This window comes from Euprymna scolopes, chromosome 18 (assembly GCF_053919585.1).
Source record: "Euprymna scolopes isolate OS-2025 chromosome 18, ASM5391958v1, whole genome shotgun sequence".
Lineage (NCBI taxonomy): Eukaryota > Metazoa > Mollusca > Cephalopoda > Sepiida > Sepiolidae > Euprymna > Euprymna scolopes.
Window position 1 is genome coordinate 98,121,968 of NC_136499.1, and position 144,179 is coordinate 98,266,146.

The 144,179-nt window shown below is 33.8% G+C and overlaps 2 protein-coding genes across 6 annotated transcripts in view; one reads left to right on the top strand and one right to left on the bottom strand.

Moving 5' to 3' along the window:
• The first annotated feature begins 14,652 nt into the window (after nucleotides 1–14,652).
• Nucleotides 14,653–63,298, top strand: LOC145297704 (suppressor of SWI4 1 homolog). Its single transcript, XM_080143904.1, has 10 exons — nucleotides 14,653–14,805; nucleotides 24,715–24,882; nucleotides 36,292–36,615; nucleotides 39,869–39,945; nucleotides 43,893–44,003; nucleotides 49,791–49,904; nucleotides 55,704–55,847; nucleotides 58,140–58,282; nucleotides 61,173–61,265; nucleotides 62,977–63,298. The coding sequence occupies exons 1-10, from the start codon at nucleotides 14,785–14,787 to the stop codon at nucleotides 63,225–63,227; spliced, it is 1,446 nt and encodes a 481-aa protein (XP_080000030.1). The 5' UTR covers nucleotides 14,653–14,784; the 3' UTR covers nucleotides 63,228–63,298.
• A 17,243-nt stretch (nucleotides 63,299–80,541) lies between these two features.
• The window catches only part of LOC145297709 (rho GTPase-activating protein 44-like), a 473,021-nt gene continuing 409,383 nt past the window's right edge, over nucleotides 80,542–144,179 (bottom strand). For 3 of the 5 annotated variants that reach the window (XM_080143912.1, XM_080143909.1, XM_080143907.1), the window contains 4 exons: nucleotides 129,218–129,533; nucleotides 126,306–126,766; nucleotides 103,871–103,999; nucleotides 80,542–80,992 (listed from right to left, as the gene is read on the bottom strand). In XM_080143912.1, coding sequence (XP_080000038.1) covers nucleotides 80,961–80,992; nucleotides 103,871–103,999; nucleotides 126,306–126,766; nucleotides 129,218–129,533 — 938 coding nt within the window. In that variant the 3' untranslated portion in view covers nucleotides 80,542–80,960. The remainder of the gene's footprint in view (nucleotides 80,993–103,870; nucleotides 104,000–126,305; nucleotides 126,767–129,217; nucleotides 129,534–144,179) is intronic. The other 2 variants (XM_080143911.1, XM_080143908.1) reach the window with 1 other exon arrangement.

Here is a 144,179-nt window from a genome sequence, read left to right on the forward strand (position 1 = left end):
ATATAAAAGGGGATGCCCGGATAATTCTCTCTCTCTCTCGCTCCTTCTGGGAATCAGCCTCGCAACGAAACGGCGAGACAACGCGCCCGCCGGTCAACATCAACCCGGTAAGAGTTTTAGCAAATGAACACTTTTCCAGCCTTTTCCTTCAAGAGACATTAGCTCTACTGTCAGACACGCATACGTACGCGGGCTGAATTCCACTCCTCACACGCACACACGTACACAATAACATTTTTATTCTCACAGGCGCACGCGAGAAATAAAACATCTCTTTAAACTTTACTCTATTTGTTAGTTTTAGTTATTCTGTCTCACTGCATGCGACAAGTTTGTCGTTTACGAACACGTATTTAATTGGGAGCACAACACCCAACTGCAACCCCCCCTCCACAATATATATATATATATATATATATATATATATATATATATATATATATATGTACCTCACCACCATTAATTAAGCTCAATAAAAATGAATTTACACTTTCAGAGCATATATATTGGTAGCAAATATACTAAGGCAAAAAATGCATTTACATCACACTCACTTCATTTTATTAGTAGTAGAATTTCTCTTACACATGTTTCGTTGAATGGTGGAAATTCACCAAACAACTCGTCAAAACAAAAACAGATTTATATTCCTTGGAAAAAAAGACGCAGTTGGAAATTATCTTTTTTATCAAGGGAAAAAAAATATACAAATGTATCTTTTTGTTACCAAATGCAAGAAAACTGACTTTTCTACTTAACTGTATAATTTTTATGTGTGTTTAGTGATCATAAAATTTATTTATGCATCTGTTGTCATCATTTTTGCTTAGCCAAACCAGCATACTTTTTGTCATAGCTGCTAATATGTGGGGGAACTTTCAGGTTTAAAAAATAGTAAAATATATTTTTTTTTCATTTTTGAAAGAAGGTCAGTGGAATTGTAAGCCTAAATCTATGGGTGGTTGTCAATCGGATTAGAGAAGGCGTTTTTATTACTATATTATAAATATAAATTTAAGCCTGAAATTTGTGATCAAATCCTCCTAAAATTGGTCGTCATGCCGAAAACCACTCTTGTTTGGCTAAGTAAAAGTGACGAGAACAAATGCATAGATACTAAATCTTACACGCGATAATTATATAGATAAGTAGAAAAGTACATTTTCATGGATTTAATAACAGTTATTTGTTGTAGATTTTGCGCCCCTTTTTCTTGTTAACTATACTGCACAATCACTGAAAACTTATTTTTAATGTGTTAATATTTAATGCCTTTTTTTTTCAACCTATTGCATGAAAGCTGTTATTCTGTTTGGTTTGTATAATAAGTAACCTCTCTCTCCTTTCTTTATTCTTGGTTATAAAACAAAACCAAGTTTGGACATTTTATTTCCTTCCCCCCTTAGGCAGTGCTGGGAGGGGTAAGGAGGTCAAGATTTGCTCCTGTCCGGTATCTTGCATTACTTATGCCAGATGATGTGTGGGTTTATATTGCAACTAACTACTGGTCCTAATGTACTTAGGGACCTCCTTCTCCCAAATGAGTCATCATTACCTACACATCTGTTGGCCCTTGACAGACATTAATTTCAGTACATTGAGGCAACCTAAAGGAGTCCAACCAGATATTTTCATGCTCCGTTGACAGTCAACACTAAAAGCCTATGTTTGAAAAGAGAAATAGTCGCTAAAGTAGATAGCTGTTGACCCGTCCACATATTTCCTCCATATTCCTTTTGTTAGAAAAATGGTGAAAGTGCTCTAAAAGGAGAAAGAAAAGAAAATAGAATATTAATTTCTGGAGAAATAATCCAGAAGGGATGTTTTTCGTAAAGGAAACTTTAAAAAACATATCCAGCCCAAAAAGAAGAAAGAAACAAAGAATCCTCTCAAATTATTTTTTTTTTTCTTTTTCAGATGACAGCCTACTAAACAAGGCGAATACAATTTAAAGTAATCAAAAAAAAAAAAAAGAAAATTGTTTTTCGTATGTATTGCATATGCAAACTTTTACACATTTGAAGCCTTTTTTTAATACTAGATTGAAACAGACTTTGAACGAAGTCAAAAAAAAGATAATTTTGTAACTTGATGGTTCTATTACTTTCAACCCTTTTTTCAAGTAAGCATGTCTATTTTCTATTATAGTTACACGAACGTGAAAGATATACGCTTCGGTCCTTTGTATATTTCTTGTATAATTACGTAATCCCTTTTTTATACGACTATTACTTACAGAACTTTTAAAGATTCCGAGCTTTGGAAACAAAAGCAACTACTTTCATTTCTTCTTCTTCTATTATATAAATCTAAAACGTCTGTTTAGATGTATGCATGTATGTATGTATGTATGTATGTTGTGTCAGGTCATGTCATATGCTACTGATACCATGTAACCCAGTACTACCTGCCTCATGGTCAGGTCACCGGCGACTAAACTGGTTCCCCCACCAGACTTGTTTGGTGAGGAGGGCGGCTAGTCTCCCTGGAGGATTAAAAACAAGACCTTCCAAAGGGCGAATGAACTCTTTTTCTGGGTCAACGGCCAACTAGCACCGCGTATATTTGTGTGTGTGTATATGTGTATTGGGGTGGAGAGGGCTCCCGTAAGCCGTGGTGAAGGCAACCTTTCTAGGAGAAGCAAATCTCTGATTTAAAAAACCATAAAGCGGGAGACCAGTACCCGCATTAAGCTGGTCTGCAGTTTAATTTGTTGCTGGCTATCTTGCTCTTGCTTGTTGCTGGATCTCAACATTTTGAACCGAGAGAGAGACTTAGCTGTCGTACAAAGCTAAGACTCTGTAACATCATCTTTGTATAGATACTCCCTCAGGCATTTGGGCTCATGGATTTTAAATGTCTGAGGGAGTGGCACTCGTCTGACAAGACGTTGCAATCATCATGTATGTTAGCATGTATGTATGTATGCCTGCCTGCCTAAAACTTTCGACAGAGGCAATGGATTTTCACGAGATTAGTGTTGTTTTGAAGCTCGACCCTTCGGACGACAAATATTGAAAAATGGGCTAAAAATATTAATTCCTTCACCCTCAACTTGGCATTTTTTACAGGGAGGGATCGCTTTTTTCGCCAATATTTTCAAAAGTCATCTGCTCTTTTCGATTCATTAGCCTTAATTTAAACATTCGTCACTTCCGGTTTAGCAATCGGCACACAGCAAAGACGTCACGTTTTTTTTTTTAGTTCTTTTCCTCCTTCGTGGTACGTGTTCAAGCCTGCCTGCATACTACGAATTTTTTTTTCTCAACACACACCTCCAAACACCCAGGCAATGGGGAAAAATAGATCTGAAACGTCTGTTTATGTGTATGTACGTTTGTATGTCTTGCTAAAACATTTGACACACGTGACCAACACTGTCAAAACTGATATCGTTTGAAAGCTTAGTCTCTCGGCCGAATAATATCCAAAAATTGGCCAAAAACATTCATTCTTTTACTGTCAACTGTGCCGTTTTTTACAAGGAGGGGTAAGTTTTTTTGTCGACATTTTTGCAAGTCATTCAAGCCTTGCGTGAATGACATCGCATAAAACAGATTATTTTGAATCCAAGTGATGTCACAACCACGGTGAGCGTATCAATAAGACCATTTGCTTTTTTCACCTCCTTTTCCTCTTGTGCCTTACGGGTTCAACCATGTCTACTACTATCAATTAATTCTTTTTTTTTTGCACTCACACAGGTACTTGCTGCTATTTTGCGTTATTTTAATTCATTGTTGTTTTTTAGGGCTTTGGTTGCTCAACCAACCCCCTTACACACACCTCAACACACCCGGGCAACGCCGGGCACCCAGGCTAGTTTTAAATAAACTGAACTTAAATACATTTCTGGGTTTTTTTATTTATTTTCTCCATTTACCTATTGTTTTACAACATTTTGCCTTTTTTTTTTTCTCTTATTTTTTGATATTTGCTACACAAATGAATTTTGGTAACGACTCCCCAATCCTGTTACAAATTCTGTTTTTTTTTCTTCCTGCATAATCTTTTTTAATATCATACAATATTAATCTATTTGAATTATTTGGGCGACTGTTCTCATCTTGAGTGTTATTCTCACAACTGCTTTTTGGTTGTTTCCATTCATCCTTTATAGTATGCTTTTGGCAACCACTATTCAGCTTTTATGACGTCATTCAACTTTAAGTAAGAGATATCAAACTCTCTAAAAAGGTGCTTTCTGGATGGGATGATAATAACAAGTACCCAAATGAACAAGCAAGCAAGAAAGATCTACAAAGTTTTAATAGTTTATTTATCTGAAACATTACAATTAATGTAATTAATTAATGTAATGTTGTAGAAGTGTAAGCCATTTTGACTTTTAGAACAGTTTCAGATGGTTCGCTGTTATACACAAGTCCTGGGAGGTTACTTGTTTGTAGTAGACAGTTCCACAGAGGTTTAATATTTATGAAGCAATTCTTGTTTCTGATTGGTTGGTAGCAGAACGTGAATTAATTTGATTCGTCAGTTCTTAGCAGCATCATTTATAAATAGAATCGTCCGACTATGTGGGATCATACCCCATTAATACAACCAAAATATTGCAACAAATGTAATTAATGTAATGTAATTAATAAAACAGGTAAAATTACAAAAAATAAACATATGCATTTTTTTTTTTTTTGACAAAAGGAGGGTGGATCTGTAAATTCACCCTTGTCCGTTCGTCCGTTCGTCTGTCTGCATTTTTCTCAATAACTACACCTTGGAATTTTTTGAAATTTTGTACAAACATTAAACATGGCATGAGTAAAACATTTCCAGGAAAACTCCAGTTGTTCCCCTAGGGGTGTCTTCAAGTTAAAATGGCTAAAATTGATACTTTTGTGCTTATTAAAAAAATTGATGCCTTGGATCTTTATAAAACTTTCTGAAAAGTCATAACTAACTGATTTCTATATAATTTTGTTTGTCTATACTTTGCGATAACTCTTCGGTGTGCCTCAGGGGCTCTTTCAGGGCTAATAAAAACACTCCAGTTTTGGGATTATTTTACCATATTTGTCCAAATTTTTTTGTGTATGTCTATTTAGCAGTTTTGCATGGTACTGAACTCAAATTTAAATATGTTAAGACCCTGGGGACTTTTGGAGCTAAATAGGGTGGGGGAGCGCAAATGATGGACTTAGTCATTTCTTTTTTTGCATGGTGCAGGACTGAAATTTACATATGTTAAGGCCTAAAACTGCACCGTTTGTTCATTTTCACCAAGATTTGACGTTCCCTGAGGACTTTTGGGAATAAATGGTGATGGTGGGGGGGGGGGGGGCAATACTGAACTTAGTCATTTTTTTTCTTTATGCCTCGTTCACTGTGCACTCTCGGGGGATCATGCATGCTTCATTGGTTACCTGAAAAATTACAATTAATGTTTATCCAAAACAGATAAAATTGCAAACAATAAACTTAGGCATGAAGCCCATAAAGAAATTTTGAGGAGAGGGGATGAGTACAGGGTCTTCCTAAAAGGTCTACAAATATTTGGCGATTACTCTTGATTGGCATCATTTACCATGGTCTGTTGAATCAGTATTTGATAATGTCTTAACTTTGATTAATAAATCAGTAGTAGTTCAGCAATTCCTTCAGATGAACATACATGTCTACAGTGTAGTATCTGTTCTGATGCTACACTTCACCTTTTCTGTCCTCGGTCAGTAGACAAGAAATCCTTCATGGAGGAGAAATCCTTCACGACTGAGACAATTTTCCTTTTTTTTTTTTTCCTTTCCACAGTGCCCTTTTTTGGGGAGCTGGATTTTCCTCACATTAAAAACCAACCTTGAGTCTTACTCTGCCCTCGTGGGGAGGAAAGTAAATAGGAGCATACACGTCTACAAATTTGGCAACTACCATTCATCCTTTATGATGTAAGTCTTCTATTGGCATATGTCATTCTTTTTCAATTAAATCTTATTTTTATATACAAAAGTGCTTTTTATACAAAGTGCTTTCAATAAGTTTCCAGACATTTTTCATACGGGCACTTTTATTGATAGTACATATATGAAACTCTAGTCCCCTTTGAAGTAATCTCCCCCGGCCGTAATGCACTTATTATACCATTCCAACAACTTCTAGAAGGCCCCATAGAAGTTCTCTTGTGTAAGTGTGTCAATGACCTTCATCACAGCCTCTTTCATCTCCTCAATTGTCTCATAACGACAGCCTCTAAGGTTTTCCCTGAGCTTAGGGAATAACCAAAAGTCACAGGGAGCAAGGTTTGGATTATAGGGAGGGTGAGGAACTGTCTTGACCCCTATCTTGGTTAAATAGCCTGTAACAAGGATGGAGTTGTGGACTGGTGCACTGTCCTGATGAAAATACCACTGACCCAATTTGAAGAGTGCTAACCTCTTCCGAAGGAATCTCTCCCTGAACCCCTTAAAACGTCAATATAGTATTCCTTGTTGATTCTCTGTCCAGTGGGAACTCAGTGCATGTAGATCATGCCTGCGCTGTCAAAATAGGGATCATCAGAAGTTTCTATGTGGATTTGCTCTGTCTGTGCTTCTTGGGTCTGGAAGAGCCAGCATGTTTCCACTGGGAATGCTGTCTCTTGATTTCTGGGTCATAGCAATAGACCTAGCTTTCACTGCAGGTCACCAGACATCAAGAACTGCGAGATCTGAATTGATCAGCTTCACCATCTCCCTGCTGTCATGACAACGTCTTTCTTTATGATCTTCTCTGAGCATCCTTGGGACAAACTTTGCGCACATCTTCAGTTCCTCACAAATACTTGTGTATACAGTTCCCACTAACATCAAACTGCACACTTATTTTCTCTATAGATACATGAAGGTCCTTATCCATGAAATTGCTTACTTGGCCAATTAACTCCGGTGTTCTAACTTCCTTTCTTCGTCCACACCTCTCATCATCCCTCACAGACTCTCTGCCTGCCTTGAATTTCTTATGCCACTCAAAAGCTGATGCTCAATCCATGCAAGATGGCCCAAAAGCAGTCTGAAGCATTCCATACATTTCTGTGGCATTTTTTCCAAGTTTAAAACAGAATATTATTGCATGTCGTTCTTCTAAAATGTCCTCACGTCCAGATTGCATTTTGGAAATTCACCAGCTGTGACAATTGGTCAGTCATCTCATAAGATGTATAGCAATAACACACTGAATTTTCAAGAGTCTACGACAATTTTAAATGCCTGTACAAAAAAACGTCTGGAAACTTATCTAAAACACCTCATAAAAGTCAATGTTGTTTGTCTTACAGAAATTGATATTTTACCAGCTGAAATATTAAAATAAGTTTTTTTTTTTTTTGTTTTTGTTTTTTTTTTTTACACAGGAATCACTACTTATCAAAGCCCGGAGGCCACTCTAAGATAAGGTTTAATGGGTATACATTAGTCATTGTGATTATAGCATAGTAAAGATAAGTAATAGAAATTTTGTAGATTGAATTACTTAGGGGGAATGTTCATCAAGAACTTGCTTATGTTGGGTTTGAAGACAATCAGATTGTAGTCAGCTGGAAAGCAGGCAAACTGAAGAGAGTTCCACAGGTGTGTAGTTCTAACAAAGAAGCTTTGTTCATGGAATCTACGTTTAGGTACAGATAAAGAGTGGGGGAAATTATTGATAGTGGTTTTGGTTAGACGAGTGTTTTTTGTGAAAGTTTGGCGAGGGGGGGGCATAAAGTGAAGCTCAGTCGAGCACTTGTCATGAAAATAACGATAAAGCAGAGATAGGCTCTCATCTTCTCTTCTGTGGGGAAGAGGTTGCAGGGAAGAGAAAAGGGCATCACCCACTAAGCTACGAAGTCTATTTTGAACTCTACTAAGGCAGGATAAGCTGCTTCTAGCAGCCCCTGCCCAGATGTGGCAACAGTACGTCATCGTTGTTGGCCATACCTGGCTTTTATTTAAATTTTCACAAAATCTAAAGAGACCATTAAAATTTTCCTTCAATCCTATCCAGGGTCACTAAGAGAAATTATCATCTAGGTACATAAAATAACTGAAATATATTAGAATATAAAGAAACAAAATTTATTTTTTTAATTAGACTTTCTAGATTTCATAAAACAAAAATAACATTAAACAAAAAATGTATTGAAGAATTTTTTAAACATTTAAATATTTTTTTTAGTATTTTGTAAGTATTTAAAATAATAAAAAAACCCCCAGCTATTTGCCAGTTTATGGGAAGGTGAAGAAATGCAATGTCAACAAGTAGTTTTTAAAGGACACCACTGTGCTGACAGTTTTTTTTTTTTTTTCATTACTTCCCCTCATGTTCAAAATGTTATTTTTACATTTTTTTTCAAAGCAAAATAAATAAACATGACTACGGAAAATTATTGGTTAAGTTCATAAAATAACTGAAATCATAGCAATAGTACCAGCAACAGCAATACTGGTAGCAATAAGCTATCATTAGCAGTGTTTTAAATTTATACTTGATTTCTAAGTTAGGTTCTTCTTTTTTTTTACAAAGACATAATCACTTATCAAGGCCAGAGACCACTCGAGGATAAGGGTTAAGAGTGTACAGTAGTCAATTGGACGATATAGTAATCGTTAGTAACGAAAATTCGGTAAATTTGTTAACTTAAGTGGAACGGCTCATCAAGAACTTGTTTACGTTGGACTTGAAGACAACCATAGTGCAAATGTTTAACTCCAGTTCTGGTTTAACTAATTGAAAAAAAATCTCTCATACTCGTAGATAGTATTTCTGGAATTGATAAAAGGGAAACACCCAATACTTTGTTCCTCTTAACCAGGAGATGTCGCTACTGTTTGCCCACCTACATCGCTCCTTTTAATCCTCAAACTTCTCTCTTGGAATGCAAATTAGAAACCTGCTGGAACAAGGGTTCTGACTTTGACAAGACTTTATTAACCAACATGGCGACCATAGAACACACATGGATATTGTAATACACATTATACTTACAAGCACACAAACTCTGCCTAACTTTTAAACAACAAACATACCGACAAACATTCACATTATGAGAATTCTTCTCTCTTCCCTACTAGCGGGACATTCAACACATGAACTCTCTTACGTTTTCCTTTGTCCAAGCTCCTGGACATGCTGGTGAATCTGTTCCATTTGAGGGTTTTTGATAAGATGCAGAAACGCATCTGTAATTTAATTTGCCCCACCCTATCTTCTTCTTTGCAACCTTTCTTTTCCACAAATACTATTATGGCATGTGTTCTTCAGAATTATCTGATCTTTTTCCTGCTTCCTTTGTACCAGCTCGTTTGTCTCATTGGTAAAGTGGTCATCAATTCATCATTTTCATATCTCGTTGTAATACAGCTTCCTATTCCAGTAGCTTCTTTCTGAAAACCACAGACTTTTTTTTTTTTTTTTTGCATAGGCATCATCACTTATCAAGGCCAAGAGGCTTGGTTTAGAGGCAGGGTTATAGAAATTGGACAATATAGTAATTGTTAGTAATGGAAATTCGGTAAATTTGTTAACTTATATGGAACGGCTCACCAAAAACTTGTTTACGTTAGACTTGAAGAAAACCATATTGTAGTCAGCCGGAAAGCAGGAAAACGGAAAACAATTCCACAGGCGTGCAGTTCTAAGAAAGAAGCTTTGTTCATGGAACCTGCGTTTTGGTTTAGGCACAGATAAAGAGTGGAGGAAATTGTTGATAGTGTTTTCTGCTAGACAGGTGTTTCTTGTGAAAGCTTGGCGAGGGGGGGGCCATAGATTGGAGCTCAGTCAAGCACTTGCCATGTAAATAACGATAAAGCAGAGACAAACTTGCAACATCTCTTCTGTAAGAAAGAGGTTGCAGAGAAGAAAAAAGGACATCCCCTACGAGGCTACAAAATCTATTTTGAACTCTATCAAGGCAGGATAAGTCCTTTCTAGTAGCTCCTGCGCAGATGTGCGGAACTCTTTTTTTTTAACATAGGAGTCACCACTTATCAAAGCCTGGAGGCCACTCAAGGATAAAAGGTTAACAAGTGTATGGTAGTCAATGGGACAATACTGTAGTAATGATTAATTGTGGAAATTTGGTAAATTGGATCACTTAAGAGGACGGCTCATCAAGGACTTGTTTATGTTGGACTTGAAGATGACCATATTGTATTTAGCTGGAAAGCAGACAAATGAAACAGAGTTCCACAGGCAAGCAGTTCTAAAAAAGAAGCTTTGTTCGTGAAATCCATGTTTTAGTTTAGGCACAGATAAAGAGTGAGGGAAATTATTGATAGTAGTTTCAACTAGATGAATGTTTTTCATGAAAGTTCAGCAACCAACCCTTCTTATTTCTTTCTGAGAATTAGTGAATCTCTCAAGGGGTCTTCATTTCTTCACAAGATCGCCAGCTATGGAATAGTTTGAAATGTCCTCTCAATTATTAAATCCTTTCTCTCTGATAGGCTTATAAGAGTAGTCATTGATGGGCAGAAATCAGAAACTCATTGTATTAACACTAGCGTCCCCCAAGGTTTCATCCTGGGCCCAACTCTCTTCCTGATCTTCATCAATGATCTCCTAAATCACATTCTTAGATCATTCGTAGACATTTATGCAGATGACACCACAATCTATGGCAACACTCCAAGGGCCGGAAATGACCAAAATCGCTCTGATTCTCTCTCTTCTGATCTTGAGCACTTTATGCAATGGAGAAAAAGGTGGCTGGTTAATTTGAATGCATCAAAAACCAAACTTCTCTCTTTTCGTCATAATCGCTTTGACCCCCATCATGCCCCAACTGAAATGAATGGCTCTCATCTTGGGGAAGCTCCATGTCTTAACAAGATTCTGGGACTGGCCTTCATTCCTGATCTGAAATAGAACACATACATCAAATCGGTTGCCAAGATTGCTGGAAAAATGGTTGTATCACTCTACCACTCCAGTAGGCATCTCACAACCGATGCAATCCTCTATCTGTATCAGAGCTAGGTATGTCCTAAAATGGCGTGTTGTTGCCACATTTGGGAAGGAGCTGTTTTGCACACCCTATCCTGCCTTGCCAGATTTCAAAACCTAGTAGGTGATGCCCTTTTCTCTTCCCTGCAACCTCTTTCCCACAGAAGAAACGTTACTAACCTGTTTCTGCTATATCGTTATTTTTATGGCAAGTGCTTGACTGAACTCCAATGGACCCCCCCCCCTTGCCAAACTTTCACAAAAAACACTCAATTATCTCCAACTACTATAAACGATTTCCCCCACTCTCTATCTGTGCCTAAATCTAAACACAGATTCCATGAACAAAGATTCTTTCCTAGATCTAGGGCTGAAAATAAAGTTTTCCTTTGAACTACCGAATAGCATTAAATGTTCGTGCAAAAAAAAAATGTTTTTTGTCAGCTTGCAACGTTTTTGGCACATACAAAAATGACAATCCTTTTTCTTTTCCTGTTTCGACATTCATAGAAAATCCGTCTTTCTTTTTTCCCACGGACATGCAAATTAACTGTACGTTCTAACAAAACTGAGTCAACAAAAAAATGTTCTCGCCAAATGAAAGAAATGCTGCATTTTTTATGCTCAAATTTGACTGTGTCTTAATTTGCAGATGTCACTTTTTCGTTTCCTATCGGTCAAGTTTCGAGTTTGAGTGTCGGTGACTTTTTACAATACGCACACACCAACCTTGGACACTTGTTTCTACGACAGTTGTTGCACTCTCCCTGATCTCATTATCATACAGGCAGCGCCCTGGTGGTCGTTCTTTTTAGTGGAAGTGAAGTTTCTTCAAGAGTATTTGCTTCCACTTCTGCCTTGTGTAAATCATATAGCTCTGTTTCATTGGCATGGTGTACGAACTTCTGACCACAACTGGCCAACACTACACCGCCAGATGCAACTAGCCAACGCTACACCACCAGATGCAACTGGCCAACACTACACCGCCAGATACAACTGGCCAATGCTACACCGCCAGATACAACTGGCCTGCGCTACAACGTTAATTCTTTAAAAAAAAAAAAAAGGAAAAGTACGGCTAGAATTGCAACTTAAACCATTTCTATAACTTAACCACGCACGCTTCAAAAGTCAAACTCAATTCATAATTCAATCTTGTCATGATGACAATAAATTTTAAAGTCCGGCACTTAATTTTTCTAATGAATGACAAATTTTCTAAGTTCATATTTTCATGTGCATATAAAAAATTCTACATAACCTGACAAATTATCACAAAGTCCAATCTTCAAATGCATATCTTAACTAGACGGTCAATGCATCTTCCTCTGGGTACAATGGTAGTATTCAAACAACATTGTAAATTCCAACCTGTTCAGTTCGCTTCTCAGAACTCGACTCTCTGTTAGGACAGAGTTGTAGATCATCTTCAATAATCCTGCAGATATCATTTTTTCTTGAGACCTTAAAAAGACATACTCAATAACTCGATACATCTTTCTTGTTCTCTCAACGATACCCTTTCTGCAACTGAAGATATTAATTCAAAGGTCCAGCGTGAATTCCAATTTGGCACAAAAAACGTCTCTTCCAATCAACAGGCATAAGGCAGTCACATGACGTAAAAAGGAGGGAAAAGGCATGAAAGCTAAGGAAGGGGCAGAAGGAAGGAATGAAAGAAAGAGCAAAAGAAAGAAACAAACAAACAAAGATGGTGGAAATAATTTCCACACCTTCCAAAAAACACTACTAGACTTTACTAGCTTCCCAGAAACAAAAAAGTCTGTCAAATCATAATTCTCCATTATACTACGACAATTAGAAGAAAAAAAGTCTGACTCGAATCATATTTTAATCTTGTCTTTAAATTTTCTACATTTGATTCGAATCGTATATATATTATTTTAATTGGAATTCATTATTGAGATGAGTATTATTTATTAATTTATTTATTGCGGACTATTATTCTCATCTTTATTAGTTATTTTTTCACGACGTTTCGGCCAACTATTCCACCTGACGAAGGCCAGAGGAATAGTTGGCCGAAACGTTTTGAAACAACAACCAAGAAAGATGAGAATAATAGTCCGCAATAAATAAATTAATATTGACTCAAATCCTTTAACACTTCTGTCTCTTAACGCTTTCAATTTTCAAATGTTCCACACAAATCGTTTAATATTTCCATCTCTCGATGCTTTCAATTTTTACAATTCGATGCGAATCGTTTAATATTTCCAGTACTTATGCACTTTTGTTATCATGCTGAAATAATAACGTTATTTTGAAGGCCATTCTTAATATGAGGAGGGGGTTGTAACTATTAAAATAAAAAAAGATATTGTGAAACTTTAATTTAACCTGAAAAAACTATTTAAAAATAGCGCAGTAACAAATATTTCCCTTTCTTGGCGCTTCCAATTTTCAAAATTTCACTTTCCTTTCGGCTGCATCGACTTTATATTTATAACCGAAACAGCTTCTAAAGTTGAAATTAAAGTTTTTCTTTGAACTGCTGAATACTGTTAAATGTTCGTGCAGAAAAAAAACTTTTTTGTCAGCTTGCAATGTTCTCGGCACACGAAAAAAAGAAAATCCTTTTTCTTTTTCCGTCTTCAAAATTCATAGAAAATCCGTCTTTCTTTCTTTCTACCACTGACATATATGACATGCGACTTAACGATACGTTCTCGCTAAATAAAAGAAATACCGGCTGTTTATATGCTCAAATTTGCCCGCATCTTAATTTGCATGTGTCACCTTTTCGTTTCCTATAGTATCAGTATCAGTCGAGTTTTGAGTTTGAGTGTTGGTCACTTTGAGTTTGAGTGTTGGTCACTTTGAGTTTGAGTGTTGGTGACTTTTTTACAATACGCACACGTCATCCTTGGACGCTTATTTCTATGCCAGTTGTTACCGCCTGCCTTTGGAACATTGTTTCGTTGGCATTCTTCCCAGTTGAATACAACATTGATAAATAAGCAGGTCAATACATTCTTTTTCTGCTTGAGAGTAGCTATATGTCAGCTCTTAGTGACGGAATGTTATCGTGGAAAAAAAGAATAACTTTTATATTTCTATGTTCATACAAAGAATCTTAAATATTGGAAGCTTATAAAGTCGTGTCAACTTCAGCATTGTCGAGCCTACTTGCGGTTCAGACCTCCATCATAAATAAGCAGGTCAATGCTATTTTTGGACAACAACTTTATTAATCCAAAATGATGGAGGTCTGAAATATACAATGACATTATCGTGAGATGAGTATGACATAATAATTCAACTATCTGTTAGATTAATTTAAGATGTGCTAATGGTTAGATTATGATGATGTAATGCAGTAATGCACTATCCTCTAATTGAATCCGTCAAATCCAATGCAAACAAGTTCTTGTTGAACCGTCCCCATAAATAAATAAATTCTACCCAATTTACACCATTAACGATTACTACACTACCACCTTATATTCATTAACCCTTATCCTCGAGTGGCCTACGAGCCTTGATAAGTGGAGACGCCCAGTGAAAAAAAAAAAGAAGGCATTAACAATGTGTGTGAAATGTGTGAGGATTTTCAAAAATCCCTATTCTGTAATTGAACTTTTTCAATTATTTAACTACTTCTTGAAAAAAAAAAAGTCATACAATAAAATAAGGAACGGGAGCACGAGCACGGCTTCCGAAAGAAATATATCTCGGTGGGCGTGACATAAGCCAATACACGATAAAAGGATCCTTCTAAATAGTGTTTAAAAAGTACATATCACCGGCGGTGAAATAGAAAAGAGTTCTAACAAGGGGGATAACTGTATACAAAACTTGTCCATTTTTCTTGTTTGTATTTCTTATTTTAAACAATTTAAAATCACTATGGCACGCAAGCGAAAAAGGGTAAGCTATAATATTATTATTCATACATAAAAAAAAAAACAACATTATTTTGATCATATAAACTTCTTTATTGCAAACAGTTCTTATGAAGTATTCATAAAATAAATAACTTTGTTTAACTTACTGTTTCCACGCATGGAAATGCGAGTTTTAAAAATGAACCACGTGTTTTCGCTTGTGCGTATTTTTATCGTATAAAGCAAAGCAAACAGAAATATTTATACGCAAATTAATCTTAGCTTTAATATTTAAATAGATATACTTAGGTGGTTTTATCTTTTAAATTTTTAGTCAAATAACGTAAGACGGATATATTTAAAGGTTAATTCCTCTTTCAATCGCGTTCACTTTTTTTTTTTTCTTAGAGTGAAATGGATTTCGGCATTTTACTTCCAAAACAACTTAGGTACTCCTGCAGAGAGTGGTCGGTGCTGAAATAATAACGTTATTATTTTAAAAGCCATTCTTAACATGGGGAGGGTTTTTTGTACATATTCTGTACTTTAATCTTACAATTGAATAAAAAAAAAACATAGAACTTTAATTAAACTTAGAAATACGATTTAAAAAATAGCGCGGATCGATCACCACTCTCTTCATTAGCACAAAAAAAAAAGAAAAGCGAAACAAACAAACAAAAAAGCTGTTACAGAAGTTTGATCGAACTGTTTGTTTTGAACCTTACTTAAATTTTAGGTTTAGTTTGACAAAATTTTTGTATATTTTAAGTATTGACCATTATTGTTGTACGCGCAAGTTTACGCATATTTTTGCCGGAAAACTACTTATTTGCGGAAAATTTAAATGTGATATTCGTTTTCAGCACACCCGAAAACCCACAGAAAATGGCGTTTTCCTAGATGTGAACACCATGAAGATTGCGAATACAGAGGGCATGCTTATTGCTTCTCTCGGTAAAATTTTACTTTAAGACCCGTCTCACGTTTGTATAGAAATTTTTTTTTTTTTTTTTTGTAGATTTCGGTGTGCTAAAAACGAATCTGGGGTTTGTATTAATGTACACATAGATTCGAAAAAGTTGTCAAAAAACAAATATATAACAAATAAATGTTATCAAAGGCAAGATAAGTTACTCTTCTGCCAAACTGGATATATTTTTCGTGTTTTTATTCAATGTAACATGTTTATTCAGCTCGAAAAACATACAGTGTTTCGAGGTATTGGAAAATTCAAGATGGCGCCTCACTCTCTCTTTAACACGGTAAGTTTGGGAAAAGGTGTTATAAATAAAAAAACTAGACAAAATACTATTAAAAACCCGCCGAATATACGTCAACCTATGTCACGGTAACATATATTGAGCGTAGTTTTAACAGTATTTTATCCAGTTTTTTTATTTATAACACCTTTTCCCGAACTTACCGTGTTAAAGAGAGTCAGACGCCATCTTGAATTTTCCAATACATCGGTAAAAACTGTATGGTTTTCGAGCTGAATAAACATGTTACATTTAATAAAAACATGAAAAATATATCCAGTTTGGTAGATGAAATAATAGATAACATCTTCCAAGACATATTAGATTTTTCCTGTAAACAGGACAGATCCGTTATTGCCCTGGCTAACTACATATCCAAAGTAGCCTCCCTTTTGGCTGAGTTGGAGGGCTCCTTCGACTCTTCGTTTTCAAACGACCTTTCTTCTGGGGCTCGGCTTATGGCCAAGATTCTCTTTGCAAAATTCCCCAAGGAGGTTAAGTGGGAGTTGATATTAATTTCAGGTAGAAGAATCCCCACCTTGTCCTCAATTCTGAGAGATACTAAGGAAGCGGTTAAACGTCTCCTTATTAAGGGGTATAAGATCCCTGGCTCGGCTTGTAACACTATGCGGGGGACCTTAGGGAATGTACCTTCAGGACCTAGATCCGGTACTTCACGGAGAGATTCCTCTATTCAGTCCAACTCAGCCTATAGCATTCATGGTGGAAAATTCTCGAGCCTTCCTCCTGTTTTGTGTGTTACCTTTGGTAGGGGTGACAAAAGTGTTTCCGTCAACTGTTTATTGGACACAGGCAGTGGACGGACTTATTTGTCCAGTAAGGTCTTGGACCCCCTTGGTCACTTGGAGTCCATTGGACATGATTGTGAAATTAGGCTGACTACCATCCTTGGAGATTGCGACAAGCGTTTTAAAGAGGTAGCATTGGAGGCTAGCATTGGATCCTGTTATCCATTTTCCCTGACGGTGTTGGTACACAAAAATATTGATATTTCGGTATGCATCGAGAATCTGGATTTTATTTTGGATGAATTTGAACGCCTCAAATGTCCCTTAGCCGCCAGATTTGACAGAGGCACAAATTTTATTCCAATTCATGGAATAATTGGGCTGGATGTCATTCAACATTTAGGGAGCCTTCAATTGGTTCCTTGTTTGCTTGGACAGGCATTTTTGACACCAATAGGACTAGTCCCCTTCGGTGAGGTGAAGCAGTTTTTACATACTGACCATTCTGTGGACAAGAACTCAGAATGCCTTACCTTCGATGCTGTACTTGCGTCGACTGCTGAGGTCAACCCATCTCACCTATGTTTTGTGCTGGAGTCTCAGGGCACCTATGAAGACCCTCTAAGTGATTTCTTCCCTGAAAGTGATGTACAAAGGGGTTTGGAGAAGATGTTCAGTGTGGAGTCACTGGGTATTGAAGAACAGGAACTGTCTAATTATGATGAACAGAAGATTGCTCTCTTTCGACAGTCTATTTCATTTAAGGATAACAAATATTACGTTCAGTTGCCATGGGAGGACGATAAGATCTCTTGTGTTCCTTCCAACCATGCAGTGGCTCTGCGAATATTGGAACGTGTCGTGCAGAGATTGGAGAAGAGGCAACTTTATCATGAATATTTGAAGGTTTTCCATCAGCAGGAACGGGATGGAATTATAGAGGAGATCTTCGTGCCTCCTCAACGGTTCGGAGAGTTTGTCTGGATTCCGCACAGGCCTGTCCTGAAATCGGACCCCACCTCCACCACTAAGCTTCGGCCAGTGTTCAACTGCAGCCTCAAAGCTTGAATCGGACAGGAATAAGTTCTGTTTTTTCCTAAAAGAAGGAGGTCGCCTACGCTGCTTCAGATACAACACAATTATTTTTGGGTATGCCGCTAGTCCATTTATATTAAATTATGTCCTTAAATACCATACAGCGCAGTTTCCCATGGATAATTGTAGATCCATGATGGAGAATCGGTTTTACGTGGATAATTTGGTTATGTCGCACGATGATCCCGATGAACTGTGCCAGTTATATACACTCACCCGGGAACGATTGCGTCAGGGAGGATTCGAACTGCAGTTCTGTAATTCTAACCATGTGGCGATTCAAAACAAAATGCAGGAGCATGGTTCCCTGAGTGACCATGGCAACAAATGTGAGAAGGTGCTCGGATATAGATACTGTCCTCTCTCAGACACTTTTTGTGTAGCAGCTGTTAAGTGCGACTCTAGTGCCTTTACAAAGAGACGGATCCTCAACGAGACAGCTAGAGTCTATGACCCGTTATCATTGTGCCTTCCGGTTTCGTTTTGTGGCCGTATTTTGTTGAGTGAACTTTGGAAGAAGGGACTGGGATGGGATGTAACGGTCCCACCGGAATACTTATCCTTATAGAGGAAGCTTTCCCTTGATCTCTCTGAGCTGGAAACCGTCTCCTTCCCCAGAAGAGCACTCAGCGAGAATGAGGCTGGCAAACTTTTTCTTTTCTGTGATGCATCTCCAGAGGCATATGGCTTCGCAGCATATATAGTGCAAAATTGCCAATCTGGTCCGGTGTTTGCAAAAGCTAGGGTGGCTCCCTTGAAAAACAAAACTCTACCCACCTTAGAACTTATGGCTGTGTTTTTGGCTCTCCGGTGCCTGCCTACCTTGTTGAGGGATTTTGGAGGGTTCTCTCCCTCTGAGATTCATGTAATCACAGATTCGTAGGTGGTCCTCTCTTGGCTGATTTCCAGAACAATTGTAAGCAGAAACCTCTTTGCCCGGAATAGACTGAAGGACATCCAACAGATGAGTGCTGAGTTGGAAGCCACACTAGGTTTCTCGCCCTCATTTCGTTATGTCTCAACGACTGAGAATCCTGCCGATTTGATCACTAGGGGGTTAATTTTGAAAAGGTTCAAGGCTTGCCTTCAATTCTGGTGTTCTGGTCCGGATTGGTTAAGTAGCGGGATCAGTCCATGGGCTGCACAGCAGTTGCCTTGCCTCAGCCAGCACAGCCAAGTGGTGGCCCGTTCTTCTTGGAATGCTGGCTTCCTACAGGGAGAGGAACCACCTACAGTTCTTCCTCTCGAAAGATTTTCTTCCTTCACCAAGCTATTGAGAGTGACTTCCTTGGTCCTCAGATTCATCCATCCGCTGCGTCGGTTAGAAGTTGACACGGAAAGGCTTGCAGCCATTCTGCTGATGAAAACGATGCAGCGCCAGACATATGCTGAGGAACTAGCATTCCTGCGGGATTCCTCAGGTAGGACAGTTCCGGGTTTGGTGAGTGATCTTGACCTGTTCATTGATGGTGAGGGTCTTATCAGGTCAGGTGGCAGAATTGCAAGGTCTCTCCATTTCGACCCGGAAGTTAAACACCCTGTTCTGTTAGCAAAATATCACCCAGTAACTCGGCTTATAATAATGGATGCGCATACAAGGTGTCAACACTTGGGGGTTGCATCCACTCTGGCAGAGTTAAGACGGTGTGGTTACTGGGTGCCTAAGGGAAGACAAGCAGTGAAAACAGTCCTGGCTTCATGTGCAGTGTGCCGCAAGTACAATGCCAGACAAGTATTGCCCCCCAATGTGGCCAGCTTGCCTGCTTCACGTGTTGAACTGGAGGTTCCCTTCAAACACACGGGAGTAGATTTTACGGGCCACCTTTGGGTTAAGGAAGGGGCTAAGGTGGTGAAGAGGTATCTACTCATCTTCACCTGTCTCAGTATCAGGGCTGCACATGTTGAGGTGGTACCAGACATGAGCGTGTTGTCCTTTTTGCAGGCTTTGGTACGTTTTACAAACCTCCGTGGTGTTCCAACAGCCATTTACTGTGACAATGCTAAGACCTTCATAGGTGGGCGGTTATTTAAGAGGTTGATGTTGAGCCACGATTATCAACAGAAGTTTGGCTCTTGTCTGATTAAATTCTGTCGTATCCCTCTATTTTCGCCTTGGGTAGGAGGGGTCTGGGAGAGGAGTATTCAGACAATTAAAAATTGTCTGTATAAGGTGGTTGGTAGAGGTGAGATAGATTATTTCATGTTACTAACCATAATATCGGATATACAAAGGGCAATTAACAACCGCCCTCTAACTTATCGAGAATCCGCGGAGACTGAGCTGGAGTCAGTAACTCCAAACATGTTTCTGAGGCCCAATAAGAGTCCTGGACTACTTTTGAGTTTAAATGAGGAAGATTTTTCTTCCCACCTCCCTCCAAGTCGAGAGAAGCTTCTCAGGACCATGCAGGTACGAAACCAGTGTCTGGAGAAGTTCAGAGCACTATGGTATGATGAATACCTCTTAAGTCTCAGAGAGAAGCCCCTGGGCCGTTCAAGGGTACCTTTCCGAAACAGGCTTAAGGTCGGAGATGTCGTTTTAGTTAAAAGTCCTCTTAAACCAAGACCCTTTTGGGTTCTCGGAGTGTTATATTGGAAATGTTTTATGGTGAGGATGGTGTAGTAAGGTCTGCAAAGGTAAGGCAGGGGGGCAATGCAGCACACATTCACTCGTTGAAGAACCTCTTTCCACTTGAGCTCTCTTTAAACAGCGAGAGTCAGGATCAATCCATCCCTGCATCGGTCGATGGTGCAGTTTCCCTTCAATCGACTCCTTCCTAGGAAGAAGAGGTGATTAGGATATGATCTGTTGTAACGGCTGTGATGACTGGTGTCACTTCAGGTGTGTGGGAATTGTTTCTCCACCTCCGGAAAGGCAGAAGTGGTATTGTACGGATTGTGCACCTAGGAGACGACGACGAGGTAGGCCTAGCCTCCTCCCAGAATAGTTAGGGACTCCAAAAAAAAAAAAAAAAAATACTAATACGTTAACTATATAAAGTAATTGCATGGCTTTATATCCTTTGTTTTTTCATGCATTTTCTTTTTTTCTCTTTCTTGGGGATCGTGTGAAAAAAAGGATTAATGATTGCTCGAGAAGAGAAGGATCGGCATGCACTTACCTTGAATACTAACCAAGAAGAATTGTTGTTGTTATTCACCCTTTTAAAGTTTTATTTTGTGCTCCGAATCACGTAATAGTTAATCATCTGATCCTTCCATTATATAAGAGGGGAGATTCCCTTGTCTTATCTCTTTTTTTTTTCACCACAATTGATTCAGTTGCCGGCGATTGAAAGTAAATCTTTTCCACTTTCGTCTGGCGAAGATACTACAAGACGGTTACGTTGTGGAAGGGGGTAATTCTTTCGCAACCTAAGGTAAGTGCATTGCTCCCTTCTCGATCTGAGCGGTCATTGATTCTTTGCTGGAAATTAATTTTTTCACAGTTTATAATACGCTGGGGCGCGTCGTAAAAATTTACCTCTGGATATTAAGCAATGTAATTCCTTATGTTATCAGTGGTGACCATTTCTATACACGCAACCGCATGCATATTTTGCCACAAACAAGTAGTTTTCCAGATATTAAGCCATGTAATTCTATATGTCATCAGTGGTGGCCATTTCTGTACGCGCAAGCGCACGCATAATTTTGACAAAATTTTAAAGCACACCGAAATTTACAAATAAAATATATTTTTCTATACAAACGTGAGACGGGCCTTAAAGTAAAATAATAGCTTTCTCTCCTTTTTCGCCATTTAATGGCTGACATTTCCACGTTTTGTTTTAGAGACTATAAGGAGAGACTTTCTTATTTTTTTATTTATTTATTTTTTTTTTTAGTAAAAACTAGTGATGGGGCGATTCCAATACAATTACCGATTCTGTACTAAATTTCTGATTCTGATACAATAACCGATTCCGATTCTTTATAAATGTCTAAATATTTAACTATAAAAGTGTGATTTTGTCCCGATTATCGTTAAATGTGCTTATATTTTCTCAAACGTAAAATCACACTTGATTATATGGAATGATTTTTTTTTAGTCTTACTGGAAGTTTAAATCAATAAATATTTATTATTTTATTATTACTAAAATTTCTTAAACCAAAATCAAATAAAAAAAAGTTAATTTAAGGAATCTGTTTTGGCATCAGAAAATAGGCTCCAATTTTTCCGATTCTGATACCCTGAAAAACTCTGGCTTTACCGATTCCGATTAATCGCCCCAACACTACTAAAAATACAATAGCAGTTGTTCTACTTGATTTGTTCGTAATTTTTGGATATATTACTATTTTCAACATGACAAGTAAGTACGTAATATTGTTTTTACTTAAAACGACATATTTAAAATGTCAACTCTCTCTTAATAAGCACCAAATTTTTACTGGCCTATAAACTTTATGGAAAGATTGTAAAATTTTTTTTCTGAATATGTTATGGTCACTTTTACTTAGCTAAACACGAGTAAATAAAAAATGACGGTTGATATTTTTTAGGCGGTTGCTAATTTCAGAATTAAAAAAAAATTAGAACAATAAAAAGCTTGCTTTAAAGAGACTTGAAACCACTCTCAGACTTAGGGTTAGTTGTATCATAAGCCCATAGTATTTCTTACTGTTTTTTAAGCTTGAAAGTAGCGACCACCTAAAAGAAAAAAAAACAAACTCAACCCCTATTTTTGATGGGATGAATTCGGCTTAGTGAAAGTAATAAAATGAATTTTAAAATAACAAAACTTACAGTTTCAGAACTTTAAAACTATACAGGTTGCTAGAAAATAAAATTTTAGTGCTTTTAGTAGCAGTTGTTTGTTGTCTAATTTGTTCTCCCATCCCTGTGCCTATAAATGTGATGAACGTGATGGAACAACCTTGCAAAAGAATGTTTGTTTTGCGCTATTCATTTGTGGAAAGTAGGAAATCTATATCTATCTATCATATATACATGTGTGTGTGTATATATATATATAAGTGAACGTGTCTGTGTACATTTCCCTACGTAATAACTCTGTCAATTTTAAGTCTACAGACTCGAAATTTGATATGCAGGGTACTGAGATTTTGGAACATCTTTGATCGGTTTTCAGATAGAAATTTGGCTGTTAAGGAGTCAAAGTTCAACTATTTGACCTTTGCGAACTCTACCAAACTCCTCCAACAATTTTGGGTCTAAACACTTGAAATTTTAGATATAGGTTCCTTGGACATGGATCTAACTTAATAACTTGATTTGAGCCCAAAACAAATGGTAAGGGGTCATAATAGAGGTCAAAGTTTTTAAAAAATTGACCGCTTTTTTTACTCAACATACACCTCCAAACACCGGGGCAACGCCGGGCTGAAATGCTAGTATATATATATAGTGAGAATATGTGTGAGAGGACAACTCTGAAGTTATATATTCAACAAAATTTTGATCTACAGACTTGAAATTTAGTGTATAGGGTATTCAGACATGTGGAAAATGTTTGAATCTGTTTACATCCTGAAGAAATTCTTTACCTTTGTGCTGTATTTATGATCGAAATTGCAATTCTCCCAGCCTGTTTACTGTACCTATGTATGAAAACACAAAAATTAGTCCTTGTAGAATTTGCATGACTTTGGGGCAAAGCATACAGTGAACATTCCGCCATCTGTTCGCACAGGCGAATCAGTGTTCTTTCAATTTAGCATTTATTTTAAAACTTAAAATAATTTAAATTTTTCCCCCCTTGAACTTGCATAGCGAATGTGTTTGTGAAATAACAATTTGTTACACTCTCAATTGTTAACTATTCTGCACCTTCACCATTTACCGTGTTGTCCCTATTTAGTTGCTTTCCCACGAGGGTAATGTTAGACACAATGTCGATTTTAAATGTGAGGAAAACCCATCTCCAAAAAGGACATTCCAAATTGGGACAAAAATAAAAACTGCTGCAGTTTAGAAGGATATCTTCTTCTGACTGAGTAGAGAAAAGATCAAATATCATATCAGGACAGATACTACACTTTGATGTTAATTCTATTTGAAAATTAACAAAACCAAAGTAAATAAAAATAAATAATTGTAACATCGGCCAGTATTCAGAGAGAATGTAAAAATAAGCATCGATTATTTTATTTATTTTTTTTTTTTAAATATTGAATGCATATGATTCTCTTTATTTTTAAATAGTCTTGAGTGATTGGTTGATTTGAGTCACATGAGACGAATCCTTGATTCTGATTGGTGGTCGGAGACTGACATAAAAAGTGCCATTCTGGTTAAATGATATTTATAATTACTACAATGCACAGATTAAAAAAAGAACAGAAGTTATTGTCTAGAATTTCCAGTATATTAAAACGGATAAATCTGCATGATGCATATGCCAAGATGAAACAAAAAATATCATATTCCAAATATTATGTAAATTGAAGTTATGATTTTTTTAAAAAAAGAAAATAAAATTTTATTTTCTATCCGAGGATTGACTGCCTTGCCCAGCCTTTTGAAAAAATCCCAAGAAACAAAGGAAGATAACTTAACAATAATTCATACTAAATTTATGTTGTAATGCCTACCAATTTTCATTAATCGCTTAAAAAAAACTTGATCAATTTATGTGATTTTTGGAATATATTTTCATATCCATGGATATGTACATCATACAGATTTATTTTTTGTTTTTAATTTCTGGGAATAAAAAAAAAAAAAAACCAGAAAGAGTATCTCCTCAAATTTAAATGCCATTTTAATTAATTTAAATAAAGCTGGGTACTCAATTAATTTTTTTTTTTTTTTTAAGATGTGTGCATATAATTGTAAATGTTGCTAATTGTAATTTTTACTTTGTTTTCTGCTGCCAGCCGAAGTCTGTCCGGAAATTACAGGCTTTTCAGAAGGAGGAGCCAGAAGAGTTGAAAAATGCCCCCCACTCATTTGTCATTCACCAGGGAAAAGTTGGCAAATTCGTCCGCCAGCTTATACGAGATGTTCGTCAGGTAATGGAACCATACACTGCCTCGAGGGTCAAGGTAAGAAACGATTTTAAAAGGGTGTCATTTTTATTATTTATACAATTTTTTTTTTTAAGCTATTTTTATTTGATATATTTTAGTGATGGGATAATTTCAATATTTTCTCGATTCCAATGCAATTACTGATTCTGTTCTATATTACCAAATCTTATGCAATTATCAATTCCAATTTTTTTTAAAATCTATCAATACTTGTCATATTAGCATTGTTACTTTATGTAAAATCTTGGCAATTTTTCATTTTTCTATTTCAACATGCGTACCTGTGATTCTAAATAGATGAAGCCTTATTAACTGGTTATCATTCGTATTCCGTGTTTCGAATCATTGTTCATTCTAGAAGTCTTTTGGCAACCTCTAAGCAGGAGCCTGGTGAAACGATTGATGATTTTTTGCAGAAGCTAGATTTGGTTACTGCAGATTGTTGGTTTGAGGCATTAACGGCCAATGAACATTGTGACTAAACAGTTCGTGATGCATTCGCTCTCTTACAATTCAACAATGACTCTTAGAAAGGACACTCAATTTGAAAGACACTTCCGACTTAGCTTATTCTCTAGAAACAGCCCAGAAACAGAATCTTATATCAACCTCACACCATATGGTGCCACTGCCGAATCGTCAGTGACTTTTGAGGTTTCTTGTACTTCCAAAAATGTTTCGGCTGGGGCGAAGGAAAAAAAATGTTTCTTCTGCGGTAATTGACGAGATCCACAAATTAAATGTCTCGCCCGTGATGCGGTCTGTAGAGGCTGTGGCAAGAGGAGACATTTTCAACTAGTCTGCCAATCAAATTGCTCCCTTAAGACGGTGACTTCTGCTTGTGAATCATCAATCACATCCACTGTAACTGCTGCATCACCTGCTTGTGTGTCAAAAGCGATAATTAAACTTTCAGTAATTGGAATAATCCTGGAGGCTCTGGCAGATACTCGCAGCTCAGATAGCTGTCTGTCACCAAACATTATCTGTAAGTACAACCGAGCAACATAAACTTCTCACAGGAAATATCAATGGCGTCCACAACCGTATCAAGCAGTACATTAGGTCACTGCTGTGCAATATTGGCATATAAAGGGTTTACCTATCCGCGTTCTAAACTTTCAGTCCTTTCTTCTCTTTGCTCAGATGTTTTACTTGGCCACGACTTTCTCCGGTAGAAATACCCTTCGGGGTCACAAAGATCCCTTCTCTGAATGCACTGTAATGACGTCCGGTCTTGTTTCTCCACCACTATTCGAACATTTATCGCCTGATTGCAAGCCTATTGCTACAAAATCCAGAAGAAACTCGCTGATCCATCAGCAGTTTATACAATCCAAAATTCATGATCTTCTAAAAGACGGTGTTATCAAACCCTTCCGCTTTCCCTGGAGAACACCGGTTTTAGTAACCACTAACGATCAACACGAGAAGCATCTTGTCATTGACAATCATCAGACCATCAATTGGTTCACGTACCTTGATGATTATCCTTTACCAAGAATTGATGAACTAGTCCAAAAAAAAATCGCTCTCTATTCCGTTTTTACTACCTTGGACTTGCATGATGCATATCATCAAATACCAATACAAGAAGAGGAGGAGAAATTCTGTGGAAATCTATATCAGTTCTGCCGTATCAAACGGTGTATCATGTTTTCAACGATCGATTGCTAACACTTTTGCATATGTTGATAATGTCACTATATGCGACCATAATATGATGGAACATGATGAAAACCTTAATCATTTCTTAGATGTTGCCAGGAAGTACGGCATAAGTTTCAATGACAACAAGAGCATTATGTGAACTGAGAGAGTCACCCTCTTAGGGTATGAAGTGTCATTTGAAGTTGCAAAACCAGATCCTGAACGCTTCCATTCTTTGAGATATCTACTTCCACCACAAGATGCTAAATCACAACAGTGAGTTGTCGGAATGTTTTCATATTATGCTTAATGGATTCCTCGTTTCTCAGATAAAATTCGATGATTAGCATAGAACCAAGTCTTCCCTCTACCTGAATCCTGCTCAGCAGATTTCACTAATCTTAAAGGACTCAAACATACTTCACTTACGATAATTGATTCCAACATACTCCTTACCATAGAAACCGGCGCTTTGGGCGTTGCCACTCTTAATTAGAACAGCTGCCCCTATTGCTTTATTTTCTTGATCTTTCAGTTAGCGAGTAACATCACTCTTCGGTCGAAAAAGAAGCCCATACCATCATTGAAGCAGTGCTAAATGACATCACTACCTTATCGGGTTCGCCTTTAAACTCATTACAGACCAATGCTCCATAACTTTCATGTATGACCTGAAACCGTCAAGCAAAATAAATAATGAGATGGTAGAACACTGGAGAATCAAATTATCGGTCTTTATGTTTGATGTAATATACCATTCAGAGAAAGATAATGCAACCGCAGACACTTTCTCGAACAGTTTGCTACTCGACTAATTCAACCAGTCTACAAGACCTACATGTTTTATTGTGTCATCCAGGCATCACACGAATGTCTCATTTTGTATGTCTGCGTAACTTCCCTTACAAGGATGTTCGACGAACTATTGGGAACTGTTCCGTCTATGCAGAATTAAAACTGATTTTTTTTTTTGTTTTCTTTTTTTTTTTTCATCCCACTAATTTTAAGCTTGTCAAAGTGACACAATCATTTGAACGCTTAAGTGCCATCTAATAGTCGAAACAAATATCTATTAACAATTATCAAAACGCTTCCTCTTTGCCTTTCCTTTTCAAGATATGTCCTCACAAACAGTCATAAGTTGTTTCTGTTAACTATTTTTTGCTGTTTGGCATTTACTCTGACAAAGGTCCATCATTCCTTCCAACAGAACTAACAGATCTTTTGAATAGAAAGGGAATAGCAACAAGCCGCACAACCCCCTATAACCCGTAGAGAAATGACCAGGTAGAACAACTAAATGCCACGTTATGAAAAGCAATATCACTAGCATTGAAGTCACGAAGACTGCCGATTTCTCATTGGGAATCAGTTTTGCGCGATGACATGCATTCCATTTGTTTGTTATTGTGTACTGCCACTAACATTACGTCTCCTGAATGAATATTTCAGTATAATCTCGAGGGTTACTATTTTTTTTTTTTTTTTTTTTTTTATAACTTTTTATATACTCCCTAGATTATAATATCTACGATTTGCGAACGGACGTCGTATCTACATTTATTTTGATCGACTTTTGTAAAATTCCTTCTATTCCATCCTTTCGCATGTTCGTTTGTCTTTTTCGTATAAAAGCGAAACTAATCAAAGTGAAGTACACCGCCTGGCTTCCCTGCCAGGAACATCTTGAAATTAGCTTTGATCAATGTGGGGAAAACCCTTCATATCAGACAATTGCTATTCATTTAAGAGTTTCCTCTTTTTCGGGGGAGCTTGGTTTCCCCAACATCGTTGAGAAACAAATAAATGAAACAGCGGAAATCTGAACTGGCTTTCAGCCAACGTTCATTTCTACGCCTGCGTGAACTTATTCACTTAGCAAGTCAACGTTTTGATTAACATCGGTAAATTTGAACGCTTTTCACTTCCTCTTGCATCTTAGCGTAGCGGTAAGATCTCAGCTTTTTCTTTCACTTTTTTCTTTTCTGCCTTCGCGTCACGGGTTCGAGCCTACCTACTAACACCTTTTTTTTTTCTTTTACACCTCCAAAAACCCGGGCGACACCAGGCACCCCCGCTAGTCTATTATATAAATCTCACCTGTCTGCTTAAATGTCTGTTTGTATGTCTGCTTAAAACTTTCGACAGAGGCGACGGATTTTTACGAAATCGGTATCCTTTTGAAGCTCCACCCTTCGGACGGCAAATATCAAAAAATTGTTTAAACGCATTAATTTCTTCAAACTCAACTGGGCAGTTTTCTACAAGGAGTCGTTTCTTTTTTTTTTTTTTTTTTTTGCGTAGCGATTTTTGCAAGTCATTGTATCAGTTGGAATAACTTTACTAATTTCAACATTCCGAACTTCCAGTCACGTCATGGAGTAGGGGTAAGACGTCAGGTTTTCTTTCACTTTCTTTTCCGCCTTCGTGTCATGCCTACTACCATCTTTTTTTTTTCTCTCGCTCAATACACACCACCAAACACCCGAGCAATGCCAGGCACCCAGGCTAGTATGGAATAAGTCAGAGAGTGGCAACCTTGGTTGAAGTGAGTGTCTCTAATGATGGAGGCCTGAACAGAGCTGAAAGAGAGAAACAGACCAAATATCAAGGTCTCATGTATGATATGAAAAGAAACTGGAATCTGGAGAGATATCAATCATACTCGTTATTATAGCTGCTACAGGGCTTATGAAGAAGAACCTGAAGGCCTACCTAAATAATATTCCTGGTGAACCAAGTGCAAGAGAAATCCAGACAATTGCACTTAAGGGAACAGTGAGGATACTAAAAAGAGCTCTGTGTTGATTGGCTGCCCCAGTGCGCTCTTCCTTGCCTTGACAAAGTATAAAATCGGTTTTGAAATCAAGTAAAAAATGGGTTCCTCTGTTCTCTACTACCTTTTTCTTGTAGAAGAAACATTGCCAATCTTTCTCTAGTCTATCATTATTCTATAGTCTATCGAGCTTCAATCCTCTTTGTAAAACATTCACAGCAAGAACCCTTCTTACCACAACTGCAAAGAACTTTCTTTCTTGTTCCATATGACTAGCATCAAATGAAATTTCTATCTGTGGTTAAAAGTAAAGAACCTTACCTCATGCATCATGCGGCTTGTGTTAGGAAATAAAAAAAAAAAGAAAATAAAAATGGCCGCCCCCTGGTATTTATGGACTGAAAATCACGTGATGTGACGAGAGGGGGTATGCAAATGAGATGTGGTTGGGTCTCTCTATAAAAGAGCCGTCTTCTTTATTTTGGACGTCAGTGTGGAAAGTGCAGAGAGAAGAGAACAGTTGGATTTGAGTTTGAGACTTTTGATCTGAGGTTGAGTTCAAATTTAACGTCAGTTTTTTTCCCCAGGAACTTCCCATCTGTGGAATACATTACTGCAGGACTGCTTCCTTGCAGACTATGACATCTTAAAATCTGCTATCAATAAATACTAATCATGAACCATCCTGATAAGTAAACAAATTTTGTTGATTCCATTTATCAGTTTCAATCCTTTCGTAATATTATTCATCATCTGACATCTATCTCATTTACTCTTAAATAGATTTTGGCCTTGATAAGCAATGGCTTATTTGTAAATGTAAAAAAAAATGTTATATCATGTGCATGTTAATAAAATTTAATCCAATCTAGCACCATTTTTATGGAGATTAAAATCTAGGTATATATTATACTGAACCTTATGTCTACAATCCTTTTTTCAATTTTGATAAAAATTTATTAAATTATTTTGATTCTAAAAAGATATCAAATCTTCAGCATAAATTATTGCTAAACTCTTTTTTTTTAATTTGACTAATTTCATTTAACGGGCATAATGGAATTGCGAGGTATGTGCTATTGACTTTGTAATTCGGACCTCAAATTTGTGGAGCAGTACAGCATCCCGTCCCTCATTATTAGCATCTTCTTTTTTCTTTTTCTTTTTTCTTTTTCTTTTTTCTTTCTTTTTTCTTTTTTTTATTTTTCTTTTTTTTATTTTTCTTTTTTATTTATTTATTTTTTTTTTTTTCTTATTTTTTTTATTTTTTTTTCTTTTTATTTTTTTCTTTTTTCTTTCTTTTCTTTTTCTTTTTTCTTTTTTTTCTTTTTCTTTTTCTTTCTTTTTCTTTTTTTTCCTCTTCAGATAAAAATTCACTAACAATAAGTTTTCTAACAAACAGCTTTTTTTTTTTTTTTTTTTTTTTTTTTAAGCCTGTTTACATTCTTCTGACCATATCCACTTTGACCTTGTTTACCAAATTATTTAACTAAGCTTTCATATCATATACTTTTGGGATCTATATGCTATAGTAACTTGCTAATCCTAAGATAGCCTGGAGTTTAGCAATGTCATTAGGTGCAAGCATGTTCTTTATAGTTTCAGCTCTTTTGGGATCTGGTTTTCTTCCCTTTACTGTTGATAATCTGCCGTAAATATTTTCTCTTTCAGTACTTGCTATTCAATTCTCTAATATCAATTTTTGCTATTAATCAGAATAGCATCAAAATATGTAACATTGTGTCGATTATTTGTTGAAATAGGCTTGGAGCAAAAGGAAGATGATTCAGTTTAAAAATTCCTTTATGCATGTTTATTGTCGAGTACTTCGAACATTCTTCACTGACTAAGCTTCGAATAAATCCAAATTTGAAAATGCTCTACCTCTGTTTAATTTAGTGAATATATTTTCTGGAGATGGTAGAGGGTGTGCATGGTCTTTCAAACAATCATTTAAACCTGTCAAAAATTTAGCACATAGTCTGATTTTTTTGGTTTTTATTTTATTTAAGAGGGGGAGGGGCAAATACGCAAAATCGATTTTTGAAATTACACCAATTGTTTTTCCAAATTTTTTAATTCTTCACTTACTGTTTTTTTAAAAATCGATCTAACATTTTCCTATAATTCAAAATAAATATCTGTTTCTGTGCACAGATCGAGTCCTTCTGAAAAATCGTGAGGGAATTTGCTTTCAAATCCATAATGTTTCTCTTTGCTTTGTCTTATTTTTCTCTATGATGATAATTTTGTTGCATAAAGATAAAGAATTACTTGGAAAATTTCATAAGTTAAGCAGTACAATCCAGACTAAACAAAAAGATTTTCTGAACATTCACTTTCGATTTGACTTTTTTTTCCATGAACAAAATGTTAAAGTCTAATTTTCCTTTGAATTCCAATTTGTTTACCTGATATTCCTGTGAAATTTTTTCTGCGTTTGTTAACCGTAGAAAAACTTCTTTTTTTTTTCTAGTTTGTTCGTTTATTACAGAGATGCCACTTTTAGAATCGAGTAATAATTTTACAATCTACTCATTTGTACCAAAGATCAAAGTGTAGTATCTGTTCCGGCAGATGTGCTGCACTAAAAGACCATTGCCCTTGAGGCAATCGGTTTCTGGTCCATGTAGGGGCAACCCTATATACCAAGAGACATCACTACCAGCTTCCCTTCCCCTCCTCTCGGGAGAGCTGGTCCCTCTTTCCCCTCCCCCTTCCCCCTCCACATTAAAAAACGGGGCCTAATTTGCTCAGTGGGGAAGCAAATAAATACCCAGTCTGCCCTTTTTTTTTGTTTTTATTTTAAGGTATTTTGTTCTTTGGCCTACCTTTATTCCATTTTTGGACAAAACTACATTAAACTTTGATTGCAAGTTTGTTTTTACTTGCTCTGTTTTGCTAGATAATGTGAATTTTTATGGCCCACAATTAAAGCATATTTTCTCATTATCCTTTTTTTATATGCTTTCTGCTACACATACTGCATATAACTTTTTGTTTTGATCTGACTGTTATCTTGGTGTGTATTCATGATATGCTTTTCTTATCAAACCGATTAGTTTTTTTTTTGTTTTTTTTTTAATATTTATTAGACACTGGCATTCCTATATTATTTTTTGCTGTGTAACATTGGGGTCTTATTTCATAACATTACATATTGGCCACAGTCTTCAAATTGAGTAGAATTCATAAAAAAATGGCCAAATTTAGATTATGTTTACCATCCTGTATTGCATTTATTTGAATTCGCTTTTGGAAAATAAATATCGCGGTAAAGATTAAATTTTCCTCTTTTGTATACTTTTTTACCCTGTCAAAAAAAAATCATATGTCTTATTTAAAACTCTCACACCTTTCTGGCGTTCAACCACTAAAAGAAAACTAAAAATATCACTTAACCAGGACCAGCTCCCATATTTACAAATCTGTTTAAGAATTTCCTTCCAACACCCTGGAAAACCTCATCGGTATGTCCCGTATTTAAAAATTCAGGTGATCAGTCATCTCCCTCTCAATGCGGACCAATCAACTTCCTTTGCATTATGACAACAGCATATTCTTTTTATTTTTACTCTCAAGTATATATCCGACACAGTTAGACACAATTAATCAACCGAGAACCACATCACTCTACATAAAAACATAAGATATCAACGAATACATACTTGAGTCAAAACCATGAAAAGAATATGCTGTTGTCCTAATGCTAATCATGAGTAAGTTGCTGGAATCTGTAAGAGACGTAGTTAACTACCTCAGTAAAAGTAACCTCCTCAGTGACATGCAATATGGTTTCCGTTCTGCTAGATCTACAGCAGATGTGTCAACAGTTATATTTCATAAGATTAGCGAATCCCTCGAAGGGGACTTCCTTTCTAGGGCAATTGCTCTTGACATATTAAAGGCCTTCAATAGGGTATGGAATAAAAGTCTACTCCACAAAATCTCCAGCTATGGTATAGCTGGAAATGTCTTCTCAATTATTAAATTTCTTTCTGATAGGTTGATAAGAGTAGTGGTTAATGGACAGAAATCAGAAGCTCACAGCATTAATGTTGGATTCCCTCGGGTGTCCATCCTGGGCCCAACTTCTACATCAATGATCTTCCAAAATCACATCCTAAGATCATTTGTAAACATTTATGCTGACAACATTACCATCTATGGCAATACTTCAAAGGCTGTAAATGACCAAGTTTTATCTGATTCTCTCTGATTAATGGGGAAAGAGGTGGCTGGTTAATTTTAATGCATCTAAAACCAAGCTTTTATCTTTACATCATCAACGCTCTGATCCCCGTCTGGCATCAATTGAAATGAATGGTTCTTATCTTAGGGAGGTTCCATGTTTTGACAAGTTTTTGAATTTGACCTTTACTCCTGATCTGATCTGATTGCTGTACATCAAATCCATTACCAAGACTGCTGGGAAAATGGTGGACTCATTCTACCGCTCCAGTAGACCTCTCACTGCTGATGCAATTCTCTATTTGTATAAGAGCCAAGTACGTCCAAGGATGGAGTACTGTTGCCACATCTGGGCAGGAGCTGCTAGAAGCACCTTATCCTGCCTTGACAGTTCAGAATAGACTTTGTAGCCTAGTGGGGGATGCCCTTTTCTTTTTCTTGCAATCTCATTCCCACAGAAGAGACGTTGCAAGCTTTTCTCTACTTTATTATTTTCATGGCAAGTGCTCATCTGAGCTCAAATCTATGGTCTTCCCCTCGCCAGACTTTCACGAAAAACACCCCTCTAGCTGAAACCACTATCAATAATTTCCCCCACTCTTTATCTGTGCCTAAACCTAAATGTAGATTCCACAAACAAATCTTCTTTCTTAGAACTACACGCCTGTGGAACTTTGTTCCATTTTCCTGCTTTCTAATTGACTACAAAATGGTCGTCTTCAAGTCTAACGTAAACAAGTTCTTGATGTCATCCCCTTAAGTAATTCAATTTACCAAATTTCCACTACTAATGATTACTACAATATTTTCCCATTGGCACTCATTAACCCTTATCCTCGAGTGGCCTCCAGGCCTTGATAAATGGTGACTCCTTTGTAAAAAAAAAAAAAAAAAAAAAAAAAAAAAAAAAATTAAGCTAGAATGATGTTTCGTGTTTTCGTATAAAAATTTCAACAAATATACAAAAAATAAGTGTGTATAATTTGTTTTCAAAATTTATCATTTAATTTGCTATTGCTGAATTGTTCATAATATCGATGGCAAATTTGATATCAAATTAAAATTCATTCAATTTCCTATCAAATGGTGCTAAGAAATTGTATAATTGTATCTAGCTTTATTTGCATGTTTAGACCAAGTAAAGATTAGATACCCCGTAGGAGAAGACGAAGATTGGCGAATATTTCTAGTAACACCGGTTGTTCGACCTTGACATTGCCGGTGGTTGTTTGTAAACACGTCAAATAGCAGACATGGTCGAATGTTCGCAAGCAAGATTTTTTAAAAATATATTTACAAAACTTTTTTAAGATTTTAGAAGAAAAAAATATATATTTACAAAACATTTTCTTTAATATTAAATATTTACAAAACTTTTAAGGATTTTAAAAAAAAAAAAACTTTTTTCTATTTACGCAGAACTTCTTAATGTAAGTTATAAAACAAGCATATTTAAACAAAATATATTTAAATAAATGGGTGTCTTTCTGAATGCGTTTTTTTTTGTTTTTTTGTTTTTTAATATATTCACAGAACTTTAATAAAATTAATAACAATAATTATAATAAAAATAAATAAAAAGAACGAGCTTTATGAATTACAAAACATTAACTGAGAATTCTGGACGCTAAAACTTATTTGTATTTAATTTGCCCTTGTGGAGAAGTAAGCAAATAGCAAGTTTTTTTTTTTTTTTTTTTTTTTTTTTTTTTTGATACAAATAAAAATTTGTGATACTACATTTCATCTTTATAAAAAGATGTGAATAAAATATTTTTAAATCTCGATTGTGTATACTTGTTGCTTATACTTGTGATTTTATTATGCATAAAAATTGCCTCGGTCTAGAAGGAGTTCTTTTTATTTTCTTTTTATTTTTAGTAAAAAAAAAAAAAAAAAGTTCTCCTTCACTAACCACCGACATACATCGCACTTTCAATAAATATTGAATTGTATTAAAAACACACACAGAAACACACACACACACTGTACATAAAAATCAATCTTGGTTGCACAAGCCCGCAAAACATTCACAAAAATCTGAACATGTTATTTTATATTTGTTTCTGCCATTAAAAAGTTTGTTTCAAATAATTTTATTAAAGTTTTTAAAAAAATGTAATAGAGAGAAGAGACCAGCGTCCAAAATTCTCAGCTATAATATCGGTTTTTATTGTTTTGTGATTAATATAGCTCATTCTTTTTATTTATTTAGTTATTTCTTTATTTTTATTATAATTATTAGTTTTCTTAAAAAGTTCTGTAAATATATTAAAAAAAAAAAAAATAAGCATTCAGAAAGAGACCCATTTATTTAAATATAGTTTGTTTAAATGCGTTCGTTTTGTTACATTAAAAAGGTTTGTGTAAATAGAAAAAGGTTTTTTTTAATCCTTAAAAGTTTTGTAAATATTTAATATTAAAGAAAATGTTTTGTAGATATATATTTTTTCTTTTAAATCTTAAAAAATTTTGTAAATATATTTTTAAAAAGGTCGAACAACCGGTGTCACTTGAAATGTTCGCGAATGTTTATCTTCTGCTACAGGGTATCTAATTTTTACTTGGTCTGCATATTTTTTCCATATTCTTACTGTGATGTACTTTTTTGATGTCTGTCCAAGTGACATTACTGATTGGTATTTATGACTTTAATCAGCCAATCATATTCTTGTAAGGAAGAACCCGGATGTGCTTGTATTCATTACATCATCCACCCCCCCCCCTTTTTGTTTTTCTAGAAATGCTAATTATTTCATTTTCTTTATCTAAAAATTTTTTTTTTTTTTTTTTTTTTTTTTTTTCAGGTAAAAAAATGGAACAAATTAAAAGATTTCACCTCAATTTCTGGTCTCCTGAACGTATCGCAGATTTTGTGTTTTTCTAAGACTGACAGTTTTGTGAATTTGCGCATCGTATGTAACCCGAGGGGCCCTACATTGCACTTTAAGGTGCGCCAGTATACACTTGGTCGAGATGTCAAATCCGCTTCCAAAAAGGTCACCCAAAGTCCGAAACAATTTGAACACCATCCTTTATTAGTGATGAAGAATCTCGGGGAGAAGTCGATGCATATTAAACTGATTGCCACCATTTTCCAGAATATGTTTCCAACCATCAATGTCAATAATGTAAGATTTACAATTTCTTCATATTTTACCTTTTATTTTTATTTTATATTTTTCTTTTTTCTCTCTTTCCTTTTTAGTCTCGTCTTGGGCCAAGTTCACTTATGACTCAAGCTTGATTGCTATGTTAAAAATACCTAATCACATTTCATCTTTTTCTCTCAACTTTCTATTCCTAATGTTTTTTTTCCATTCTTGCCTATTATTTCTCCTAACATTAGTCTCTGATCAAAATTCCTTGGAATGAAGAAAATCTGTGCGTTCAAATTCAAACTTCAATATCAGTACATAGATGCCATTTAAAATATAAGCCACATTGATTTAACTATTTAAATCTACTCCCCATCTCAATTTTTGGAAGTCTTTTTTTTTTTTTTTTTTTTTTTTTTACTTTCATTACTCCTCCTTTTCTTTCTTAACTCTTCTGTTTTTTGTTTTTTATTTTTGTTTGCCTTGTTTTTACCCAATTATTGATTTCTTTTGAATGTTGACAGTTAAATCTAGTTATCATACTATAGTGTGATCATTTCATTATTTATTCAAATTGTTATAAAATCATGATTTATTCTTCTTTGAATCTTATTTTATAAATTCATTGAATATAAAAAGCTTTCAAAGCCTTAAATCTTTTCATACACAAGGATTTCCTAGTAATTTTACAGCCAGAAATTACTTTTTGACATTTTAAATGCTTCCATTCAAAGGATCACTAAATGATTTATTTAAAAGAAAATGTTTTTTACAACTATTAAAAAAGATTAAAATGGCTGACATGTTTATGAAGAAAACAAAATGCTTTGTGGTCTATTTAATTTCATCATTAAATTATTTTAAATAGCATTTAAAAATTTTTTACATCTGATTACCTCATATAAAGATTAAATCTGAACAGTGTAGGGAGACGTGTGCAGAACAGGAGACTTTGTTGGTTTGGTCACATTCAAAGAATGGACGAGAGTTCTTTGGTTAGTAGATATAAGACAGTTTATGTAGCAGATTTCGTTGACAGGTCAAAAAACTTTGGAGGAAGTGATAAAATGAACTTGAAAGAAAAAGGGATAAATAAAAACCTGGCCAGAGATAGGTTAGTTTAAAAAGTCAATTTTTGGAAGCCTGTAAACCCAATTTTAAACTGATGCTGCCACTTGCATTACTCAAAACTTAGTCCCATAATGGATAAAGTTAATATTTGGATTATTCAAACTACTGTTATTTTGAATGTTATTCTTACATTTTGGACGATATAACCTACAACCTTCTACAGGTGTATCTTGTTGGACTCAGAGAATCTTTTGGTCTAACTCTGGAATCTGCACGAATTTTGAACAATACCCTTTGTTTAATCCAGAGGTAGCATGTTCTTGTTCCATCAGTCATGATTTGGTATAAGTTTCAAGTAATTCACAATGGTATTCTTAGAAATGTCCGCACAGGATTGAACCTTTAATCCCTAGGAGAATGTGACTTTGAACTGAATTTTCTCTAGTTCTTTTTGCATTATACCAAGAGTTCCGTTCCAAATTCCATACAGGTGTCTGAATTCGGCAAAAAAAATTTCAGAGTTTGACAAGTGTAATCATGTAATTGGATTACATAATATTTTATCTATTTTTTAAAAATCAATTTGTTACATCATCGTTTTGCTTTTCGACCATTCCCAGCAGAATAAATTTTGAGTCGTAACACAAGATACACTTGAAGATGGTCAGGTGTTAAATCAAGCAAAACGTGAGAATAATACTCAAGAGGAGAAAGGTAATCTGAATAATAAAAGCTGATGGTACCTGCGGAAATTCCACAACGGACTCTTTCATATGTTGATGTTGGCATTCTGTGAATGTTCAGCGTAAATGGAGACTCCCTTATATTATTGTAGCTCTTTTGTTAAAACTGTAAAAGTATTTATCTAAGCTAGCAGGGATGCCCGGCATAGCCCAGTTGTAAAATATGCTTAAATATGATATTTTAAGCTATGCAGATTTTGTATATATTATTATACTCAATTTTCTATCGATTCTTATATATTATGAAGTTGTGATAAAATAAAAAAATATATCCATATGACTTGGGTGTATCAGCTTAAACCAAAACTTATGAAAAAAAAAAAAAAAGTATGTGTGTATATATAAACTAGAGTTCCTTCAGCTATAATCGAAATTAAAATTTATGAAGAATTCTTGGTAAAATTATTTATAAAAAAAATAGGTCATAATAATTAAACGACAGTCACTCAGAAGAAAAAAATGTAAGCCTGACACACAAAGTAACACGCGCTATCACATTAATATATAGATTCTCAATCCTCATCTAAAAAAAATTCAGAAACCTGTAAAGCTGTTCTGTGAAGATAAAACATTTTTTCTTTTTTCTCATGATTTTAAATGTGGAAACTTAGCATCGTAGAGTATTGTTGCCACATCTGAGTGCTGGTGCACCAAGCTCGTAGACAAGAAAACCTTTAACCTAATAGGTCCTACAAGGTCTACCCAGCTCCAGTCCTTGTCCTATCACTTCAACGAAATGTGCTCCTCTGATGAACTTGCTACACTTGTGCCCCTCAATGTGACTCCTCTCCCCCCCGATCAACTTGTGAAGAGATCCTCAGAAGGTTAAAAGATTTTTACTCTAATGGCTTCTTTCCTTATATTGCTAGCCTTTGGAGCTCTTTTCTATGTTCCGTTTCCCTGACTATACCAACATTCAGAAAATTAAATGTAAGGTAAATAAGCATCTCATTGTATAACTTCCCTAGGATACTGCTTTAAATTTAGCCCCTATTTCATATTAGCCCCTCATATGTGCCTTGTTTGGAGTGAAGAAAAATAATCTAATATGATAAAGTCGTAAAAATATTACATAAAGTTGATTTGATTTACATTTAATTATTATTATTATTATAACCAACATCAGCTGCATTTTAAAACAGAAGTAAGCTTTCATTTAAGATAGGAGTTATTTTCCTTTAAGCTATGTGATTTATTTTCCCTGTTTGAATTTCATAGATGAAACTATATTTATGCCTCCAAAAATCCAAAATATGCTCAACTTTCAGGAAAATCCTAACAACTTAGGATATTTGTTGTATGTGACTAACCCTTTTACTCGGCAATATGGTTTTTACCTGGCAATATGGTTTTTACCTGGCAATATGGTTTTTACCTGGCAACACCGGGTATGTACAGCTAGTAAAAAATTAACTTAACAAAAAAAAAAACAATAGGCGAGTAATATTATTCCTTTTTTCCTTTTCTTCCAGGTGAAACTCAAACATATACAACGATGTTTACTTCTTTCTTATAATCCCGACACAAAGTTAATAGAGTTTCGGCATTAGTAAGTATGCATGTATATTATTTACGATTGATCACTAAATAGAAAAAGAAAATATTCTTACGGTGTTCAATTTTCATAACCGACTGAAAATACTCTTCTGAACGTGGGTGTCGTTCACAGATTGGAATTTGCCAAGCTTCTTTAGCTGTTAATTGCATATTATGTTTTCTTTGAAAGAGCACTTTCTTAGAATGGGTTGAACTGGCGCCATCTATCCTTGCCACACAGCATCCATAACAAAAGCTGACAAAGCCTAACAATTTGAAATATCTCTCTATATCTTGATTCGGAGGTTCTGTTTGAGTTCCAGATTCACTTTAACCATCACTAACCAGATTTTTCTTTGTCCACTACTGGTGCTATCAGATCAGGCTGTTTGAAGATATTGGCTTCCTGACTTAAACGGCCCTGTCGGTGGGGCATTAGAATACACCGACTGCCTCCCCTCCCCTGCAGAGGGTAAAAGTCCCTCAATGGGGGTCCTGGATATGACCTTAAACTATATCCAGTGGTGAGGCCCCAGCTTGCGGGCTTTGGGGAGTGTGGAGCTACCCTTTAATTGCCATTGCTCCCAGGTCCACTCTGACCCGGAGTGGTAGTACCTGTTAGGGTCCTAACTATGGGTTAAATAGAAACTGACTTGAAAACAACAAATATATTCTATTAAAAAGATTTTCTTCAAAATCTTTGGATTCGGCATTAAATAACCTGAAAAGAGTTGATATGCCGTAAAACAAAAACCACCAACCAACCAATCCTGACTTAAAATGCATCCGACATTGATGTTATTATTATTTCATTCTCTTTGCTAAACTCAGTCATGTTCTGTAAAGCCAAAAACAATTTTCTATTAATGTACTTAACTTCTGGTGTGTTTGCTACCGGAAGCGGTGACAAGGTATTGCCACTCTGAGCCAAAGTGGACCTGGGAACAATGGTAACTATCGAGCAACTTCACATTCCTCACAGCCCTCAAATGGAGCCTCACCATCGGATGTCTTTTAAAGTCATACTCAGGATCAGGAGGTTGGACGTTACATTAGCCATAAGAATGTGAAACTGGTTATAGTAAGCTAACATATTTCCTAACTTTCTGTGTGGCTGCTACCGGAAGCAGTGACATGGAAAATCAGTTTCATCACTTTTATTGTTCTTCAGAATTTCTATTGTGAAGCGATTTATTGAAATATAATATAAGAAAAGGATATTATTGAAAAATATACATTAATGATCTTCCAAATCACATCCTTAAATCATTCATAGACATTTATGCTGATGACACTACCATCTATGGTAGCACATCTAAGACCGTAAATGACCAAGTTCTCTCCGATTCTCTCTCCTCTGATCTTGAGCACGTGGTACAATGGGGAAAGGAGTGGCTGGTTACTTTTAATGCATCTAAAACCAAGCTTCTCTCTTTACATCATCGACACTCTGATCCACATCTGGCATCAATTGAAATAAATGGCCCTTGTCTTGGGGAGGCCTCATGTTCTGGCAAGTTTCTGGCTTGACCTTTACTCTTGATCTGAACATGGAGCACGTACATCAAATCTGTTGCCAAGGCCGCTGGAAAAATAGTGGGATTCTTCTATTGATCCAGTAGATATCTCACTGCTGATGCAATTCTCTATCTATATAAGAGCCAGGTACGTCCAAGGATGGAATACTGTTGGCACATCTCGACAGGAGCTGCTAGAAAGGACTTGTCCTGCCTTGATAGAGTTCAAAATAGACTTTGTAGCTTCGTAGAAGATGTCCTTTTCTCTTCCCTGCAATCTCTATCTCCCAGAAGAGATGTTGCGAATTTTGTCTTTTTTTTTTAACAGTTTATAATAAACTAGCGAGGGGTGCCCGGCGTTGCCCGGGTGTTTGTAGGTGTGTGTGAAAAAAAAACAGGTGTCCGTGAAAAAAAAACAAAGCCTTGACGACGCGCAGTTGGAAAATAGTAAAGTGTGAAAAAAAAAACAGGTGCGCGTTTTTGATTGACGTGACGGCAATAGGTATTCAGCAGTCAGCATTTTGTGCGGGACAGGTTTTAATGAGGTCAATAAATCGGTTTGTTTGTTTTTAAAAACTCGCTCCCCCGTCTGATATGACGAAGTCGACAAACGTTCACTGGCTCTGGGTAGAGTCGAGTTTCGCTTTTTGTTTATACCGAAAACCGAATGTAACGCGTGCCGATGCGGGGAAAGGTGGAATAATTAACGTTTGAAAGTCAATAAAATTAAATAGACAGGCGAGCTCCGTGGTTAACTGCGAGATATTACAATTTATAGATGATATAAAAAGTTTTAAGAAGTTGTGAAGCGAGCGAGCGCTTCTCTGAAAGAAGCCTTTTGTGGACATCAAGGAAAAGCATACATACATACATACATTTTCGCTTTTATATATATAGATTAATGGTTGATGTTATTCATAATTTTATTTCCTATACATATACAATACTTTTGTCAATATTATTAGCAATTAAAATAATTTAATAAAGAAGGATAAATGCCATTAATTTTCTAGAGAGCTGATTTAAATCAAACCAGTATATCTTAGCTTGCTAGAAAGAAAGATATACTGATGAAGCATATGAGTAGTAAGAAGAGTTCATAGGAAGTGAGAGGATTGCCCCACCCCTCCCTCTCTCTCTACTTTTTTCTTTCTCTGCAAGAGGAATGTTTTAACGGATATTTCAGTTTATCAATTTTCAAATTAGTCAAATTAGTAGTGATTGTTGTAATCCAAGGGTTCACAGGTAGATCTCGTAAGTAAATTAAATAGTACAATTAAAATCTATATTCTTTATCCATGGAATTCTGATACGTGTTTCTAAATTGTTGTTGCAATATTTTTTGGCATACTATTAGAGTATGATCAGAGATTTGGATGATTATATATGAACCAATCAAATCAGAGTTGCTGCCTAAAATATACTGAATTTATTTGAATTCTGCAGGCATAGCTTTTCATCTTGATAATATCACAAGCAGAAACTGTGTTTTTTGTGTTTTTTGTCCTTTCTTGGTTTGATGTTTGGATTTTCAATAAATGAGGACTTCATTCATTCTTCGATCTCTTCCAAGTTCCTTGGCTAGATCTATGAAAGATAAACCTTCTGCAAGGCCTGCAACATGTTCCTTTTTACTAGCTGTCCATCGACCCTTTCTGGGCATTTTGGAAGACCTGCAATAAAGTGATACACACTTAAAATTACCAGAAAATAGAAAAATTAGCATAATTTTCAAAATATTTGTTAAAATTCCACAAAAATCAGGAAAATAAGACACCTTGTTAACTCTTCCAATGTACCAAGTTTCACTTCTGTGCATTTCATATCAATTTCAATATTAAAAAAATATTGAACTGCAATAAAGTGATACGCAGGGTTTATACCAAAATTTCTGTATAAAATATACTATCTTTGAATTCTTCAGTCATAGTTTTTCATCTTGATACGAGCAGAAAACTAAGTTCTGCTAATCCTCACTGGATTAAGACTAACAATTTTTTTACCTGGAATTTATGAATTGAAGCTTGAATTGATACAGCTTAATTTTGCTTGGCACAACGGTAATGTTACACACGTTTACATATGTAGACCCAACACATTGTAGACAGAGTACGTCGCAAGGAACATAAGACAAGTAATAACTTTTCTTTTGTAATGATAACATTTGTTTGTGAGTACTTTTCCAAATAAAACATCATCTAAACGTCATTTTTGTCTCTAACGTGATCACTCTTTTTATAGTTTTTTTTTTTTTTTCCCCTACTGTTGACATCATTTCAGATGCATCTGCATATACATACAACTACATTTAATATTCGCAATTGGATAATTCTTCTCTATGATAGTGACTTTTGTCATTTCCTTTTTGGATCATTGTTTTACAAGAATGATTCTATAATTTTGATAATTTAAGGACATTTTTTTATTTTTTTTTATTTTCTAGCAACATCAGTTTAGTTCCTGTTGGACTCGGAAAAGCTGTGAGAAAATTGATCAAGGGAAAGAAATTACCAAATCTTGGAAAATATCAAGACATCAGCAGTTATGTGGAAATGTAAGTGGAGTGCACGTTATTTCGTATCGTTAGTCAAATAAAAAAATTTTTTGCATTTCTTTTTGAGATTTTGTCTTAGTAACAATGAAAGACATAAAAAAAAAAGTTCATTTTATTAAGATACTTTGAAATAAGTTTTATTTACATAAAAATAACTAATGTTTCTGTAAATAATTTAAAAAACAAAAAATACCAAAAATAAATACCAATAGAAAAAAAATTTGTTGCATAAAATACCAAAAATAAACACATACTTATGGTGTATGTAATCATGACCAAAAGAAAATATCACACACCAAAACTACATGAATTAATTGTGTAGTTTTATATAAAAAAAAAGAAAATATCACACACCAAAACTATATGAATAAATTGAGTAGTTTTATATAAAAAAAAGAAAATATCACACACCAAAACTACATGAATAAATTGAGTAGTTTTATATAAAAAAAAGAAAATATCACATACCAAAATTACATGAATAAATTGAGTAGTTTTATATATAAAAAAAAGAAAATATCACACACCAAAACTACATGAATAAATTGAGTAGTTTTATATAAAAAAAAGAAAATATCACACACCAAAACTACATGAATAAATTGAGTAGTTTTATATAAAAAAAAGAATATATCACACACCAAAACTACATGAATAAATTGAGTAGTTTTATATATAAAAAAAAGAAAATATCACACACCAAAACTACATGAATAAATTGAGTAGTTTTATATAAAAAAAAGAAAATATCACATACCAAAATTACATGAATAAATTGAGTAGTTTTATATATAAAAAAAAGAAAATATCACACACCAAAACTACATGAATAAATTGAGTAGTTTTATATAAAAAAAAGAAAATATCACACACCAAAACTACATGAATAAATTGAGTAGTTTTATATAAAAAAAAGAAAATATCACACACCAAAACTACATGAATAGATTGAGTAGTTTTATATAAAAAAAGAAAATATCACACACCAAAACTACATGAATAAATTGAGTAGTTTTATATAAAAAAAAGAAAATATCACACACCAAAACTACATGAATAAATTGAGTAGTTTTATATATAAAAAAAAAGAAAATATCACACACTAAAACTACATGAATAAATTGAGTAGTTTTATATATAAAAAAAAGAAAATATCACACACCAAAACTACATGAATAAATTGAGTAGTTTTATATATAAAAAAAGAAAATATCATACACCAAAACTACATGAATAAATTGAGTAGTTTTATATATAAAAAAAAAGAAAATATCACACACCAAAACTTCATGAATAAATTGAGTAGTTTTATATATAAAAAAAGAAAATATCACATACCAAAACTACATGAATAAATTGAGTAGTTTTATATATAAAAAAAAAAATATCACACACCAAAACTACATGAATAAATTGAGTAGTTTTATATATAAAAAAAAAAAAATATCACACACCAAAACTACATGAATAAATTGAGTAGTTTTATATATAAAAAAAAGAAAATATCACATACCAAAACTACATGAATAAATTGAGTAGTTTTATATATAAAAAAAAAAAAATATCACACACCAAAACTACATGAATAAATTGAGTAGTTTTATATATAAAAAAAGAAAATATCACACACCAAAACTACATGAATAAATTGAGTAGTTTTATATATAAAAAAAAGAAAATATCACATACCAAAACTTCATGAATAAATTGAGTAGTTTTATATATAAAAAAAAGAAAATATCACATACCAAAACTACATGAATAAATTGAGTAGTTTTATATATAAAAAAAAGAAAATATCACACACCAAAACTACATGAATAAATTGAGTAGTTTTATATATAAAAAAAAGAAAATATCACACACCAAAACTACATGAATAAATTGAGTAGTTTTATATATAAAAAAAAGAAAATATCACATACCAAAACTACATGAATAAATTGAGTAGTTTTATATAAAAAAAAAGAAAATATCACACCAAAACTACATGAATTAATTGAGTAGTTTTATATAAAAAAAGAAAATATCACACACCAAAAACTACATGAATTGAGTAGTTTTATATATAAAAAAAGAAAATATCACACACCAAAACTACATGAATAAATTGAGTAGTTTTATATATAAAAAAAAGAAAATATCACACACCAAAACTACATGAATAAATTGAGTAGTTTTATATATAAAAAAAAGAAAATATCACATACCAAAACTACATGAATAAATTGAGTAGTTTTATATAAAAAAAAGAAAATATCACACCAAAACTACATGAATTAATTGAGTAGTTTTATATAAAAAAGAAAATATCACACACCAAAAACTACATGAATTGAGTAGTTTTATATATAAAAAAAAGAAAATATCACACACCAAAACTACATGAATAAATTGAGTAGTTTTATATAAAAAAAAGAAAATATCACACACCAAAAACTACATGAATAGATTGAGTAGTTTTATATAAAAAAAAGAAAATATCACACACCAAAAACTACATGAATTAATTGAGTAGTTTTATATATAAAAAAAGAAAATATCACACACCAAAACTACATGAATAAATTGAGTAGTTTTATATATAAAAAAAAGAAAATATCACACACCAAAACTACATGAATTGAGTAGTTTTATATATAAAAAAAAGAAAATATCACATACCAAAAACTACATGAATAAATTGAGTAGTTTTATATATAAAAAAAAGAAAATATCACACACCAAAACTACATGAATAAATTGAGTAGTTTTATATAAAAAAAAGAAAATATCACATACCAAAACTTCATGAATAAATTGAGTAGTTTTATATATAAAAAAAAAAAATATCACACACCAAAACTACATGAATAAATTGAGTAGTTTTATATAAAAAAAAGAAAATATCACACACCAAAAACTACATGAATAAATTGAGTAGTTTTATATAAAAAAAAGAAAATATCACACACCAAAAACTACATGAATAAATTGAGTAGTTTTATATAAAAAAAAGAAAATATCACACACCAAAAACTACATGAATAAATTGAGTAGTTTTATATATAAAAAAAGAAAATATCACACACCAAAACTACATGAATAAATTGAGTAGTTTTATATATAAAAAAAAGAAAATATCACACACCAAAACTACATGAATTGAGTAGTTTTATATATAAAAAAAAGAAAATATCACATACCAAAAACTACATGAATAAATTGAGTAGTTTTATATATAAAAAAAAGAAAATATCACACACCAAAAACTACATGAATAAATTGAGTAGTTTTATATAAAAAAAAGAAAATATCACACACCAAAACTACATGAATTTATTGAGTAGCTTTATATAAAAAAAAAAAGAAAATCAGTTCCTGTTCAGAGTTCTACTCATATTAAAAAAAAAAAAAAGAAAAATCCGTATAATGTATGTATCTATAACTAAACAAAAATATCATATTCCAAAAATCATATATCTTAACAAGTGGTTTTATTTTTATAAAGAAAATCATTTTTAAGTGATTGATAGGTACAAATGGAAAACAAATGTCACAAGTTGAATTATTGTTGCGTTATTTCCCTTTGTTTCTTGAGAGTTTTAGAATAACTGACAAACGTTTAGTGCCCCAGCTGCGTTCCGTACTGTTTGAACTATCACGAGATAGATAAGAAAGATTTGAAATTAAACCACTTAAAACTATGAATGAATTTGCACAAAAGTATGTCAGCAAGTTCAACAAACAGTGTGTATTTCAAGTTGCCGACATATTTCTGTACGTGTTATTCATCCATCCAAACAAAGATTTTACTGATTATAAACGATCCTTGGTGTGTGATTACTGTTTCCTGTTAATGTCGGTGTCATGTGACCAGTAGTTTAAGAGTTTATCGGTAAAATACTTACACACGTACATTTATACAGAAGATTGATGCATTATTCACCATTTGTAAAAGTAATTAAGATATGAGGGGCGTGCAATAAGTAATGCCCCTGACCCACTTCCAGTTGTCTGATCTAGCTGAAATTTTGCATGTGCAATGATTTATATCTCTACGGTTTATGTGGCAAATTACAGTTCTAAACTAATTGTTTACTAATTTACAGGTGTTTGAACTGAGTCAGGTGTGAAATGGAGCCTGTTGAATGTCAAGCAGTGATCCGGTTTTTGTATTTGAAAGGATGCATACCACAGGAGACTTTTGATGAAATGAAAGAAACTTATAGTGATAATGCCCCTCATATGACCTTGTAAAACGCTGGCATCATGAATTCAAACATGGCCGGAAGTCTGTGGAAATCCCAGATGATGCAGCCTTGATTTCTGAAGTCACGTCGTGGTTGGAGGACCAACCTGGGGTGTTCTACAAAAACAGTCTCCAGAGCTGCATCAAACGATGGTAGAAATGCATAACTCTGGGTGGTTCCTATGTAGAGAAAGACTAATAACTGTGCCAAGTTTCTTTGCTCTACTTCTATAGGAAGTGAGTCAGGGGCATTACTTATTGCACACCCCTCGTATTTCAAAACGAGACAAATTTTGCAATATATTATGTTTTAAAAAGTTGTAATGAATGCAAAAAATCTATTTATTTAATACTAGCACGAATACCCAGCGTTGCCCGGGTCCACTTAAAGATACAGTAATCCTACTTAAAAAATGTAAAAATATGTGACAACCTTCCCACCAGAAATTTCAGCAGAAAGGATACAAAGAGAAGAAGCTATTCTCCGGATATTGAGCACTTTTTGTTGCCTGTGTGTTGGAACCCCCCAAAATAAATCAAAACAACTTTTCTTTCAGTCAAAATAGCAGGGAGTGGCTGTGCAATTGTTTCAAAAAAAAAAGTCGTAGTGGTCGGGCTCGAATATGAAAGAAGGAAAAAAGGCAAAAACTTATGGACAAACGCTTTTGCCACACGAGTGCTTATGATGTCATGACGTTGCAAAATAAGTGTTTTAAATATAGTTATAGTTTAATACGTGTGCGTGACTTGCGAAAAGGCAAGATAAAAAATGGACCCCACGTCCTTCCAAAAAGTGGTCCAGTTGACTGCAACAGAATGAATTTTTTTTTTCTAATTTTCACATATGCATCCGGGGCATTGCCCTTTCAGATGGTACCAGTTTTGACCTGGTCGGATGCAGATGACAAAAGTTTTTAGCAGACATACACAGACAAGTTCTATTTATATAATAGACAGTTTGGAATACCCGGCATCACCCTGGTCGAGAGAGATCGTATATTAAGGCTATTAAGCAACCACCCTCCAGCCCTAAAAAAAACAAAAACAATTAAAATAATAGCGAGTGCCTGTGTGAACGCAAAAAAAAAAAATTAGCTGCAGTAGCCAGGCTCGAAATTTGTAACACGAAAGAGGAAAAGGAGATGAAAAAAAAAAAGCAAACGCATTAGCTGTCTCACCCACGTGACTTGTGACGTCATGGGCCTTCGAAATAACATGTTTTATACATACGTCGAGATCGTGAGGCGTGAATGACTTTGCAAAAATGTTGACACAAAAACTGACCCCTCCTTGCCGAAAAACGGCCCAGTTGACGGTCAAAGAATGAATCTTTTTGGTCAGTTTTTCAATATTTGTTGTCAGAGAGATCGATCTTTCTAAGGATACCAATTTTGTCAATGCTTGTTGCGTGTGTCGAAAGTTTTTGGGACACGGATAAACACACAAGCACATACTAACACACATTTCGCCTTTTTATATAATATAAAAGATGAAACAAAAAATCTTAATGAATTTCATTTCTTTACCTTCAAATCTATTTTTGTTTTTTTTTCCAGGGGTGGAAACTTGTCAGAGAGTGAAGCTGAAATGGATGGTCCACACAATGAAGTTGTTCTTCCACAAAAAATGATGGGAAAAGGAAATACTGTATCCATGAAAAGTGCCATTAGGTAAGAGAATGCAGTCAATTACACACTTTTTCTCCTTTTTTCTTTTTTTTTTTTTTTTAAATCAAGAAAACAATTTCTGCATCATTAAGGTGTTATGGATTTGGGAATTTTGGTTTTGACTAAAGGATTTTCTCTCATCATAAATACATTTATAATTGTACTGATTTATTGAAATTTTTCTCTTTACACCAAGTGGCTTCATAATTTTCTGGAGTAATTAAAAAAAATTTCTAATAAAAAAATTATAAGTTATCTTCTCCTGCACTGCCTACTATTTAAATATCAACAACTAATCATAATGGGGTAATTCAATTTTGCCATTTTTAAAAATTATTACTCTTTTTGCTGCATTGCTTTGATCTGATTTCGTTATTTTACAGCATATCAATCCTTTTTTCAGTTATTTAATGCCAACTATTTTGGAAATAGCTTTTATGCTTCAAGTTCCTTATATCTTCAAATATTTATTTTTAGAGTCTGGTTTGATTATTTTACAGTATATTTAGGTTATTTGATGCCAAATCCAGTTATTTTGTAGGTTTTTATTCTTCAAGCTCTTTAAATCGCTAGTTTGTAGCGTTTGATTTGGTTTGGTTGTTTTATAGTAGATTTTATCGTTTTTGTTCCCTGCCCTGCAGAACAATGAGAAGGAGAAGAGTACAGTAATTAATGTTTGGTACATTTTAAGTTAGGAAACCAATCAGGAAGTGGAGGAGATAGAAAGAGAAATGAGAAGAAGAAAAAGGTGGGTTGTTTTTGTTTTTGCAGAACATAATTAAGTTTTGTAAAAGGAAGTAGAAAAGGCCAATATCTTCGGACCGCCTGATCTGGTAGCACCAGAGCTGCTTTGCTAATGAAGAGAATTTTGAATATTTAACTATAATTTGTACAACAACCGTTTTGTTAAACTCTTGTTCATTTATTTTCCGTTGATGGTCATATAATAAAGTTTTATAGAAAAACTAACGAACCAACTTTCAGAATTCAGAAGTTTTAATTATGTTGAGTTATCTCCTCTCTTTTTTTTTATCTATAAATATAAAAGTGAAAATGTATGTATGTTTGCTTTTTGAGTATGTCTGCAAAAGGCTTTTTTCCGTCGGGTTCTCGAGGCTGTCACTCATTTTTAAAACTTTATATGCTGCTTAAATGATAATGTCTACGAGTTAACAACGGGGGTCGCCTGTGTATTTAATTTGCCCGACTTTGAAACGTTAAATATTCAACATTTTCGGATTGCTGCGTGTTGCTTTCGTTTTTCGGTATAAAAAAAAGCGAAACTCGATTCTAATCTCTGGCCCACAGCCAGTGATTTCCAGAAAGCGATGTAACGTTTGGTCAATGTCGGCTTATCGTCATATCAGATGGTTGCTGTCATTTCGAGACAAGACACTTCTCTAATAAACGGGGGAGCTGGTTTTCCCCAAAGTTGCGTAAAAACGAACGAACTGGGTTATTGAACTCATTAAAAACTGTCTTGCAGAAAATGTTAACTGCTGAATAGCTATTGATTACGTTATCGTAACACTCACACAAAATATTAACTCTACGACTTAGACTTGATGTCATTAAATGCGGGCACCTGTCAATTCTCTTCTTACTTAAATTAATTCAAACTTCTTTCAGTAACTCATTTTTGCTGTCCGAGCGGTTAATGTGTCATGTTTTTTTTTTGTTTTTGTTTTTTTCACATTTTATTTTCCAACTTCACCTCAGGGCTTCGGGTTCGATCCTATCTACTTACCAAAATTTTTTTTTTCATTTTATGAACATTAAATTAAGAGGTTTTTCATTCCTCTTCTCTCATGGCTGAGATGGCTAGGTCCCAGGTTTTTTTTCCATTTCGTTTCCATTTCCACGTCAAAGGTTCAGGGTTCAAGCCTACATTTCTACTAAAACTTTTTTTTTCCTTTTACACCTCCAAACACCTGGCCAACACACACACCTACAAACACCCGGGCAATGCCGGGTATCCCCACTAGTCTATATATATTAAAGCCAAAATGTGTGTATGTATGTTCGCTTTTTGTGTATGTCCAAGAAAGGCTTTTTTCAGAGAAGCGCTCGGTCAGCTCGCAACTTAAAACTTTTGATATCACATATAAATCATATTATCTCTGAGTTAACAACGGAGCTCGCCTGTCTATTTAACTTGCTTTACTTCGGGAAGATAAATATTCAACAGTTTTCGCTCGCTGCGTGTGGATTAGGCTTTTTCCTATAATAAAAGCAACACTAATTCTGGCGGTATTTTTCTGGCCGCCATCGCCGGAAATGTCTGAAAGCAATCAGCTTTATTGGACAAGGGAAGCTGGTTCCCAAACATCTTGGGAAAATAAAAATAAAAACCCTGCAGTCAAAGTTGACGTGCACCTGCAAATTCTAAGTAATTAAATAAATTCAAACGTGTTTCCGTTACTATGTCGTGGTGGCCCAATGGTTAACGTTGCACTTTTTTTTTTCACACTTTAATTTCCAACTTTGCCTCAAGGGTTCTGGTTTGATCCTCATACTCGCCTACCAAAACTTTTTTTCTTATTTTGGATAATCCTCTTTCTATGCCCCCCCTCCCTCCCTCACACAACATCTTGGGGGAAACAGAAAAACTTCAGAAACTGCCCCGCAGTGAAAGTTGAGTCGTTAAGTACGGACACCTGCCAATTCTTAATACTTAAATTAATTCAAACATGTTTCCATTACTATTTCTTGGTGGCCGATCGGTTAACGTCGCACATTTTTTTTTTTTTTTTTTTTTTCACACTTTATTTTCCAACTACGCCTCAAGACTTAGGGTTCGATCCTTCCTACTTACCTACCAAAACTTTTTTTAATCCCCCCCTCCCCCCTGCACAAACACCTGGGCAACGTCTTTTGTTTTGATTTACCCAAAAGCACACCTCTAAGCACCCGGGCAACACCGGGTACCCCCACTAGTCTATATATAGAAAAGGCAAAACGCACGCGAGAGTTTTTGTATGTCCAAGAAAGGCTTGGGGGGGGGGGGTACTATCGCTTAGAACTTCTTATATACCATGTAGATCATAATATGTATGAATTGCGAATGCGCATCATGGCTAGATTTATTTACATCATGGCTAGATTTATTTACATCATGGCTAGATTTATTTACATCATGGCTAGATTTATTTACATCATGGCTAGATTTATTTACATCATGGCTAGATTTATTTACATCATGGCTAGATTTATTTACATCGAGGTTTACACAATTCTTGCTATTTTGGCCACTCTTGTGTTGATTTGGCTTTTTTCGTATAAAAGCGAAACTGGTGAAACTAAGCTGTGGTTCTCGGCCTATAGGCTGGTATCGTCCAGAAAGCAATATACGTTTGGTCAATGTCGGTTTTCACCGCATATCAGACAATTGCTTGCTTTCATTTGGACACTTCCCAAAACCAGACAAAGTTGGGTAAAAAATAACAAATTCAGAAGGACTATCCCGCAGTAAAATAAAGTGCGGATTTGACCTCATTAAACACACACTTAAAAACTGTCTTGCAGAAATTGTTAACTGCGGAAGAGTGTGATGTTTGATCTCAATTTGAACTCCTTCACTTTTTAATGCTCAAATTAAATGTCTTACATTGCTTCCGTTGCTGTAGCGCAGGTGCATGTCGTCAGCCTATTGACGTCAAGGCTCCGGGTTCGAGTCTACCTACCACCAACTCTCTTTTTTTCTTTTAAAACAACAAAAACCATCCTCGCATGACGAGATTGATTCTACGCATGCGTCAGATGACGTCATGACCTGATTTAATTTAAATAGTTGAAGAACTGACTAAATTTCATGTACGTCGTGTTAGCTCAGTTGGTTAGAGTGTTGAGTCTGAACGTTTTGGGTTCGAATCGTGGTGTGAGATGTCTTTCTTTTTTTTTCTTTTTTTTTTTCGATTTTTTAAATTTAGATATTGAACGAGTGTTACTTAAGCCATTTTTCACGTAACGTTCGTTTTTCTGGGTTTTTTTTTTTGTTTTTTTTTTTTTGTTTTGTTTTTTTTTTTACTTCACTTATTCTTAGGTTTTCATTAACACCCCCGACCGACCACACACACCCAAAAACACCCGGGTACCCACTGATTTTTTAAATTTTAATATCGAAACCGGCTTATTTAAGCCATTTTTCACGTGGGTTTTTTTTTTTTTTAACGTTCGTTTTTCTGCTTTCTTTTTTGGTTTTGTTTTTTCGATTTTTACATTTAACATCGTTCGTTTGCCTTACGTTAGTTTTTTTTTTTTTTTTTTTTTTTTTTTTTCGAAGTTTTGATATCCCCCCCCCCCTTAAGTTTTAACATCCGTTTTTATGTTTTCTTTTTTTTACTTCGCTTATTCTTAGGTTTTCATTAACAACCACACAAACCTACAAACACTCGCTAGTCTTCAATATATATAAAGGGCAAAACAACAGCGAGCGTTTTTGTATGTCCAAGAGAGGCTTATTTCACATGGATTCTCGACAAGGTTACTATTATGGAGAACTTTTCTTATACTTCCTAGATGGTAATATCTCAGATTTACGATCGGACATCGTCTCTATATTTATTTTGATCGACTTTTAAAAAATTCCCTCCATCCCATCCTTTCCAATATTTGTTTGCCTTTTTGTATAAATGAAGCGAAACTGATCGAAGCGGAATTTGGGCATTATGATATGTGTGTGTTCATGGGCTCATCATCGGAAGATGATATTTTTGTTTCATCAGGGATGCATACATCATTCAAATTTTTACTTTAGTTTTGTTTTTTAATATAAAGAGAATATTGGACCAGAACTTGCTTTTATTGTTCAGTCTGCAATGGGACCATATTTGGTCAAGACGATGTTCGTTGGGTGCTTGCAACTTCAAAGAATTATAATATTGATTATTGATGCAGCTTCTTTTATGTAAGTTGAGCGATTCTCTGATAGGTTTCGATAAATGATGTGGAAAACGTTATAATTAAGCTACAGTTTTACATTTTAATCGTATTCTTGTTTTGAAAACTTCTACCATTTATACATGCTTATAAAAGTAGGTTTTCAACAGATTGGTGAAAAGGCAGAACTTCACCTTATATAAATTATGTTCTGCAGTTTTTCTAGAATTCTCTCTATATTAAAAAACAAAAATAAAAAACTTTATAAGTACTTGTGATAAAACGAAAATACCATATTCCAAAAATTATGTAAATTGATCAAGTAGTTTCATTTGATAAGCAAATCAAATTTTATGGATAGAAGAGCAGCTGTCTTGTCTGACATTTTTAAATCAATTTGGGGGGGGGTTAAATAACTCAATAATTCAAACTTGCAAAATTGTGATGCCTAGAAATTGCTTAAAAATGACTTTCATTATAAAAATAAAATTACTTGATCAATTTATATGATTTTTAGAATATGATATTTTTGTTTCGTCATAGGCATATACATTATATAGTGTTTTTTTTTTTTCTTTTCTTTGTTTTTTTTTATATAGGAGGAATTCTGAGTAAGAACCCATTCTGCTTTGTCAATATTTCTTATATATACTATGTTTTTTTTTTTTTTTTTTTTTTTTTCAATAAATATTAATAATTTTATTATACCTATGCAATCATCAGTGCAGGAAGTCAACAAAGTCAACCTAGCATTCTTCCACTCAATCATCAAGAATTAACATTTAAATAGAAGCCAATTATTCAGACAGCAATGAAAGTATTCTAACAAACAGGAAGTTTGTGAATGATGCACGCAACAAACTTGTGGCCTTATTCTCGATTCATTTTTTTTTTTTTTTTTTTTTTTTTTTTTTTTACCTGTAGGCTGACAGAACTTGGTCCCCGGATGACACTTGAACTTATTAAAGTAGAGGAAGGCGTATGCAGCGGAGATGTTCTTTATCACAGCTACAAAACTTTGTCAACTGAAGAACTCCAGGCAGCTTTAAAACGCAAAGAAGATAAACAGTATGTTCTTGGTTAAAAAGAAAAAATTTTTCAAATTCTTTTCTTGTCTTTGTTAGCACATCTTAAAAAAACATGGTTGAACAGACCATTGGGTATTCGCCAAACGAATGTATTGTCATAAGAAAATGCTAATTTTGCTGCAAAAGCTAAGACTTGAAGCAATTCATGATGGGGTTAGAAGAGTTTGATGGTTTTTGTTTTATTAAAGAATGACTTTCTGTTCCTTTCTCCTCCAATAAATACACTCATTGTCTTTATCTTAATTTTGACTTAGTTGGAACTGATTGAAGTTAGAAAAAAGTTTTGTCTTTTTTCTGTTGCCCTTAAACATAACATGTGGCCGTGTTTGTAATGTAATTCAAATCTTGTCCGTAGCTGAATACTTGATGCTTCACCAGGGCTATAAAGGGTTTTTTTTTTTTTTTTTATCATGACGCCATCACTAGATGTGTTGCTTACTACGGCCTAAGAGAGGCTCATTCACCCTTGAGAGAAGGATAGACTGTATCATAACCTGGTACTTTACCTTGCAGTACATACAGCGCCTCACCTTCCCAAATGGTCACCCATCTGGTATTGTCAGGCTCAACGTTATCTTCGGTGATCTGACGAGAACTGGTGTGTGTCAATGTGATTGTGCCTTTTCTCCCACCCACCCCAACACACATACATAGGTGGCCATGGCCCTAAGCTTGGAGTTTTATTTTTTTTTTACATTAGCTATTCTCATGAAAACATGATCTTTCATGAAAATCAAATTTTGTCTTTGATAATCTGATCTACAACTCTTGTGAATATTAGTGTCACATAACCTAATTGTTTACTTATTGAATTCAGTTTCATCAATTGTTCAATCAGATATTAAAATTATATCTTTTCCTAGTTGTGTCACCTTCATGTGCATCTATTGTCTCTTCGTCCAAGGACAACTTCATATGTGCAATCAAAATCCATTAATTCAACACATTTTAAAAAGGAATAATTTCACCAAAAATTTTAAGTAATGCTTATTTGATATATATATCATTCGTTGTTCAAATTGTAACGACTTGTATTTTGTTTTGGTGAAAATTTGTCGATACTAGACTACTGATAGTTTGTGTAACTATCATCTTCCAATCTTTACTAATTTCTAATAACTTTTCTCACTTGTTGAAAAATATATTTTCTATTTATTTTATTTGGAGGCAGTTTTTACTGAAACCTGCAGTTCTTTTTATTCATATGTATATAATTATAAAACTCTGTAGACCTTGCTTGCTTTCTTGCATCTTGTCTTCGATTGGGCAATTCCATCTTTTAAAAAATAGATGGCAGGTGAATATATATATATATATATATATATATACACACACACACACATAAAATAAAATAATTTCCACAGCCAAACAATGTCGCAGCTACAAGATCCATCTTGTTGACTGTGACATTGTTCCTATTTACAATGCCTCCCCACGGGACAGAGTTAGACACCAGGGTCGTTTTTTAACGTGGAGAAAAGGAACAAAAATAAAAATTGCCTCAGCCGTGAAGGATTTCTCCTCCACTGACAGAGAACAAAAAATTGAAGTGCAGCATCTGAAGAACAGATACTACACTTTGATTGTTTGACTGTGGAAATAATTGTATATAATCTCTCACATTCTGAAAGTGTGTGTGTGTATGTATATGCATATGGGTATAGATCACGAACTAAGGAATGAAGATGGTGAAGTGTATGTTTTGGTTTTGATTCTAGCTGATGGCACTCAAATCATATATTTTCGTTCTGATCTCACTACTGTATTAGGTTTAATATAATAATCAATAGAGAATAATCAATAGAGAATTGTCTCTATAATAATAAATGTGTAAGCTGCAGAAATTAAAATAACCTATTTAAGCATATTTTATGACTGGACAACGCCAGGTGGTCTACTAGTTTTTAATATTTTTCATGTTCGCACATACACAACAGATAAAGTTGACCATTTTCTTTTTAAACTAAGAAAAGATAACTGCAGAAGTTCAAATTTTCATTTTTAAGAACATTTAACTGACTAATCTTTTTTTTTCTCGGAATGGGAGGATTAATCTTTTGATCTTTTTATGATTACGTTTGAACATTTATTGCAATTATGGAGATGATGTCTCGTTCAATCCTTAATAAGCAATAGACATAAATGTTACATGCATGTTGAATCATTAAAAGTTTATAGTTGTATTTCATTTGATGTAGTACACATTTTATTTTTATTCGCCAATAGAAAAGGTACTCAAATACAAAAAATTATTTTCTTTATTCAACTCTAGGAAACTGAAAGAAAAACGTAAGAAAATACAACGTGATAACGTGTTAAGAAAAGCTCGTGAGAAGGCCCAGCACAAAGCACGGTCTTTAGAAGGAATTAAGAAAGCGCAGGAATTGAAGGAAGAAAGCCAAAAAGAGGCTGGAGGTAAGACGGCTTTTTTTTTTTTTTTCAACACGCACACACACACACATATAGAACACAACACTTAGTGGCTAGGAATCTCAATTTGGGGATATTTAAAAGAGTAAGCATTAAATGTTTTTCCCTATGGCTGTTTTTATATCTACTCTAATAGTATAGAATACATGCTAAAATATAATTTAGTTCTTGGATTGAGTTATGTTTTTTTTTGTTTTGTTTTTTTATGGTTTACTTGTTCTTCTTGAGTATAATTTATAATTAAATGAACAATAAAAGTCCACTCTGTAGATTCAACTAATCTTTAATATTTTTTAACGTGTGTGAGTGACTTTTTTAGTTTCATCATCTAATATATGTGTCTTTTATACATCATAAACAGGTAAATTAAATGGAAAAGTTAGCATTATTAAGACAGTCTCAAATAGAAATTGACGATTTAGTAAAGGTACTTACAAATTATTACAATTAGTAGCTGTACCTACTCAGAATTGCCTAGGAGTGTTTTTATTTTTTTTTTTTTCATTTTTAAAACTAGTTTGTTTTGCGTGCTCACTATCATGTAGTAATTTAATACCTATTCACCACTTGAAATCATTAAAACGAAACCAATCGATAAGAAAAAGACAAAACTATTATTTTCACCCCTCTTCTTCTTACTTTTTGCAAACAAATGAATCAGATTAAAAAAATAATTATTTATTGGATAATATTGAGTATCTTCTGCTTATCTTATTTAGTTCTTTAGTTCATAAATTCCAGGAGTGATGTTTGTGACAAAAGGAAAAAAAATTGCTGTTTTCTTGGTCAAAATCTGTTAATTTCACTCTTATTGTTGGCTTATTTGTTTATCTTGAAGTATTGACTTTATTTAGCTCAATTACATCAAATTGCTTTATGCCTTGCTTCAGCAACATCTGAAGACATCCTAAGCATTACCACCTATTGCATGGTATGTAAAACGAAAAAAAAAAATCTTGACGTATGTTCTTTTCTAAATCGGAACTTTGGTTCTTAATAAATAATTGTATTTATTTATTTAAAAAGAAAATGTTTTTGGTCTTTTAGATTGTTAAATTTTGTATTGTTATTCCAATATTAACAGTGTTTTATATTATTTGATATGCATGCACGACCTGTGTTTACATTGCACCAGGCATTAAACCTTAAAACCTTGCTTCAACAATATCTGAACACATCCCAAGCATTATCACCTACAACATGGCACGTAAAAAGAAAAAAAAAAGTCTTGGATTACCCTGATGAAGGTTATTTTACGAATCAAAAATTTGGGTTTTAATAAATAAAAGTATTTATTAAAAAATATAATTGCACTTGTTTTTGTTTTTTTAAATACTTAAATTTTTGAATTTGTGTGCGTAATCTCCACAATGAAAAAATTGCTTTCTCTTTAAAGAATAAAGTCATTCCAAACCATAAAACCCATATGATGGATTTCATACAAGCAATCCACACACTCTTAAAAATTATTAGGTGGAAATTCTTAAGCACACTAAAAAGGAAACTGGACCATCTAGAATAAACCCTAAAAAAATGAGGATTGAAACCTTTTGAATACTCGCATCCGGATTATTCTATGAAGAACATTTCCTATTCTATAAGATTAAACCGGTAAGAACCAACCTTCTATCTCGGTGCTAGAGAACTTTGAACTGGAACTTAATATGATAAAAAAACATTAAGATAAAAAAGAAAGATAAATACATGGACACTACTTTGAACAATATTAACAAAACTTTTTTAAAAAATAAAGAATCCTAATAGTTCTGTCAGATAAGACTCTGAACACTTATAATTTGTCTTAGGAAACATACAATAAATTAATGCTAAAAAAAATACATAAAACTTTAGAATCTACAATATAAATCCGTCAGATGAGGTTTGCTGGTGAAGGATCACTTGAGGAGGCCGGGGAGGGCTACACCTTTCTCTGGAAAAGTCTCCCAGAGTATGCCCATCGCATTCACGGTGTTGGCTTTGCCATTTGGTCATCTCTGCTTCACTATCTATCCAAGATACCGACTGCTATTGATGAATGTCTCATGACCTTATGGCTTCCATTAACCAAGAGTTATGCCATCCTGATCAGTGCCTATGCTCTTACGCTTGACTTGGAGGAGGACGTGAAAGACCATTTCATGACAACCATCAGGCTACCATCAGGAACACCCCAAGCAGTGACAAAATCATTCTGCTAAGCAATTTTAATGCTAGAGTTGGCAAAAATCATGAGATATGGCAAGGAGTCATTGGATGGCATGGTGTTAGAAACATGAACAGAAATGGTCTCCAATTTCTGTCCCTCTGTGCGGAGCTAGGTCTTATTACCAACACCACTTTTCAGCTTCGTGATATGTATAAGATATCCTGGATGCATCCAAGGTCCAAACACTGGCACCTTATCGATTTCGTCATCGTCAGACACTGTGATCTTCATGGCGTGCTCTTGACCATACATGGTGCTGAATGCTCCACTTATCACCGCCTGATACGCTCAAGTCTCCAGCTAAATGTAAGCATTGTTAGATGCCAGAGAGCTCTAATTGTTTTTACTGACTAACCAATATATTACCAGATAATTAATGTCCTTCTAAAAAAAAAGTTATATTTCATTACATGTTTATCTCCCTTTACAATATTCCCATTTATCAAAAAAGCACATCTACCTCACAGCCATTACTTTCATTTTTGATTGACTTTTTTCACTTAATTAATTTCTTGCAAGAAAATATTTAAATTTTTGGACAGGTAATTCAATGAAGTACTCTCATTAAAAACCTAAGTTCTAAAATAAAGCAATCGGATACCTTAAACATGCTTTTTGCTGTTTGTTTAATCCTAAAGGTTTTGTTTTTCATATCTTTTCTGTTTTTAGTGGATGACACTGGAGTGCCTGAAGCAGTTGATGATGATCTTGACGATGACATAAAATATTATCGAGAGGAAGTCCAGGCTGAACCAGAACCAGGTTTGTTGAAAATTGCTTTTTATTATCAGAATTTGCAGAATCCTTTATTTAATCTATGGGGTGATACTAAGAATACAATTGCAAATGTCATATGACTTTTATTAGTTATAGCTGACAAAAGGAAAGCAAGCTATCCTATAAAGTTTATAATTCTATACAGATTCATAACAGATAAAGAATATAATTTGCGTGAATTATTTTGTTTCAATTTTTTGAATGTGGACAAAACCTGGTTTACATCATATTTAAGCATAATTAAACCATTTAAATCAGTAACTTTAAAGGTTCTTAAACTGCTGATAAATAGTGAGCCCGTGTAGAATTATAAAAATATTACCTTTCTCTGAAATAAGCAAAATTATCACAACAATGACAATAAGGTAAGAAGGAGACAAAGAAGAAAGGGCAGCAAAAAAAAAAAAAAAAAAGCAAGCTGTAATATGTATATTAAACCTGGTTGTATGTTTGTTGCTGACTTTACAAAACATGTTTGCATTTTTTTTTTTTTTTTTTTTTTTTGTCAAGGGATCGTACAAAGGATAATGGTTGATATTATTTTTGATGCGCGTTCAAAGTTTTTGTTGACTGACTGATTGTTTTTTTTTTTTTTTTTTTTTTTTTTTGTGATTGGAATATTTGAAGATGCCATATTGTTTGGTTCTTGACAGGTGTTTTTAACCATTAGAAATTCTCTTAATCCAAGTATTCCTCTTTTTTTTTTTTTTTTTTTTTTTTTTTTTATTCAGCTTTTGAAATCACTATAATATATTGGATACAATATAATAGTTTTGGCTCTATAAAAATGAATCAAAATATATTTAAGCATTTTTCACGACTGGCCGACATCAAGCAGCCTTTTAAGAATGTAAAACAAAGAAGGGGATAAGTAGTATAGCAGATTTGTAAATAAAAAAAAATTCTTCCTTTTAAATGACATGAATAGGTTGACCTAAAAATTTGTTTTATATAGTTTTCAAGACGTATATATAAGCAATTAATTAAAAGATTTCCTTTTTAAAAAATGTCAAGTGGAAACTATGATGCGCTATATATATATTAATTTATTTTATTGCAGACTATTATCCTTGTCTTTTTAGTTGTTTCATGACGTTTCTGCCAACTTTGAGGCCCGTGGTGCATTGGAAAGAGATGTTGAATCACTACAGTTTCAGGTGAACATTGTCTGAAGATGGTGGTTTCAATTCTACCCAAAGCCGGCCAGAGGTTTACTTGGCCAAAATGTGGTGAGATGACAACAATTATGGAAGGCAATAATTTGCTGGGAATGCAGTTAGGAGATCCTGTCACAGTTATCACCTGACGAAGGCCAGAGGAATAGTTGGCTGAAACGCTGTGAAACAAATATTATGATGAGGATAATAGTCCGCAATAAAATCAATAAATAATACTCATCTCAATAATGAATTCCAATTAAATAATATACTATATATGTATATTTATACATTTTTTTTATTCATTTAAAAATGCCTGATCACATCATAAATTTTTATAACTCCTTTGCCTTTTTGCTAAAATCAAAGTGTAGCATCTGTTCATCAGCACCATTTGATGCCAAAAGTTTTCATGTAATTATCTCCCTTGAAAAAAATTTAAAATACAAAGTTTTGCTTATATTAATAAGTAGATATTACAAACATTTTTTTTTACTCTTGTAAACAAAATATATTTAATTAAATTTATTTTGCTTCAGAACTATTTTCCAGGAAAAGAAAACAAACTCCGGATTCAGGAAACGCCACGAAGAAGATGAAAAAAGACGTTGAGAAAATGCCACCAAAGGCAAAATTTTTCCGGACTAAAAATGTGTCCAAAGCTGAAAAATTTGGAAATTCTAAAAATATTGCATCAAAATCCAAACCCAAATTGAAATCGTCTATGAAAAAGGGGAAATTATCTTCAAAGAAAAAAATGAATTTTAAACCAGGAAGTAAAAGAAGATAACTTAAAAAAATTTTTTAATTTAAAAAAAAAAGTAAAAAAAAAAAATAAAAAATAAATGAAAAAGAATTTAATTGTTAAAAATTTTATTTCAATTTTTGTTGAATATTTCTATATTTATGTTTAATCTTTCCGTTTTTTCCCCCCTTTTTCTTTTTTTTTGTTTCTATTTTGTTTTGTTTTTTGTTTCTTTTTTCTTCTTTCGTTCCTTCTTTTGTTCCTTGTCTTTTTTTTCTCATTTTTGCTCTTTGTTCCTACTTTTCTTTACCTTTTTTTGCTTTTCTCTTTTACCAATTCATTTTGTCTTCAAAAGATATATATATATATATATATGTGTGTGTGTGTGTGTGTTCCTTCAACGCACGTTGCAAAATCTTTTAATGTCCTCTTTCTTGGCAACAAACACTGGAAATTGGTAAATTGGATTACTTAAGGGGCTGCTTATCAAGAACTTGTTCAACTTGAAGACAACTATATTATAGTCAGTTGGAAAGCAGGAAAATGGAACAGTTCCACAGGCGTGCAAGCAAGCTTTGTTCATGGAATCTGCGTTTAGGTTTAGGCACAGATAAAGAGTGGGGAAAATTATCGATAGTGTTTTCAGCTGGATGAGTGTTTTTCGCGAAAGTTTTGCGAGGGAGGACCATAGAGTGGAGCTCAGACAAGCACTTGCCATGAAAATAATGATAAAGCAGAGACAGGCTCACAACGTCTCTTCTGTAGGAAATAGGTTGCAGGGAAGAGAAAAGAGAACCTCTCACTAGGCTCCAAAGTCTATTTTGAAGTCTTATCAAGGCAGAATAAGGTGCTTCTAGAAGCTCCTACCCATCCTTGGATATACTTACCTCTTATACAGGCAGAGAATTGCATCAGCAGTGAGATATCTATTGGAGCGGTAGAACGATCCCACCATTTTTCTAGCGGCCTTGACAACAGATTTGATGTATGTGTTCTATCTCGGATCAGGAGTAAAGGTCAAACCCAGAAGCTTGTCAAAACATGGAGCCTCCCCAAGACAAGCGCCATTCATTTCATTTGGAGCCAGACAGGATTAGAACATTGATGTACAGATAGAAACTTGGTTTTAGATGCATTAAAATTAACCAGCCACCTCTTTCCCCATTGCACCACATGATCAAATTATCTGATGACTTTTCAACTCTACGAGTTATTGTTTCATAATACAAAATTGTATTACTTTCCAAGTTTCAAATGGGTTTATCAGGTCTGTGCAAAACTTTTTTGCCAATCTTAAATTTCATCTTTATAAAAAAACTGTTTTTAAAAGTCGTTATTCATGAGTATAAAAACTTTGCCATCTATAACTTGATTCCCTTCATCATCAAACTTATAAATACCTTGCTTCTAAAAATTTTTTAGGCTTTGATGTAAAATATTAATTTAACTAGTGTTTAATCTCCTTGTGATCTTAACCTAAGTTAATCTAAGTTAGGCCTGTCAAAGTCTCCTTAGAGCCATCGGAATCGATTTATATTGTCATGATAGCCGCAGAAGTTGAACACAACCAACTCAGACTTAATATTATTTGACTAGCGATTTTTAAAGCTTATTACTATCTGTAAAAATGCATTTTGAGCCTTTTTTTTTTTTTTTTTTTTAAATAAAACCAGCAAAAATGAAAGTTTTAATTTAAAAAAAATAAGAGAAAAATATACTTTAATTTTTTTGAACAAAAAGCTGTTAAAAATATTGAAAAAAAAAAAATTAACAAATTTATCACTAAATTCAAGTCATGGTCAAATTTTAAAAACCTAAATAAATTTTTTAAAATTATGTGACAAAAATTAATGACCAATAATGCTTCTAAAAAAAATTGTAATTAAATTCATCTTTCAACAAAAACCGTCCCCTCGTGACGACGACCGGTTCTACGCATGCGTCAAATGACGTCATGATCTGATTTACTTTAAAGAGTTGAAGAACTGACTAAACTTCATGTACGTCATGTTAGCTCAGTTGGTTAGCACGTTGGTTCATTATCTAAACGTTTTGGGTTCGAATCGTGGTGTGAGATGTCTTCTTTTTTTTTTTTTTTTTTTTTTTAATTTAAATATTGAACCAGTGTTATTTAAGCCATTTTTCACGTAACGTTCATTTTTCTAATTTTTTTTTTACTTCGTACCCACCAATTTTTTAAAATTTTAATATCGAAACAGGCCATTTTTCACGTTTTGTTTTTTTGGGGTTTTAACATTCGTTTTTCTGTTTTCTATTTTGTTTTTTAACATTGTTCGTTTGCCTTACGTTAGTTTTTTTGTGGGTTTTTTTTCCACTGTTTGATTCCCCCCCCCTCTCCCCCGCTTAAGTTTTAACGTTCGTTTTTATGATTTCTTTTTTTACTTCGCTTATAACAAACAAACCTGGTCATTCACCTCATTTGCTGAATAGCTATTCCTTAGGTCGTTGTCATCACGCTCTACAATTTCCATGCGGACATGTCAATTTGGTTCTTACTTAAATAAATTCAAACATCTTTCAGTAACTCATTCTGGCTGACTGAACGGTTCATGTTTGTTTCACATTTTATTTTCAAACTTCGCTTCAGGGCTTCAGGTTCGATCCTAATCCCCCCACCCCTGTTTCTTTTTTATTTAAAAGCACACATACCTCCAAACACCCAGGCAACGCCGGGTATCCCCGCTAGTCTATAAATATAAAGGCAAAAATGTGTGTGTGTATGTATGTTTGCAAAAGGCTTTTTTCGCTGGGCTTCTCGGGGGTGTCGCTCATTCTTAAAACTTTTTATATCACGTCTAATAATATATACAACTTAATGGGAGTCGCCTTTCTATTTAATTTGCCCGACTTTTACCGGCTCACCGCGTCTTCGAAAAGTGGGAGAAACAGTAACTGGCTTGCAGCACAAAACTAGGTCAAACATCTCACCACTTTCTCGCATCTGTATATTTTATTTTATAAACCTTATTTTAACATGCTTATCAATTCCTCTTCCCTCGTGGCCGAGGTGGTTAGGTGTCTGGCTTTTTTTCCCTTTCGTTTCCACCTTCGCGTCAAGGTTTAAGGGTTCAATCCTACCTTCATACTAAAACTTTTTTTTTTTCTTTTACACCTCCAAACACCTGGCCAACATTTTTTTTTTTTTTTTTTAACACACGCACACACACCTCTAAACACCCGCGCAACGGCAGGTACCGCCCTCCCCCGCTAGTCTATAAATATAAAAGCTAAAATGTGTGTGTGTATGTATGTATGTGTGTGTGTATGTATGTATGTTCGCTTTTTGTGTATGTCCGCAAAAGGCTTTTTTCGCCGGGTTTCTTGGTCGGCTCACTCCTTAAAACTTTTTATATGCTGTCTAAATGATAGTATCTACGAGTTACAAACGGAGGTCATGTGTGTATTTAATTTGCCCGACTTTCATGTGCTATTTTTTTTTTTTTTTTTTTTTTTTTTTTTTTTTCCCAGATTTTTAGATCGCCGCGTGTTTCTTTCGCTTTTCAGTATAAAAAAGTGAAACTGGATTCGAATCGGCAGTTCCCTGGCCAACGACCAGGTGGTCTCCAGAAGTGTAAACATTTGGTCAATGTCTCCTTTTCACCGTCATATCAGACAATTGCTTTCACCTGGATACTCCCTAATAAACGGGGGAGCTGGTTTTCCCCAAAGTTGGGTAAAAACAAACAAACCAGATTTTGACCTCATTAAAAACTGTTCTAGAGAAAATATTAACTGTGACATCATTAAGTCATTAAGGCACCTGTCAATTCTCTTCCTACTTAAATAAATTCAAACGTCTTTCAGTAACTCTTTCTTGCTGGTCGAGTGGTTAATGTATTATGTTTTTTTTTTCACATTTTATTTTCCAACTTCGCCTCAGGGCTTCAGGTTCGATCCTACCTACCTACCAAAACTTTCTTTTTGATTTAAAAGCATACACACCTCGAAACACCTAGGCAACACCGAGTACCCCCACTACTCTATAATATAAATCTCACCTGTCTGTTTAAATGTATGTATGTTTGCCTAAAACTTTCGACAGAGGCAACGGATTTTCACGAGATAGGTATTGTTTTGAAGCTCCACCCTTCGGACGACAAATATCGAAAAATTGGCTAAAAACATTAATTCCTTCACCCTCATCTAGGCACTTTTTTACAGGGAGGGATCGCTTTTTTTTTGCGGATATTTTCAAAAGTAATCCCCTCTTTTCAACTGACTGGCCTTAATTTAAACCTTCGCCACTTCCGGTTTGGCGATGGACACAACAGTGTCACGTTTTTCTTTGTTTGTTTTTTTTTTTTTTCCACATTCTTTTACTCATTTGCGGTACAGGTTCCAGCTTGCTTGCTTGCCTACTAGAATTTTTTTTTTTTTTTTTTTTTTTTTTTGCTCAACACACGCCTCCAAACACCTGGGCAACGCCGGCCACCCAAATCTTACCTCTCTGTTTGGATTAATGTATGTATGTTTGTATGTCTGCCTAAAACTTTTCTCAGCAGCATCGGACTGGGTTGAAACCAGTACCATCTGAAAGGGCAATGTCTCTGTCGAATAATATGTGAAAATTACAAAAAAAAAAAAAAAAACAGGCCGCGTCCATTTTTTTTTTTTTTTTTTTTTTTTTTTTTTTTCTTTTCTGGTTGTATTGACTCCTTACTACACCACCTCTCCACACCCGGTCAACACCGAGTACCCCCGCTAGTTTTAAATAAAGGATGGTAAACACTCGTACAATAAAAATATTATTTTAAAAGCATAAAAACTACACATTTGAATTAGGAAACTGGAGTTAACTCTTAGTAGTTAGTTGTATCCATACAAAAATCATTTAGTCTGAATCATTATTTAGCTTAGATGTTTTGTTATTTTTATAAGACTTGACTTGACTGAAAATTATCTCCTTTCACTTCTACTCCAACGAAATGTACCAAACTCCTGGCAATGAGAAAAGATTGTGTAGAATTTAAGATGGAAACGTTCTAACACACAGAAATATGTATATATACAGTGAAGTGAGACAAAACAAAAATGTTTATTTTTCAGCAATTTGATATCAAACCAAATAATAAAATAAAACTTTCACATTAAATACATAGAAATGAGAGAAACTAATTTTTTTTTTTTTTTTTAAGAAAAAAAAAATGTTATTAAACATTTCCTAAAATAGATAGTGAAATAAAAATATGGACAGATGCAAAAAGAATGTTTAATATTTAATTAGATCTCCTTTAGCACTAATTACTGCTGTCAAACAATTGCTGTAGTTTTTCACAAGGTCCTGGCAAATGCCTATGGGAATTTTTTCCCCATTCTTCTTTGGCTATAGACGTTAATTGGTGAGGGGCATCTTGTTCTACTCTGTCTCTTCAAAATTAGCCACAAATTTTCAATGGGATTCAAGTCTAGTGATTGGCTGGGCCATTGCAAAACATGAATTCCTTTATCCTTGAACCATTTCTGAGTTGTTCTCGCTGTGTTTTGGATCGTTGTCTTGTTGGAACCACTAATCACCAGACAATCCCATTTTCTATACAGACCTTTGTAAATTATTCTCCAAAATATCCCTGTATTTGGCTCCATTCATCCTTCCTTTGATTATTTCTAGTGTTCCAATTTCGCGTGAAGAAAAGCGGCTCCAAATCATAATGTTTCCTCCTCCCTGCTTCACGGTTGGGATAGTGTTCTTCATATCGTATGCAGAACCGTTTACACATCAGACATGGATTGCATCATTATTGCCAAATAGATCATATCTGACCATATCACATTCTCAAAAAATGTGGTATCCGCATTGATATACTTTTTGGCATACTCTAGTCTTGATTTAAGGTGAACCTTTTACAGTAAACGAGTCTTGCGAGGTTTGACAATTTCTCTGTGCAGTTTGTTACTAATGGTCGTCTGGCAAATGCTTTTGCCCATGCTGCTGAGGTTTTTTTTGTAGCTCTTCATGGATCACAAAAGGATCATTTTGAACAACTTGCAAGATTTTTTGCCAGCACCTTTCCGAAATTTTCTGAGGAGCTCCCGACCGTGGCATGTTTTTTGTAGTACCTGACTCTTTCCACTTCTTTCCAATGTATACTACAGTACTAACAGGAACATTCAAAGCTTGCGCTATACATATTATCTTTATGTGCTGAAATAATATACATATTATCTTTATGTGCTGAAATAATATACATATTATCTTTATATGCTGAAATAATATGGCCCTTTATGGACTGTTCGAATTCCTTTCACTTGGCCATATTGCAATGTTTTCCGAGAGAGGTCTGGGTAGAGATTGACTAGAAGTTCACTGAATATCGAACTAGTACCTTCTGGAATGTAAAAAAATGAAAACGATGTTTAATAATGAAAAAAAGAAGGCTGTTTAAATACTTGTTTCACTATTTTAGAAAATGTTTAATAACTTTTTTTTTTTTTTCTTTAAATTTAGTTTCTCTCTAGCAATTTTAGTAAAATTGCTTGAAAAATAAACATTTTTGTTTTGTCCAAAGACTTGTTTCACCTCACTGTATATCTATATAAATGACCTTGTCGGTGTATGTGTGTGTGAAATGTCTATATTAAACTCCTCTCTTCTACAGAGTTGAAATTTGATATATAGGGTATTTGGATGTGTAGTACACATTCTATTTGATTTTTACAGCAAACAGTTTTCGTTCTAAAAGTCATTTAGAGTTTAATCTATACACATTACTTTGTTGACTGTTATATAATCTATTTTTAAAAATACCCGCAGTGATCTCCCTGGATCACTACCTTGTCGTGGTGGAGAACCTTGTGTGTTCCGATGAACCTGAGAGCTATGCCATCCGGAGCCTAGGCTCCTGGTAGGGCCACCCATGGCGGTAAGGTTGAAGGGGAGGTTCCAGACAAAGAGTGATCCAAAAGACCTCAACGGCTGATGCGGTGGATGATGACAATAAATACACAACGGCACTGAAGGCGGATGAAGGCTGCAACAGAGGAGGGTCTCCAGTCGTCGTGGTTCTCCATGCCATTGGAATCAGGCCCTCCTTTGCCAAGGGGCCGTGTGGTGGCTGCAGGCGCATCAGTCTTCCCACGTTAAAAGACATCACACGCAGGCGTCCTCCTGAAAGGGAACACATCCTACTCTACATCATGGATGGAAAAGTCTTGTGACAGTTTTATCATTAAGCTCCCGGACTGAGTCAGAGAGAGCTCTCCCTTAATTTCCGGATAGAAAAAGTCCTGTGGTGACGGGAGCAGGACAATGTAGTCTAGCAGCTCCTAGCTACAACCTGGCACATAGGCGGTGGGTGCCAGATTCAGTCGCTAACCTCACGGACCGAGGCAGAAAGAGTTTTTCGGCAGCTGCATCCATGACTGAGCAGCCCTGTTTAGGATCCACTCTGCTCACCCCAGTAGGGGAGGGGGGTTAGAAAAGGTACCCCTAAAAATAGCCTGCCTCAAAAAAAAAATCCCTGTCTGGACTACCGCATCCAGAGGGATCACCACCATGCGGTCGAAAAAAGAAAGAAAACCTATACGTATATTTTGGAACCTGGAATGTGAGGACCCTCATGGACAACAAAACAAGTGATCGACTCGAAAGAAAAACTGCCATTATCTCAAGAGAGCTAAGGAGGTTCCAGATTGATATAGCTGCACTCTCTGAAACCCGACTGGCTGACGACGGGCAGCTGAGGGAGGAAAAAGGCGGGTACACCTTCTTTTGGAAAGGAAGGCCTGCAGAAGAGCCACGTATCCATGGCGTGGGCTTTGCTATAAAGAACAGCCTCATCCGCCACCTCAATGAGCCCCCTGTGGGCATCAACAAACGCCTAATGACCATGCGGCTGATGCTTGCGGGCAGCCAAATGGCCACTGTGATTAGTGCGTATGCTCCAACGCTTGATGCACATGATGAAATAAAGGAGACCTTTTATGCTGACCTTGACACCATTCTATCCGGGGCCCCCAAGAGGGACAAGATAATCCTACTTGGAGACTTCAATGCCAGAGTGGGACGAGACCATCAGCACTGGAGAGGAACGCTTGGAAGAGAGGGGGTTGGGAACATTAACTCCAATGGTACACCCATACTGACAAAGTGCTCAGAACATAACCTGATCATCACGAACACACTTTTCCGACAAAAAAATGCATTCAAAACATCATGGATGCACCCTCGAAGTAAAATCAGGCACCTCATTGACTATGTCATTGTCCGTGCCAAAGACCGCTGTGATGTGCTGAACACCAGGGCAATGACCAGTACAGACAATTGTTGGACCGACCACCGTCTTATTCGCTCCATCATGTCTATCCATTTAATGCAGAAGCAAAGGATGTAAAAAAGACAGAGCCGACCAAAGCTCAATATCGAACAGCTGGGCGATATCACCTACCAACAACACCTCCAGGCGGCTCTTAGCGTGGACCTGCCCAAGCAGTATCCGCATGACGCTGGAGAGCACTGGGACAAGCTGTCCTCTGCCATGATGGATTCCAGTATAAGCATCCTAGGACAGAAAAAGTGGAAACATCAGGATTGGTACAATGAAAACGATACCGAAATCCAACAGCTTATAGACATCAAGAGGCAAACTTTTATCACCTGGCAGAATAACATCAATTGCAAGGTTAAAAGAGCTTCCCATGCCAAGGCTAAAGCGGCTGTCCAATCGACAGTCAGGAAGCTGAAGAACCTCTGGTGGATGAAGAAGGCTCAGGAGATCCAGCAGTTTTCTGACTCTGGGGACACCAGAGGATTCTTTGAAGCCACAAAAGTAGTATATGGCCCCAGCTACCGTTCTCTGACCCCCCCCCCCTTCGGTCTAAGGATGGGCTCATGCTGCTGAAAGGAAAGGGAGAAATAACAAATAGATGGAAAGAGCACTATGAGGATCTTCTGAACAGGGACACCACTCCAGAGATGGAGGCCCTTGAAAAACTCCCTCAACAGCCAATAATTGAGAGCATGGGAGAACCACCCAGTCTGGAAGAGGTGCGGGATGCAATTAGGAAGATGAAAAACAACAAGGCGGCTGGTTCTGACGGCATCCCAGCAGAAGTCCTAAAGAAAGGCGGATCTGATCTTCTCAGACACATCCATGCCCTGCTTCTCAAAATATGGGAACAAGAGAAAATCCCTGCACAACTTAGAGATGCCCTAGCTGTCTCCATCTTTAAGAAGGGAGACAAGGCAAACTGTGGGAACTACCGGGGCATTTCTCTCCTCTCTACCACAGGGAAAGCCCTAGCTCGGGTTTTGGCCAACAGGCTTACACCCCTTGCAGAAACCATCCTTCCCGAGTCCCAAAGTTGCTTTCACCCAAATAGAGGCACGATGGACATGATCTTTACTGCTCGTCAACTCCAAGAAAAGTGCAGGGAGCAAAATTTACCATTATACATGACTTTTATAGACCTTACTAAAGCCTTTGACTCAGTAAACCGTCAAGCCCTTTGGCTGGTTCTTGAAAGGTTTGGATGCCCAGAGAGGTACATTCGGGTACTGAGACTGCTACATGACAATATGTCAGCTACAGTCCTCAGTAGTAGTGGAGATGAAACAAAGCCCTTCAGGGTTGACACAGGAGTAAAACAGGGATGTGTTATTGCCCCAACCCTATTCTCCATCTTCATTACTGCTATCCTCCATCTCATGGACAAACATCTTCCCCGTGGAGTTCGGATTATGTACAGAACTGACGGGCGACTTTTTAACATCAACAGATTCAGGGCCAAAGGTCGAACGAACACCATATCCATTATGGAGCTACAGTATGTAGACGATAACACCCTTGTAGCCCTCTCAGAAGAGGACCTACAGTGTACACTGGTTGCCTTCACGAGGGCGTACAAACAGCTAGGACTAACAATCAATATAAAAAAAACTCAAATCCTCCATCAATCACCACCAAACAGTACTCCAGTTTCACCCCCAAACATCTCCATCGACAACGCTTGACTGGAAAATGTGGACCACTTCCCATACCTAGGCAGCATCCTATCATCAAAAGCCAACATAGATAATGAAATACAACACCGTCTCAGCTGTGCCAGTGGCGCTTTCTCAAGGCTAAGAAAGAGAGTATTTGAGAACCGTGACCTTCTGGCAAAGACCAAAATCATGGTATACAAAGCTGTCTTGCTGCCCACTCTTCTCTATGGATCGGAGACCTGGACCACATACGGGAGGCACGTAAAAACCCTGGAGATGTACCACCAAAGATGCCTCCGAAAAATCCTCATAATCTGTTGGAAGGACCAACGCACCAGCATCCTGAGTGAGGCTGACATTCCTACTATCACTGCTACTGTTGCTCAACGCCAGCTCAGATGGACTGGTCGTGTTGTCCGAATGCCGGATCTCCGCCTCCCAAAACAGATTTTCTACTCTCAGCTTGCCCAGGGTGGTCAAAAGATTAGGCTGAATTGCACAAGAAAAATTGGGTCTAGGATTGGGCTCTATGCTCACCTGAGGACCCACAGAAGCCACAACGGAGGACAGTCTTACTCGATTACGAGTGACCGCCGATGATGATGAATCTATTTTTAAAAATACTCGCAGTGGCTATATAAATATGGAAAATGTAGTTGATGCCAATGTGGAAGGTAAAAACGGAAGTGATAAGAGAGAATTGACAAATTCAAGACGAACAGCAGTTCTGCAAGCGTTGCTACAAAGGTCTAAAGGGTGCATCCTAGAACGAGATGCAATCAAAAATGTTGCCCCAAAATTTGGTATAGGAAGAAATACTGTAAGCAGAATTTGGTCACGAGCACTAGACAGTTCGTCCGATATATCGGTGCTAATGGATTCTTTGAGCCGTAAGTTTCTCTATGGCCGAAAAAAGGACTATAGTTCACATATGGCAAAAATAAACACCATTCCCTTGAGAAAAAGAACCACTTTGAAGTCTACTGCTCAAGCATGTGGAATACCTAAGACAACGTTGATTGCAAGGATGAAGGATGGTGAAATTCGGGCATATTCAAATGCTGTAAAACCGCTTCTCACGATAGAAAACATGAAATGTTGTATTGATTTTTGCCGTTCGCAGTTGGATTTAAATTGAGGAACTTTTAGAGAAATGTTTGATGTCATACATATTGATGAGAAATGGTTTTACATGACGCAAAATGCAAGGGAATTTTATTTAGGCAAAGACGAACATGACCCTTTAAGAATCACTAAAAGCAAGCGTTTCATTACAAAGGTAATGTTTCTTGCTGCCGTGGCTCGACCCCGTTGGGATCCACATCACAAATGTTACTTTGACGGGAAGATTGGAATTTGGCCATTTGTCAAACAAGAGGTGGTTAAACATAACAGCAGAAACAGGCCTCCTGGAACAATGGTAACTAAAGTCATGGATACAATCACGAAAATTCAGATTTGTGAATTCCTTGTTGAAAAGGTCCTTGTTTCTACACGGAACAAATGGCCAAGTGGATCCATTACACAATGAATCATAATTCAACAAGACAATGCTAAGCCACACGTACATCCAACGGACCCGATGTTCAAACAAGAATCGGAAAGATTAGGGCTGAACATTGAACTGGTTAACCAGCCTGCAAACAGTCCGGATCTGAATGTGCTTGACCTAGGTTATTTCAATACAATCCAATCAATACCAAAAGGCTCCAAAGAATATTGATGAATTAATTGAAGCTGTTGAAACCAGCTTTCAAGAATTAGAAAAATCAAAGCTGAACAACATTTTCCTGACATTGGAGGATACAATGGAACAAATAATTTTGGCTGATGGTGGCAACAATTACAGACTTCAGCATATGTCAAAAGCACAGCTAGAAAGAAAAGGAAAACTTCCCACTTCAATTTTGATATCAACATAATTGAATAAATAGTTAGATGTTTTAGCTTTTTGCATATTTTTTGTATATTTATTTGATCATACATTGTAAAAATGTACGTACAATCAATTGTCAATTTAATTAAGTATAATTATTTGGTTAACCTGTATTTCCTTTCAAAAGTACTGCCTTTTGAAACTTGTATGCACCAAGTATTTCCGACCAAACTGAAAATTTTTGTGCACCAACTATTTCCAACCGGAGGTAGTAATATTTATGCATATTTTATGATAGGGCAACACTGGGCAGCTTGCTAGTATATCTATTTACAAAAATCAGCAGTTAGGAGGTTAATCTCTCATTATCTCTCTCTCTCTCTCTATATATATATATATATATATATACAAAAATGAGAATGTGCATGTGAGGACACTTCTCAACCTATATACACAACGAATTTTTGATCTACAGACTTGAAATTTGGTACAAAGAATATGCAGATATGTGGAAAACTTTGTAATCAGTTTTCATCTGGAAAAAAGGGCTGCTAAGGAGTCAAGATTGAAAAAGTGGTACAGATTTTTATCTGTTTGTCAACTGTTTCATGAATGTGCATGCGTGAATCGTTCATGTGACAGATTCTTTATGTTAAGAATAAGTAGGTTTGAAAACACTTTTTATAGATCGTAGCAAAGTAGTTAACGGTTATCATACTTGACTCGCTGTCTTTAGGTTTTGGTTTCGATCTCAGCTCGAGTATTTTTTTTTTACTTACAAGAAATGAACTGTTTAAAAAAAACATAATATTTGCATACACATCTCAATTTCTGTATGAATTAAAATGATATTTATGCATATTTTACGACTGGGCAATGCCGGGCAGCCTGCTAGTATTTCATAATGTTGTTTACTCCAAATGATCGATGTGGCAAATGTATCCCTTTTGTGGGACATATCAGATGTGGATCTGTGCGCAACCTTTTGATATTTCTTGTTAAGTCTCCTGTACACCACACCCCAAATTCTCTGATAGTTCACCTACAGTTTGCTGTCCTCACACCAAGCAAAACCAGAATTCCAGTTTATATACAAACTAGCCTGGTTGTTTGGAAGTGTTTGTTGAGCAAAAAAAAAGTGGTAGTAGGAAGGCAGGCTCGAACCCTTACCACAAAGGAGGAAAGTCCTAGTGACGCAGTGTGATATAAATGCGGGAGTGCCTCAGGGGTCTATCTATCCTTGGACCTCTATTGCTCCTAATATTTAATAATGACCTCCCCGACAAAACTGCCTCGGAGATGGGTATATATGCTGATGACATCACACTCTATAAAAGGCATGACAGGAAAACAAATGAACACATAACTAAAGAAATGGCAAAAACACTAGAGGATGACCTCCAATCTGTAGTGGAATGGGGACATAAATGGATGGTCACATTCAATGCTGCCAAGACTAAACTGGTTTCCTTCAATAATTACAAGAAACCTTCTCTGCCACCAATAGCAATGGCCAGTGACCAGTGACTCCCTGTCTGAGAGTACATCTTTCAAACTGCTTGGCCTAACGTTCACAGGAAACATGAGTTGGAACAATTATATTGAAAACATTGCCAGGGCTGCTGCGAAAAATGTAGGCTCTCTCTACCGTGCTAGAAAACTACTGACACTTGAAAGTATCCTGTACCTCTATAAGGCCACCATTCGCCCATGTATGGAGTATTGTTGTCACATCTGGGCTGGTGCGTCTGCTACTAGTCTCTCACTCCTAGACAAGGTTCAAAAGAGAGTCGCCAATCTGATAGGCCCTGAACTGGCATCTAAGCTTTAGCCTCTGTCATATCGACGAAACGTTGCATCCCTCTGCCTGTTCTACAAGTATTTTAATGGTGAATGCTCTGACGAACTGCAGACACTTGTGCCCCCACGATGTAGACACCCTCGACAAACCTGACAGGCAGCTAAATCACACTCCCACGCAGTAGAGATCCCTAGATGTAAAAGATCTTTCTACTCCAGTAGTTTCTTCCCCAGAACCGCTAGACTCTGCTTCCCTAACTGTACTGACATGCAGAAGTTCAAGTGTAACGTGAACCGACATCTTGCTGCCCAAATCCCAACATAGTGCCCCAGTAGTTGTCTGCCCCTGATAGTAGCCCCCTACACCAAAGTGGCAATGTGCCTTGTTTGGGGTGAAAATGTAATAAAAAAAAAAAAGAAAAAAAGAATGTGAAAAAAAAAAAAAAACAGCGACATTTTGCCATTGTGTCCATCGTTAAACCGGAAGTGTCAAAGGATTAAACTAAGGCTAGTCAATTGAAAAGAGGGGATGACTTTCGAAAATATCGGTGAAAAAAGCGACCCCTTCCTTGTAGAAAAGTGAGTGAAGGAATTAATGTTTCTAGCCAATTTTTCGATATTTGTCATCTGAATGGTCGAGCTTCAAAACGATACCGATCTTGTGAAAATCTGTCGCTTCTGTCGAAAGTTTTAGGCAGACATATAAACATACATACATACATACATAGATTAAATAGACAGGTGAGATTTATATAATAGATAATGGATATTTATTATTTTTTGAAGTTTACAAATAGCACTTGTCTACTTAGGTGAATGGCAGACTTGCTGCATTGAATCTTTGATCGACCAGACAGAAACATATAAATCCCACTATAGTGTTTCTTGACTGAAAATCCTAAAAGAACCAAACCAGCCAGAGAGGCACATTCACTCGAACTTTCTCATAGGACAAATTGCTTGCTCTCCAAAGTTCTACTCCCACTCTTCCTCCTGCACAGAACATATTTACACTATTGTCAATGGAGACCAAATGTACATTTTGCCCACTATGAAGTTCATTTCCAAGTTTGCAACAAAGCTCAACATTTCACCAACTGTGTCTTGTTTGGGGTGAAAATGCAATAATAAAAAAAAAAACAACTTTGGAATAGTGAATAATGTTTCATCACACTATTGTAGATTTTCCAGAAATTGTGATTTCCTAACTTCTACGACTCAATACATTTACTGATCATCTCAGTATACCTTCTATTACGCACGTCTATTAAAGCCTCATAAATGATTTGTTGAGGTTATGAACTTCTGTCTATTTGTAGTATCGCTGTTGAACTGGCCAAATGATACCAAAGATGGTAATTCCATAAGGGTTGCCATAAGTCTCAATATACTGATGCATCTATTTCCTTTACTCTTCTGCCTGGCGATAGATTTCTTAAGACCTAAACAGGAAAGCAAACCAGCTGCTCTTCATGGATGACATCAAGCTGTATGCCAGCTCAGATACTGACTTATGTACGACCTGCAAGAGTCGACTTAACTTCTCCAGAGATACTGGAATGAAGTTTGGGTCGGACAAATGTGCCACGTGCTCCATCAGAGCTGGAAAGAAGGTCTAAACAGAAAACAGAAAACAGATGAAGATGCATTTATCAAGGATCTAGTAGAGCAGGAAAAATACAAATATGTTTGCATCAAAGAAAACAGTTCAAATCAGTATTCCAAGATGAAAGAAAACATGAGTATAGAATATATACGTTGTGTAAGTAAAATCTGTAAAACAAAACTTACAAACAAAAACAAGATCCCATTAACCAAACTAGCAATGCCTGTGATGATATACGGCTTTGGCATTGTTGACTGGCCACAAATATATTCTGATGAATCTACCGGAAGTGGACAAAGACCTCAGAAATTATTGTTTACAAAAAATTGTAGTACATAATCATGCCAGGAAAGACCTAGCAATGTGCTCTTTGTGGACATCTATATAAGTGATATTTTTCAAGAAGAAAAATGTGCTTGCAACAAGCACAGTAACAGGAGTTAATTCTCGCAGCTCAAGATTTGAAATCCATTTCCTCCTGTCTTATCCAATCACAAGCCAGCTCTCTATCACGTGACCGATTACATAAAAGGCGAAATCACAAATCCTCTTCCTCTTTCCTCCTGACCCTACCGGGCAGCAGACTTCGCCTGGGCCTTGGACCCCACGCCTAACGTGAGTACAACAAGCCAACATAGCTATTGTCAAAACTTGCTTCCACGTACGCTTCACACACGCACTCTTTCCTACCACGAGACACTAACCCTTGGTCCCATTTCTACTATTGGACGCACACTCCTACAACACGTAAACACATTAAATACCTTTCTCTCTCTTTCAACAGGCCTGACCTATATCTAATCTTCGTCTCCACATCAGGAACTCTTTTCATGACTACTATAAATACAAGCGCGCAAAAACACTGCACTCTCCTACTAACCCATCTCTCTTGTAGATGCTACTAATGAAAATAACAAATAAAGTTTGTTTATTAATTGTTAAAGACTGGGCGGGGGGGGGAGGATATTCCATCAGCTATTTTTAGAATTTTAATAATTTGTAAAATTCATAAACTACCGATCTGATCTTAATGTATTTGGTTGGCAAGGTTAAAAATAAATAAATCTTTCTATACTCCTATAAATTCGTTGAACAAATTTTGCCTACCAAACTCCTCCTAGAGTTTTTGGTTTACAGACATGAAACTTCAAATATAAAGTATTTGAATCCATACAAAACTTTATATTTGGGTCTTAGCCCGGAAAAATCGGTGCAAAAGTGTGAAAATGAAAAAAAATGAAATTTGCTAGTTGAAGGTCGAACGCCAGCATTACGAATGCATAACGTAGTAGCTATTGGTTTATGTTTTAATTTTTAGCCTTGCAGTAAACATGTTTTCATAGCCCAGTCATTGACGGCAGAGGAAAAATAAATCGTGAGCTGAACGTTTTGGTTTCGATTCTCAGTGGTGCCGCATGAGTTTTTTTTTTTTTTTTTTTTTTTTTTTTAGATATTACTATACTAGCATTTCGGCCCGGCGTTGCTCGGGTGTTTGGAGGTGTATGTTGAGCAAAAAAAAAAAAAAAAAAAAAACGGTCAATTTTTTCAACTTTGACCCCTATTATGACCCCTTAACATTTATTGTTTTGGGCTCAAATCAAATTATTAAGTTAGATCCATGTCCAAGGAACCTACATCTAAAATTTCAAGTGTTTAGACCTGTGTACATTTCACTACGCAATAACTGTCGATTTTAAGTCTACAGACTCGAAATTTGATATACAGGGTACTGAGATTTGGAAAAAATTGATAATTTTTTTTTTTTTTTTTTTGTTGCTCAACATACACCTCCAAACACCTAGGCTGAAATGCTAGTAAATAAATGAAATAACCAAACTGAAAATTGATAACCGAGAATCATTTTTTTTTGTTTACTTCAAAATATAAAAACTGAAAATTGATAACCGAGAATCATTTTTTTTTGTTTACTTCAAAATATAAAAACTGAAAATTGATAACCGAGAATCATTTTTTTTTTGTTTACTTCAAAATATAAAAACTGAAAATTGATAACCGAGAATCATTTTTTTTTTGTTTACTTCAAAATATAAAAACTGAAAATTGATAACCGAGAATCATTTTTTTTTTGTTACTTCAAAATATAAAAACTGAAAAGAAGAAGAAAAGAAACACATTTTTTCGATTTTATATAGATTTTTATTTTGAAATTGTATCTTTAACAATTTCAAGGCGTTTAATTCTCATAAAAGAGAATGAAAACTTGCCGATCCAAAGCTAATTTTGATGAGAAGAAGAAAGAGGCTTCTTTGAGTGATAAGAAACAGTTTATAAAAGAGGATTTTCAAGTCTGTTAGAAAATGAGGAGGGTTCTCGTTTTTTTTTTTTGTTTTGTTTTGTTTTTTTCTGGATTATGAGAGCAAAAATTTGACTTTCTTGTTGCCAACTGATTAAAAAAAAAATTGGGGAAGGGGTAGTCAGTTGTGGAGAATACGAACTCCCATTCAGTTAAAAACAAACCCCTAATTTATCGATGAAAGGGAAGAGAGAAAAGAGAGAATAAAATAAAAGAACGGCTTTGTTTCTTCAGTGATTTCATGGAGTTTTTGGAGCATCTGTCTTGTGTTCTGAAATAAACAAAACAAAAAAAAAATATCCAAAACATTAACTCCAACCAGAAAAATGGGTTTAATGAAGGAATGAAATTGAAAAAAACAAAAATTGAAAAAAAAGGAATGAAATTGAAAAAAAACAAAAAGTGAAAAAAAAAAAAAAGAAAAAAAAAATGAGGGAAAGAAAAAAATGAGAAAAAGAAATGAGATAAAAGGCTGATAAATGAAATGAAAGTTTTGTTTGACACATTTTTTCAATAAGAACAGAAAGTGAAAAAAAAATGAAAAGGTATAAAATTAAAAAAAAAGAAAAACAATGAGGGAAAGAAAGAAGTGAGATAAAAGGCTGATAAATGAAATGAAAGTTTTGTTTAAATTCTTATTAAAAAAAAGTGTCAAAATGAAAAAAAAAAAATGAAAAGAATTAAAGTGAAAAAAAGAAAGAAAAAAAAACGAAAAGAAAAAAGGTTGATAAATGAAATGAAAAAGATGTTTGACACGTTTTTTTTTTTCAGTGTAAATTTTCTGGTATTTGAAAACTATGAATAATCACGTATACAAATTTACTTCTATCAACAACGAAGGGGGGGGCTTAATCTTAAAAATAACAGATAATAAAGGAAAAAAATAATCGCATATGGAAATGAAACTTTTATTTAGTTTTGCCTTCTTTTTCGTATTAATTAGTTTCGTTTCATTGATCTTAAGTAGTGAACAGATATTTAACTGAAGCAAACTAGTGAAGCTCATATAATCATAAATTATTAACAATTATGGAAAAAATATTTGGACGACTGAGAAATCTTGAATGTTATTCATACAACGTTTCAGCTGATGTAATTTCCGATCTTTAGATACATCTTGACAAAATCTGGAATCAGTACAGAATTTCGGATGGTAACTATTATTTAATCCATGGATATAGCTCGCTCTCGTTCTGTCAGCCACAACCGGATAGAAGTCTTAAGTAGTTTATAAGTGTATTCTCGCATCACTTGTACTGAGGATGGAACTTTCAACCTCCGGAAGAGTGTCATTTAGAATTGATTATAATTTAGCATTCTTATCTGTTACACACAATTCTAGAAATGAATTTTAGGCACTTTAAACCTCTTCTAGTTTTAAGATATGTAGTCTCACTGCTTAATTACTATAGACTAGCAGGGAGACTCGACATTGCCCGGAATTAAATGATGATCAACGAATATTTCACACTTTCATATTTTTATTGTCATCGAAATAAGTGAAATCGCCCAGTTTTCAATCAAATCGATTGCCAGCTCTAGTTGGTGCACCAGAAGGAAGCTTCATATACCTCCCCACAGTAACTTAATCCCCAATACAGTGTAGTCTACATTGCACTGTAGAGAATCTGTTAATTTTTAAAAATTTTTATATATAATGGATTGAATTATGTTTACAATGAAAAAGTCAAGTATAATGGTTCAATTGTGCTCTAAACACGAAGCATTTATTTCGAACGTGTCCCTGCCATATCAAAAGAACCTATTGTTGATTTTATATGTCTGGCCTTTCGGCTTGTGTGATAATTAGCGATGTGACAACAGCATATTATTTTCATTGTTTTGACTCGAGGGTGTATCCCTTGATATCTTATATGCTTTTATATAGAGTGATGTGGTTCCGGTTGATTAACTATGTCCCACTGTGTCGGATATATACTCGAGAGTCAAAACAATGAAAAGAATATGCTGTTGTCATAGCCCTAGTGATAATAAAATTTCTTGAATGTGATGTTAGACTGTATAAAGTGTTAACTTTGGTCAAAATCGTCTGTTCCTTCTTTCATTAGATTTTGTTTCTATTTTCAATATTTATCGAAGACATTCTGATACAAAATCCATCTAAGAACACTGCCAGGCACATAAAATACCTTTATGTGAAATTTCATAAGAATCAACCCAGCCGTTCTGGAATCCATAGGGAACAAACTGTCACACACAAAATTCTTTTATATAATAGTAGATTGCATCGCCAGCCTCATAACTCTTGCCTGCCTTATTTTGTTCTTTGTCATATTCCATGAGCAATGTTTCTGACAAAGGAGGAAGAATTGCTGTTTTCTGGTTCGGAATCTATCCATCTAACACTTATCGCTTTTAACCTTAAAATAATACTTTTTTCTCCTTACATCATCAGTGGCTTCATGCTTTGTCAAAAGTGATTTCCATAATATATATATTACGAACAGATTCCCGAGTTTGACAAGATGCACCTAAAGAAGGTCGGAGGTTACATTAGACAAAACACGAGAATAACATCCAAGATGAAAACCATAGTTCAAATAGTACAAATAATTCACATCTCAAAAATTTCCGAAGCATAAAACCCGATGAGTTTCGTAGTGATAGAATTGATGCACTTGGTCACATAAACAGATACTGAAGTAATCAGCATATTCTTGTTTAAGACCAGAGTGTAGTATCTGTTATGATACTATACTTCATCTGTTCTGTCCTCAGTCTTTGTAAGCAGAGATCCTTCTGAACTGAGACATTTTTTATGATTTACTTATTTTTTGGAAGGTCTGGATTTTCCTTACATTAAAAGCTGACCTTGTGTCTCACTCTGCCCTAACATCACAAAGAGAGACTCAGATGTACGAGGTGGCTTAAATAATTTTCTAGACTTTTTTGTACAGGCATTTGAATTGTCGTAGATTCTTGAAAATTCAATATGTTATTGTGATACATCTTATGAGATGACTGACCAATTTTTATGGTTCCAGGTTCAAATGAACAGCTACAGCAGGAATTGGAATACACCCTATTAAAGCCTGATTGTCACAGCTGGTGAATTTTAAAAAATGCAATCTAGACACAAGCATACATTAGAAGAATGATACACAATAAAATTCTGTTTAAAACTTGGAAAAATACAACAGAAACATATGGAATGCTTCAGACTGCTTTTGGACCAGCTTGCATGAATTGAGCATCAGTTTTTGAGTGGCATAAGCGATTCAAGGATGGTAGGAAGTCTATGAGGGATGATGAGAGGTGTGGGAGGAGTAAGGAAGTCAGGACACCAGAGTTGATTGGCCAAATAAAGAATTTCATGGATAAGGACAGTCGTGTGTCTAAAGAGACAATAATTGCACAGTTTGATGTCAGTGTGGGAACTGTATACACAATTATTCATGAGGAACTGAAGATGCAGAAGATTTGCACGAAGTTTGTCCCAAGGGTGTTCAGAGAAGATCAGAAAGAAAGTCGTTGTTATGACAGTAAGGAGTTGGTTGAGCTGATCAATTCAGATCCCGCAGTTCTTGATGCTCTGGTGACCAACGATGAAAGCTGGATCTACTGCTTTGATCCAGAGATAAAAAGACAGAGTTTCCAGTGGAAGCATGTTGGCTCTCCCAGGCCCAAGAAGGCCAGACAGAGCAAATCCACCCAGCAACTTATGATGATCCCGTTTTTTTTTTGTTTTTTTTTGACAGCACGGGTATGATCTATATGCACTGGGTTCCCACAGGACAGACAGTCAACAAGAAATACTATGTTGAGGTTTTAAGGGAGTTTAGGAAGAGATTTTGTCGGAAGAGGTCAGCACTCTTCAAATTGGGTCACTGGTATTTCCAAATGGATTTCTACATTAAACTTAATCTGTAGCTGAAACAATCTTGAAAGTAGAATTTTGCAAAGAACTGTGGAAGACAATATCACGAGGTTGCTTCCCAGCTGACTACAACATGTTCGTTTTCAAATCCACTGTTAAAAAAATTCTTGTCCAGATGCTGTGATTTATCAATCCAGATCACGTGTTAAGAGAGAGGGGGACATTCTGAAATAGTGAACAGCTGAATCAAGCAGTTGGTTATTTGGTAGCAGAGATCTGTCTGAAGACACAACAGATAAGAATAATTGAAAAGCTTTAGTAATTTATGATGCAACCAATTAATCTGATCGGAGATGATGGTTTGCGATATTAAAATCAATGATGATAGCATTATGATGATGACATTAAAATCAATGATGATGATGGCAACTTTGTCGTGTGAGACAATGGCATTCTGCACCTAGTCTGGTGCATCACACCACAGCGTCTACTGCTACTGTGGCTATAGAGTCCAATTTTAAATTTGCAGATTTGTTGGCACTTGCTGCAGGTATAGTCAGCAGTGGGGATGGTAGGGGGCGGCAGGAGCAGACTGTATCCTCTGTTGTCTGCAGGTTCCCTTTTCTCTGATACAGCAAAGCTCCAGGTGGGTAATAAGGAGACCTAGGTTTGCCCAGTTACCAGGGTTCCACTCTCACATTACAGACAGAATCCAACGGAAAGACAAGCCAATACAGTTGGTGCCAGAAAGTTGCTGCAGAAGTTGCCAAAAAGGTTTTGCTTCCTCATTCGTCTTTTAGGATTCAAAACCGGATTTTTATTCAAGGTTTACTTCCTTAGCATCTGCCTTTCTCAAGGCATCTAAAAGGCAGTGGGGCTAGGAGTTGATCCATGAGCACCAGGGCACATCCATGTGTCAGTGGGCCTGTATGCCACACATCTGGAAACCAGCCACCTCTTGCAGTTCAACCTGTGCCCGTGAGATGTTCAGCTCAGGTGTTTTACTTACGAGGAACCACTACATAGGCTAAATCCCTGAGTGGCTTCCGGGCCTTGATAAGTGCTGACCACTGTGTAAAAAAAAAAAAAAAAAATGAATATCTAATCTATAAAGTAAAATCGATTTTGCTCCCTTTTGCTTTTTTTTTTTTTTTTTTTTTGCTACAAACTATATACGCACAAATCTGTTTCCTCAATCGTGAAAGGCAAATATTGGAGTGTGTCCGTAAAAACAAAAACCTATGAATATTCAATGTTTTTCATGTTCATCCATTGATCACAATCCAACTCTCAGTTAGTAGAAATGAAAACCAAGATGGCCACATGGTGGGTTATATTAAATCAAATTGTTTGGAACAAATATCCGACAACATTCTAATTTGCTTCTGTGGCTTAGCATACTAATTGCCAACACTAGTCATTACTCTTCATACATAACAAAAGGATCTGACTTACTAGGGACCAGACCCTTTTGTCTGAACGAGGTATGATGCATTACTTATTTTGCGAGAGGGTTTGGCTTATTGACTGATCATTATGAATTTTAGAACAACACTAAGAGGTCTACGGGTGGATAATGTGGACTATATTTAATTTGATTTGGTTTCATGCAAAGAGTGGGTGGAATCACTTCATGAAAATTCAGATATTTGTGGAATTTTAACAATAGTTATGAAAGCAGCAAATATTCCAGATTTGCATTAAATTTCATTAGAAACCAATTTTTTCATGGAAATCGCCTCAGACAAGGTATAAAGCCACTTGATGTAAGGATCAAATAAAAATATATTGCCCCCAAAAAGAATACTATTTCGAAAACTAAACGATAAATGTAAGATGGATAGATTCTGACTTATGTCTCCTTAAGTAAGATTTTCTGAATTTCAGTTTCTTCTTAAGACTTCTTAAACTTAAGCCTTATATTTAGACATTTTTTAAATAATGTAATGGATTTTTATCAAAATTGGATATTTTTAAGGAGACACAAAAGTAGTTAAAACCTGTTCTGTTTAGAAAATAAAGTTTACTTGTCCTGGATCTGGTAATTCTAATTATATAAATACCTATCAATTGCATGGTAACATTAACTTGTAATATCACTCGAAGAGATCAAAGTAATTTATGAAAATTATAAAGTAAACTGAGTACCAGAAAGATGTACAGCTTCTGGAGTGTTTCCACCAACGATGCCACCATTCCATCATAGGCATCAAGTGGCAGGACTTACGTCACCAATAATGAAGTCTTGGAGAGAGCACAAGCCACCAGTATTGAGACCATGCTTCTGATCAGACAACTGTCTGTAATGGAGGACACAAGACTACTCAAAGTCGTGTTCTATGGCGAATTGTGCCAGGGCAAATGGAACAGAGGCACTCTGCATAAATACTACAAAGATTAGCTGAGATAACAGCTGTGTTCAGTTGACGTCTCAGAGAAAAACTGGGAACGCAGAGCCAAAAACGGGACAGTTAGAGGGCTTTGTTAGAGTGAGGCACTGCGGCTTTCGAGATCAACAGAAGAAAGACTGCAGAGGACAAATATAGAAGAAGGAAAACATCATCTGTCTAGGGTCCTTCTGCCCAGGGATTCCCATATCCAAGGTGTCACAGCGTGTACATGTCGAAAATCAGTCTACACAGTCACCAGAGGGCATGCTGCTAAGGACAACCTTCCTATTGATCGTTGGATCCGAGGAACCCGCCAGGTCAAGTCATGAATGTCTATCAACTGCATACTAAGGTTAATTGGAATGTCACTTGGTGAGATCGTAGTAAAGTAATTTATGAAAATTATAAACTAAATTTACTATTTTTTTTTTTTTTAATTTTAATCGTAAAGCTTTATTTAAACATTATATTAAATATTGTTAATTTTATTACATCTGGTATTCTAAGGGTTCTTTATGCCAAATTTGATGCAATTCTGCCTGATAGTTTTGGAGCTGGTAAGTGTTTATAATAGTTGCTGTTGTTATTATTATTAGTAGTAGTAATTTTGTGACAGTTTTTAAGTTAATATTATTAATAAAAACAAATGCGTTCAAATGATCTCACATTTTGTCACGTTTTAATCATCTATATGATAAAATTAGAAGAATACCCGTCCTAAGACAGATAAAATTAATTCCCTGAACAGTTGTACACCATTTTTATGTCTCCTTAAAATTAAAATCAACATGTAATGATACAAAATCTTTATTGTAATTTTGATCAAAAAAAAATGCATAACATGATTTTGATTCTAGAAAATGTCCAGAATTTAAGTTTAAGCTTAAGGGATCTTAAAAACTAAATTACAATTCAGGGAATCTTGCTAATTTGATGTCCAATGACTATGGATTGAATTCAGTGCAAATCTGAAATATTTGAATTTCAAATGAGAGGTTGTACCCAATATTATGCACCATGAAATCTCTTCAAAATACTGCAAACAAACAGAAACGAATATTTATTGATTTGTGATACAATAGTGTTAAAATTTGACTAAATTTGGAGATATCTGAATTTAAACAAAGGCTCTCACCCACTTTGTACTCTCTTTGCATAAAACTATTATTAAGCTAAATATAATCTCACGCAATGCAAGTGTGTTCTAAAATTTATATTCATCAGTTAGTTTAGGTGTAAATCTTGTACATGCAAACCTATAACCATAGTTAATTTTATAAAGATTAGGATCATTCGAAATTTGTAGTTTTATTAGTAGTAGTAGTAGTGGTGGCAGATAGTAGGGTTAATTTTGGTAGACAGTTTTTAATGAAAGCGAACATGATTAAATGATCTCAAATTGTGTCATGTCTTACTTACATCTATACCATAAAATTAAAATAATACTCGTCCTAGGACAGATAAAATCAATTCCCTGAACAGAACAGTTTTGCACGACTTCACATCCTCCTTACAAAGAATAAAAAACAACATAATAACTAGAGCTATGACAACAGCATATTCTTTTCCTTGTTTTGATTCTCAGTTATATATCCATTGATATCTTATGTTTTATGTAGAGTGATGTGGTTCTTGGTTGATTAATTGTGTATAACTGTGTCGGATATATACTCGAGAGTAAAAAAAAAAAAAAAATGTCATAGCCTAATAATAACACTGAACCTAGAATCCTTATTCTAATATTGGCATGATTTGGATTTGAGAAAATGTCTAAATTTTAAAGCTTAAGCTGTTTTAAAAAGGAATTCAAATTCTGGAAATCTTGCTTGATTGGCGTCTAGTAACCATCGATCAAATTCAATGCAAATCTGAAATATTTGAAATATTCAAACGGAACATTGTACCGAATATTATGGCCCATAAAATGTCTTCAAAATACTACAAACAAACAAAAATGTGTGAAATATTTAGTAATTGATTTGTGAGACTTATGGTTAAAATTTCACAAAATTTTGAGATATCTGAATTTAAACAATGGCTTCCACCCACTTCGTACCCCCTTTGCATAAAACTAAATTAAGCTAAATATAATCCACATTTGAATCCCTCACGCAAAGCAGATGTATTCCATCAGTTAGTTTAGGAGTAAATCCTGTACATGCAAACCTATAACCATAGTTAATTTTATAAAGATTAGGATTATTCGAAATTTGTAGTTTTCAAATAATTAAAACAATAAAAACGATTGCTACGCTGTAAACCAAAAACGATTAAAATATAATAATCCATATAAGTGGAGACTCCCCAAAAGAGCAAAGTCAAAAGAAAGATCTTCCCTTCGACCGACCCAAGATATAGATCCATGTTCTGTGAATTCGGAGAATCTGAAAGGTAGTTTTGAAATCTCAAAGTACGACAAAGCTATTTGATCTTTGTTTTAAACTGAAAAGCCTGCATCCAAAAGCAGTTCGTTTTTCTTATATCCAAAAGAAGCCCTGATCCGTTTTTTTGTGTAGAAACTGTCTCTGAAATTATTTTATGCAATAATTATTTTTGTCTATAAGAAAATGATCTCCAAAGTTATCATTGACTGTCTGTTGATTTGAAAATAACACAGTTGATTTCAGATCTTTTTTTTTTTTTTTTTTTTTTTTTACAAGGTGATCACCACTTATCAAGGCCCGGAAGCCACTCAGGGATAAGGGTTATTTCCTGTACAGTACATTAGTGTGGGGATTTAATAAAAATCTATCCTAAATAAAGATATATCCTGAACCCGACACCAAGCTGCAGCTGAGAGAAGCAGCATACCAACCACTCACCAGAGCACCTACTAGGGAAGAACTCAACTACACTAGTGTCTGACAACAAATGGCCAACCAACAGTGTTAATGGTATTGCCACTCAGACTTATGGTTGTTCACATTTTGTGTACTCAGAGCACCAGAGTGGCAGTTTCCAGTGGCCAGTGAATGTCTGATAACATTTTGAAGGGTCCATCACTAGACAAAGACAAAGGTTTAGCCATTAGAACTTAGGGTTAGTGTACATTATTTTGCCGTGTGTCTGCCCCGTTGACTCCAGCACACTGGTTATATATTTGGTTTTGTGATGCAGGATTTTGCAACAACCCCTCTCAGCAGGTGGTTATAACAATGAAAAAAGATTGCTGCTGTAAGACAAAAAGATTTAAATATATCATCCATATAATAATTGTTTGTTCCTCTTCCTTTGTTACCATGACAATAATGTTTCAAATACACATGCGCTAAAATCAAAAGGACGCCATTCATCCAAACTCGATGCAATAGTAGCAGCAGCATTAATACAGTTGCTTTTCTATATACAGAACAAGAAGCAGATGTCAACTGATTTTTTTTAAATTCCACAACTTTTAACTAAAAAAAAAAAAGTTATTAATCAAAATTTATATATATATATATATTACAATAAAAAAAAAATGCAAGCATGAAAAGTAATATGGTTAAGCTTAAACATGGAAACGTAAAGGACTAGTTGTTAAAACTGGAAAAGGAAAGGACAAGGTGTTCGAGTAAAAAATATAATAAATTTATAAATTAAAATATTGCAGCATTAAGAATTGATTATATAATGTTATAAACTGAACTTTAAAAAAAAATCTTAATCCTGCAATATTTTAAGTTATAAATTTTCTTTTCCAGTTTTAACAACTAGTCCTTTACTTTTCCATTTTCTTTTAAGCTTAACCATATTACTTTTCATGCTCGCATTTTTCTATTGTAATCCACGATTTTTCCAGTAAATTCACTTGTTGTTTGTTTAATTTTAGTCTTATTTTTTTTGTCCCCATAAACATAACATACACATATGTAATAACAATGTAAGGCACTCGTTTGCTTTCAATAAAATCCCCCAATTATCTACCTTTCATTCTTTCATTCTCTATTTCACTTGTTGCTTCTCTTTTCATGAGAGCGGTGAATTGGTAGCAACAGTAGTCGCTTCATCATGGCATGGTAATAATATTGTATAGTTTGTCTCTCTCTGCACAATTTATCGGCTTATTGCTATCACTTATTCATAATCATGTTTGTTGCATTTCTATAGCTTGTTCCACTTTGACAATTAAACACACAGATGGTTTCATAACAAAACTGTTGCCCGGGTGTTTGTTTGGAGGAAGAAAAAAAAAGTGTTAGTAGGCAGACAGGCTCGAACCTGTGACGCGAAGGCGGAAGAGAAATTGAAAGAAAACCTGAGAGTTTACCGCTGCACCGTGACGCAACAAGTGAAAAGCGGTCAAATTTAGCGATGTCAATCAAAAAGTTAACATAGTTAAGTGAATGAGTTCACACAGGTGCAGAAATGAACATCTGGCTGGAAGCCAGTTTATTTACTTGTTTCCCCAAGATGTTGGGGAAAACCAGCTCCCCCAAAAAGAGGGAACTCTCAAATGAACAGCAATTGTCTGATATGAAGGGTTTCCCCCACATTGATCAAAGCTTATTGCCTTCAAAATGTCCCGGCCAGGAGGGCCAGGAGAATGCCATCACTTCGATTAGTTTCGCTTTATTTATACAAAAAAGACACACAAGCGAAAACATATGAAAAAGACAAACAAACACTGGAAAGGACGGGATGGCGGGAATTTTTTAAAAGTCGATCAAAATAAAGACCGAGATGACATCTGTTTGCAACTCGGAGATATTATAATCTAGGAAGTATAAGGAAAGTTTTCCAAAATAGTAACCGTGTCAAGAAGCCCGGCGAAAAAACCTTTCTTAAGACATACAAAAACACTCGTGGCCGTTTTGCCTTTTATATATATATATATATATATATATATATATATATATTATTTTGCTCGCAGTGGTCGTCGGCCATTTCGAGCAAGGGTGGTGAACAAAATGAGGTTGGGGTTGACAAGCTAACGATGTAACTATCGTGCATCTCTCTTTCTCTCACTCTGTGTTTGTTTGTTTATTGAACCTCTTGCTTTTATTGACAATTTCTTTCTTTGTTCCATCAGAGGTCAATATATGTGTACAAGTCCGACATGATATTTTCTTTGTTCTCTGCTAACCTGGAATTTGTGTCTGTGTGCATGATCTCCAAGTTCCTTTATCCAACCATAATGCTGAAGATGTTGCAGATGGGAAGTGTTTGAGATCCGTTTTCTCACCATTATACATGATGGCAGAGTGAACACAGAAAAAAAATCTTTGCTAATTAAACTATAATCTAAAAATTCTAAGATTTTATTGTATTTTGATTAGTGTTGGAATAATGGATCAAAATTGAAAGAATCAGAACTTTTGGGGGGATATTTGAATTAGAATTGGAAAAATGTGAGCATAATAATCTCTGATATCAAAAACGATTCTTTTTGAAAAAAAATCTTTTTATTTAATTAATTTGCTATGATGATACAATAATGAATATTTATTGGTTTAAAACAACTAGTAAGATTGAAATTTATTAGATCATAACTAATTTAGGTAAAACAAGCCACGCATACATAGTCCCCCTCTGGTTCTGCACGGGAGAAAACGCCACAAAAAATAGTGCAGAAATGATGAATGTAAGAAGTGTGAAGGGCCAACGTTGCCTTCACATTTTCGCCAAGTTTCAGAAAAATCTTATGGATAGGGCAAAAGTTATAGAGTAAAAAGTGTAATTTTTTGCAATTTTGGAGCATTTGTGACCCCTTTTCAGCTCCTAGGAACACTGAATCCCAGTGAAAAATGGATAAACAGTGCAGTTTCACGCTTTAAGACATGTAGAATTCAGCACCATGGAAAACCACTATATAGACACACATATCAAGATTTTGAGTAATATGAAAAAAGAGCTCCAAAAAGGCATGTTTTTTTAGCCCTAAAAGTCCCATAGGGATGCAAACCAGAATTTTGCCAGGGTCGCACATACTAAATTTATATTAAGAACAATGGCCTCCACATTTTGGCCAAGTTTCAGGAAAATCTAATGGATGGATCAAACGCTATGGGGGCAAAAAGTGTCATTTTTGGCCATTTTGGAACATTTTTGACCTCTTTTGAGCCCCTAGGGACACCGAATCCCAGTGTAAATGGATAACGGTGCAGTTTCAGGCCTTAACATATGTATATTTGAGTTGACCACTGTGAAAAACCACTATATAGTCAGACATATTAAGTTTTTGTTGAGAAATATGAAAAGAGAGCCACAAAAAAAGGGAGTTTTTAGTACCGAGACGTGAACCAGAATTTTGCCAGGGTCACCCATACTGGATTTATATTAAGAACAATCGGCTCCACATTTTGGACAAATTCCAATGAAAAGTTATGGGGCAAAACATGTAATTTTTGACCATTTTGGGGCATTTTTTACCTCTTTTGAGCCCCCGGGGATGCAACGGGAATTTTTACAAAAACATTTTTTTTACTGTGCACATCTATTTAATAAAATACAATTTGTGGCAAAATTTCAGGAAAAACTAATTGGCGGTTATCTGGCAATCGTCCGGACTAACGGACGCATGGACACCACTGAAAACATAGGTCCCTCTCCGATAAATCGGGGAACCAAAAATATATCAAGACTTGCAGGGAAGGAGGGGGGAGGCGGTTTTGCCAGGGCGAAAAATACACTTAAATATAATATTTTAATTTGTCCAGATTTTGTATATATTATTATAGAGTCGTGATTTCAAAAGAAAAAAAAAGTACTTATGTGCCATCAGTTAGAATTGAAACTGGAATTGCAGCATTCAAACTTGACCCGCATATGAACTGATTAAAAAATAAATTAAAATGAATATACAAAATTTATAACTTTTTTTTTCAATTTGACCGATTTTTGACCTCTTAAAAACAATTTTAACGACCCATAAAAGAACAACCCGTAAAAAATCCAATCATTTTAGGCCCCTAGCACCGCTCTGCAACTTTTAGTTTTGAAAGACATAAAGTTTGAAAATATGGGGACCGACAGGATGCATATAGCCGTTTATATATTAGATTTGAAAGCAAATGAGGACTTTCCGTTACTTCCCCCATCCTATTTTTTTTTTTAATGATTTAAGCATCGGAATCGAAAATTTAGAATATCTGTAATCTATAATATAAATCTCACCTTTCTGTTTAAATGTATGCATGTATGTTTGCCTAAAACTTTCCACGGAGGCGACGGATTTTCATGAGATTGTTTTGAAGCTCATCCCTTCGGATGACAAATATTGAAAAATTGGTCAAAATCATTAATTCCTTCACCCTCAACTGGGCACTTTTCTACAGAGAGGTCGTTTTTTTCGCTGATATTTTCAAAAGTCATTGCCTCTCTTTGATTGTCTAGCCTTAATTTAAACCTGCGTCACTTCCGGTTTGACGACGGGCGCATTGCTTTTTTTTTCACATTCTTTTCCTCCTTCGCAGTATTGGTTCGAGCCTGCCCGCCTATGACTACTTTTTTTTTTTTTTTTTTTTTTTGCTAAACACACACCTCCAAACACACCTCCAAACACACCGAGCAACACTGGGCACCCAGGTTAGTTGTATCAGAATCAGGAAAAATATTTGAATCATCCTCTTACTAATCTGGACGATAAATAAGAAAAATGGTACAAGTGAAAAAATGTAGGTGAAAATCTCACAATAAGTTTATCAAAAGATGTTTATTATTAAGATACAATACATAAAGGGAAGTTTGTCAATTTAAAAAGAAATTACATGTCCGCTAACCCCCATCAAAAAAAGAAAAATGAAATTCTACTTTTTTTTTTTTTAGGCAATTCTAGAATTGAAATAGAAAAATTGTATCAGAATCGGAAATTTAGAACAGAATCGGTAAGTGTATCAAAATTGGGGGAAAATATTGGAATCTTCCCATCACTAATCATAAAAAAATATATTTTGATGAAGAAAGCAACCATGAAATTTCCACTTCTCACAAATAGAAATTATCGATTACTACCTGTAGCTAGTAATTGTAATAATTTACTAAATCGATTATTTCTACAGCATTGAATAGTTTCTATTCAGTATTGCCCGGGAGTGTTTTTTGTTTTTTTTTAATTTTTAAAACTATTTTTTATTTTTAAAACTAGTTGGTTTTGCCTGCTCGCTATCATGTAGTAATTTAATTCCTATTCACTGCTTGAAATCATTAAAACGAAATTTAAAAAAAAAAATCGATAATTAAATTATTTCCATCTTTCTCCCTCTCTACAAACAAATCGATCAAGCATTAAAAAAAATCATTTATTAAATATCATCAAGTATTCAAAGCAGAAGTAGCCTTGTAACTCCTACTTCTCTTATTTTATCTTTTAGTCCTCACATTCCACGAGCAATATTTCTAACAAAAGAAGAAAAATTGTTGTTTTCTGGGTCAGAATCTATTCATCTCACATTTATCATTGGCTGATTTAGGTATTGTGCTCTTTATTTAGCTCCTTACATCAAGTGGCTACATGCCTTGTCTGAAGCAATTTCCATAAAAAAGAAGCAGCTGACGTCATCAGCTTTAAAATCTAAATTCTGATTTTTTTTTTCCAGTATTAACCTTTGAAAGCAGTAGCAGCAGCCTCCTTTAGTTTCTCCTTTTTTTCCAATTTATTCACCCCCCCCCCCTCACTTCCTCTTCCTCATACCATGAATGAGGCCGGACACTTTGTCTATGCTCACTTTTATTACATCGATTACGCCATTTTTTTTTTATGTTTTAATTATTTTTTAATATCATTTTGGAAGTTAAATTTAATTAGATTTTCAAATGGTCACAAAAAAATCCAATTTTTTATTAACTACAGAGGGGACATTCCAAAAGTAATGCCTCCTATTTTTAAAAATTTTTGTTATTCCACTTGAATCGACCAGACACACACAGTACATGACACTTTAGGGGCTAGGGGTCTCAATTTACAGTTAAACGTTTTCTTTCCCTACACACACACATTTTAATAGCATAGAATGCATGCTAAAATATAATTTTGTTCTGGGATTGAGTTATATTTTTTAAAAGTTCTATTATGCTTGTTCTACTTAAGCATAATTTATAATTAAATGAACAATAAAAGTATACTTTGTAGATTCAACTAATCTTTAATATTTTTTTTACATATGTGAATGACCTTTTTTAATGTCATCTAATTTACATATTTTTGCCTATATATATAACTACTTAATTTACTCACATAAAATTAATATACGAAAGTATAGATTTATGCGTAAACTTTAAGTATTTACTTCAAAAGTGCTCAATACGTAGGTAGAGCTAGTTAGTAATTTATAATATATATATATGGCGATTAAGCTACACTGAATATTCCGCGTTTCATCCACTCTAGGACTCTGCGCATAAGCCTGAAGAGTCCTAGAATGGATGAAACACGGAATATTCAGTGTAGCTTAATCGCCATATATATATATATATATATATATATATATATATATATATATATATATATATATATGTATATCATAAACACGTACATAAATTAAATGGCAAAATAAATCTATTTGAAAGTAATATATAATTATGGATAATACAGAAGTAATTGTGTTACATTGTGGGTGGTATGTATGTAAGGCACTGTATATAAAGTGCGTTGGGTATATGATGATTTGTGTATATAATGAAGTTTCTTTGTTGTTCATAAATGTTTACATATATACATTATAAATATCTATACAATTCAACAGGACATAACATTTTATCAATAAACATTTCCTAAACAGCAAAGGGACGGAACATTTTCTTGGGGAATTATATTTTGCCAAACAGGAAACATTACCTTCATTCATTGAGAGTCTTAGTTGATGAATCTGCCACAAGCTGAAATGAACATTCCTTCGAAAGAAACGACTAAGAGTCTTCGGTTATATTGTCAGACAGCTTTTATTTCACTGTATTTCCTTGTTGGAAGATTATATGCTTGTCTTAGACTCTGCTTCATTCCCGTACAAGGCCATTAAAGGCCCTGTCTCCAACACTCTCTTCGTTTCTCTAGCTTTGTCTCCTCCTAACTCTCTTGTATATATGTAACTATTCCTTTGTGCTTATGTCACTTTACCACACAAAGACCCAACACGTGACCTTCAGTCACGTTTTTGGCTACATTAGTTTTTATCCCGATATTTGAAAACCCACTCAGCTTATGTCCACCATATTCTTTGCTTGTTACCGTTTCTAAGTTAACCAAAATACTTTACTAAACATGCCTTTGTTTCAATAACATTATCTCTGTATACCTTTTTCTATGTAACTGTTAAAAAAACAATAATAATATTAATTATTTACCATTTTACTTTTTTAATAAAAATAGTCAATGTTCTAAATTGATTATCAGCAAGGCCACTCAATGTTGCTCCGGCAAAATCCAATGTGGATTTTTTACTTTTTAGTTATTTAAAAAGAACGTCAATGGTTATGAATTTTGAATTAAAATCAAAGTCCAGTAGATAATAGTAGTAGTTGAGACCCTAGTGCCTGTGTGTGTATATATGAGAGGCGTTCCAAAAGTAATGCCTCCTATTATTTTTATTCCGCCTGAATGAATCAAAGAGGATTGGAAATTGCATTGTTATGAAGACTGAACATATGCATTCATGACCTGAAAGTTCCAGCTCTCTGTTGCAGATATTGACAGTATGAGACTTTAAAGTAGCAACCTCTGTCATGACCATATCTTAGAAGCAGAGATGCGTCACTAAGTTCTTAGCAAAAGTCGGTGCTAGTGCAGAGAGTGATCCGCACTATTTTTTAAATCGTATTTCCAAGTTTAATTAAAGTTTTATGTTTTTTTATTCAATTGTAAGGTTGAAGTATAGAATAGGTACAAAACACCCTCCCCTCCTCATGTTAAGAATGGCTTTTTAAATAATAACGGTATTATTTACGTCCGAATCACTCTCTGCACAAAAGTCATTAAGAATGGTAGTACTAGGTTTGTGCAAAAATAATGTTTCTTGGCATTCAACTATATATAAAAAAACATTTTTGCAATAACCTAATAACTAAGAATGCTAGTGACTATGTAGAAAATAAATTCTGGAGCACAAGAGGTCGCTCGTTTTAATGGTATTATTCCCGTCCTCATATCTCTTCAACTTTTTGAGTAATAAAAAATAAGTTTTTGGAACGACTCTTGTTATCTTAAAATAGCTGACTTATTTACTAAAAAAACGGAAATGCATTAATCTTAGTACTTAACACACAGTGGCGGCTCATGCATGGAGCTGTGGGACTGCAGCACCCCAAGTTATTTCTACACAATATTAATGATAAAATTAAAAATAATACGTTTGTTTATTATTATTATTATTATTTTTTCTATGTGTACATTATAAAATCATTAACTTTAATGTCGGTATCTCCAAATTCATATAATAACAAAAATAAAACTTGCTTGGAGCTGTGAAATTCACAGTTACACTTTCTTAATGAAATTCTCTTGTACGCATGCGCGGATTAGACACTTTAGACAGCCGATGAAAGCCTCTTGAGGAACTGTCGCTTGGCGCAGCTCCGTGTCGTGAAATTCGTTGTTTGCTTAGAGTGTGCGCCTGTATAGATATGATAACATTGTTATTGAAAAAAAAACAAAAAGGAGGTTTACTTATATTTTTTAAAATTATTATTAAAATCTGCACATAACGTGTTCTTGTACATAAAATATTGTGCTATTTTTTTTTTTAAATACGCACACTTTTAGCGTTGCAATTTAAGTTGGTAGCAAATGGAAATATATAATATGCAGAAACTGTTTATTTTTATTTATTAAAAGTATTCGGGAATTTAGCAGTGAAGCTAACACGCGGCCAAGGGTAAAAACCAAATATACAATAAATAAATCTTACCATAAAAATAAAGTTACTTTTCCATCTACCTGCCTTTTTGTTTGTTTCTTTAAAGTAGTTTTAAATGCTATTTATTTTGCAACAACTAAACTTTACAAAAAAAACTGTTTACATTTTTTCCTAGAAGCAAAAAAGCGAAGAAACAGTTTATGTTGAAAATACATTTTAGTTAGAAATCTTTTTAACTTGTATGTTTTAGATATAAAAAAATTAGCATTTATTTGCCTCCGAAAAGGACAATGTTAGAAGTTTTACACTTTGAAAAATGGATTTTTTACACAAGATTTTTTTAATTAAAATGGGTTTGTAAGTAAAAAAAACAAAAAAAAAAACACAGTTTTTTTTATAATTATGCATTTTTAAACTTTACATTGAATTTGTTAGGGTTTGGGTCAGATAATACGCATTAAAAAAGTAAATAGAAATCCTTCTGGACTGAGACAATTTTAATTTTTTGTTTTTTGGGGAAGAAAGCTACATTAAAATTCGATGTTTTATAATGCTTATATATGACATCCTATTTTCTTATAATAACTATCCACTTTATGTCGATCTTTACCGGCATGGGAAGATCAGTAAATAGCCAAATTTGTTCTTTTCATATAAAAAGCAAGTTGTTAAAAGATTTGTAAATAAAATTTTGTATCTTTAAATATTTTTGTTTGTTTGCTCACTATATAAAAATGTAAACTTTTTTTTTATTTTGCATTTTATTTACAAATACGTTTTGTTATAAATACATCTTTAAAAATAAATTTTGTAAATAAAACTGTTATCAAATAAAACGTTATTTTCAAATAGTAAACTCCTAAATTAACCCTCGTAGGGAGGCAGGTAAATTTCAAAGTTTTTCTTTTTTGTTTTTATAAAAAATAAGTTATTTTTAAAAATGTTTTTCGTTTGTTTGCAAAAAAAAAACAAAACAAAAAAAACAAAACAAAAAAAAAAACGCAAACTTTTATTTAATCTGAAAAGTTTAAAAGGAATAAATATATATATTATTTTTATTCCGTAAAGTGTACATAATTTAAAAAATCTTTTTAATAAAAAAGTTTTTGCGTATTATCCATTTCTGATTGATTATTTGTCTTTGTTATATATTTGAATATTTATTTGAATGTTTGTTTATTATTTGATTGAATATTTATTTATATATTCGAATTCCTTTACACGATATTAAAAAAATACGTAAAATTTTTGAAGCAGCACCCCCACTAATCTCAGGCACGAGCCGCCACTGTTAACACATTTTAATTTTAGTAAAAAAAATGTATTAACGGTAAAGAATAGAAACGCAACAATAAATTTATATTAAAAAAAAAAAAAAAAAAAAAAAAATGCTGATTCATACTTGAAACCGGAAGTATTTGATTTTTGGTCTGATATTCAACCAACTGAGCTAATTCAGTTAGTAACACAATATATCTTCTAATGTTTAGCATTTTGTAATTATACTGACTTAAGAATAAATAGATACTGCAGTTACTATCTAGTTAAGATGGCATCCATTTGAAAAATGGATACTTGTACAGTTTAATCAAGACATTAAAAAATGAAAATATCGAAAAAAGTTTAAATTGTACATATCCGTTATGGGATAAAGTTCTCCGAAACAAAATTCACTTAATTTCATCAAGTATTTTTTTTTTTTTTACAGCAAAAAACAATTTGTTATGATACCGAGCAAAAGGTTCGATTTTTAGGAAGAAAAGCTAGTATTAAAAATGGGGAGGGAGTGTTGGCGCTTTAACTGGAGTTATCACTCCGTGGTGTTTTTAAAATTCAAACAAACATTTTAAAAAAATCCAAGGTCTGCCTTCAACGTGTTCTCATAAAAACGTGTTTTTCCGCTGTAAAAAAACAAAAACAAAAACAAAACAAAACAAAAAAACTACTGAATCAAATTAAGTGAAATTTTTTTTCAGAGATCTTCAGTTCAAAACGGATACGTACAATATAACCTTTTTTCAGTATTTTCATTTTTTTAATGTCTTGATTAAATTATACAAGTACCGAAAAATGTTCCCAGGTCACATAAAATCTATTTTCAGAAAAACTGAATCGAAATAAATTGTCAAAGGCCAAAAACCAACCAACCAACCAAACAAACAAAAAAAAAAAAAAATGGATGAATGAAAGTCAAATATATATTTAGTAGGAAGAATGTATTAATCTGAAAGACCCAAAAAATGAATTCACTTTAATATAGAGAAGAAAGAAAAGAAAAGGAGAAAGAAAGAAATAAAAGAAAAAAAAAAAAAAGAAGATATGTCTCCTACCTAAATGGTAAATTAATCATAATTGCAGATTTCTCCAAGAGCTTTATTGTAATAAATATTTTTAATTTTATTACATTTGGCACCCAAGGGTTCTTCATGCCAAATTTGATGCAATTTTACCTAATAGTTTTGAAGCTGATAAGTGTTGATAAAAGTTGCTGTTATTATTATTATTATTCGTATTATTATTATTATTATTAGTAGTAGTAGTAGTAGTAGTAGTAGTAGTAGTAGTGGCAGATAGTAGGGTTAATTTTGGTAGACAGTTTTTAATGAAAGCGAACATGATTAAATGATCTCAAATTGTGTCATGTCTTACTTACATCTATACCATAAAATTAAAATAATACTCGTCCTAGGACAGATAAAATCAATTCTCTGAACAGAACAGTTTTGCACGACTTCACATCCTCCTTACAAAGAATAAAAAACAACATAATAACTAGAGCTATGACAACAGATTCTTTTCCTTGTTTTGATTCTCAGTTATATATCCATTGATATCTTATGTTTTATGTAGAGTGATGTGGTTCTTGGTTGATTAATTGTGTATAACTGTGTCGGATATATACTCGAGAGTAAAAAAAAAAAAAAAAAATGTCATAGCCTAATAATAACACTGAACCTAGAATCCTTATTCTAATATTGGCATGATTTGGATTTGAGAAAATGTCTAAATTTTAAAGCTTAAGCTGTTTTAAAAAGGAATTCAAATTCTGGAAATCTTGCTTGATTGGCGTCTAGTAACCATCGATCAAATTCAATGCAAATCTGAAATATTTGAAATATTCAAACGGAACATTGTACCGAATATTATGGCCCATAAAATGTCTTCAAAATACTACAAACAAACAAAAATGTGTGAAATATTTAGTAATTGATTTGTGAGACTTATGGTTAAAATTTCACAAAATTTTGAGATATCTGAATTTAAACAATGGCTTCCACCCACTTCGTACCCCCTTTGCATAAAACTAAATTAAGCTAAATATAATCCACATTTGAATCCCTCACGCAAAGCAGATGTATTCCATCAGTTAGTTTAGGAGTAAATCCTGTACATGCAAACCTATAAACATAGTTAATTTTATAAAGATCAGGATTATTCGAAATTTGTAGTTTTCAAATAATTGAATGATTAAAACAGGATTGTCCCTATACAGTAGAACCCCGGGATACGGCATTAAAAATTAGCAACAAAATACAGTACAGTATATAATACATATGTATATAAGCAAATAACATTATAAATAAGACTGTAAAGGGAGGTGGGGGGGGGGCAAATACCGTAACCAGGGTCCGGAAAAACATTGTATTTCACATAGTAATCTGAAAATTATGTATCCTAGGGTTCTACCATATTGTTTCCTAAAACTTTTCTAAAACTTTTCAAGACTTTTTTTTTTTTTTAACTTTAAAAAAAAAAAATAACTGAAATTTAAGGAATTTTTATCATTTGATGTTAATGTCTGTTAAAATTTCACAAAAATCTAACGTTTCTGATTACTCCTATTTCCCCCCTTTGCATAAAACTAAATATAGCACACATACCTTTATGCCTAGCAATTTCATAATTTGGTTAAATAGTTAAGGAGAGAATCCTGAACATACAAAAGATATAAAAATATTAACAACAATAGAAATTATCAGACTCGATATTGTTCTTCTGTAGGAATTTGCATTTGCCTCAAAACTTGGAGAAGCACAAGCGTCGTAATAGATATCGACTCAGATCATGGAATCAGTGAAATGGAAATCAAATACAGTTGCATCTATTGCATTTACTCACTCTGAATACAATCCGAACATATGCCCCCTTCCACCACCTCAAAGTAAAAATAGCAACTTGTATTCAATTAATTGTTCTCAATAGAGTTCTCTTATGAAATAAACCAAGATATTTGATTTCACAACCCATATTATGAGAAAGAATGACATCCTTTGGACATACTATTCTGGAAGAATCTCCATCAAGATTCATAAAATTTTGTAAACGCATTAGTGCATCTTTATGGGAAGCTTTGCACTTGACGTTTCGGATTTTTTGAGATGAAGATTGGTTATTCTTATTACTTGGATTCATCAAACTACTGTTCTCATCTTGAGTGCCATTTTCACAAATGCATCTTGTTGAACTCAAGTCTGTTTCTGTCAAACTTGGAAATCTGCATGGAATTTTGAATGGAATCCTTTATTTAATCCACGAGGATGTCATGCTCTTGTTCCGTCAGCCATGACCAAGTAGAAGTCTTAAGTAATTCACGATTGTGTTCTCAGTATCGCCCAAGAATGAGGATTGGACCTCTAGAAGATTATCACTTAGCATTGAATCCTGCTTAGTACTTTATCCGTCACACAATTGGATTGTTGTGAGAACAACACTCGAGATGAGAACAGTAATCCGAAGAATCCAAATAATCACATTAATCCTCATCTAAAAATTAAAAAAAAAAAAATCAGAAACAGTTTCTTTGTTCTGTTATACTTCTGTTCGAAATAAAAAATTATTTTTGCGTGTGTGTGATTATGCTTAAGTTTATTCATGCTCGGTTATGCTTAAGTTTGTCCTCGCTCAGTACTTTGTCATGCTTAAGTTTAAAATAGCAATTTTCTAGCCAAACACACAGTTTAAATGGATCCATACATGTTTTCAAATAAACAAAATCTCATGCAGGTCCTCGAGAGAAATCCACATTCTTACGACAGGCGTGTTAAAGAAGGTACAATGTTAAAAGTCAAAAACAGAAAATGGAGGAAAGCGGTCGAAGGTAGATTAATGAAGAACAGCAAAGCGCTTGGAGAGTCGGCTTCTTTGACACTCACTTGTACTTTTGCCAAAGCTAAAGAACGTCGTCTTTCCGGGGCTTTGATAGCTTTGAGAGAAATGTCGCCGGAGGCATATGGCAGCAGGCACGTCTGTGGATACACTGTCCAGGGATTTCCGGTTTCGCTCTGGCAGGGGATAACAATAACATATACATTGGCGTTTTTTTTTTTTTTTTTTTCTTTGACATTGGATAGAGAGGGAGAAGCAACCCTGCAAATATTTATCTATAAGGATATTAGTTTATGAATGACTTGTCCACCAAATTTCAGTTGTGAATGCCCAACAGTCTTTATTTTATTATCGTTCAATAATTAATATATGAGGGACACTACTGTAATCGTCTTATCAGTAGGAGGTGTGATCCTGAATAGGTTTCATACTCATCAGATCATAACCCTCAGGATTTTGATCTGCGGGATTATTTAATTTATTTTATTTTCACAAAGCAATTCCCACACTCTTCTTGAATTGAATAAAGTGATCGCAGACCAAATCAGGTCAGTGGCAAGATAAAAGAGTGCCAGAATTAATGAGAATTTTGAACATTGTATACAAGTGTGCTTATAATTGAACGTCAATTAAACGAAGACTGTTGGGTATTCATGACTAAAACTTTGTGGACAAGTCAGGCATATATGGTTGGACAACAGAAATAAAAATTATGAATTTTATTAACAATTCTATGGGTGACATTGGAAGGGGTATTTTCTAATATATAAGAACCATTTTTTATTTTCAGAAGCATGTCTGGAATCCGGATTGATCTAGGGATTGTCTTGATAGACATTATATTTTTATCCTCCCCCCCCAATAAGATAAAAATTTGTAAATTAATGTCAGATACGTGTGAAGCTCATTCAGAATCATGTCTCTTACTAATGAGACTGTCACCAAAGTGCCCTCCATATTATTGAATGATGATAAAACAGACTGTTTGGCATTCATGATTGAAATTTGGTGAACAAGTCAGATATAAACTGAAGTTTGTATCAAATATGATTAGAATGCAGAAAGTATTATAAATTTTTATTACCCATTTCATGGGTGACATTTGGACGGGCGGAGGAAGTCGCTTTATATCTTCTAATATATAAGGACCATGTTTATTTTCAGAAGTACACCTGGATTACAGATTAATCCAAGAATTGTTTTAATAGATATATCCTTGAGATAACATCACAGATAAAAATATGGAGGAGGACAAAGTCTGGTGTGTATGAAACCTATTTAGGATCACATATTCTACTGATGAGATGATTACCAAAGTGCCCCTGCACATCACTGAACGATAATCAAACAAAGACTGTGAGATATGCATGTCACATATAAACTGAAGTTTATTTGTACCAAATATAAGTGGATTGCAGAAATGATTGTGGATTTTATTAACAATTCCATCGGGAATGTTTTCTTTTTTTGAGGGGGGGGGGCTCATCCTGCACAATAATATAGATGAAACTAAAATAGACAAGTTCTCATAGACAAATGCTTTTAGGGAAAAATGTGTTTCTTTAGAAAAAGAAGGACATGGTTCAATCCTAAGGCAGCCACGAAAGCAACATACTCACGAAAACATACGAAAACATGCATATAAAAAAGCAGGCATTTTTAAAATAGGAAATAAAAATATATAATCAACATTTTTTGTTTTTAAAAAAGAAAAAATACTGCTTGCAAATTCTTGAGCGAAACAGATTTCCGTTTCCAAACGCATAAAAGAAAAAAGGGCCTTATCCAGAATTCCCACTATATTAAAAAAAAAAAAAAATCTGGATGATGTGCATACTAGTAATGAAACAAAAAATGGCATACTCCAAAAAAAAAAAAAAAAAAAAATGGCATACTCCAAAAAAAAAAAAAAAAATGGCATACTCCAAAAAAAAAAAAAAAAAATGGCATACTCCAAAAAAAAAAAAAAAAAAAAAAATGGCATAATCCAAAAAAAAAAAAAATAAATAAATAAAAAATAATTTAAATTAATCAAGTAGTTTGATTTTTCTAAAGAAAATAATTTTTAAGCCAATTTCAGTTTTTTCCAATGCCTCTCCATGTTAAGAATGGTTTTCTAAAATCTTGAAAGTTTGAATTATTTGGAGTTATTTTCAAGATGGCGTTGCAATATAGTTTCCTACTTTTGACCACAAAATTTGATTTTCTTATTCAAAAATAAAGCTACTTGATCAAGTTGCATGATTTTAAGTGTATGATATTTTCGTTTCCATTATGGGTACTTACAGCATACAGATTTTCCTTTATTTTATTTATTTATTTTTTTTTTATTTAAGAGAAATTCTGGACAAAAACCAAGAAAAAAAATACTAAAATATAAACTAAAACACCTGAATTTGATAAAACATTTAACATCAATTCAAACACTTATTTTATATATACAAATAAAAAATAAAAGCTATGAATTAATTACATTGTTATAGTTTTATTTTCTACACCCTGAAGAATTAAAATATTTGGATCAATTATAATTGAGGCACCCCCAGAATTAACAACAACCAAAAGGACACATTTCAGCTTGATATCGATTTCTTAAGCCTTTATTTCTGGTTGAATCATAAACAAAACTATATGCACTTTTAAACTTACCTTTGCGGATTTTATTTAAAAAAAAAAAAAGTGGAGGGGTGTATTAATTAATTATTTACAAGCAAAATAAAATAAAATTTAAAATGTACATAGTTTTATTGACAAAACTTTTTATAATAAACAACCGAAACAAATATTAAAAAAAAACTTGCATGACTTGGACGAGAAGTAAGAAAAGTAACGACAAATGAGATCAGTCGACGGATAATAGGATTGGTTGGTTGTTTTACAGCATATCAACCCTTTTCGGGTTATTTAATGCTGAATTCAAAGATTTTGAAGGAATTTTTTTTAATAGAATATATTTTTTGTTTTCAAGTCGGTTTCTATTTAACCCATAGTTAGGACCCTAACAGGTACTACCACTCCGAGTGAGAGTGGACCTGGGAGCAATGGTAATTAAAGGGTGGCTCCACACTCCCCAAAGCCTGCAAGCTGGGGCCTCACCACTGGATATAGTTTAAGGTCATATCGAGGATCCAGATAATAGGAAGACAGCCAAAATATCTTAAACTCAAAAGATACGATGGCACTTGACAATGTTTAGTTTCTGGTTGGACAGCTGAAAACAGGTGGAATTGGTCATTTCTACTGACCAGCAAGGAGGGACTAAAATAATGACTAGACATTTAGGATTTCCAGTCAAAACTGCAGTCAGAGAATTCGGTTTAGCACAGATTGGTGTAGACTTGAGGAGTGGAAGCTCAGCAGAGATTTCGAAAGAGTTGAGCAGAAGATGAGATGAGCTGTCTTCAAGTGAACATCAATGATGGTTTCGACAGACAAATTATCTCAGTTCGGTACCAGTCTTTTAGCTAGAATCTAACTTGAGTGTGGATGTTAGCAGTGGAACTCTCCAACCACAACACACATACATATACACCCGTTACCAATGAGCCAAATATAATGCATACATCAGAGTCAGTCGCGTTTATTGTGCAAGTTTGCTTTTGGTTTTGTAGCCAACTTGTAGAATCGTGCATGTATTCTTAGTAGTACACTTTTCTCACTAGGCATTCCGTATGCAATGTATCGAAATGTTAACACATGTTAATAAAAAGAACAGCCTGATCATTACCGATTAACTTTGAAGACTGGAAAAACAAGCGATGTTGAAGCGAAAATAGTTGGTGCTTATGCACTTATGTTACCATGTTAATATTTTCAAATTAAATTCAACTTTCATATCTTTTTTTTTCAAATTAAATTCAACTTTCATATCTTTTTTTAAAATAAAATTGCTAGGTAGAAGTGCAGAATAGTTATGAAACACCCTCCCCTTGTTAAGAATGGTTTTCAAAATGTTATTATTTCAGCATGATAACATAAATACCGTCCAGTTTGAGGCCTGTTTTAATTACTTATATGCATTTTTTAGAAATTGACTGGCAACTCTAACCTGTGACCCAAAGATCAGCTTTGTGATCGCACAAGACGAGTACTTGATGTAAATCAGTTAGGATGTGTGTGTGTGTGTGTGTGTGTGTGCACGATACCATCACATAAAAAAAAAGTAAAATTAAAAAAAAGGAATCCCAAACATTGTTGTTAGCTGTCTGATCGCATCTGTCCCTAGCGATTTTCTTCTTGGCCAAATCTATTCTTACCCTGCCTTGACTTCAATCTCTCATGAGACCTCTGAGCTGCCAACTATCTCCAACTGTAAAATATCCTCAAATGTTGCAAACTCAAGGCAGTAAACTATCTCTGTCATAAAGTGCCGCAAAGTTCACTGCAACTCCTAAAAATTGCCCATAAATTAACTAAATATATCGACCTCTACATCTAATCTTTTGTCCCAGTTACCAACACACCTTGATTAACAATCCTATTTCAGCTTTCTTTTGTGTGCCTTGGTGAACAACTTCCTCTCTATTGTCTTTCTATTACTAATTTCATTTCCTATACCTTTGTTTTGATGATAAACTTATTTCCTCATTTTTTTTTTGTTATAGTTATTCTTTTTTATGCTTTTTCCTATTTTCTATGACTTTGGAGAGGGTAGAACATTGATAGTATCACAAACTGACCTCTTAATAGATTTAAAACCCCCATGTCTTGCAATGCATGAGGCAGTCAAATTATACCATCATTTTCAATCGGAAACCAAATCCGCAGCGTTCCTCCAGTTTTTTCCCCATTGCAATCAAATCTCTCGAGTGTCTGTTTCTAGTTCATTTTTGGTTTTCCTCCATTTTTCATCGGGGTTCCATTTGGAGCACTTTGGCAATTCTCTCTGAGGCAAATCTTGGAGTATTTCGAGTTAGCCTAAACGTTGTTCACAGATTACTGATGATATTACCTGTTGGTTAGTGTGATTTCTGAGTTTGTGGTTGGTAATTCAATTGCTTCATTTAGAACCTAGAATCTTTCTAGGACATTTGGAATCAAATGCATCTAATTACCTCTGTTGGCTGATTCTGAGGTGCCAAGTCTCACTTCCATATAGCAATGAACAAAGCTTCTTTCTTAGAACTGCACGCCTGTGGAACTCTGTTCCATCTGCCTGCTTCCTACCTGACTACAACTTGGAGGTCTTCAAGTCCAACGTTAACAAATTCCTAATGAACCGCCTCCTTAAGTAAACACTTCATCAAATCTCCACACTAACGTACTGTACTTGCAATAACCCTTATCCCTGAGTGGCTTCCGGGCCTTGATAAGTGGTGACCACCGTGTAAAAAAAAAAAAAAAAATGTGGAAAAGTTGCTGCTATAAAACCCTTATTTAGACCTAAGGGTGAATGTTTTGTTTTTCCAATTCTTGCAAAGCTGGTTAAATGTTGCAAAAAGTTTTTTATAAAAAAGTTTTTTGAAACTTATCCCTGGCCAGATCTTTATTCTTATTTCTATCGAATCCATCCTTAGAACTTCCTATCCTATTTTCCTTGATCTCCCCCTGTAATTTATGACGAATGAACCAAGTTACTAAGTGAAAGATTAGGTTAATTGTTCCAACACATAGTACACTCATTGCCAGAGTCAATGAACAGAGAGAAAGAAAAGAATGTGACGAATAATGTACAAGTCAATATACCTTACATATACTGTACAACCCAAGGGTGGAGGTCATCTCTAAGGAGATCGTGTCATAACAGAACAGATACTACACTACTCTCCCCTTGCCCCTGAATTGAGCATTCTGAAATAGTATAATAAACTGAATTGAGCATTAACAAATAGTAATGGTATAATTTCAGCTACATACAGATACCAAATCGCTATTAGTAATAGATGTGACCAGACCATTGGAGTCTCCTGTTTTGCCCACATCTCCCTATATTGTCCAGATTTAAACTTTGCCAACAATTTCGTTTTTGTTTTCTGGAGACGTTTTTTTAATACGTAGTAAATGCCACCAGAGGCAATTAACCATTCAACCATTTTCGTCTTCAAAGTTGTTGCAGCGGATGGTGGACAGAAATCTGGTTGCAAATTTTAAAAACTGATAAAGATATTATGACCTGAAGTAAAAGAAATGTGACAGAAAATAAACTGTTCTTATTTTAAAATGAATCATTTTTTTTTTTTTTTTTTTACCAAGGCAAGCTTGCATCTGTTTCAATAAGATGGGAGGTCCAAGCATGATAAATAAGATGAGGTGAAAAAAAAGTGGGAAGAAAGAAGAAGAAAAAAAAAAGAAGTTGTTTATCGAAAGATGCAGTATTGAAAGTCGGTTTCAAAATGTTCAGCCAACAGTGAATATGGAAGAAAAAAGTTGAGAAATAAAAAAAAAAGAAAAAGAAAAGAAAAAGAAGATGGACTTTGGATGAAGAATGCAAACAAAATTGATTTTTTTTTTCTTCATGTAAATGTCTTCTGCTTTGATAATTGATTATTGGATAGAAATTCTTTGCATTTTGTTTAATATATCTCAAAGATTGGAATCAAAATAAAACCAGAATTGAAATCTCTAATTTATTCTTTTCAGTTTTGTAACTCTCTCTCTATATATATATATGTATAGGTGTGTGTGTATATATATATATATATATATATATATATAATATAATATAAAGCTGTGTGTGTGTGTCTGGTCATGAATAAGCTCCTATATGGTTGACTATTTTAAAAAACTGATTACATATAATGATAGAAGATGTATCAGGGATCAGGAATGGATATGTTTGATCTGGCAGAACGGTGGTTCATAAAAATTGTGGGGTCTGCGTTCGCACCTGGCCCCCAAAGTATGGAAATAAAAAATGAAAAAAAAAAAAAACGTTTACAAGGGTTTTTGATATAGATGTACATAAGAGTACTTTGATAAGTATGTTTCAACTTAAATAGGGATGGTATAATAAAATTGTGGGGTCTGCGTTCGCGCCTGTATTCCATGGAAATATGACACAAACTTTAACAAAGACTTTTCATATCTATTTGCGTAAGTATACTTTAGTAATTATGTTTCAGTTTGAAGAAATATGGTATAATAAAATTATTGGGTATTCATTTGCGCCTGACCTCCATATGTCACAAAGTTTAACAAGGTTTTTTAAAAGGGGTGAGGGTCCACAATAACACCTTAACTTTAATCTTAATTCGCGTTAGCTTTTATTTATTTTTTGGAGTTGAATCATATTGTGTTGAATAAATTCACCTCATAAATTCACGTGAAAATTTCAAGTGAAAGCCAAAAAAAAAAAAAAAGTCGGAACTTTAGACAATTCTCAACACAAATTTTGCATAACTGTTTTTTTTCCTTCTCCACTTGCATGTGGCACTCTTTCGAAAATAGATAAATAGATAAATAATAAAAAATAAGAACGTTACTTGTTATCATGTCAAAAGAAGGAAAAAATCCTGCTCACGTGATTACATGTCTTTTTAAAAACATTTACATAACCTTTTTATTTTTATATCTGTTTAAACTTTTTTTTGTCAGTGTACTAGAAGGAATTCAGTTGATTACAACCCTTTCTGTGTGTTCTTTACATTACAATAGTACAACTTTGAATCCGACGGCGCAATACTACACCATTCAATACTGTAAAACTGAAACTAAGCTGTTCTGCTTGAAAAGGGCGCCATTTTCTTCTCATTCATATTTATATCGATTCTTTGCTTTAAAAAACTAAAGTAATTACGTATTTACTTTTTTAATATCCCATTTTGCTGTTTCGGATTATTTTACTAAAGTAAGTAAAGCTTCATTATTCTTCAAAACTGTTTTTGTTTCTTTGTTTTTCGATATTTCGTTGATATTATTTAGTAAGAGTGTTTAGCAGAAAAACCAACAAACGACTACCCAAAAAAATAAATATACAAGAAATAAATATTACCATAGTCAATAAAAGTTCAGTTCATGTTTTTTTTTTGTTTTGAAATAGTTTTTAATATTCTTTACTTGAAATAATTTCAGCGAACTGAAATTAAAATGAAATTTGAGGCGATAACTACTTAAATGAATTGTTATATAAACTACACATGCCATAATCGAATATTCCTCAAGCACAAAATAACGGAAAACATTAAAATATGTTTATAAATATTCCTTATGTTGACGGAACTCTCTTAAATTGTTAACACAGAATGCTCAGGTGCCCCTCCTTCAAATTGAAAACGGGGCTCTCCATTTCAAAGTCGTTGCCATTTTGATTTTTTTTTTTTTAAACCAGTTCGTGAATGAAAAAAAAAAAAAAAAAAAAATACAAACCAATGAACTTTTCTACCATAAAAGTAACTTTTATTGACTATGGTAATATTTATTTTTTGTATATTTATATTATTATATATATAACATTTCCTCTTTGTAAGGAAACATCATTTTGTTGGTCACTCTTGGCTACGAATGGAAACAAAGTTGATATAAAAAAATATATTTTTGCGAAAATTATCTTTACTTTCATCACATTTTGCTTAGGGTAAAATTTTTGAGTATCAAAACCTATCTCTTTATAACCCCCTCCTTTTCATAACCTATCATACTTTCATCAATCACAGTGCATTTTCTGTAAGCTGTTTTTGAACTCCGTCAACGACAGGTACTTCTGCTAGTATATATATATATATATATATATATATATATATATATATATATATATATAAAGCAAGGGAGGGGGCTATTATATTTTGGTGGTAAAAAAAATTAAATATTTCTTTGATTTATATTTATATACAGAGAGAGATTGTAGGGGTGTTTGTGTAAGAGATAATATTTCAAGAAAGAGGAATCTGTACGAGAGAGATTTAAAAGAGAAAGAACGAGATTGTATAGGAGTTTGTGAATGAGAATAACTGATCGTGTATGAGAAAGAGTGAGAGGATCTGTACAAGAGAGAGGGAGATTGTATAGAAGAGATATTGTATAAGTGTATGTGAGAAATGAAAGAGATTGTATGAACGTCTATATACAATGTGGACATCCATGAAGAGGACGTTGTAGTTTGCTTAAAGCATTGTGTATAGTGTGAAAGGAGTTGTGTTTGAGTCAATAGGGTAAAACGATTAATGAAAATATTGAAGGATTTCGATGATTTTCGATTATAAAATATTTATTTACTAACATATGTCGCACAAGATGGTACGTGGTGTGAATTTCCCAAACTTTCAAGATAAATTCCTTTAACGAGAGAGAAAATGTATGCTTCTGTCCCATTAACGAAATGTTGCATCCGTCTGCCTGTTCTCCAAGTACTTTAATGTGAATGCTCTGACAAACTACAAGCATTTGTACCCCTTCGACGTGAATACCCCCAACAAACCCGGCAAACAGCTAAATCCCACCCCTTCACAGTAGAGATCCCTACGTGTAAGAAAACCTTCTACTCCAACAGTTTCTTCCCCAGAACTGCTAGACTTTTGAACTCCCTTCTGGGATTCTGCTTTCCCAACTGTATTGACATGCAGAAGTTCAAGTGTAATGTGAACAGACATCTTGCTACTCACCTCCCTTCATAATATCCCTGTAACTTATGCCCCCGATAGTAGCCCCTACTTCAAAATGGCATTGTGCCTTATTTGGGGTGAAAATTGGAAAACAAAAATGTTCAACTACTTTGGTAGGGACTTTGATCTTTTTTGACAAAGAAATATATCTCAGAAAATTTGGGAAATTCGAAACACCTACCATCTTGTACAACACATTATAATATTTTATAATTGAAACTTATTTTATTTCTTTGACTTGTAACACTTTTCATACACACACATATACATACGTATATATATATATATATATATATATAGGGTATCCCAATAAAATATATACACTCTTTAAATTATCTCAACTTGCTACATGAATACGCTGTGGCACTTCTAGCAGGATGAAGCACTTCCCCACTATCATCATGATGTAAGAGTGTACATTGATAGTCACCAGCAAAATACCTAGAACGAAGAGGAAGTATCGAGTACTGTCCACGCTCACCAGATTTGAGCTCCCCTGGAATTTTCTCTCTTTTTTTGGGGGGTGGGGGGTTGGGGGGGGCAGGTTTTACACCACAAAACAAGCTACAATGAATAAATTGAAAGCAACCATTGAAAGAAAATGTGTCAATATACCAACTGAACTGATTAGAAACGTTTGTGATCCAATCAGTGAGTGTTGTCAGCTATTCATGGACCACAATGGCCAACAATTTGAACACTTTTGATAATTAGTCGGTTTCTATATGTGTTCTCAGTATTTTGATGTATGAAACTTTTCTTTCTTAAAATAAATGTTGGTTTTATGGTCATTTAAAGAGTGTATACATTTTATTGGGACACCCTGCATGTACGAGAGAGAGATTGGGGTCATTCTCTTCTATCTTTCTTATAAATACCCTTCAATGCTTCTATGTTATGAGAGCAAAAATCAAAAATGGAAATGAATTTCAATTAAAACTAATTGTATCTACTTACATGTCATGTTGAAATTAGTAACATATCCAAAAATTACAAAAAAACGAGAAAGCAGAAAATCATTAATGAAAATAGTTTTAAAAAAATTGACAAGTTTTGCTTAAATAATAAACAAAAGATTAACTGAGTTACTTCCCTTGCGTTTATGTCACATGCCAAAAACATATGGCGGAATCGTTCTTTCGGTAAACCATGAAAATACCTGTTTTATGTAATAATGCAGTAATATTAAACAAATTGCAACATGACAATTAAGTATATAAGATTGTTTTTTTTTTATATTAATTTCAATTAAAGCAAATAGATACTATTGGTTTTTAATGAAAATTCATTTTTTAAGACTTTTGCTCTGATAATGTAAAAGCACCTACCAGTGATAAAACAATCACTTTTAGAAAAAAACAAATTTTTTGCACCAAAATAAAATCTAAGTTGATGAATCTACTTAAATATTTCATGTATTTGTACAAAAAACAAAAAATGAAATTTTTTTTTATATCAAACTAATATCTTAGAAACAACACAAAAGCTTTGACTACATTTTAACAATGTTTTTCTTTGTTTTAAACATTTTTTCAAAAAGTCTATTCAAATTGAGAAAAACAATGTAAAATAAAAATTCAACAAATAGAAAAAAAATATGAAAAAAGTACAGAGAATAAAGGGAGATAACTGTGTCGATTTTATTATTATTAAAAAGAAGCCAAAACCAAAGAATATCAATAACCTTGAAATCGTTACACACGGTTTCAGGATTAAGCGTCTGTACAAAAAACCTTGTTTTTTTCTTCTTTCCTTTTTTGTTGTTTTGTTTTGAAAGAATTAGTAGTCAAGTCTTCTTAACTGAGATCCTAAATTCGAGATTTACATCTGACTAGAAGATGAATCTGCCATTAAACAAAATATGAATGAAACAAGGAGAAAGAACCAAAAATAAAATATTTGTAGGTTAACAAAGTATTTCTTTCTTTCTTTTTTTTTTTGGGAGGTTGGAGTTAAATTTAAAATATTCAAAAATCAAATGTTGGGATACTTTATCTTTTACAAGAGCGCATAAAGTAACCCAAAATGGCAGAATTGGTCCTTTTCAGGATTTTAGATTAAACTTGAAATTTTGCAATTTCTTTCAGTCCCACATTTTTTTCCTTTTCCATTTTTATTTGTTTTTTTTTTGTCTGTGATAAAAAAACCAAAATTGTTCAAGATTTTAAGTGAGAAAAGAAAAAATAGCAGAATTTTAATGTCGACTTGGAACCATTTGTGCAGCTTCTTTTCAAGATTTCTTTTTTTTTATTATAAAAGCATTTGAATTTCTTTAACTTGTTATTTTTTTTAAACAACAACAAAAAAAAAGAAATGGAGGTGGAAGTGGGAGTTGTGTATGTGTTTATGTATTTCTACCCCACCACCCTCACAAGCAACAAGGCAATAAATGTAAGGGCGTTTAGTTATAATTTTTTTTCCAAACACATGTATTAACTTTTTTCTTTAAATTTATACAAATATCACAAAAAAGATATTTCTTTTAAAAATTGCTTCTTAAAAAAAGTTGATTTCAATTAAGAAATTGAAAATACAGGGTGGCAGAGTCAGAAGGTATAAAGGTCCGACTCCTAGAATTCTAAAATAATGGACTTCATCTCCTTATTTTAAAGTCTACTAATACTCAGAAATTAAAAAAAATTTGGTTCAGACTCTTTCTAACACCTCTTACTCTGCAACCCTGTTTAAAAGTGTAGTCTTTTATACAATTATTTAGCAACGCCAAGCGAAGATTGTCTTTTTCTAATTAGCACTTTAATAAAACACCTTTTTAAAGCTTAAAATAAAAATAAAAAAACTGTACTTATTCAGAATAAGTACTGTGTTATTGGCAGAAGTTTCCAAGCAGTTGATGTAAAACGTCGGAAGGTGCCAAAGAAAAGTTTCATGGTTTCTTTTTGTGCACAAACACTAGCCAAATTTTTCAATGAAAAATATATCATTTCTATTATTACGAAGATAATTCAATGAAAAATTAATTGAAAAATGGAAAAAATATTCTTTTTTTGTTGTTACAAAGAAAAACCAATGAATTATTATTTGACAATTTTTTTTTTACAAAATTTTAAAACATTCATAGTAAGTTTCATGAATAAATATTAAAAAAAAAAATTTTTTGATTTATTTTTATGTTTTTTTTGTTCGAATCAAAATAAACATTTTTTTTTTTCATATAATAAAGTAATGATAGCAAATAAATGTTTTCTTAAATGACGTTGACTGCTGGGATTTCATTGGCTTAGCGTTTGGCATTTTATGTAAACTGCCTGGAAAATTCCAACGATAGCACAGTCTCTAAACTGCATAAGTACCAAAAAAAAAAAAAAAAAAAAAACTTTTAGTTGAGAAAGAAAAATGCCACTTAACATTTTAAATTGAAATTTTTTTTTTTTTTAAATTTAAAAATGGTATTATGACCATTTTAGAATTAAAATAGGTTAAGTGACCACTGACCAGCAGCAGCAGCAGGACAACAACAATGATGATCGAGGGGATTGGGAAAAATATTCACCTTTGGTTCCCATCTTGCCTCACTCCCCAACATTCACACGAGAGACTGGATAAAGCATAGGCTAATAAATGGAGACACACGGAACTTTCTTTCGATTCCTGGTTATATTATCAAAATCAGCTTTTTTTCTTTTTTTTTTTTTTTTTTTCAGAAGCAAATATAAATGAGACAATAGGCCAGAAACAAGGAACTGTTTTTGTACACTTTTTTTAAAAAGTGTTTATAGTCAAATTGTATTTTCTCTTCCTATGAAGATCCAGACACACGTGGAGGAGGTCAAGATAAATAAAGAACCACAGGGGGAATAAAATCACATTCGATAATCCAGAGGAATGGGTGTAGATTTGATTTGTTCTATAACAGATTAGGAGGGGTTTTTGTGTAAGATTTAATGCAAACGTTTTTCACTTTTGTAAATTAAAAAACACAGAACTAACAGAAATAATTAATTGCTAATTTTACTGATAATGTAAGGGAAGTGGGAGTTCAAGCCTTTTCTTTTCAAGTAGTAGTTGACATGTAAACCTTTCCTTAGAATATGTTACGTGTTCAATAACATTAGACATATCAATCAACAGTTTTATTCTACAGAATAAACGGATGAGATAAAAGTTTAACAAACGGGAGGTGGCGGTAGTGAAGTACATACCGACGTAAACTGACAACATAGGTTTATCAATCAGATCCACAGCAACACTGACACTTACAGATGTTGGTAACCTTCAAGTGGTTCCTCTTTAAGTACCTGATTTCAGAAAGAATTGGGGAAACCAATGCCAACAACAGAATCTTTGTCTAGCATTATTATGCTGGACTAGTCTTCAAGAGAGTGGGAGAGACATTTTAGTCTACTAGAGCATTGAACTACAAATTCCTATTTTCATAATTAAATCCTTACAAAATAAGGAAGAAGCAAGAGTATTAAATGGGATAGCTACAATGACTGTTGACCTGGGCATGCCAAATTCAAATCCAGTCGATACCATAACACTACTTTCATATATGGATGTTGGCAACCTTCATGTGATCCCTTCTATTAGTACCCGGTTCTAGAAAGAATTGAGGAAACCTGTAAACATGCACTAAACTGCATGTTTTGCTGATGCATATGAATGTCAGAGGTTGCAGGTGACAGAGAGAAAACGAGGGGGGTGCACAGAGAATTGAAAATATCTCTAGTTGGAGCCCATCCATCCAAGAGATGTTTTCTTTATTTGTATGCAGAGACCAGCTTATGTGAGAAAAGTAATGTTCCTAGATAGGCTCCAGATAACCCCACTTTTAACACTGTTTAATCATTATTTCCAGTGGATATATTGAGTACTCAACTTCTGGGTGGCCGAATAGTGACCACTAACAAAAACCAGAAACTAAGTTTTCTAGGCAAGAGTGAAAAGAATTTATGGAGATGAGAAAGGGAATAAGTCAGAACCAGCCTTCTGGTAGTAAGTGAGGTAGTGGGTTAGTGGGAAGTGGACATTCAAAGAGTTTTTGGTGGTCCTGGGGAATAGAGAGTCTGTTGTATCGAGTAAATAAAATAAAAACCTCTGTAAACCGTTTTTAAACTAGAACTGTTTTTTTGTTTGGAAGAATTCCTTTGTTGCAGTACTGACTGAAACAAATAACTTTCGACCAGCACAACGAGTGGGACGATCATGGTGTGTGCAACAAACACAAATGTGCATGTCCATAAACCAATAGCAACAACAGAATCGAACTGGTCAAAAAAGTCATACCATACTGAATCACAATACAATACAGTGTTTATCTATCTCAATTGCTTTCTACTGTCGCCTAGATACACACAACTGGTGTGACCACTTGCAAATTTAATATTCCCTAGAAACTTCCTCCTTCAGAGGAAACCAGCTGATTCTGACCAGAGTAAATGTCTCACAAAGTTGAGGTACAATCTATTAAATCTGCATGCTTATATAGAAATTGGTTTAGACCATTCTTGAGGGCATAGTTCAAATGCACTACAAAGTTCTAGCTTTATGTAATTATGGCAGAATTTGAATGTGGCCATGCCAATTCCACAGCCATTTTGTCCGTTTAATGACCTACCAATGTGAATGGAATACCAAAGCTTTGCAATCGACAAACATAAGCACATCTCGATTAAGTAAATTCACTCGAGTCGACCATTCTTAAAAAAAAAAACTTATTCTATCAGGTCAGTTAGTGTAGACATTTTTTTTATATGAAAATTGATCCATACAAGACATGAAGCCGCTTGATGTAAAAAGTTACCCCCCCCCAAAAAAAAAACCCATACCACTTCAAGGTTAAAAACTAGATAACAATAAATGTTATATGGATAGCAATTCTTCCCTGTTTGTCAGAAACATCACTCTTAGAATGTGAAGACTAAAGGACAAAAAAAGAGTGAGAATTAAAAACTGCCGATTTTATTCTATTCTACTCTTGTACTTGTGCTGACTATCACACAAGAAGACTTGAGTTCGATGCTTTTTTCGATCAGGATGGAACCTTGAATAAGTGCTGACTATGCTGCATAGTTTTCGACTTTTGACCTATTGACCTCCAGCCTACCAATGATCTCATCATCAAAGACTGTAAATCTAAGAGCCATTAGATTATATGAAGGTCAGGTTTTATTGTGATCGGCTATATTTTAATCTACATCTTGTCAAAGTTGAGGTAAATCTGTTGTCAAAAATTGTTCAAATAAGTGCTCGGTAGAGTCACCACTTTGGTTGACAGCTCAATTTGGGAGCAAGACTAAAGTTGATGTTGCAAAGACTGAACAGACAGGGTTGACTTGTGGTGCGACGATTTTGTCTTTGCTTATTCTATGATAAAGGATTCATTATGGATAAACTGCTAATGTTTTTTGAACCATAGATTTAAGGAAAGAGGAGGGGGGGGTCACAAATCGCAAGTGTGGCAAGGGTTGATTGCCCAATAATAATGCTTATGATAAAAGCAAAAAAAATTAAATCTGGAACATGGAAAAAAGGGAACATTAACCCTAATCCCCGAAAAGAAAAGAGAGGAAGAAAAGAAAGCGCACGCACATTCTAGAGGTAAAAGAAACTTCTAGAAAAGTAGAAATCAGCTTTGTTTTTTCTTCTTCTCAATGAAAATAAAACTTTGTTTCAATTTCTTGAGCTAATTTTTTTTTTTTATTCTTGTCAGAAATTACTCAGATTAAGTTGCTTTAGAACTTCTGTTCTAAAATATGGAAGAAACGAGGAAATATTTAATGATTTTCATGGTCTAAATAATAAAAATATGATTAAAAATATTTTTTAAAAATGGCAACAGATGTTTTCTCTTGTGTAAAATGTTTCATGTCTGCATGCATACGGTTTGCATTGCGGATCATAATGGCATTGTTTAAAAGTGATAAGATGGTTAATAGAAAAGATCTTTTGAAATATTGAGGCAAGACAAAATAACCATCACGCATACATTTCCCCGATTTTGATTTAATTAAAGTTTTACTACAACAAAACTTGAAAAGTGAACTATGTCAGCAAAAGCAATGACGTATTTAACCCCCCCCCCCCATCTTTTAACTTGTTAAGAATGCACAAAAAGAAAAAAATTAAAACCTTTTAAGAATGGGTTTAAAAATTGCTTAAAAAAAAAAAAAAAAAAAAAATCAAGTATCTTCTCACAAAGATTTTGTTGCAATGTGATTGTGTGATTGTTCTACATGAAAATGACAATTATGAGGGCTCATTTTGAAAGACACTTTAAACAACTCTTAAAATTGCTTTAATTTGACTTTTCTATTTTAAACTATGCTACCTAGATTTCTTAATATTGAGCATTGCTTCATAAATTTTAGGAATACCTACTTTAATAAGTGTTGTCTTTAAACACACACGTGTGTGTGTGTGTGTGTGTGTATATATATATATATATATATATATATATATATATATATATATACATACAGGTGAGGAATGATAGACGAATAAACAGTTAGACATTTCTCTACTTAAACATACCCGTCTACTTTTGTTTGTTTTTCTTTTCTTTACTTTCATGATTCCGGTCTTTCTTTGCATTGTTTTTGGCTTTTAAAACTTCCATATATTCCTTTACCAACAATGCTTCAAGCAAACTACTACCTACTCTTTATATATATATATATATATATATATATATATATATATATATATATATAAGGGGATCAGAACAACAATCTAAAGAGCAGAGTGTATTTTAATGTAATAGTAAAATCACTAATGTAATTAAAATACAAGAAAAACAGTGCTTGTTGTAATGTAGATATATAATAAGCTCAATAGGCATATATATCCTAGAGCTATTTTAATATTTAGTATGATGATTGATAATTTATAATTAAAATTAAAAAAAAAAAACACCCAATATCTTTGCTGATGATGAGAATTTGTTTCAAAAAAACTATATTTTAAAATTATTGTCCATGACTTAGTGTCTATCTCAATAAAAAACATTGTTTCCGAAACGATCGTACAATTTATTGATTTTGTTTTGTTCCTCCTTATGAAACCGATTTTTAATTTTGATTATAAATTATCAATCATCATACTATATATATATATATATATATATATAAATATATATATATATATATAGAGAGAGAGATGTGAAAATAAATGGTTTTGCATATACTTTCTATTCTATATATATATATATATATATATATATATATATATATATATATATATGTATAAGGAATGAAAAAATATACCAGCGGTGGTTGACGTTATGTTTAAAGAAAAAATAGAAAAAACCGAATGAAATTATTAAAAAATCAACGTTTCGTCCTTGTTTCAGAGGACATCTTCAGGATAATTGAAATAAAAATGTGAGAAAAGAAAAAGGACTTTTTCTTTTCTCACATTTTTATTTCAATTATCCTGAAGATGTCCTCTGAAACAAGGACGAAACGTTGATTTTTTAATAATTTCATTCGGTTTTTTCTATTTTTTCTTTAAACATATATATATGTACACACACACACACACACACACCGACGTTATCACAGTGAAAGCTCGATTACTAATCTACAACAGAGCATACATAAATAAACAATATTTTCTTACATTCCAAAGATGAAAATTTTATTCGCTTTCCCAATCATTTTTTTTAAACAAAAAAACTTGAGTACAATTATGGCGGCAACCGATATTTGTATTTTCTTTCTTATATGGACTCATCAGAAAACAAAACAGTCCTTTGAAAAAAAAAAAAACCTAAAAACATAGCAATGCAGTATACAAAAATAAAAAAAAAGAACTCATATTTAAAAAGATTTAAAAATTGCTACTCAGAAAGAGCAGCCATCTTGTTTTATGAAGCTATGGAAAAATATGCACAATATTGCCCAATAAAAACTGTTATAAGAGTTATTAACTCATTTCAATTTAGCAGTTTTTATTGGACAATATTGTGCATATTTTTGCATTTTTTTACTTCCTAAAATGATAGCAGTTTCTAAATCTTCCTTTCAATGAAGAGGAGTTCAATGTCACTTGTTTGATTTTTTTTTTTTTTTTTGACAGCATTGCTATGTATTTTGTCTGAACGAGAATCTCTAGGTTTTCTGATGAGTCCATGGAGAAAAGATTTTGGATTAACATACAAATACCAGTCATTCTATGAACAAAACAGTGTCATAATTGTACCAAAGTTTGTTTTGAAATAATCCGATGAATAAAATTTTTCACAATATTTTTTTTATTTATGTGGGAGTGTGTGTATTGCTTTTTTTGTTTAAGATAATGTTTGCATGGTTAATAGTAAATAAATGAATAATTTTGTCCATAGAACAAAAAATATCACAAAGAGTCCCATTATTTACTTTTTGGCCCCAAAATCAACAGAGATTACACCATTCCTGAAATGATCTAATCCCAGTTAACTTTGCAGCGAGAGTTTAGTTCTGTGCAGTTGTAGGAGGTCCATCCTCCCAGGCTTTGGCTTCTATTTGAAAAAAGGGTTAATTTATTGCTAATCGCCTGATATTGCTCCTTTTTTCAGTCTGAAGAGTTGGCCTCTCTGAATTGAGATTCCACTGAAACATGTATGCACATATGTAACCAATAATGTTTGTATAATAAACCTATACAGGTGTGTGTGTGTGTGTGTGTGTGTGTGTATATATGTATATATATATATATATATATATATATATATGTGTGTGTGTGTGTGTGTGTATATATATACATACACACACACACACAGTGTATCACAAAAGTGAGTACGCCCTTCACACTTCTTCAAATATCTAAGTATATCTCTTCATGGGACAAGACTGAAAAAATGATTTTTTGACACAATGAAAAGTAGTCTGTCTGCTTTACTGAAGAGGGTAAAAGTGATGGACTGGCCAAGCATGTCTCCAGACTTAAACCCAATAGAATATCCTTGGGGTATCCTCAAGCAGAAGGTGGAGGTACGCAAAGTCTTAAATATCTGCCAGCTCTGCGACGTCATAATTGAAGAATGGAAGAGCATTCCAGTGGCTACATGTGAAGCTCTGGTTAAACTCCATGCTCAGGAGAGTAAAGGCAGTTTGGGATAATTATGGTGGCCACACAAAATATGGAGAGGTGACATGTTGTATGTTAATATTGACAACTATCCATTAAGGGGTGTATTCACTTTTGTTGCAAGGTTAGCTTTTAATGGTTATATTTTGAGGAGAAAATGAATAAACTCTGTAATATATGCTGCAGACAAACTACTTTTCATTGCGTCAAAAAATCATTTTTTCAGTGTTGTCCTATGAAGAGATATACGTAAATATTTGAAGAAATGTGAGGGGGTGTACTCAATTGTGATACACTGTATATATATATATATATATATATATATATATATATATATATTAAAACTTTTAATATTTTGCATAGAGCTTAACATGTTCATAGTATTTATTTAAAAAAACCAGCCAAAATCAGATTACTACAAGACAAGTGAAAAAGGATCAGGTTCACTGTCTGTGAATAAAATGCAAATGTTTTGGCAAACCCTTTGCATATTTATGGTTCTTTATAAAGTAAAAAGCATCATTAATTTTTAAATCATCCAGTTTTTGGATCGGATATCCTAACAGTTATAAACTCTTAGCAGTAAACATGTATTTCACCATTTTGTGATTTGAAATCATCAAGAATTCAGAATTCCTGTCTGCATAAATAGCAAAATACATACAAAAGTAACGAAAAACAAATTTATTTTTTTTTTACCCATGTTTTCGTGGTGGTGGGGTAATTGTTTCATTTTATTTCCTAGTTACTAAATGACTTTCTGTTCTTTATAGAAAGCCAAAACGAATTGTTAAGTAAGGTCGAATATGCAATTCCTACATCACTAGATATTCCCGCCGATTCCCCATTACAGCATAATTTCACATTGATATCGGAAAGAATTTAAAACCCGAATGCTACCATGTTCGACTCTACTCGATTGTCACAAATAATTTTTTATAGCTAAAGAAGAGATCTGTTCAGTATTGAAACCGATTGACGATCCAACATGAATACTGAAATCTTTTTTTGGGGGGGGATTTTTTCTTCTCAAAATTTTAATTATTACACATAACGATTACAAGTATCACAATGTTGGTTATCTCTAATATTAAACTACGGTAGAAGAAAACTTGTTTTCATGTTTGTGGTCTTCAAAAAACTTATTTTCGATGCTTTGCATGCACCTCAACAGCCAATATAGTGATCGTTTTGTGATGCCATAGTTTAACACATGAATAAACAATATGGCAACGCTAGTAATCACGTCACGTGATAAACAAAATTGCAATTTACAAAAACGGAAAAAACTATTTATCAAAATTGCCCGAGATTTTACAAGTTAATGACTACTGGAACATACAATCCAAAATTGGTGGACTTAAAAATAAAAATAAGGAGACACCCTTTTTATAGCATCGTTATTTGTCAAAGAAGCATAAACATCGTCCAACGAAATTAGATGACCCCCCCCCCACCCCGCCAATTTAAAAAGAAAATGGAACAAAAATATTATATAATAATTATCAATAGAAGATCAATTTAACTGTTCAAGTCCATGAAATTAGAAAAAGTGATGGCATCTTCAAAGAAAGAGAGAGAGAGGAAGATAGAAGAGAAAAGGAAAAGAGAGACGAAAGATAAAAACGAAAAGGAAAAAGGCCATCTTGATCAAGAAATTGATAAAAGACGAGAACGATGCAAGTATGCAAGTCTAGATGCCATGTCTATGTCAGTCCATTCAGGTTTGGAAAAAAGGGAACGAAAAGAAGGTTGGGGAGGCGCGAATAAGACAAACGCTTGATTATCATTAAATCAGAAAACTTAAGGTAGAGATAAGAAATATATATATATATATATATATTCCTGTGGGAATCTACTTTATTTCCTTATAATATAGACCAATCCTTATTTAAGCTCAATGTAATTACAGAGCAATATAGTGAATGAATGACAAAAACTATATTCCAAAGTTCATGATGTTGACCATCTTACAATTTATTCCTTTAATTCAGTCGACATTTACAATTCTTGACATTATCTGTTTCGTAGCACAAAATCAATTATTATATCAATTAGTGAATCTATTTTGTCCTTAACTTATCAGAAGAAATAGCAACAATCAATACATCAAAAGGAATTTTTGACATGTTTTCAGATTTTCATCATGTCAAAACGCACTTTATTTCCTTTTAATGGATTGATCGTTGCTATTTCTTCTGATAAGTTAAGGGCAAAATAGATTCACTAATTGATATAATGATTGATTGATTTTGTGCTACAAAACAGATACTGTCAAGAATTGTAATTGTCGACTGAATTAAAGGAATAAATTGTAAGATTGCTAACATCATGAACTTTGGAATATAGACTTTTGTCATTCAATATATATTTCTTCCTCCTCAATCGTTTTTTTTGTTTTACAATCTACTCCCATTCTTTAAAAAAAGTTACGTTTGCCATTTTTCCCTTTCTTTGTTGCCATTAAAAAAAAATTTTAATTAAAAATTTTAAAAATTTGTTTTTAAATTAAAAATTTTGACCCCAGCCCTACCACACCTCCATTTTCTTTCTTTTTTTTTTTTTGTTCTTTTTTATTAAAAATTGTTTTTATTTAATGTTTTTCTTTTTTGTCACATGTGGGTATTTTCCGTTGTCTTATTTAGCTGAGGGGGTATTGTTGGCGGTGGTGGCGGTACAGGACGCAAGGACAGGCGATTGTGAGTGAGACGACTAAATGTGCCCCCTCCTTCTCGCGGAACTACGCTACCACCGCCAAAAGTGGTAACCGATGCATTCAAACTAGAAGACGACCCGGCAAGCCTATTGGTATTAGCGGTGGCATTCGTTTGAGCATTGTTAGTGGGGCCCCCAAGTTGCCGAGCAGCGTGCAATGAAGGATGCTCGGAGGAAGAGCAGGAGGATGCAGCACAAGTACCTGGTGGTTGTTGAAGGGCAGAAGAAGTAGGAACTCCAAAACTGCCTGTGGACGCAGACCTGTGGTGACCAGAACCTGGAGCGATTGGCGGGGGGCCTTTCGGCCTCTCAGGCGGCTGAGGTCGTTTGTGATCGCTGGCCTTCCTCTCCGTAGGTGATGAGTGAACCTTGCTTCTGTCTCGTTCCAATGTTCCGTGTCCATTGCTAGTGACGATGGTCGGTGGCGGTGGATGAGGTGGCGGCATATTTGTTGTAGTGGTTGCCGCTGACGACGACGACGATGACGGACTCTCTGTCTGTTGTCCTCCCATTGCGCTTGTCTGCCTTGGCCAAGTCATGGATGAAGTCATTTTAGACTGAGAGAGCGAACTGACGGCTACAGAATGAGGACGCTCAGGAGGAGGGGGAGGCGCTGGCTTCTTGGCGGGGATTGGTTTGCGTTGAGACTTTGGGCTGCTATCACTAAAAAAAAAAAAAGAAAATAGAAAAGATAAAACCATATGTTGCCGATGCATCTTATATGAGTAACGTTTAAAAAGTAAAGCCTGCTACTTTTTTTTTTTTTAACTCGAAAAGTTACAAAAATGAGAGTAGTATCATTAAAACAAGCGACCTTTTGTATTCCAGAATTTATTTTTCTACATAATCACGAATTCCATAGCTGGAAATCTTGTGAAGTAGGCCCTTATGCCATACCTTATCGAAGGCCTTTGATGTATAATTAATAGAATTAACCAATTGGAACAGAGAGAAAAAAAAAGTACATAAATTATTCAAAACCAGTTAGATTAATTTATCGCTGAAGATGAATCCTGAACGATTGGAAAGTACTCAGACATGATAAATAATGGTGATTACATCAGCCAGTTCCTGCCAGAGGTGAAAACTGTTATTCAGAAGTTCTTTTCCTCCTTCACAATATGGGTTCAAGCCTGCCTTCCTACTACTACTTCTTTTTTTTTTTTTTGCTCAACACACACCTCCAAACACCCGGGCACTCATGCTAGTATTTCAAAAGACTATGTTACATAATTGATGTAATTAATAGCAACCATTTTGGTAATAGTATATAAATTTGGAGTTTAATGCATATACTTTTTATCAATTTGATGCAGTAAAACCTTGGTTCATGAATGCCCCAGAACTGAAATAATTTGGATGCTGAACAAAAAAATTCAAGCTGAAATGCTTGGGTTTTCTAACAAAATTCCCTAACCATACTGATAGACTGGTGAAACTAACAATTCTATGCAGACTCTAGATTTTTTAAATCAAACTCAATCCAAGGATTCATTTCTTTTAATTAGTTTTTTTTTTTATTTAAAGAGGGATAAAGGAACTATATTTTTCAATATCTGCTAAAATTTTAAAAAATATTACAAAATGTGTAGTTAAAAAAAAAAAAAAAAAAAATGGTCATAATTCGAAAAGTTGGCAGAGGATATATTTTTTTTCTTACAAAGTAAGGTGTTATATTATACATTATAGTTAGCAGGGCTGTATAGACAAATTTATCTTTAGTTGACCTTTGATAACTAAATATTTTCGTTTACTAGCCAAATAGAAAAGTTACTAGCCAAACCCACGTGATTTTTAGAATATGACATCTTTGTTCTGTGAGGATTATGTACATAAAGTTTTTTTCATATTTTTTTTAATAAGTGTAATTCTAAATATACAACAAATTTTATCTTGATACTTGAAGGTATAAACATTCTAATTTCTTCAGATGTTTTTTAAACAGCCTTCGTTAAAAAAAAAAAAGTATAAGAGTTCTATTAAACTTTTATTGTTTAAATAATTTAAGTGCATATGTATTAGTGTTGGGACGATTAATCATAAATCGAGAAAATCAGAACATTTTAAGGTATCAGAATTGGTATTGGAATCAGAGATTGTGCTTACTTTCTGATGCCAAAAACGATTATCGTAATTGTTTATTATTTGGTTTACTTTTATTTAAAACTTAATTTTCCATTACTGCTACTAAACATAAAATGGTCAATGTGTATTGTTTTAAGCTACAAGCAAAATGAAAATGTTCAGAGTGTATTTTTACGTTCACAAAAATACCCACATGGGTTTTTATGGTAATCTTAAGAAAATCAACTAAAATGTTTTGACTATTAATGAGGGTATGACTCCCAAATTATTTAGACTATCTTATTTATAACTATGGTTAGGTTGGTTGGTTGGCCGTTTTTATTTTACGGCATATCAACCATTTTTGGGTTATTTAATGCCAAATCCAAAGATTTAAGAAAAATTTTTTAGTAGAATATATTTGTTGTTTTCAAGTCGGTTTCTATTTAACCCATAGTTGGAACCCTAACAGGTACTACCACTCCGGGTCAGAGTGGACCTGGGAGCAATGGTAATTAAAGGGTGGCTCCACACTCCCCAAAACCTGCAAGCTGGGGTCTCACCACTGGATATAGTTTAAGGTCATATCCAGGACCCCCATTGAGGGACTTTTACCCTCTGCAGGGGGGCAGTCGGTGTATTCTAATGCCCCACCGACAGGGCCAACTATGGTTAGGACAATCAATAAAAATATCGAATTTTGGATTCAAGTCAGTTCGTTGTCAACCTCCATCTTGAAATGACTGAATCATGATTGCATTGATTCTTCGCCGCCATCTTTATTATTAAGAATTACTCAACACTCAAGATCGTGACTTCATTGATTCTTCGCTAATTCGATTTACTACCACCATTTTTGTTCAACACAATGTCTCAACACTTAACAGTAAATAAATATTCAGTGATTTCAAAAGAATTGGAATCGGGAATTTAAAACAGAATTGGTAATTGTATCAGAATCAGGAAAAATTTTGAAATCGTCCCATCACTAATATGCATATAAAGATATTTAGTTGTGCACGTACAAGCAAGAGATTTACAATTACTTACCTTTCACTTGGAAGATTCACACTGATGCAACTTGCGGATAAATTCTGCGGCTTTTTGTAGAGTTCCGGCGTGTAAGGTAGTTGGAAGTTGGGCTGAGTATGGGACGAACCGAGTACTGGGAGGGTGTGACATGTGGAATTAGCAGAAGCAGACTCTGGTTGGGCCAAGGTGATGGTGGGCGGTACTACGGCAGATGCTGGTACGGGCGTGGCAGAAGGGCCGCTAAACGATGCGGACATCACTTCCTCTGGCACAGAGTCGCCGGAACTGTTGCTCGTCTCCGCAGATTCCAACAGTGTTGCCGAGAAGTCAATCTCTACAGGAACCAGGAAATAAACGACAATATAAACAACACACCTACATACAACAACAATAAACAATAACAACGACAATAAACAATAACAACGACAATGCTTCTACTAATACTACTACAACTACTATTGCTACTAATATTGATAACTAATCAAAATACCCGTCTACGCTGGATGAAAGTTAAGGGTACAAATTACGTCTTTCACTTCTTCAGATAAGATGATAAAAACAGAACATTTACCATTTATTTTATCAGTTATTGCTATAAGCGATGAAATTCTTTGATATATAATAATAATAATGTGTATTTAATAACTACCTGAAGTAGCTATCTATGTCGGATAATACAAAGTTATAATTATAATGTAAAAAAAAAAAAAAAAAAATTCCATTCCTTGATATAGCTTCAATATACTAATAAAAACTAGCATAGGTAACGCAAACGCCTGACCTTCTGGGCCAGTACGTTTTGAAGTCGATTAGGTTTGGTCAATGTGGAGGAAACCCTTCATATCAGACAATTGCTATTTATTTGGACACTGCCAGAGTGCCCCCTTTTTTTTGGGGGGGGGAGCTGCCTCCCCCTCCCCCCACATTAAAAAACAACCTTGTGTCTAATTTGCTTTCGTGGGGAAGCAAATAAATACCTACTAATAAAAACTGGCCCATTTAGAGTGTGTGGTATGGTCCCTGGCCTTAAACTTCCTTGCTTTTGGTAGTGACAAAGAAAATGAATTCCAATAAAGCAGAGAAAGGAAGGGTGTAGCAATTAGAGCTATTTGCTTTTTAGCGTTTGTCGAAATCGCTTTGCAATTCAGTTACAAGTGTTGGCTAATGAGCTGGAAGATCGGGACCAACATTTATATTTGATTTCCCTTTGCAAAATTTTCAGCATTGTAAAGCAAGGATTAATAAAAGTGGAGTCATCATGAGAAAAGAGTGATATCCTCCCTTACATCTGTGCAATGAAATGGGAGCCTTTTAGTCACCATTAACTATGGCCAACCATTTTACTTTTTATACTAAAAATATCAAGCCATTTTTAACGATTTTTTTTTTTTTATCTTAAATTTTAAATACATGTTAATTTATCCTAAGGGGAAGGGAAGAAAGTTCCACCATATTTATAATAAACTCTCCATCTCCTCTTTCCTTTCTTAGCTCTTGCTACTTCATTTTTTTCTTTTGACTATACTAATTCAGATGATGTGTGAAAAAAATCAAAGTTAGCTACTTTCGATGCTAACAAACATAAACCTATACAGAAAGCTACAGTTACTACATTGCCCTACACTTATATGCACACACACACACACTGTAAATGAGGAAATAGAAAATAGGTAGAAACATCAAATTTTTGTAAGCGTTGATTTATACATTGAAGCTTAGCTTTATAAAGTTAAAAAAAAAAAAAAAAAAAATCAAAATGGCGATTTTTTTTTGGAGAGGAGGAACAAAAAAGTAATAAAGTCCTAATATCACAAGATTGGGAATTTAACCCAAAACATCCCAAACCATTAGTTTTAATTTAAAAATAGAAAAAAATAATTTTTTTTTCTCTCCAAAAACAGAAACTCATGGCAATGATGAAAAAATTTAACTAATTAAAAATAAATAAATAAGTATATATATATATATATATATATGATGAAAATAATGGAAATAGTATTCCGACAAAATAGAGAAAATAAAAAGGAACAAACCGTATTATGTGTTCATTAACCTTTCGTCTTTATTTCGAGACTTCCTCTGGATGAATGAGATTAAGAAAATTGGGTTTCTTCCTCTGGATGAATGAGATTAAGAAAATTGGGTTTCTTAATCTCATTCATCCAGAGGAAGTCTCGAAATAAAGACGAAACGTTGATGAACACATAATACGGTTTGTTCCTTCTTATTTTCTCTCTATATATATATGTATATATATACTTCAGAATAGTTTTTTTAACAATCAGTTGGTATGGAAACCTGTGATTATAAGGTTTACAAAATATTACTGGCGGTAATATTATATAAGTTATCCCATCTAAATAAGAATTGCTCGATATGCAAGATAGAGCAAATAAATTGTGATTCAATGAATTTCAAAAAACCCTTATTGAAATGAAGTGGTTGAGTTTCATATCAAAGATTTTTATTATTCTAAGCAAGACAAAGAATACTTTAGTATATTAATCTATTTAACCTATATGGTTTCGATGTCTACCATCTCATCAGAGGAGAGAAAATATTAGCAAATATTTATAAAGGTATCTACCCAAATATGGCAGAGACATTTCAAGAGGAGTGCTTGTCGCAGAGAGGATCTGTTGCACTGAGAATGAGCAGCGGCATTTGAGATGACCGGTTACTAGTGAACACTAAACAATAGTGATTGAACACCTCAAGCCTTCGTATGTTGCTTGCTCTTATTGGCCATGTTATACAACTGTAGGATAGAACAGTGTAGATAAGAGGTGAATAAATCAAGATCATAACTACAAGCGAAAATAACTAAAAATAGCATAAATTAACATTTCTACCCAGTCATTTATCTCGATTAGTTGTTGTGTCCCGGCGCTGAGTCACTTTTGTCCCAAAAGTTGCTGACAATCCTGCATTAAACATAGGTTAAGACTTGCCCCAGTGGCAACTTTACTGAAGCAATATTTTTCTCCATAGGAACAGTTCTTGCAGTGTCAGTAAGAGCAGCATTCAGCAGAGAAGTTGTTCAGTGTTCAATGGGCTTCTGCATTTGGTGGTGGTTGATTTGTTGTTCAATTTGAGCTCTATGCGGTAAGTTCTGTGATGTGTTTCTTTTAATTGTATTATAGTCTGTGTGTTACTATTGGTTTAAATTAAGTAGAAAATTAAAGCTAACAGAACTCTTGCTTTTAAAGTTTATCGTATTTTGTAAGCTATTGTTGCATCGATCTTGGAATGCTTGGTATTATTATTATTGTTTTTTCTTTGTTTTCATTTGATCAGTTTTAGTTTGATTAGCCATAAGATTTACATTATTTTGATCTACAACAATCTCACTTCATAAATTAAATAAAAGGTTTGTTTCAAAAATCTGTATCGCTTCCTGAGTTCATAAAGATTTTCAAATTTAAAAAGATGCACCTGAAGAAGGTCAAAGGTCAGAAGTTAAATCAGCTTAAAACAGAAAATAACCAAAATCAGAACAGCAGTACACATAATATTGATGTTTTTTTTTTTGTTTTTTTTTTTTAGAATTTAGTTAATCATTCATCTATCTTTAAAATCATTGGCCAACACAATGATATCTGGTAACATAGGCGAACCTTTATTATGTACAAGTTAGTTTTAATCGAGTTTATGAAAAAGTGAACTGGAAAAAATAATTTGATTTTTTCTTTGATATATTTTTCAAAGAAATAATGTCTAAAAAGAATATTTAAATGCTGTTCCTCCTCTCTCCTCCATTTTCACCAATTTGGGGGTCCCCTTACACAAGTGTGTGTGCATAGATAGAGATCATGCCATTCGTGACACAACTGGCCATTCGACGTTGGTGAGACCACATTCAGAATCGTCCACATGATCACAGTGGAGACAAGTGTCATGAACGTGTGCGACTAGTGAAGATATACAACAAAACATTTTTTTTTCTTTTTCAATTCGTGGCTTGAAATGCACGTTACATTTACAGACATACAGACACATCAACTAAAAAAAAAAAAAAAAATGTAAAATTCATCGCTTAAGATTTTTTCGTTCTTTTTTTGCCTTAATATTTTTTTGTCCCCCACTCAGTTGAGCTGAAAGCAGAAGAAACAAAGTGATGTCATACAAAAAAAAAAAAGAAATAATAATTAATTGAAAGGAAAGACATGAACTAAAATAGAATCAAATGAAACCAAGTTCATAGCTAAACAAAATATAAAACATTGAATCCGAAACTGAGTTAAGACAATCTTGCTTTGAATTATCAATATATATTTTCTTATTATTACATATATATAATTATTTAAGATATGATTGCATCATGTAGTAGTAATAGTAGTAGACAAAAATAAAAAACGAAATATAAAATAAAAATGAATATAAATGTATGAAACAAAAACATGAAGAGAAAAGAAAAAAAATGGAAAAATGGAAGAGAAAAAAAATGGAAGAGAAAAAAAATGGAAGACAAAAAAAAGAATGGAAAAGACAAAAAAAAGAATGGAAAAGACAAAAAAAAAAGAATGGAAAAGACAAAAAAAAAAGAATGGAAAAGACAAAAAAAAGAATGGAAAAGACAAAAAAAGAATGGAAAAGACAAAAAAAGAATGGAAAAGACAAAAAAAAATGGAAAAGACAAAAAAAAATGGAAAAGACAAAAAAAAATGGAAAAGACAAAAAAAAATGGAAAAGACAAAAAAAAATGGAAAAGACAAAAAAAATGGAAAAGACAAAAAAAGAATGGAAAAGACAAAAAAAAATGGAAAAGACAAAAAAAAATGGAAAAGACAAAAAAAATGGAAAAGACAAAAAAAATGGAAAAGACAAAAAAAAAATGGAAAAGACAAAAAAAATGGAAAAGACAAAAAAAAAATGGAAAAGACAAAAAAAAAATGGAAAAGACAAAAAAAATGGAAAAGACAAAAAAAATGGAAAAGACAAAAAAATGGAAAAGACAAAAAAAATGGAAAAGACAAAAAAATGGAAAAGACAAAAAAATGGAAAAGACAAAAAAAATGGAAAAGACAAAAAAAATGGAAAAGACAAAAGAAAAAAAGACAAAAGAAAAAAAAGGGAAAAACAAAAGAAAAAAAAGGGGAAAAGACAAAAGAAAAAAAAATGGAAAAGACAAAAGAAAAAATGAAAGAACGAAAGGAAAAATGAAAAAAGAAAAAAATGAAAGAAAATGAAAGAGAAAGGAAAAATATCTAAAAATAAAGGTTTAAAAATTGTTATAATTTACAACATAACATCTAAAACGATTTCTCCTAAATTTCATTAAAATTCATAAGAATGTTGATCCATATTAATAAAATCAATTATTTTTAAAAAGTTATGTTAGATTGAGATTTTCAGACAAGTTCTTGTGTTAAATACATGAAAAGCGGCTGAAATTATTTCTCTCGTTAACTATGAACTTGTAGCAGTGGAGGCAAAAAGCAAATGAGCATTTTCTCTGATAAATCATAAAGAAAAAATTGGTTATCATTCTTTAAAATTTTAGTGAAAATTGGCATAAGTTTCCTTTTTTCAAATCAGACCACCAGGATGAACTTTATTTCTTTAAAATCTTAAGGGGTACTACAAGATGTCAAAATTTGAACGTCATAATTCTCCCAAAAAGGTAAAACTTTGAAAAACTGACTTCACTTTTAGAGGTTCAAGCAAAACCATTGTACGAGTCAACTTTTGCTAAAATCTGAAGGTGGTGGTTCTATGTCCTTTATGATGTGTCAGAGAATACACCAACAAAAAACAAAAGCATCACATATGATGATAACGAGAGGATTAAAAAATCAGAATAATAATCGATTTCTATAATTTGAAGAGAAAAAATAGAAGCAAAGAAAAAATCTTAACCAATTCAAGGGGCAGTTAAAAACATTGTTTTTTTTTTTTAACTCCCGGAAATCTTCCAGCAGAAAATAATTTCTCGGAAATCTTCCAGCAGAAAATAATTTCTCGGAAATCTTCCAACAGAAAATCTTGACAAAATAAAAATTCACTTAAGGAATTAAAAATGAAAGGGAAAAAGAAGCATTGAGAGAAAAACATGGTTTCTTTAATAATGAAAATAACTGAATTAAAAAGTTTAATAAAATTAAAAAATAGTTTAATTTAAATTAAATGTTTATTATTGCTCCAATTTTTTTTAGTCATTTTTTATAGGTAAAGTGTTCTTCAATAAATGTTGTTTAAATGAATCGAAACTGCTTTATTGTTGATGTGCAAGTCACAAGAACAAAATGGAGGGCTTTTTTTCTGAACAATACTTAAAATCATACTTTGTAAATTGATACAACTTTTCTGTCCAATCCAATTTTATTTATTCTATCAGACAGAGGACTTTATTTACATATAAATCTTTACGCTCTCTCTCATTACGATCTAAGAAAAAGCAATAGCTTTTCTTTGCCTTTTGGCCAAGATCAAAGTGTAGCATCTGTTCCGGCAGATACTGCACTTAAGATAATTTGTACCAGTCAATGGAGGGGAAACCCTCTATACTGGGACAATTATTATTTTTGGTAACCAGAGTGCCCCCTTTTTGCCTACTTTTAGGGGAGCTGGTTTTTACCTCACATTAAAAACGGCCTTGTGCCTAATTTGCTCAGTGGGGGAGCAAATAAATACCATCTGCTTAGGTTTTAAGATATAACATCAATTCCTGAACAACCATTCCTGGAAACATTTTCTTTTAACCTAGATATTTGTGTTCATATTCAAAACTTTACAACTTAAAAAGATATTACACTCTTTGGTTATAGTCAGCTAGCGTACTTTCTAATTTTAGATGTAGCGCTACCACTTTCATTGTTCTTCAGTATTTCTATTGTGGAGAAATTTATTGAAAATAAAATATAAGAAAAGGACATTATTAAAAAGTATACAATAAAAGTTAACAAAATTATAACAGATAAAAATAACACAATTAGTCTTTATTTGCACTTTTAATAACAGAATTAAAAAAATACATTTTTATTTTATTTAAAATTTTATAATAAATGTATGTTTATGAAATTATAAAAATAGAAGTTATTTTCAGACTAAATGTGGTGTTTTTATCTGTATAATTGTTTAAATTTTTATTGTGTAATTTTCAATAATGTCTTTTTCTCGTATTTTATTTTAATAAATCGCTTCATAATAAAAAATACTGAAGAACAATAAAAGTGAAGGAACTGACTTGCCCTGCCACTGCTTCTGGTAGTGCTACGCTGGAAATTAAGAAGTAGGTTAGCCGACTATAACCCACTCCTTCCAAAAATATAATGGATTAGCATTTCCAAAAGTCAATATTGGTAACCATTACGATGACATTATACCACGAATCTCAGACAAAATGAAGGGAAAATCATTTGCGCTAGTATGAACATGTACTGCAGATAAACAATAACACCATTGTGAAAATATGATTAAAGAAGGAAACTCTGAGCAAAAGATCAAAAGAACACCCCAAACAATGGTGATTGGATACCAAAAGGACACCTCAAACAATGGTGATTGGATACCAAAAGGACACCCCAAACAATGGTGATTGGATACTTTACACCAAGATCACAAGATAGCAGGATTTTACTCAAACCAAGTCCTTGACCATGGATGAAGAAATCCAATGTGGAAGAATAAAGGTGACGAGATTTGCTGTAAATAGAGTGAATGTAATTACATTTCAATTCTACCCCCCCCCTAAAATGCCAGTCATGAAAATAAAATGTTTTTTACAACAGGGTCACCACTTATCACAGCACAAAGGCTACTCGAGGACAAGGATTAATGAGCGTCAGCTAACCAGTGAGACCACTCTTTAATGATCAGTAATGGTGGAAATTGGTAGAATTGGATTTAAGATGGTGGCTCTACAAGAATGTGTTTACGTTGGGCTTGAAAACGACCATGTTATAGTCAGCTGGAAAACAGTTCTGCCATATTGTGTTCCACAAAGTAGCAGTTCTAAGAAAGAAACTTTGCTCATGGAAGTTTCATTTCCATTCAGGTACATGAGGGAAATTACTGACAGTGGTTGTAGGTAAACGAGTGTTAAGAATAAAATTTTCTGCAATCAAACAGTACTTGGTACAAATGAAGTTCATATTATGCTCGACTTGTCCACCTGGTTTCAGTCATTAATGTCAAACAGTTTTTTGTTTTTATCGACATTCAATGATAAGCACACGCGAATATGATGTGCAAAATTGTTGATTCCGACGTGCTCTTCTCTTGGGATTGCCCTAATTTTGACTATTATGACTCTCTTCAGTTCAGAAAGTCTGGGGATTGCTTTGATAGACGGTATCTTTGAGATAAAAATCTGGAGCGGCTATGGTCCAGTAAATGCAAAGCCTATTCAGACCCACAGGTCCTTCAGATGAGACACCAAACTGTCCCCAAATTTTGCTTGAAGTACAATAAAAAAAAAATTAAAAAAATAATAAATTGTATCAGTAAAACATTTGAATCAAATTTAATTTAACGAAAGTAGAAAGTGAATCTTGACTTTACTTTCAACGTAACCCATTTCCGTTATTTTGTCCTTTAGTCCTCACATTCCATGAACGATACTTCTGACAAAGAGAGAAGAACTTATTTTCTGGGCCAAAATTAACGATGAAGAGGTATTTTTATTTTTAGCTCCTTATATCAAGTGGCTTCATGTCTTGTCTGAAACGATTTTCATTAAAAAACAACATTATCAAAGTATTAAATACTTATTAATTAAATTCAGTTTCCAGTTTTTCTCCAAGTTGTTAAGAGAGCAAATGAAGAAAAAAGTTTCAACAACATGGAACTAACTCTTGCTCCCCTTATTTTCTCCTTTAGTTCTCGCATTCCATAAGCAATGCTCCAAACAAACAGGGAAGAATTGCTGATTTCTATGTTGGAATATATCCATAAAGTATTTATGATTTGCTAGTTATTATTTTTTTTTTACCTTGAAGTGATACTTTTTCAACTACTTATATCAAGTAGTTTCATGTCTTGTCTGGAGCGATTTCCATTAAAAACATGCATACAGTTAAAATTAAAAACTGACCCTTGATTTTGGTTAAGAAAAATATTCATCAAATAACAAGAATAAATAGAAAGAATAAAATTCTACAAATAAAGTAAAAAAAAAAAAAAAAAAAAAAAAAAAAAAATCATGAAGTCATGAACTGTCAACTATAAAGACAAGAAATTGTTAATGATTGGTTGATTAATACACTTGGTTGATGTCGAGTGTACCCTGATAAATGTATGGGTTGCTGCCAATGGTTTATTTTCTGCCTGCCATCCAATGAAAATGGCTGTTATTTAAGGAAGGAAAAAAAAAAAACAATAAAAAACAAAACAAAAAAAAAAAACAATCAGACATTCAAACACAGCTGCAAGATATGAAAACCAAGCTGGAACAAGCCTCGGATAAGGTGGTTAAAACAGTAGGGGGAAAAAAATAAAAAATAAATATGGAGATTAAATTAAAAGAAGAAAAAAAGAAGATGTAGAGAGGAGTCAAAGTAAGAAGGAAATAGAGAAAGGGAAAAAGGAAGAAATGCAGCAGAGAAACAAGAAAGATGCAAAGAAGACAAAAGACATATATATATATATATATATATATATATATATAAAAGGCTTGATTTAAATTTATTAAAAAGAGGGAAAAAAAAAAAAAACAAAAAAAAAAAACAATCAATTTAAAAATCTCCCATATATAATTCAACTAGCTGGCAGCTCAGGGTTGCTCGGTCGTACAATACACTTAAACATGATATTTTAATTTATGCAGATTGCGTATGTATTAGTAGAGAATCAATCTTCTATTGAATATTATATATTACAGGGAATAATTTACCCAGTGGACTAATTCGCAAAAAAAAAAAAAAATAAATAAATAAAAAAATAAATAAATAATAAAAAAAAATAAATAATGATAATGTCGTTCATCAAATTCTGTCTGTTTATGATATCACGTCAGCTGATATTTGAGCTTGAAAATGAATGCTCTGGAAAAGTCACTACTGACTGATGTTTAGTTTTAAAATATGCAAACAAAGAAATGATTTGCGGTGATTTTAAATGGTATATCTTCCTTTATTGTAAATTGAACTCATTAATAAGAAAGAAAAAAAAAATTAAAATAGTGAGGACACCCGGGCTTGAACAGGGGATCATTCAATCTTTAGTCAGATGCTCTACCACTGGGTTTCTACATTTGGTGGTAGTTGATTTGTTGCTCAATTTGAGCTCTATGCGGTAAGTTCTGTGATGTGTTTCTTTTAATTGTATTATAGTCTGTGTGTTGCTATTGGTTTAAGTAGAAAATTATGGTTAACAGAACTCATTCATTTCTTGCTTTTAAAGTTTATCGTATTTTGTAAGCTATTGTTGTATCGATCTTGGAATGCTTGGTATTAAGGTGTCCCAGAATGGTGGAACAGGAAGTTGGTAACCCTAATTAGTTGTAAGATTTAACTCTCATATTCATAATTGTTTTTTCTTTGTTTTCATTTGATCAGTTTTAGTTTGATTAGCCATAAGATTTACATTATTTTGATCTACAACAATCTCACTTCATAAATTAAATTAAAGGTTTCAAAAATCTGTATCGCTTCCTGAGTTCATAAAGATTTTCAAATTTAAAAAGATGCACCTGAAGAAGGTCAAAGGTCAGAAGTTAAATCAGCTTGAAACAGAAAATAACCAAAATCAGAACAGCAGTACACATAATATTGATGTTTTTTTTTTTTGTTTTTCTTTTTAGAATTTAGTTAATCATTCATCTATCTTTAACATCATTGGCCAACACAATGATATCTGGTAACATAGGCGAACCATTATTATGTACAAGTTAGTTTTAATCGAGTTTATGAAAAAGTGAACAGGAAAAAATAATTTGTATTTTTTCTTTGATATATTTTTCAAAGAAATAATGTCTAAAAGAATATTTAAATGCTGTTCCTCATATTAACTCTCATATTCATAATTGTTTTTTCTTTGTTTGTTTTGTTTCATTGATCAGGTTTAGTTTGATTAGCCATAAGATTTACATTGTTGGTGACAACAGCAGGAAATCAATTGTTATTGATAAAAATAAATTACTATTCCCCCGAGCAATGCTGGGTAACCCTGCATATTTTTTTTTTTAATAATTGAAAGAATCTTTAATCAAATTATCATTATTTAATATTTGAATTATCATCAAATAAGACCTTTGGACAATTAAAGCTTTCTTTTTGTTAGTGAATCAACTTTGAGGGTCCCACCTTTATGAATCTCAAAAGTATTAAGTATTATTTTTATGATTAATATTATTTTTAATAAGGATCGAATATTTTACCATCTTATTTGCATACGCATATTTATCTCCACGAGTGAACGATTTGGGGCAATTTTACCACTATAATTCCCTAGTAGGGCAACCAGAGTTATCCAGGAAAATTCGTTCTGGCAAAAATTTACTTTCACCATGACTAATGTTTGTGCAAAATTTCCAAAAATCCAAGGCGTGGTTATTGAGAAAAGTATGAACAAATGAATGGATAAACGATTTGAGGGAAATTTTACCTCTATAATGCCCTCTAGGTGGGGCAACCAGAGTTATCCTGGAAAATTCGTTCTGGCAAAAATTTACTTTCACCATCACTAATGTTTGTGCAAAATTTCAAAAAAATCTAAGGCGTGATTATTGAGAACAGTGCAAACAAATGAACGGATGAATGGGATTGAATTACTAGGTCCAATCCTTCCTTTGTCGGTGGGACCAAAAATGACAAAATTGGGTAATAAATACAGAGTTAGAAGAGATGCAACTTACATGTGGGTTACAGTTAAATTAAGACAATAGCTTATTAGATCAATTAAAATATTATACTTCAAACATAAGTCAATCCCAGAACTACAGTATATTTTATTTATTTTACATGAGTAAAGTATATAAGAAAAAGCTATAGGAAAACAAAGTTTAACTAATTTAACTTGTTGCCTTGACCTTTGTGATAAGGGTTAAAAAAAAAACGTCAAAATTAGACACCCTCTTAAAAAAACAAAACAAAAAAAGCCCCCCCCCCCCCCCAAATACAAAAAAAACTGCCAAGCAATATTCCTTCCCCACTTATGTGTGCCAAAACTTGGTTAGTGTTAGAATTAATTCCCGGCACACACACACACAAAAAAAAAAAAAAAAGAAAAAGAAAAAAAGAAAAAAGAAGAATAAAAGAAAAAAGAAAAAAAAAGAGCCATGGAAGAGTAAGTTATATATGTAATAAACCACACACTGAGCACATAACTATATGCTATATTTGCACTCGTGGAGAACCACACATATGAGGGAGTGAAAATAATGCTAAAATCAGAATTCTCAACATAAGGTTAGATTAAGCAGAAGAACAGAAAATTCCATTAGAAGTTAAAGATCAGACTTAGGGCTAGAAAAATATGTTTAAAATGCCTTATAAACAAAGAAGCTAAAAATAAGAAATCATTATATTGTTATAGAAGATCAAGTCAAAAAATCTTGTTCTAACTTAATCTTATGTAATATCATATATAAATAAATTTTATGCTTTTATTTTAAATTTAATTTGCTTTCTACCAATCTCACGAAAGAACAAGTATATAAGAATAATTAAGAGGGACTTATCGCAACACTTTACTGCAGTTTCACAAAAACATCTGCTCGTTAAAAGTGTATTTCTATCCCACATGCACATATAAACATTATAAATGTGATACCGCAAACTTAAACCACTCCCCAACCTGGAACAAAATCATTAAAAAAGAAAAAAAAGAAAAACAAGAATGTCTACTAAACACGATCATCAAACATCTTCAATATCACAATGAAAATGTTTGCCAAGGCAGCATCATATAAGGATACTTCATCCAATGGGTAAAAGCCTGACCAAATATTTAAAATATCAGAATATTCGAAGCCCATATAAGATCCCCTTGGTACGACTATAAACTGACTCATAAGAAATCGTGCACCTTCTCCTAGTAATTTTATCACAAATAACAGCGCTTAGCTGCACACTCAACCAGACAGGATGAATTCTTGTATCAGGAATCCGGCAAGACCAAGACAAAACCACAATAAAGATAACATATAACATAGTTGTCAATTAGGAGGCGGGAAATTAGTGTTCTTCACTAACTTAATGTTTGAGAAGTAGAGAAAAACATGGATTGAACACTCATATCATCTTATATAGAATTCAAGTGTTAGCATCGGGATTGATTTCTGAGAGCTAACCGAAGTAAAACAATAAAGAAAAAAAAAAGAAAAGAAAAAAAGCAAGTCGCTGAATGGCCAAAATAAAATGAAGAAAAAAAAAATAGCAACAAGGTAAGAATAAGAGATAGTACAGGAGGAAAACGGATTTAATAGACGAAACGTTCCTGTCAAATCAGTTAAACTTTGACAGGGAAGGGGAGAGAATTCCTTTAAATTTTAAGCTGCTTACATCCTTAACAAATTTCAATTTTGTTTTTTGTTCAAATGATAAGCAGTACTCATCCTTATATATTCTAAAACTTTTTTTTATATAATTGTTATGAACCAATAATCTTCAGATTTTTCAAGATGGAAACTCTTTAAACCTGTATTGTTGATTGTGGAGTCATTGGAATTTCCATCTTTTTTTTTTTTTTTTTTTTTAAACTTATATTCGCCCCAAAACAGGGCACATTACTACTGAGACATAAGAGGCTACTGTGAAACTGGGGTCAGATTTATAGGGGTATCCTAAGTAGGAAGTTGTGCAGCAAGAAATTTCTACATGCTGGTATTGTCAGGGAAATAGAGATTCCAAAGGCTAGGAGTTTGGCAGAAAGAAGAGAAAACAGTCTTTTCAAACAAGAAATCATTAATATCGAATGCAACTTGTGTTAAAATTTTTGTATCCTCATTAATACCAGTAGCAGCATTCCCCTTGAATATGTCAAATTTATTGAGAGGTGCATGATTGTGACAGATGTATTGAGGTGTCATTTCCACTTGGAGTAGATGTTTTTGCTGGAGATGTCCATGTCCAATTCTTACTGTTTAACAACAATATCCTGTCTTTGGTTAGACAAGGATTTTGTTTTCCAATCAAACTATCGATTAATGTTTGTATAGTTTTTTTTGTTTGAGAATTTGTCCATTTTGTTTTTTTTGTTTTATTAAATGTCTTTTATGATCCTATTTTTTATTGCCTGTTTATCAAAGTCTGTGATTGCCATTTTGAGACAGTATTGTTTGTTTTTTTTTTGTTTCTTTTCAGGAAACCAATAGAAGATTTTTATTTTGTAATTATTCACCTTCCTCTAAGGTGTTCTGTCTGTATGCATAGCAAGCAAGGATATCTCAGGCGAATCGTGGAAATAACAGCCTTGCTTCTGCAGATGTGCAACAACCATTTTCCTGTGTTTTGAAGCAAAACCTTCCCCTAATTCATATGTAAACACTGAGTTGTGCTGCTCTAGGCCTCAAGGATAAATCTGCAATTTTACAAGTATAACGAATAACTATGGCTAACGAGGAGGACTTCATGCAGATCAGACAATCCTGAGGCACAATCTTCGGGAGTTCTATGCAGAAGTTTGTTTTATGCTTATCGTTAAGGAAGCTAATATGCTGAGTTACACGGGGTAGGTGCTTGAAAAGGGTCACAGTAGTAAATGACTTTTGCTGTTGATGAAACCGTAAATCAAAATTTGAAAACTAAATAAAATGACTAACGAAATAAAAAAATTAAATTAAAACCACAGAAAATTATATTTGAATGAATCTTTAAAAAATATTTGTTGTCATACTTCATTAATAATCTTTACTTTGTACTATTCACGTTTTTTTTTTTTTTTTTCATAACATTGTATTGTCTATATTAAAATTAATAGACATTTTCAGCTGTAAAATTAGATCTGCATTAGATCTGAATTTGATTCTTTGGTAAAATCATGGTACCCAATTGCTGAACCCTAGATCACATGATATTCTTATGCAGTGTCAGGCAAAAGA

What these genes read in the sequence shown, in the direction of transcription:
- LOC145297704 (XM_080143904.1), top strand. Translation starts at nt 14,785, where the DNA reads ATGGCACGCAAGCGAAAAAGG. An exon ending in ATCAGCAGTTATGTGGAAAT is followed by an intron (nt 44,004 to 49,790) that starts GTAAGTGGAGTG and finishes TTTTTTTTCCAG; the next exon opens with GGGTGGAAACTTGTCAGAGA. An exon ending in AAGCCAAAAAGAGGCTGGAG is followed by an intron (nt 58,283 to 61,172) that starts GTAAGACGGCTT and finishes TTCTGTTTTTAG; the next exon opens with TGGATGACACTGGAGTGCCT.